General features: G+C 43.6%; 2 protein-coding genes across 3 annotated transcripts in view; both read left to right on the top strand.

Annotated features, from left to right (window-relative positions):
* Positions 1–2,633, top strand: part of CKAP4 (cytoskeleton associated protein 4) — an 8,312-nt gene extending 5,679 nt beyond the window's left edge. The window contains exon 2 of the mRNA XM_065039219.1: positions 1–2,633. This exon is cut by the window's left edge and continues 447 nt beyond it. Coding sequence (XP_064895291.1) covers positions 1–885 — 885 coding nt within the window. The 3' untranslated portion in view covers positions 886–2,633.
* A 27,871-nt stretch (positions 2,634–30,504) lies between these two features.
* Positions 30,505–81,677, top strand: NUAK1 (NUAK family kinase 1). 2 transcript variants are annotated; one of them, XM_005507605.4, is made up of 7 exons: positions 30,505–30,922; positions 55,532–55,652; positions 66,855–67,006; positions 68,289–68,354; positions 75,971–76,090; positions 76,379–76,511; positions 77,581–81,677. In XM_005507605.4, the coding sequence occupies exons 1-7, from the start codon at positions 30,602–30,604 to the stop codon at positions 78,732–78,734; spliced, it is 2,067 nt and encodes a 688-aa protein (XP_005507662.3). In that variant the 5' UTR covers positions 30,505–30,601; the 3' UTR covers positions 78,735–81,677. The 2 variants fall into 2 exon arrangements, with proteins under 2 accessions (XP_005507662.3, XP_064895215.1); XM_065039143.1 differs by lacking the exons at positions 30,505–30,922; positions 55,532–55,652 and adding an exon at positions 65,870–66,320.
* The last annotated feature ends 62,502 nt before the right edge of the window (positions 81,678–144,179 follow it).

Genomic DNA, 144,179 nt, shown 5'->3' with positions numbered 1-144,179 from the left:
AAGAGTACAATAGACTCCATGGAGTCTGATGTGTATACTGAAGTGAAGGAACTAGTCAATCTCAAACAAGAACATGAGAAATTCAAAGAGGCTGCAGACACTGAACACCTTTCATTAAAAGCTTTACGAGAGAAAGTTCTGAGAGCCGAGGATTCTATTATGCAGCTCCCTGGTGACATTAAAAGACTCGATGAAGATTTACAGCAAGTTAAAGCTGACCTCACCAAATGGGAAGACAGCGAACTCTTCAGAAAAGCATTAGAAACTTTTGGCAAGAACAGTGAGGGACTGGAGTCTCGATTGAGGCACATAGAAGACAGCCTGGAGTCTCTGACTTCTGTTGGTGCGCAAAACAGTGAAAAGTTGCAGTCTTTCCTTTTGAAGGAGGCAGAATATGAGAATAAGCTCAGTACCCTAGAACAAAGCATCACTGCTCTTCAGGGGGTCTCAGATGTGGACGTAAATTCAGTAACAGACGTTCTGAAAAATCTTGGTGAATCACAGACCTCCCTGTACAATGATGTGGAAAACTTGAGGAGAAGCATCAGTGACCTGCCATCCTCCGGTGCTCTTCAGGATGTCCAGAAGCAAATTAGTACTTTATTGGACCAAGGAAATCTTCAGACAGGTCAAGCACATTCTCAAGGCTATCTTGAAAAATTTTCTTCTGTGGAAGGCTCTGTGGATGAACTGAGATCTTCTGTAAGCCAGGTCGATTCTGATTTGAAAATGATAAGAACTGCAGTGGATAGTTTAGTTGCCTACTCAGTGAAAATTGAAAATAATGAGAACAACTTGGAGTCTGTGAAAAGCTCAATAGATGACCTGAGGAATGATCTGGAAAGGTTGTTTGTGAAAGTAGAAAAAATACATGAAAAAGTTTAGGCAGTGGTGCTCCTTCTGCAAGTAATGGATAAAGGAGAATAGCTTTTGTATGCCCAGTTTTTTACTCTTTTAAAAAGCAATTTGATACCTCCAAAGAGAATAAGAATACTTTAATAATAGAAACAGTTCTGCTTATTTCCTTTATTTCTCTTTTGTGTAATTTTCTTTTTAAAATTTTGTTCTAAGAAAACATGAGTATAGTTGGGGATTGAGTCTCTAAGGGCTCATCTCTGTAACGTTGTACCGCTGTAACTGTAGTGGTGTAACTAAGGCACTACGGCCTCGTTAGCATGGGCACGCATTTAATGGCATGAAGGTGTTTCACACTACGACGCTAGATATCCCATAGAGAAGAGCTACAGCTATTCTGGTACAAAAAGCATACTGCTGTACACACTGAGAATTTTACTGGGATGTTTTGGTTTAAGAAACAAATGAACAAAACTACACCCCTACCTTGAACTGTTTAGACCGGTAAACTTCAGTGTGGGCCAGGTTTGAAGCAACTCATCTGTTTCTGCAGTTTGGGACTCAGCTGGGTGGTCAGTCTACCAGGTGTCAGTTGAGCTGTAGTATATTTCTCTGAGTCCTTCACCTGTACCAAGGAGCTAACAAGGGTTTAGCTGAACCCCCGAAGGCAAGGTTGAGGTAAGTGGCATTGCTTGGGTGAAGACCTGAGGGATGTTCCACCACATAGCGGGTGAGATTCCTTCATTGTGACCATAGGTGTATTTCCCAGCATCGTCAGCTGCTGGTGCAGCAAATTAGTGCTTAAAAGGGACTTCTGAAAGATAGGACTAGTTTAAAGAGGTACAGTAATATTTTTGTCATATTTTTGGACTGTTTACATGATAAGGGTTTGTCTTTCCTGGAAAGGGAGAATTTTTCTGTGATGCAGGATTTTCTGTAAAAATGATAATGAGTTTCAATGAGGAAAGAGAAGGACTAAAATTGCACCTCTCGTGTTCCATGTATAGCAAGCATGCTAACGATAATAGTACACTCAAAAACACACAAGGGGGAAAGTCACCATGAAATCAGCAGAATTGCTTCTAAGGTGTACACATTTCCAAGTTTTCACACAGCTGACAGTGACCTGAACTGTTGTTACATATTCAGGACTTGGTGCCTGATTCTTGTCACCATTGTTGTGACTGGGTGCCTGCCTGGGGCATTGGTAGCGAAGGATCCTTCTAGGAACAGGTTGACATTGAGGAAGAAGTGTCATAATTCTCTCGAGGTTTATTTAAAAGCCACTTCCTCATGGAGCTTTCTTGTTTTTCTGTCTTTTTGGAAAGGATTTCTAATATCCCTCCTTTTCAAGTTTACTTTTGGACTTTATCCAGGATTTGGTAGAGGGGTTGGCACACGGATACCTTGGAAATAGGTTGTGGGCATCACGTTCACCTCAGCCTGCACCAACCACATCCGTGGCTATGGTAGAAGAAGAATTCCTAGAAGTAGCACCTCCCAGAAGTGGTGTGCTTGTGGAAACAGCGCAGGTGAAAAGGAGTAAATATGATACTGAACCATATCTAGTGGTGTTCCCACTGTAAACAGGAAAGAATTGCTGACAAAGAAAGAGGGACCCATGGCTTTAAGGTAACTGTTGTCACTGTTGGAACTGCACTGTTCTTTGTTGACTTCTCAAGTTCTTGAACAATGTTGTTTAGGTTACTGTGAAATGAACTGTATGGCTTATTTGCGGTATTTTTAATACATAATAAACATTTGGAATATTCTTTGCACCTTTTTTTGTTTGCTTCTTTCTTAATGTGGTGTGTCCCAGGATAATTCCAGTGGGGTATAGGAGAGGGCTTGGGGGAAGAACCAGATGTGATGCCACCCTGTACTCGTCATCAGATTCCCCAGGGGAGCATGGAGGCAGTCTTCACTCCTGTGGTTACAGAGGAACTTGAAAACAGGATTTGAGCCAGTTCAACACAGTGGTACTGACCAGAGGGCACCCAAGTTTGAGATGCAAGGGTGTGAAACAGGTGATTTATGCAATGGATGAACACCATCTCAAACACTGCCAGCAATGCTTTGGTAAGACTTTCTGAATGCCTGAAGCATGTAGAACAGAAATAATGTGCAGACAGGACCTACATAATCTTTCCAAAGTGGCTGCTGCTTTTGGACGGCTTTGAACACTGGATTACAATGCCCATATACTGATACCATCTTCATGAAGGATGTCTGGCTTTCAGAACTTTGGGAAAGGGTGATATCCTTTTGATTGCCCATAAAGATGGACCCAAGCTTGCCATATAAACCCAGCTTTGGAATGGTGAGAGCCAAATTGTGTTTTCCCTCTGCTGGTTTGTAAAGGAGTGTTGGCCTCATCGTGTCCTGGCAGTTCCTGAGGCTGAATTCATAGAGGCAGGTAATATTTGTTATTAGACTTCTTGTATATATGTTCAACAACACAGGTGAGCACACAAACCCTTCCATCTAAGAGAGATTTGACATAACCTGTTGACCAGGTTGACGTGAAGCTGGTGATGAGCACGCAGTAGCTTTAACAAGTAGTAGCAGCATGATGAGGAATCTTAAAGCTGCTGTGTAGCTGGCACTGCAGCTGGGCCAAATTGGATCTCAAAGATTAAATGAAAAATGACTAGTTACACTTCTAGTAACTTAAATTCTGTCCAACTATTGAAATGACCTATTTCAATAAAGAATTCTTTGTAAATAATACAGCTGGAGACAGGCACAGCATAAGGGTCCCTCGGTGGGCTGGAGATTCAGCTTTTATGTTTGGCTTGACAGTCTCGTTCAACACAAACGCTTCCTAATTCCTTCATATATGCTCACTGAGCACATCCAGTCACTGTGCTGCTCTTTACCATTGTTTTTACACTTGGCAATAGAAGCAGCAGAGGTCTTGAGCAACACCGTTTACATTGCCAATGTTCTTCTACATCATTAGTTCATCAATAACATGCTGACACAGTAAAAAATTTCAATGTAAACTGTCCAGCTGATTGATGAGGTATCGATTGAGCCAGTTCATTAACGTTTGTCTTCTTTTTCAGCTCTCGTAAATGGAGAAGCTATTACACTGTGGGCTTGATCACACTTGAAAGGGCTCAGCCAAATATCTACACTGGCAAACACGATGGAGATAAATCTTGTGCTGCTGCAGAACTTCTCCCAGGAGGGCTCTGACTGCTGCTTCAAGTGAAATAACCTGTAACACCAAGCAGAGTGCCTCGTGGTTTAAATGTGTATGTTAGAGGTTTTATTAAAACACAGATTAGTGATTTAGTCTTTTCACCATCTTATTTGACAGGACACAGCTGGTAGTGTAAACAAAGCTGCAGAGAAGTTAGACGACTACAGGAAAAAAGCCTTAATGAGATGCACAAATACCACAATAGACTAAAACCACCCAGTGTGGGCCCTCCATTCTACTGAGCGCTGCTAAGGACAGGCTCTGCAGTTTGGGGCACTGCCAAGAAGGCTGTGGCTGAGCTGTGGAGAGACTCTTGAAGAGGAAAATGACGATGGATGAAGACAAGGGTTAATGGTTTTAAACTAAAGGAGGGGAGATTCAGGCCAGACATGAGGAAGAAATTGTTTACATTGATGGTGGTTAAACACTGTCCCATGTTCCCCAGAGAGGTGGTAGATGCCCCATCCCTGGAGACATTCAAGGCCGGGCTGGATGGGGCTCTGAGCAACCTGATCTGGTTGAAGATGTCCCTGCTCATGGCAGGGGGTTGGACTATGTGACCTTTGAAGGTCCCTTCTAACCCAAACCATTCTATGATTCTATGATCAGAGGCAAAATGTTCTGTGAAAAAACAGATTAAACAATTGGGCCTCTTCAGGCTTAAAAAAAGCGGAGGGAGGGTTGATGGGAAAAGAGGAATGAAAGAGATAATAAACAACCTTCAACTACCTAGAAGGCTGTTCTGCAAATGGGCCGAACCCATTTGCTCATTGTGGAGAGGCTGAGCAGGTGAGAACGACACCAGCAGTGCTGGCACCGGGCGGTCCCACAGGCGGACAGGCAGCCCACCCGAGGGGACAGCCGGGCTGCGGTCACCCCTGCCGGGGCGGGGCCGTGGGCGGGGCCTGTAGCGGGGCAGGGCGGTGGGAGGGCGGCGGGCGCCCCCCGGTGGCGACGGCGCGGAGCTGCAGCTGGCGGCTCGGGGGAGACTGGGAGTCCGTCCGTCTGTCCTCTTGTCCGTCTGTCTGTCCGCCCGCCCGTCCATCCGCCCGACCCACCGGAGCTCCCTCCCTGGGCGGGGGCCGGGAAGGTGCCCAGCCAGGTGCCTCCTGCTGGGAAGGGCCGGGCGCCGAGTCCCCCCAGTTCCCTCCCTCGGGTCGCACAGCAGCAGCCGCTCATGTGGCCTGTTTGAACAGAAAGAATCAACCCAGCACTGGATGAAGGTTTTTTTCAGGGCAACGGTATCCTGCTCCCTAAACATCCATGCATTGAGCAGGTGATAAGACAACAAATGGGCCAGGGACCAGTTAATAGCAAAATGGCTGAACTGGGCAGAATAAGGAGCAGTTGCTTCTAGAACAGGGGTGTCTAACTTATTTTCACCGGGGGCCACATAATGTAGTTTTAGGACTGTATAAGTGTAGGAGTAGTTACATTTATACAGTCCTAAAATTACATTCGGCTCTTTGAAGGCAACCACGAGGCTGATGTGCTCCCCCACACCCACCCGCTGAAAATGAGTTAGATACCCCTGTTCTAGAAGCAACTGCTCCTTATTCTGCCCAGTTCAGCCATTTTGCTATTAACTGGTCCCTGGCCCATTTGTTGTCTTATCACCTGCTCAATGTATGGATGTTTAGGGAGCGGGAAGCTGTCACTGTTTTGTTCTTGGTTTTAAATCAGCTGTGTATGGTATTTAGCACTGTGAGATGCTAATGCCTGCTGGTCCTCTGAGTGCTCAAACATCACTGCTCCCCTGCCCCTGCTGTGTGCATTTTAGTCATCATCAGCCTCCCCCAGCTGTGGGCAGACATTTACGGTTATCAGAGATGCGGAGCCAGAATATTTACACACAGGGCTTTATCGACACTTATTTGTAAAACCTGACATCGGATGGTCAAACGGCATGCAAAGCGATTCCTTTTCCCAAGAACCCATTTGGTCTAACACTGACCAAGGATGCTCAAAGACCAATTCTGCTTTGGATACCAAAGCAAAAAAAGTATATTTTCTGCTTGCTCACACAGCAAAACCTCTGCATAATCTCCAGTATACAATATGTCGCAAGCTCCCAATATAATATATCTTGTCAGGAGTCAATGCTCATGCACTGAGAAAGGAAACTCAGGAATCTGTTTATAAGTGCAGAGTTCGATGATTACTGCATTTATAATGCAAATACTATACCCTGGAGCTATTCAGAGTTAATCTAGCATCACAGTTGTAGCCTGCTAGACAAAGAGATCCCTGAACTCTGCTTTTTTATATTGGAGTTTATATAGCAGGTGTTTCTTTGGCTGCTATGGTTATACAAATAATACATTTCAAAATCCTTTCCAAGATGATGCTATCTAGATGCTCAGCTTAGCATTGGGGGATGAATCTTTTCTCAAGTGATTCCAGTTTCACTGTGAGAGAAATGAAAGCCAAAGACACAATATATCATTTTACTACATATCCTGCCCAGAAAAACATAGATTTGATGTAATAGTTATAACCAGTTAATTCCTGTGCCCCACCCTGGTGTCCATCCACAGTTCTAGAGGAAGAAGCTAGTTCAAATAAGGCTGGCTTTGTTCCACTCTGAAAGATTTTCCTTTGCCACTCTGTAGATGTAAATGTCACATTTCCTGTGGATAATCCTTTCCTGTCAATATTGCCTACGTTGGGGCTGGGATGGAGTCTTAGAGTTATGAGTAAGGATGGAAAACAACAAGTGGAGAAAGAGTCAGGGTTACCTTGAAACTCTTTTATTCTTTTTTTGTGCTCTGAATCTCAAACAAAGTTAATAATGATAACCTTTCCCCTCCTTTCTCCCTTTTAAGCCAACTTATTATCAATATACACGTCAGGGGGATGCAGAATATTATGTTTAAATGTTATTTGCTTTCCAGTAATAATTTGAAGCCATAAGCAAAAACAGGGCTTGAGGTGATAGGCCCTGCAGAGGCACCTGTTTAGAGAGAGCACTGCGAGAGACATGACCTAAACAAGTGAGTTGACACCACTGTTAGTGGCAGGTAAAAGCAAGATGTTGCAGTTCCTACAGTGTGTTTGAACAGTCCACACTTTGGTGTCACTCAGGCCAAAAAATTTTTCCACCAAGTACTTCATTGCAATAGAATCATAGAATGTCCTGAGTTGGAAGGGACCCACAAGGATCATCAAGTCCAACTCCTGTCCCTGCACAGGACAGCCCCACAGTTCACACCATGTGTCTGAGGGCTTGTCCAGTCTCTTCTTGAACATTGCCAGGCTTGGGGCCGTGACACCTCCCTGGGAAGCCCGTTTGAGGGCTCCACCACCCTCTGGGTGAAGAACCTTTTCCTAATGTCCAACCTAAACCTCCCCTGGCACATCTTCCTGACATTCCCTCAGGTCCTTTCAGTGGTGCACAGGGAGAAGAGATGGGATGCTGAAGCTGCCATGAGGTCTCCCCTCAGTCTCCTCTTCTCCAGGCTGAACAAACCAAATGACTTCAGCTGCTCCTCATACGGCTTCCTCTCCAAACCCTTCACCAACTCTGTAGTCCTCTTCTGGACACTCTCCAGTAGCTTTATATCTGTTTTAACCTGTGTTGCCCAGGACTGCACACAGTGCTCCAAGTGAGGCTGCACCAGTGCAGAGCAGAGCGGGACAATCACCTCCCTCGCCTGGCTGGCAATTCTGTACTTGATATACCCCATACTTCCCTGCCCTGGAAACACAAAACGCTCTGCACAAGGGAGTGGGATCCAACCTCCAGGGTGGCCTGCCTGGGAGCCAGGGATGCGGGATGGGCAGCACGTCGCCTCTGCACTGCGCAGTCTGGGAAGCCTCACTTGGACAACCACGGTGGAGTGCTCCAAGTCTGTAAATTGAAACCAGTGAGGTCCTGAAAGAAAATTTCCAACCTGGTGGGAAACTGAGAAATTATGGAGCAACAAGGGTCCTTCCCCAGAGCCCAGTCAAGTCAGGTGCTACACTCCCATTTTCCTGGTACAAAATCAAGGCCAAAGCACTTTGTTCAAAGCCACATAGAAAGTGCACAATGCACCCAGAAGCAATTCCCAGTACCTAAAGCTCCAAAAATCCTCTCCTTTCCTTTGAGTGCATTAGAGCTGTTCACTAGAATACCTAATAGGTAACAGATCTTCCCATACCAAGTGAGCCTTTCCTTTTTGAAATCCTCTTCTCAGGGCCTGGACACAGCAGTGTCAGAACATTATCAAAGGAGGTAGTACACAATTGTACAGTTTATGGTTTACAGAAATAAGGTTTATGAGACATATATACTAGCTATTTCTGTTCAGGATGTATTAACTAGCTATTTCTGTTCAAAAGATTGCAAATGTTAACAGTATAGGCAGCACGATGCTCATCATTAAGCTTCAGAGTAAACACCTGAGGGGCAGCCTTCTTGATGCTATTGCCTCCAGCTGCCTGGAGTTTCAGGCAGAGCAGCTATGCTGGTACACACTCAGCTGATGCCTTCAGAGATCCCATCACAAACCTCAGAGCTAAAAGCAAAAGGGACATGGACTGATGGAGTGCCCTGAACGAACGAAGCTGTTAATATTCCTGTGTCAGGTGTATAATGCCATCATCCAGGGGTTCGAACCCTATCCTAACAAGCACTGGATGAGAAGACGTATTTAGGCACCTCTCTGCTAGAATGCTCCAGACACCAAGCCCCTCTCCCAGTGGCATATTTTGTAGGATTAAATGTGGACTTCAATCACCCCATTCTGATAATTTTTGTCATCCCCATAGCAGATTTCCATCACCATACATTCAGGTCTGAAGGTGGTATTGTTCTTAGGAAATTCATTAAGTATTACACATTCTTAGGATGGTTACTAAGAAAGGGAAAAAAACTCAGTTCTGTCTAATGTGTTTAACATTTAAAAATAGATATGCAAGAAAAAGAGCAGCTTTTCCATTCAAGAAGGAAAGATTTGTATTGCTAAAAATAGCCCTACTATGCTTTTGTGAACATGAGATTGATGGAAGGATAATTAACATTTGCTGGAGTCTGAATCCTTACAGATAATTAATTGAGGTGGTAATAACCTCTGAGACCCACAAAAAATACCTCTGTACTTGAATGCTTTCAGTGATCAAACTGCATTACAGCATCCCAGAAGAATGTCACAGCTTTCCAGTAGCTGCAGGTTGGTGGCAGGACTGGAAAAAGACCTGCACTTCCTTCTGAAGTCATTGGGATTTTAAAGCTGCAGCAGCTGTAGAGACAGCAGAATGACTCCTCGTGGCTTCCTTTGGGTTCAGGGGAACCTCTTTTGATTAAGCCAGGCCAGGACATTTTAAAGGCTCCAGAGGATATTAGCACACATGCATTTTCGTGTTATCCTGTAACAACACTTGTATGAGGTTCAACAAGGCCAAGTGCCGGGTCCTGCACTTGGATCACAACAACACCAGGCAGCACTACAGGCTCAGGGAAGAGTGGCTGGAAAGATGCCCATGGAAAAGGACTGGGGCATCTGGCTGAACATGAGCCAGCAGTGTAAACAGGTGGCCAAAAAGACCAACAGCATCCTTCATTCATTTATAATTTTTTGCAGGACAAAGAATCTTCTATTTCTTCTGTCTGTTCTTTCAGCATGGACAGGGAATACTTATAATGCAGTTGGCAATAGACAGTGGTATTATTACACTGGTTAAATTCAACCCTCAAAAATAGTTTTTGGTTCAGGCCACAGAAGAAGACCAAGGACTTTAAGCACTGCAATTAAATGCTCCAGAAGCACTGGAAGCTCCAGAAAACAAGACAGAAATCTTGTGTTCAAGCTCTCCAGAATAAGTATATTTTCACCAATGTCCACAGGAAAGACTGAGGGTTGGATGAGAGGTTGCACTCATTTGTTCATCTGGTTTAGGGAATCACTACTCACACATAATCTTGCTGTTGTTGTGGAAACTCTGTAAGTACTTTTGACAGAGACGTGTCTCATACTAATGTCTTAGGATCCTGCCCCTTGCAGCATGCATGCTGACTCTCTGCTGAACATGGCTCAGTGATGCAGCTCTTGTGCATGTGAAGGTCTGTCCCCAGACCTCAAATGGCTGGAGTAAAGGCTTAATCTGTCCAAGAGTCCTATTACATAATCCTTTCTTTGTATCTTGATTTGCCTTCCCAAAGTTCTTCAGTTTCCTTCAGTTTTGCATTCATTAGAGCTGGTATAATTTACTGCTTTGCCTATAAGATTAATTCAGTAACAGAGCTGCAGTTCCAAATAGTTGCACAGAACTAAATGCTGGTTTATGAAAGTATCTGAACTACAAAAAGAAGTGCACCTGTTAAAAAACTGGTTTTGGAGTGCTGTTTATTGTTTCTTTCAGTTTCTTTCATGTCACCATAATAAAAAGTTCTTCTCCTGAAGAGCAATGAAATAAGTCTGTGTGATTACAATCTTCACTGCACAATCCAAGTTCGGGACTGGGTGTGCTTTCTTGCGTTGGCAAAAGAGAGGAGAACTGAGAAAAGATGCAGTGTAGCCAGTGAAGTTCAGTGTTTGCACTTTTGCCTGAACTATTTGAAGCAACCAGGTGGTTAATACAGCCCTGATTTCAATGTTTTGTGGATAATAATAATAATAATAATGATTTGAGATAAATTTGTTTCAGGATGATGGCTGAAGCTAGCAATCTGCACTTGATTCCTGCAAAAAGGAATCAGGAACACAACATTATCACATTGCCATGTTCTTCAACAAATCCAGCCAACCTCAATACCGTTGCCTGCAAATGGTAAGGCGGTTTCAGAAGTTGCAGCTATACTGTATCTGGAGTATGAGCCCAAAATTCATTCATACCTCAACTGTTTGGAAAAAAGCCTGTGCTCGGGCGTGGGGTTTAGTATGTACTTGAGCAGAAGAGCCTAGAGGAGCTCCTTTCCTTCCCTCCCTCCCCGTCTGCAACCAGGAAGTAGAAGCAGAGATTTACTATGGGTTTATACAGGCAAAGGGGGCTTGGGGGCTCAGGCTAGCAGCTATCTCTCCCACCAGCACAGCCAAGACTCCCGGCCCCAATTCAAAGTGCTTACATGCCTCTGAAGTTTGTACTGAGTAAAGATAAACACATCCTGAAGTGCTTTGCTAATACCACAGGGATGAGCTTGACACAGGGACCCAGTTAGAGAGAGTAGTTCTCCACTCCAAATGAAAAAATCTAGTCACTAGGTGATTTATTAGTCCCTCTTCAATGATGCTTTTGCTTTAAGAGGGCGTCAGTTACTCACTGCTGACTGGAATTTTTCATTTATGTTGGAGAAGTATCGCTCCTTGACTTGAAAAATGACTTCTAGTGAGCAATGAATGATGCAGGCCTCATCCTGTGGCTTTGGGTGTAACAATTCACCACCGGTCACTTTGCCACAGGATCCTTGCCATTTTTTCCCCGTTTTCTTTTTCTTGCCTTATTCTTTACATATGTTTGTAACTAAGGATATATTTTTTTTAAGTTAACTTGTTACATGTCACTCTGTTCCAGGCTGTCATCTATGGGCTTCCCTGTATTTAAGTCTTAGGCATTCCTCACCAATGCACCCACTGAAATGTTTTTACCACAGTAGAAATCCTTTTTCCACACTGTTTCCAGCACAGTGAGGTGGAGAGAGTCTTTGTAGTTAAGGAAAATTATTCCTGGAGAAAGACCCGAGGTGCCGTTGGAGGACTCAAGACCACTAACCAACCTGCTTTCAAAAATAATGGCAGCATTTAAAGCACGGCTGAAAATCTTGTACATTTTGATCTTAGACATTATATGGACATTTCTGACAATGAAACTTCTGGCTGGCTGTATTTTTGAGTCTTCAGATTTATCAAGGAAAGAAGCACCACAATATTGCTCTACCTTGTATTAACTCTTTGTAGGGAACTGTGGTGTCTGTTCTTACCCTCTCTTCTCCAGCTCCGTTCATTAAGAGTTATTTGTTACAGACAAACACTGTATTTCAAGGTAGTTTGACTCAATTTCCTGTGTAACCTCATCTAAGTGTTCCTGCTCTGGCAGGGGGATTGGACAAGAAGATCTTTTGAGGTCCCTTCCAATCCCTAACATTCTGTGATTCTGTGTAATTTCCTCTTTTCAAAGTAAAAATTAAACTATTTTAAAGTAGGGTTTTTACTTATCAAATAAACTCTTGCATACTTACAAACAAGAAGAAAACATCACGTTGTTATGATGCTCTAATGATGTTAAATGTCTAAATGTGAGGGAGCAGCTGGGTGGGAGACCTTATGTGGTGGATGCACTTGACTCCCCTACTTTGATCTCTGCTAAATAAGTGGGCTGTATGGCAATGGTTTTACTACTCACAGATCAGTGGATGAGACCAATTTAAGTTTAATATTAATCATTTAGCTTAAGTAAATCCACACTAGATATAATGAATCATTTAAAGGTATAAGGTCATGTGATTTTGAATGTACTCTCTGCTTCATGTTACTTAGTAAGTTGGATTTTCTAAAACCTTAAGGTGTAAAATTCTGCTTATATTTACCAAAAAGTAGCTAGAAACAACACTGAACACCTGCAAGACAAGGTCTAGTTCACACTTTGCTGGTAAGAATGAAGTTAACAGAGGAAAATAGCGACTTCAAGGCTAATGTGAAGACATGACAGACATCTGCAAGATGGGGCCTGTTTTGCACTTCACTGTGAAGAAAAGGATTTGTTCAGACAAAACAGCACCTGCAAGGTTATGGACTATAAACAATATCTTCAGCTAAGCAAAACAAAGGCATGTATGAGATCAGTGAAAAAGACGCAATGAGAAGCAAGAAGACCCCAGACTCAGATACTGCTATTGGACTGAATCATGATATGAATGGCCTGTAAAGATATAAAAGTCTATGGTTTTCTATGCTCAGGCTGGACCTCTGCGCAAGTACCCAGCTTCAGCCAGCCCTCTCACTATTCTATGCCTTTTTTTTTTTTTTTTTTAATTCCTGAGAATTTTGTTTCCTGAAAGTTTGCTGTGTGAATGGGTATCAGGCTCCTGGAGACAAGGCCAGCAGCATTCGGTTTGGCATGTTTCCCCCACACAGTAAATAATAGAGTGAACCTGCCACCAAGCTCTTTTAAGCTGTGCTTTTCTTTGAGAAATCTAAACATGGTCCTGCAGTAAGCAGAATCCTAAATCACTCCCCCGCGACATCTTCCCAGAGCACCTGGCTTCAGCAGCTTCATCACTGCCTGGTCGTCCTGCACTGCTCCTGCAGCACGGGGCAAAGGAAGACTGCAGTGCCCTGGTGTGCTGGTTTGGCTGAAAATGAGTCAGTTTTCTTCATGCAGTAAAAAACCTTTCTTTTTCATAGCTAGCATGGTCATTATTTGGACTTAGTGTGAGAACAAGAGATAATGCCCCAGAACACAGTTAATGTTTTTACTTGTTCCATTCTGAGAGCCAAGGACGTTCTGAGCGCTCTGCCCACAGGTGTGAGGCATCGAGGAAGAGGGGCAGAGATGGGGCAGAGCTTGACTGACATCCAAACTGATCAATAAGAGTATTCCATCCCATTAGCATCATGCTTCATATTTAAGGAGAGTTGGGATCTTCCAGTCTCTCTCTCTCTCTTGTTCTTCTTCACTCTTTTTGATGGAGTTGGGGGAGTTTGGTTCAGGACGTTTAGTTTGATCTTTTGCCATTTTGCAGAGGCCTCTGGGCCTTTCTGCTTTTCTTCCTTCTTTCTCTCTTCAGAATTGGCTGTTTGGGACCAGGTGCTGCTTCCTGGGCCTGGCTGCTCGCTGTAGGTGGAGTTCATGAGGAATTACCTTGTATATATTTTATTTTTATATTCTGTTTCTATTATATGCATATATATTTACTAGTAGTGTATTTGTTTTTTGTTATTTTATTAAACTGTGTTTATTTCAATCCAAGTTTCTCCCTTCTCTTTCGATTCTCTCCTCTATTTGGGGGGCGATGAGGGGAATGAGTGAGCAGCCATCGTGGTTGTATTGCCATCTTGGGTTAAACCACAACACCTGGGGATAAGATGTAATGCTGAAGCCCCTAATTCTGCGGCTTGGCTTGTTGAGACATGAGAGCCCTTTCCCATCACTCTGGCAGTGTAAATATACTTTGAAGTTAAAACAATCTCCTAATAAGTCAAGAACTTGCATTACTTAAGATGGTGTGTAGAACAGGTCTGGCTAGTGCCCATCTCTGTGCTAAACGTGTTGATTAACTGCCTCTTGCTGCCACAAATTGAATAGTATTCTCAAACTGGGGCGGAATTTCCCATTTGCTGCCCTAGAGATGCGTAGGGAGGCTGGCTGCTGCTGATCAGGCTTTCCGTGGCGATTGAAGAGATCACTTCAGTAATTCACACACCATTTGCTAAAGTGCGTGTGGCTCTCTGAAGAAGAACACTGCTCAATTTTTACAAATATTGTATAATTATAAACATGTACAAATCTTCCCAAATACAGGGATACATTGCAGTTACATTTCTAGCTGATTTGCATGTACAGACTTAGACAGGTCTTCAACACTCTCATAATATTAATATATTCTGACAGTGCCTGAAATTCCCCTTACATTTCCTTATGTCTTTACAAAGGTTATTGGGAGTTGTGCCTGGGGATCCTTCCACAGCCTCCAGCTCAGCTACTGCAGTCGCAATGAGCAGTACTCAGTCCCGTGGGAGTAACAGCGCTTCTCACTTCATGCAAGATTTAGACTTCAGCTTTGTGCTGAGCCCTCTTCAAAGGCGGCCAGGAAGAGCAAGGTTGCCAAACCTCTCAGCAACCCTAATGGGATTCAGTCATACGGTTCCCCACGGCTGCTGTGAAAATCCCACTCTCAGCTCCTTATCTTGCTATTTGCATAATGTTCATACCTCCATGCTGCAGCTTGGCTAGTGCCAGTCCCTAGCAGGCAACTTGTCTTTGGCTGCCTTAAGGAGTTGCAATTTAGTTGATGAGCCCAAAGAAAACACAGGAGACATGACAGAGGAAATCAAGAGAATATCAGATAACAACACTCATCATCAGCATTGCCTGGACATAAGTGACGGTGGAGAGGAGAGGAGAGGAGAGGAGAGGAGAGGAGAGGAGAGGAGAGGAGAGGAGAGGAGAGGAGAGGAGAGGAGAGGAGAGGAGAGGAGAGGAGAGGAGAGGAGAGGAGAGGAGAGGAGAGGAGAGGAGAGGAGAGGAGAGGAGAGGAGAGGAGAGGAGAGGAGAGGAGAGGAGAGGAGAGGAAGCTGCACCAACTAAATATGTCAGGTTACCAGCATGAGGCAGTTTAGACAGCGATAGCAGGAACAGTGATCAGATATGCAAAGCTTTTGAGATGTAGATTTAAATTCCCCTGGTCAATGGCATTGTTCCAGATGTTTTCTAATGCAATGGGACAGATATTTTTTCACTGTAATCCTGCTTTCTCCTCCAGGTTTCACTGCCCATAAACTCCTTATTAGTGCCCTTAACAGGAGGCACAAAAGTCTTCAAACTAACACCTGTTGCCTCTATTTGTATAAGCCAAGGGACTGACTGGTTCCACAGGGGATACAGGAATAGAACGTATTTAGTAGCCACAAAGGTTTTCTATTAGCTTTATGTTTCTCTTCCTTTCAAAACTTAGGACTATACAGCCTGTATGTGCCACCTGCTGCTGTTACTTTTTGATGTAAACCTCTCTTTGTTGTGCTCCTTTACATTTCATGCCAGATTCTGCTCATGCTTGTGCCCATGTAGATCCAAAATAACTCCTTGGATGCTAATGATCCAGTTACCGGCTCTCTCTGGGGTAACTGAGAATAGGAGCTCGCCCTTGTCAGTTCAAATTTACCCTTGATGTAACTTCACTGAGGGTGAAGGAGCTGCCATGAGGGTATTTTGCTCTCACCGCCTCACGACACCAAGAGGTTCCTGCAGGCTGCAAGCAGTCTGATTGTTGTCCAGCCAAACGTGGTGAGTGCAGTGGGTCACATCCCACTCCCAAATCTCCTTTCAGTGGAGGCACGGCAGTCCTCATCAGGTACAGAGCGGCCTGAGTTATTTATGTGAAGTAAGAAAAATATGTGCAGATGCACCCGTCCAAACCTGTAACTGGAAGTGACAGAGGTGAAGGGAGTTCCCCACACCACTTGCTCATCAGAGAGCTTTGATAATAACCCCCGATGGAGAAAGCCTCTTCCTGGGCAGCTGCAGATTTAATTTTGGTCTTTGTCCAGCCCAAGCAGCTCAGATCTCTAAAGAAGTGGATTTTCTATACAATAGGGGTGGAATGCACCGAAGCGTGAGGAGGAGGCAGGACACCAGGTGTCTGTGAATGAGCTAACGAGGCACTCGAAATGCCGCTGTATCCCTCCCCTGCCCCCTTGTTCTGCCCTTGGACTGTAACAGGGAGCAGCACAATGAATCAGTATTAGACCCGGCGCAGCTGCGAGAGGTCAGGCCCTGCACTTTTGTATGGGCGTCTTTAATTTAGGCTCCCCCGGGGACTCATTTTTCAACTGACGAGAGGGCTAATGCTTGAGCTATCGGGGAAATGACATCAGTCGGTGAGAGGACAGGCAGAGAAAGGCAAGTTGTACTTTAACCTCTCCTACCACACCCTCGGTGTGATGCTTAGGTAGCCTTTTCTGCCTTGGCCTCTTTTTAGTAGCCCGTATAAAGTCAATAGCCCGAATTTGTTCACCTATTTTGCCATGAATTTTCTGGAAGGCAAAACTTAAGGAAATACGGAATTGCTTTTGGTGGCATTCAGCACAAGGTTAAATCCAGTGAGACAAATTCTGACAGTAAAGGAGGCAGCGACAGAAGTGTGCTTTTTGCTAACCACACAACTGGGCGCATTAAGATTATCTTAATTCTGGTCTGCTCTCCTGACCACTAAATATTAAGCCCTTTCGATCAGCTCTGATGCTCTACAATTCTGCCTGCTACTTGCACACTATTATTTTCTGCCTAATTTTATTGACGTGGCTTGTGTTATTAACCACAAGCTATTTCTCCAGGGAAAATCATGTTGTCCAGCCAACCCACAAGGAAAAGAAGGGATGTCTCATGCATGTGGAACAGGACCCCTCCATCTCCTGTCTTCAGACAGGTAACGAGTAGCATTAATGAACTACTGGAAGGTGCAGCCCTTCCTGGCTGGAATGGTGGTGGCTATGATGGAGGCAGGAAGGAAATGCCGGTGAAGGCAACAAGGCGATCACCAGCACCCAGAATGGTATATGCACTGCATCTGTGTTGAAAATAAAAAAATAACATTTCCATGACTCACGCTGGTATAAATTAGTGTTATTCCTACCAGAGTAAGAGGTCTTAGGCTGGCATACACACAAAGGAAAATGGGGTCTCATAAAGAACACTGGTTTCTGGATTAAATCCACCACTGGTGTAAGCAAATACATTTCTCAGACCTCAAAGGAGCCATGCCTGCTTGTACCCATGGTGAATTTAGTTCATATTCCCTGGAGGCCTTTTTCCATTTTAAATATAGCATGCATGCAGATGGCCAGAGCTACAATGGGGTGCCCAGCTCTGTATTATAACAGGCGGCTTGATTTCAGCTTGAATGTAGTGACGTGCTCCACTGTGATCACATTTTTAGAGGTATCAGTGAACGATATTTCAACTGCTTGTCAGATTGGGCTTACAGGTCCTCAAGCATCAGTGTAAACACAAAAGGATGTTTAATATTGGTCACTGATATTGACAGGATTCCTAGTATAGTTATTTAAGCAATATGAGCTTGTGTATATACATATATGTATGCAGATACCTTTATATATATATGCTGTTTGTTATACCACAGACACATAAATGCACAGAGTTGTTATTATTGATTATAATAATTCCTTGGAAATCAGACACTGCCATGTGTTCTGACTCAATTTATCTACTTTCCCTCAGGGTCAATCCAGCCTTCTCTTCAAGAGCGCTGAATAGTCACTGCTCTCATGGAATGCTGTGGCAGCCATGCATGATCACCTCCTCTGAAAATCAAATTCAGCTCTCACAGGCTTGCTTATGATTGGTCCTGGGCTCTGGTGCTTGTCCTATTTTCAAATAAAAATATTCACATTATATGTCTGCAGTATCTTCTTGGAGGATGAGTCCAATAACCATATCACTGACAGCTGCTGTTTGTGAAATGGGACTCTGCAAAACTTCACCTCAGACATCACCTCAAGCCCCTTTGAGCTTTGCCTGTTGTACTAAGAAATGTATATTTGAAGGCATATCTCTGACACTAGGAATGCTGGGTCTTCTGCTGCTTTTCCAAACAATGGCACCTCAGGCATCTCTGGCTGTGTTGCAAGTTTGCAGGCAGGCTAACAGAGTGGCCACTGAGCACCTGCTTTATTAATTACAGGAGTGTTTACTGGTACAGAAGAAGGCAGCCTTTTAATCCTCCTGGGCTCTTTTCACCTGAGCAGCCCCCATGAAGGGCAGAGACACCTTTGGTCCCCCTGTTCCCAGAGGCAGAAGGGAAGGGATGTTGCTGTGCCTCTGCAAAAGGTCAGTGATGAACACAAGCCACAGTGTTCCTCTTTTTGGCCAGGAAGCATGTAGGGGTCATTGGCTGAGACCTAATGATACCTACAATTGACGAACAAAGCAATTAAAGGGGAGTATGATAACTGAGAGGCATATTACACAGTGTGCCCTTCTAAGGGCTTATGATGTCAAATGCAAGGACTTTGGTCCTGCAATGAAACCCCCTTAAATCAGTTTTACGCAGATGTAGCCTGATGGTCTGGTCCCAGGAGCAGTACTTCTAGTCTTTCTGTGAGTCAGATTTGTGTGTTCAAATAAGCCGTGACCAGGACAACACCAGTGGCTTGGGTTCTTCCACTAGATGCTTGTGTGCTCCTGAGGGCTGTGCTGGGAGCTGGGTTTTATGAGGGACATCCCAGGCAACCCCTTTGCCTGCAGGTCTCTGTGGTAGAGGTGAGCCTGAGCAACCAAGCCATTACAGGCCTCTCTCCATCATAAGAAGACTCAAGGCAAAACAATCCTCTTTGAGTAGCAAACCTGAAGGCAGGGCAGCAACAGCTTATAATGTGCAATATAAAAAAGTTTCACTGATCATTTAGCACTGGCACAGGGCAGCTTTACAGAAGGAACCTTCATGGAACCAGGAACCAGGAACCAGGAACCAGACCCTGTCTTCATTTCTGATCTCATGCCCTTTTACAGCTGTCGAAATTTAATTTATAACTTAGCACAGATTTTATTTTTCAGGAGAAGTAAATTCTGCTCAAAAAACATTAAAATATGTCGCCTACCACTGATTCCTGATACCACTTCCCAGTGAAAAATTTATCAAGCAAAGTTGCTATCACTCTGTGTCTGTAGTACTCCCAGTGCAGCCAGGTCCTAGTTCACAGCTCAAGACACCTGGTCAGCAACAACAGCAGATAAACATTAAGGTTTTGTCAGCCTTCTTCTGATAGCTTTGAGTGCAACACATCTAATACTGTCTTCACCCACACCCTGGCCAGCTTCAGTGATGTTAATCCCAATTTACATCCAGATTTGCATGCCAAAAATCACAGTAACTGCTTAAAATACTGTAAAGTAGTTGAAAAACTTTGCTGTGAAGCACGGCTGCATGCTTGTTGTGCAGACAGACTTTTTTTTTCTACAGATGCTCAACCACTTGGTGGTGCTGCAGAAAGGGTCTTCTTTGCTCTCTAGAGCAAAGCAGGTCTCTTGGCTTTCAGGAACAGTACCCAGAGATCACATTAGACAAAGCTGTGGCAAGAAGCACCTTTCTTCCTCTCTCCTTTTTCCTGTCAATATTGCCATTGCAATGACCAGGTTGAAATCTTGGAAATCTAGCTATCATATTACCCCACCAAACGTGTGTGCAGTGTTACAACCTCGGCTAATTCATTTCCCTCTACCAGATACTTGATTTACACATTTCCAATGGAGCTGAAAATTGCAGGAGAGGGGGTGTCACAGGAGAATTCACACATTTAAAAATGCATGTGCCCCATGCCACCTCATGCTTGCTTTCCCCAATGATCCAGCACTAATTTTTGTTTTTCTCTGGCATTACCACTTGCAGAGAGTGAACTCTCAGATTGCACATTCAAGAGTTCACACAGCAGTGACACAGAGCAGGGGATGTGGGTCACTCAGTGCAAAGCCAGCGAGATGGAGGCACGAACACCCATTTGGCTCCTTGGAGAACCCTGGACACACTTTGTGGGTGCTGGCTGGCACACAGGGATGGAAGGCAAAACCCTCCTTTTTATCAAGCCAGGGCAGAAAGGGGATGAAAGCACTGATGGAGCAAATTTCTTGAGCTTCTAAAGCAGCATGGCCAGCAGGTCGAGGGAGGTGATTCTGCCCCTCTGCTCTGCTCTGGTGAGACCCCCCTGGAGTCCTGTGTCCGGCTCTGGAGCCCTCAGCACAGGAGAGACATGGACCTGTTGGAGAGGGGCCAGAGGAGCCACAGAAATGATCAGAGGGCTGGAACAGCTCTGCTGTGAGGACAGGCTGGGAGAGTTGGGGTTGTTCAGCCTGGAGAAGAGAAGATTCCGGGGAGACCTTATTGTGGCCTTTCAGTGCTTAAAAGGAACCTATAAGAAAGATGGGGACAGACTGTTTAGCAGGGCTTGTTGTGATAGATCAAGGGATGACGGTTTTAAACTAAAAGAGGGGAGATTAATGCTAGACATGAAGAAGAAATTTTTTACAATGTAGGTGGTGAAACCCTGGTCCAGGTTGCCCAGCGAAGTGGTAGATGCCCCATCCCTGTGGACATTCAAGGCCAGGCTGGACAGGGCTCTGAGCAACCTGATCTGGTTGAAGATGTCCCTGCTCATTGCAGGGGTTTGGACTATGTGACCTTTGAAGGTCCCTTCCAACCCAAACTATTCTATGATTCTATGTCTAGGTCCTAAGGGGCAGATGTCACAAGCAGCTTGCCGCATTTGCCCCAGCAAGTAGAAGTGGGTTGAGTGAGAACCAAGGGAAGGGAACAGAAGTGGGGTGGGACAAGACAAAAGACTTCAGACAGTATCATGATGTGGGAGAATGACTGGAGAGGGAGAAGAATTGTAATTTCCAGCTGTTTTGAAGAAGTGACTGGTTGATTATGAGCAACCTAACTGGTGTTGTCTTCATAGGCTTCAGTGCCGGCAAAGGCTTCTGTTCATGGAGCACTTACAGAGATTAGCACAAGATGAGGTAAAGTGAGAAGGATTTGGGCTTGCTAAAGCAATGGGAACTATGTAGAGGTCACGTTGCTCCTCTTATTAAATCTAAATACTTTTTTCATCTTGGTAACAGACCTTCAAACATGTTCTTTAGAAATGAGTGTCCTGTTCCATTAAAAATAAATCTGTTTCTTTCTTATAACACAATTAGTGTCAGCAAAGCATTCTGCAGATCCAAGAAGATTTATTTTTGTATAATTCTTGGGAGGCAGGAAAGAGTATTCTAGTTCTGGAGGAGAGATAAGGAGACACAAATTTAAAAGTGTTTCTAGGCCCTGGGCCAGATTTTCCGATTCAACATAGCTTGCAGAGGAGAGGCAGGCATCTCTTCAAGCCTCTGTGGACTTGCTGGGGAAGGTAGCTCTTTCCTACAGTTAGCATTACCCAAGGCGTTGTGTGCTTTGCATTGCAAAGGGAAGCTGGCAGCATCAATGTGTTGCCTTGCTTCTCCCTGTAGGATTGTGGCTGCATCTTCTCCTAAGATCTGCAGTGTCTTTTTGGGGTTGTTGAATCATGACCATCCATGGCCTCAGTGCAGGCCGGAGAAGCCCAGGGGTGGCTCTCATGTGGACCAGCTCACGTCAGCTCCAAAGAAAATGTCTTGTCGTCTTAGCACAGCAAGAACATCTCTTCCCCATCCGTAAAAAACCCCTACCCCAGTCCTGACACCTACCCTGCTGTGGGCCTGGCAATGAGGATGATGTCGGAGTCAGAGGTGCTGCCACTGTGCTCCTGGGCACCAGCAGAGGAGGCGGTGGTGTCCTCTGCTCCCCTACACCTGCTACGGGGATTTCAGAAATTTGCAATTCCCTTTGTGCTGCATGAGGAGCACAAAGGAAACACAGAGAGCCACAAAACCTTCCCCCTCACAAATCCCTAGCCAGCCAAATGAAATTTTCATGCATAATGAGGCTTTGATCAAGTTTGTCGCTTAGCCAATTTGCTATTGATTTAAAGAGTTCTCTCTGCTAGCAAACAGGCATAAAGGATGGGATTTTGAAAAGATCTAATGGAAAATTATATTTGGCTCTCAGGCATCTATACGTGAACAGATTCATTTTCCATTTAACTGCTCTTTGTAGTTTGCTGCCCTAGATTTCTGGGTATGTCCTTTTCCTGTGGAAGTCATGCTGTATCGTTGGTACACATCCTAAAGTCATAATATTCTGTTCACGTCTTTCCAATCACTTGCCATAAAAATTATTATCTTGCCATTAACAGTTTTTATTATTTGACCTAATTTAATTTACAAGTCATAGATAACACTATTTTCTAAAGCCAGGAAGTGGCTGCAGACAAATGAAAAGTAAACAAAATAAAGCTAAAGGAAGCTGGCAGCCTCCGTGCTGAATCTATTTTCTAATTTAGCATTGTTTTGACTTTGACAAACTAATGATCAGTGAAGGAAAAATGCAGCCAGTCTTACAGCTATGAAGCCATGATGCACACCATGCTGAATCCCAGAATTTCAGTGGGAATTTAGAGGGAGGTTGAAGCGGGAGACAATTTCTCAGGGCCAGATTGCATTCCTAGCATGGAATCTGTGGCATAGGATGGAGGTCTCCAGCATTCCCTAAAACACCCCCCAGGAGGGGAAGGCGCCACATTTCAGGAAGGCACGATTCAGCTCTTACTCCCCTCTGTCTATGGAGGTTGCCAACCAGCCTGCTCCACATGCGGGATAGAGGGAACAGATTTTTCTCCCAAAAGGAGTAAGGTGGTACATGGTGTTAAACTGCACTCCCACTCTGCTGAGCCAGGGTTGTACCCAGGCGAGTGATGTGTGTTATCAGCTGAACTCTGTTCTTTCTGATGAAGTACTTTGTAGATCTACCATGAAATGGTAGATGTTAAGTCATAGGTGTCGTGGAGTCCATTTTCAGTAATCGGCAGGATTTGTTGTTTTGGTGAAACACTTGTATAAATGAGTGCATCCCAAGGCATGAATATCCAGTAACTCATTGATGCCACACACAGTATGAATTTTAGCATAACATAAAATCATAGAATAACAGGCTGGAATGGATCTCAAGGATTATCTGGTCCAACCTTTCTTGGCAAAAGCACAGTCTAGACAAGATAGTCCAGCACCCTGTTGGGTCTTAGAAGTGTCCAGTGTTGGGATATCCACCGCTTCCCTGGGAACATTATTCCAATGTCTGATTGTTCTCATTGTGAAAAATTTCCCTCTTGTGTCCAATCAGAGTCTCCCCAGGAGTAACTTGTACCCATTATCCCTCGTCTTTTCCCTTGTAAAAACAGAGTCTCCATCATCTTTGTAGGCACCCTTTAAATGCTGAAATATGGTGATGAGGACTTCCCTAAGCTTTCTTTTCTCAAGGCTGAACGAGCCTGGTTATCTCAGCTTTTCCTCATACAGCACTTTCCCAGTCCTTTGGTATCTTGTGCTTAACTTTCTTCACTCTAAGAAACACATATATAATTAAGAAAAAAACCACCAACCTTATATGTCTTTTTTAGTCCCTATATTATTGGAGTAGCCTTACGCTTGTATTTCCAAGAAAACTGATTGTGTGTCCCATACCTGCATGCAAAGAGCTATGCAACCTAGACACAGATCCACAGACCTCAACATCAAAACAAACATCTTGTGCGAAACCTGCTTTTGGTTTTCCTCATCACAGGCATCAGTGCAACAAACGTCATGCTAAAGCCACAACAGAGGCTAAAATGCTGCTCCCTGTAGAATCTACCCCATAGCTGTGATATCTCCATGCGATCAGACTGGGCAGGAAATCCCAGAATCCTGGAGGGATGTATCTGCCCCATCTCATCTGTGAGTCATCCAGGATGAAGGGGTCAAAATGGCAAAAGTTCAAGCTTCCCCATTATGTTCCCATGCAAACACTCCTGAGGAGAGGCCCCTGCAGGACACAGCTCCCTGGTGCAGGCCGACAGCCCCCGAGCCCCTCGGCACCTCGGCTGCATTTCGCTTCCCCCTTCTCCACTCCGGCTGCCACCCAGCCCCAACCTAACACTCCACCCTTTCCCACCACAACCCACAAGCACCCTTGAGGTCTGCTCTTGTTTACCAGTTAAGAGCTTGGGCTTACAGTGCTGAAGAACAAGGTTAAGGGACCTGGTTTGCATGCACTGCTGGGCCAGGGAAGTTGGGGTTGGAGGTTTTGCAAAATGGTGGCCAGGGGATGACCGCTCTGGGTGATGCATCGGAGAAGCCATGTGCATATAAACTACGCCAAGAGCAGTGGTTCCATGCGTGGGAGCCAGCCACAGGCAAAACGGGCCGGGCAGAGAGATGCTGCCTACATGTGGCCTAATGTGGTGATGGCTGAAAGTGATGCAGCCAGCCACGCTCTCAAAATAAGGGCAAAAAACCAGAAGCAGCGGAAGGGAGGCAACGGAAGGCAAAGAAGGGAAGTGATGAGAGAAGGGGAGCGTGCTGCTGAGTGACTTAATTACTTTTTTCACTTCTGTTTTACAGTTTGCTCTGGTGAGATGCGCAATCCAGCGGCCGCAGCCCGCCGCAACTCCCTGCTCACGATGATGAAAGCTGCGGTGTTGGTTTTCTTTATTACAGCCTGCTGATGTATGTGGACTTCAACTCCAAAAGGATTAATGTGCAGAGGGCTGTGTGGTTCATTTATTTAATAAAAATGATGCACAAATAACACAATAAACACACCATCATGGAGTTTTACTGAAAGAGTATCTAAGCTGAACAAGATATAGGAAAGCAACAGAAGAAGAAGGAATTGTGTGTGCTCAGTCCTTCTGGAAACCCTGCAACAGAAGCAACCCTGAGCCTCCATCCCTGAATTTCAGTTTTCTTTCCTGTGCAGTTTGGGTTGTTTCTCCTCACTTCTCAGTGGTGCTGAGTGCCCCAGTTTAGCAATAGTGGTGAGGGGTTCAGGTATCACACAGGATTGTTGAGTGTAGACAGGATTTTACATGGATTAAATCATGTGACCTAAGCATACAGGCACACACATGCATATGTAAATATGTAAATGAACTTTCAGATCTGGAAATGTAAGTTCTGTGGGTGATTGGTATCCTCTGTGCTATGGATATTCCAATAAAACACACCAAGCAGTAGAAGAAAAAAACAGTGTTCCAGGAAAAAATGTTAACGTGTTCACTGTCTAAATTCTCAGTGAAAGCCACTGAAACAAAGACTTGAAGCTTGGAACTTTAATTTTAAAAGATGTTTTATGGATATATGGCTCCTCTCTTACTGAAAGTTCTTTATAAAGAACCCCAGCCTAAATTCCAGAGTTTGCTCCTAGCAGACATTACAAGTATTCCTCGGTTTCTTCATTGCCCACAAAGCTCTGTAATGTGTCCAGGATCGAGATTCAGAACGCTTAACTCCACCTCAGTCTCTGTATTTCCTATTGCATGGAAATCTCAAGAGGCCTCGAGGCCATAAAAGAACAAGAGGAGACACATGAATTTAGATGGAAGTTATAACCTCTCAATCTCGGCCCTGTGGATGTTCATTGCCTGATTGAAGTATTTTTTTGATAGTGAAATGACATCTGTGGGATGCAAACAAGATAAACCTCGCAACACCACTACTTGTCAAGGTAAAGTTTTTAATACGGCTCACTATAGAGAAAAATCAGCGTTACAGTCTTAATGCTGAACTTGTGTGACTCCTGTAAATTTCATAAAGCATGCAATTTAAAGGATTGCATGTGACCTGCCAGGGCAGACAATGTGCAGATACCTGCTGCAGGACACAGATGGGTGCCAGCCGCCTCTTTCTGAAGGATAATCCCTGTCATTGAGTGGAACACATTAGCATGCTTTCACTTCATCTGACCAAAAAGCTCCCTCTCAGCAGGTACTTATACAGAGGAGAAAGTTCAACTGAGAGAATGTCCTCCAGTTTTGCCTGCCAGCATCTCCCAAATATTTGTAGTTCTATCACCTTTATGTTTGCAGGCTGGACAATGCTGAGCACTTGAGCTTGGTCCAGCAAACACATCCGCTTGTACGTAGCTGGATGATCAAGCATGAGCAGTCAAAGCAACTCAGTGGACTTTAAGGCGATGGTTTTGTGTTTCTCCACATACAGACTAGAGCTCAGCAAAGAGTTCTGAAACCTGAGAGAGCAGCACATCAATATCAGAGAACACAGGTCTGTTGCATCCAGGAATCCCTTCAGTACTCATTTCTCCTCTTTCCTCTATCTTACACTGTAGGGAACTGCCAAAGAAGGTGTTGTATCCTGGAATCCACCAGACCCCTGGATGCTGGTAATAACACTGCTGAACGCTTCACAAACACTCAAGAGTGCTTATGAACAAAAGGCTGTTTGTGTACAAATGATACCATCTCACCAAGTTAAGCTGAAATATGTGTAATTGTTGCACAGGAAGTACCTGGTCTCAGTTCTTAAAATAAGTGTTTCATTATTTTTTTCAGCTGAATACATGGAAGGAATTAACATCAGCTCTATGAATCTTACATTTTATTGCAGGTAGGCTTTTTGTGGAGACTTACTAAGTCAGTGTCTTTTTATCCTGAGTGTCTGTTTGGCAGATAACAAGTAAGTTGTGCCATTTGGAAAGTTAATGATCCTAAAAATGTACTGAATTTTATGATAAATCTATATTGCTAAGATGTTATAATATTTAAAGTTTTTTTTTTTAATAATGTTAAGAATTTTAAGAACTCACACTGATTTCAGGAAGGTAAGCCTACTGAAATCAGTGGTTTTATTGTTGTTATTGTGATTATCTGTATAGTTCAGATTGGGTACAACATATCCTCCAATACCATTTTGCAAATTAAAGCCTAATCCTATTTCCTTTGAAGCTGGCTTGCAGAAGTCTACGGGTTTCAATGGGAGGATAATTCCTTCTTTCGAATAAAGAACAGCATTAACATAAAATAATACTGTCAAATGAAGAATTCCCTAGTGGCGTCTATAAACTCAGAGAGCTGAAATTCTCACCAAATGTTTATTTCAGAAAAAAACCGAAACACTGCATGTTTTACACTGACATGAAAAGCTAGAATGATGCAAATCGCCTGAAAAGTCATTATTTAAGATTTTCTATGTCCATTCTAACATTGTCTTGACTTCCCTCTGTGATTTTCACTTCTTGGTATTCTAATACCTGCTGTGAAGAACATAGGTTTACTACTCGTTTAGTGATTTTTGCAAAGCTGACAATATGCTAAAAATTAGAAAGAAATGTATCTGTGTACCAGTGGTACACTCAAATCTTATGTGTACTTACATATTGATCATTATTTTCAATTGCCATTGCTATTACATATGAGCACAGAAAGTGTCTTTTGTCCAGATTTAATTCATGTACTAAATTTGCTTAATGCCCTCTGGCTTCATATTCAAGAGTATGGAAATTTAAAAGGAAAAGCGGTACTTCTACTGCTACATAGTACCTGTGCTTATTCCACTATAAAATCGGCATTTTTCATTTTTGGAACTTCTGGTTTTTTATTATGCCTTATATCACTCCAATCACAATATACACCAATGATTCATGACGTATTTCCTTATGGAACTGGTGATGTATGCTTCCAAGCAGCTAGAAGAGTATACTCTTGGGAATATTAACAACAGCAGTGAGTATAACATAATGAAAGCTATTTTTATCACTGAGATTCATGATTTTCAGCTATTCAAGAGGTATAAAGGACCTGGATATAGGCTATAACGAGTTCCAGCCTTAAAGAAAGCTTCCAGACAGTCAGACAACCACAGCTGGACCACTCTTCCCTGATACACCTGAGGGATCGGGCCATTTCTGAGCTGCTCGTGCAGACCAGCGTGCAGTCAGCTGGCACAGACCAGGCTGCTCTCATCTTTGGGGGGACTAGGGCTCATACTGCATGTTCAAAACCACCAGGCAGTTGTTACTGTCACCTTGGCAGGCTGCTGCAACCTCGGCACTCAGCAAGATTGAGACTCTGATTTAATCTATTTAAGTGGAGTTTCACTGAGGTGAACACATGCCAGGACAATTTCTCACTTCTCCTGGCAGTCAAGGGCACCTCTCCTGTTCTCTGTGTTGCCGGCCCCTCTTTTGGCTCCCTCCTGTCTCTCAGTGCTGCTGCATCCCCATTCCGCTCCCACAACAATCCCTACTCGCAGCAAGTCTCCGCTCCACACAGATGTTTCTTGGGGTATCCCCAAGTTTGAGAAGAGCTACATAGGCAGGTTTAAAACTGGGGGCACAGATGGCAGCCAGTGCAGCAACAGATCTCCCTCTCCTGTTCGTTCAGGTAGCCCACGCATTGCTCTGTTCTGTGCCAGCTGGTGGGAATGCAGCAGAACTTCAGAGCACTAAAATAAAGCAAAAAACACCACGAAAGCTACTGATGCAGTCTTACTTCTTACAAAGAGAAGGCTACAGCATTTTTGTCCTTTCAACAATTAAAATGAAGTGCTACAGGAAGACATGGAGCTCTTTTTATCTATAGTAACAGAGTGAGGCTTCCCTTACCCTTTCAACTTTAGAACAGCCAGTTTGTGGTGCACCCTGTGAAAGAGATGTTAAACTTCATGCGCCAGTATCTGGCTCCCAAAGGTCCAGAACCTGCTGCGGGATGCAATACCTCTCTCTGGCCACTGCAGGACTCTTTCAGTCTTCTTCAGCATGTGCGGCGTGATGCTGGCTCCCGCCACAAACAAGGGTACTGTACCAGACAGATTTGTCTTGAGGCAGGCAGGCACTTCTGTGGATCCTAAAATGAAGGAGAAATATGGTAATTACAGAGAAACTTGTGTTTTCAAGTCCATCAAGTCAGAGGGGCTAACCTTGGAGTAGCGTGCTCAATATCTCTGGAAGAAACCTCAAGAGAACCCAGCCTCACACACTGGTCCAGCAAGTTAAAGGAACATAATGAGAGCCCTCACTAAAGCCAGTGCCTGGGTACCATCCATCACTTTGATGCTGACAAGCCTGAGCCTATGCAGGAGCCAGCCATTCAAACTGGCTGAGCACATGGAGTGACCTCTGCATTAACACTCTGCCAGCGAGACGGAGAGATGGGGTTACGGACTTCCTACATCCTGTGCCTCGATGTTGCTGTGAACCCAGGATTTCAAGAGGTCTGTGCGTTATCCCTGTGGAGCAGACAATCCCAGCTGTAACCCTCACGTTAATGACAGTCAGTGGAGAGAAGACACCGAGCCGTGACTCCCACATGAAGGCCGTGGCATTGCTCCAGCAAACTGCCCATGCTGGAGCATGCCAAAGTGATTTCACGCCACGCAAATCTCCCATTTCTGCTGCAACAGAGACCACCTGCCTTTCACAGCCATGGGCTTGGGGGTGGCTTCTTTTCTAAAGGAAACATCTGATTCATCTTAGCCCTGGCAACAATTTATATGGCTGCATTGGTTTAAGTTTTCAAGACGTCTTTGTGAAAGAACTACCTACCTTACTTTAAAATGAAAAAAACGTAAAAGTGACGCATTCATTTGTATTTCAAAGATCCTGAAAGCAGAGGTGGGCGCTCCCTCAATTCTAGATCTTGGCGCCGATTTGCATGTAAGTCAACCACAGCAGTACTTGGGCCCAGGGAGGTTTTTTACAGGCAAAAACCTCCTGGAGCGGGCAAACAGCTCCTGCCCATGCCAAGGACAGCCAGCAGCTGGGCGTGCCCGTGTTTTTCTGCCAGCTCCCATTCCATGGAAACCCTACAGGAAACCCTTGCCCGCTTCGCAAATGGGGAAAATTAAACTGTTTTCTGGAAAAACCTTCCAGACCTAAATGTGGTGCAGCCTCGCTCGAGTCCCTGCCCGCCCGCCACATGCCCACGCTGACACCGGGTTCTGCAGGGGTGCAGCTCAGACCCGCGGCACGGGGAATTACCCTCGGCTTCGTCTCAGCCCGGCCCCGCAGAGACCGGAGAGCTCAGCCCCAGGGCGTGAGGCGGGGGCTGGGGACAAGCCGCTCTCCCCGCCGCGCCAGGGCTCAGCCCCGCCGGCGCGGCTTTCAGCGGGCCGGGAGGGCGGCCGTGGAGCGCCGTCTCCTCCGCGCACAAAGCACGGCCCTCCTGGGCCGCCCGCTGGACAGCGGTCCCCGCCGCCAGCGCCGTCCCCGGCGAGGCAGCCCCCGCACGGCCCCCAGCACTGGGGGCGGCACGGGCGCGGCGGGGCGGGACGAAGCGGAGCGGCCGCCCCTCGGCTGGTGCGGCCGCCGGGGCGGGCGGTGGAGAAGGGGAGGAGAGCTTGGGGCGCCACCGCCCCCCGCCCCGCCGCGTCGCGCCCCGCCGCGTCGCGCCCCGCCCCGCCGCGCCCCTTGGTGCCGGCGCGGGCGCGGGGCCGGAGCAGAGGCTGCGAGGCCGGCGGGGCGATCACACCCCGCGCCCGCCGGGCATGGAGAGCGCCGAGGCGGCCGCCTGCGGCTGCAGCAGCCCCGCGCAGCCCCCCTGCTCCTCCTGCGGCTCCGCGGCGGCCGGCGGCGGCGAGGCAGCGGCAGCAGCAGCAGCAGCCACAGCAGCAGCCACAGCCATGGAGGAGCCGCTCGGAGAGGCTCCGTCCCCGGGGGTGACGGCGGCGACAGCGAGGAAGCAGCAGGGGGTGAAGCGGCATCACCACAAGCACAACTTGAAGCATCGCTACGAGCTGCAGGAGACCTTGGGCAAAGGCACTTATGGCAAAGTCAAGCGGGCCATCGAGAGGTTTTCTGGCAGAGTGGTAAGGCAGGCGGAGGGGCTTCTTTCTCCCTTTTTATTATATGTATGTATGATTTTTCTTTCCAACACCTACTTCAGAATGGAGCCGGCTGGGTGCATTCCCTTGGGGACCCGTCAGGAGGGAGACTCGTCTGTGTGCAGGGCTGGCGTGACTCGGGGAGGCAGGAGCCCAGCGGGGCCCGGGTCAGCATCCCACCCACGGTCCCTGAGGGCCGGGGCTTTGTTTGGAGTGCAAATCCTATAGAGAAACTTCTTTTCTTTTTTTCCTTTTTTGAGGGAGGGTGGCATTGTACTAGCACATCATTACAGTTTAAAAGGATGTGTTATTGTTGGAAAAATAGGGTGGCTTATTGTTTTTGTTTTATTTTGACGTGCGGGTCAATTGCAAACAGTTATTCTTTCCCCACTGGAAATTCATGCATTAGTGGAACCTGTCACATCTCCTGGCTAACCAAAGCTGCTCACAAAGTACCGTCAGAAGGGCAGACGTTGGTTCTCCGCTTAAAAATGCTGTGGTTCAGTCATACTTTTGTGACCTGAACTTTGCTGACACCTGAAAAAAATCGCCGGGACTGCAACCCAGCCCCATTGGTTTTTACGATCCGTTTCACTGCTCAGCGGTGCCGGCTGGCTCGGGACTTCAAGCAGCCCGGAGGTTGTCCAGCAATAACTCAGCTTCAGCATTTCCTCATCGGTACAGCGCTCCAGCAGGGCGCAGAAATGAAATTGAAGAAATGAACACATTAGTCAGAGTTATTGTCATTTTTCCTTCCCCAAAATATGTAGCCATTCACAGAGGGCAAGTGAGTGAGAGGCAGGCGTTGCATTGAAGACTGTCCAGACAAATAGATGCTTTTCCAAAGAGGCCTTTAATGCTGCTTTTCATATGAAGTAGACTAATTGAGTTTTCACTAGACTTCATGTAAAAGCAAGGCATTTCCCTAGTGACGTTACTGGTTTTGTCTCATTTATCTTTCCCTTTTGGTTGCCTGGAAGCTCAATGCACACCCAGAGACAGAAGCAACTGTTAAACAGAAAATGAAATTGCAGATGCCATGGCTTTAATAAGGACACTTAATTTGCAACTAAATGTCTTTGTGTCGACAGTGAAAATCAGAGTTTCAGCCAAGTTGTAGAGTCATATCATGTATGCTTGCAGTTTATTAGCTCATTTGGAGGCTGGCTAAAGAGAAACCAGAGATGGACATCTCTGCACATGCTCGCTCCTGGTCCATGATTTTTAAAGTTTGCTGTCTTGGCTGTTCTACAATTTCAGGCTAACAAAAGCTCCAGGGCTATGTTATATATTAACTATTCATTTGTAAGTAGATGATTTTTAAGTTACATTACCAAATGTAGTAAATAAGCAAATTCATCAAAACCACCTTTTTTTTTTTTTTTACAAGACTTGATAAATTAAAGGTGACTGTACTGTAAATGAGATTTGGTTTTGGGAAGGGCCCTCTCAAACAAAAGGATGTAGCGTGGATGTCCATCTCCTGAGTTAACAATACACCTGGTCTTTCTCTGTTTGCTAAATGTCAAGCATTTCAGGGGCACAGCTAAGGATACTTAGATGATGCAGTCAGAACTGAATTTATACAGCTGATGCCATCTTGAAATGGAGAGGGTGAAAATCAGAATACCCATGCAATCTTAAATGCAATAAAAATGTTACACTTGCTCTTTCAGCTGGTATGTAGAAGCTGAAGAAATTCTTACCGGAGTGTGAGTTTTATACTGTAGTAATACAAACCTTGGTGTGTGGCACTTCATAATAATTAACTAGTCTACAGGCGAGTTCTGGTGTAACTTGTCTGTTTGAACTTTAACATCTGTGAGTGTATGTAAAATATCCACGTTTTTTCTGTTTACAGAATAAAAGCTTGTTGTCAGGAATCCAGCCAGACCTAAGAGAATGGAAAAGCCCTTCATGTTTTCTGACAGTTCCCTTGCCTGGCTGTTGCAGTGAACACCGATTGCTTTATGTGGGTGAGATTGGGAGCACCGACAGGATGACTGATTAGATAGGGACAGAGTTTTCCTTCAGCTTTTCCTCACCGTATTTCTCTTCCCTTTTCTCTCCTCAGTTCTTACTAGCAGGCAGTGTTTGTGAGCGGGTTGGTCTGGATGCTGCCCCGTGCCCACCCAGCAGGGGATGCTCAGGGCGAGTAATGCGGTGGGCACCGTCTCTTGCACTTGATGCAAATCACCTCCCAGCCAGCAGTGAGGTAGCGAGAGTCCCAAGGTCGCTCTAGTCCAGTCTGTTTGCTTCCTATTCCGCGACTGGTTTAGTTAATCGTCTTTTTCTTTAACGGTGGTAAGCAGGTGTCTGAGGCTGTCTGGTAACAGACTGCAAAGCGGGACCTTGGCAGCGACATTGTGTTCCCAGTCATCAGCCTTGTCCAAATGATTCTCTATTTGGCCTTTCTGCCTCTCTTGCCCATTTAGCTATTTCTTTAGCTGTGCGGCATTTCATAAAGATACTTGCATGATTAGCCAGGCTTTTAATACAAAGCACGAACTTTGGATTTGTCATCATCTGCAGAAACAGAGAGCTCAGGAGTGAAATCGAAATTGGCAGATTTGAGTTAATGAAGTAAAACCGAGGTGAGAAGACAGTTCAATCCAAGGTGCAGATGTGCTTTAGTCCCGTGCCATTGGAAATCAATAGCAAGATTTCTGTTGACTTGAATGAAAGTAATATTTGGCACTTGTTAACAGGTTGCAGATTTATTCACATTGCTTTATTTTCTTTGTCTTTCCTCGTAACCAAGTGGAATGTGATCGTAAAGCTTTCTGCCATAAGCTCTGGGGTAGGTTGTATGATATATTTAGCTTGTTATTGAAAACAACTTACGTGAGTTTGTGTATTAGTTACTGCAGTGACCACAGACAGCATTGCATGCTGCATGAAGCAGTTAAAATATTGCCCACCACATGACGTATGAAGTGCTTAATTTTGCCAGCAAGATTTCCTTCATTAGTACTGGCTCCGTGTACACTGTGTAACTTATAGTATTTTAAATTAAGGCACCTGTTAGTAAGTGTAAGGATGAAGAGATGATATCACAAGCCTGTGAACTAACACTCATGTTGACATTTCTGTGGGTGTTTTCTCCACTTGTCATCTTGCACTTAGACCAAAGAACTGAGCTTTTGTTCATGTTGTGTATTTGATGTTTGTTAGCCAAGAAATCCACAGTTACACTTATGTCAGCCTTAGGTAAGCTGTGTATTAACCACCTCTGGCCCATCCCATGCATGGGACATGAAGATGGTAGATGGTTCTGGGTTCTTCCTTGAGTATATGATCCCACTGGAGTAAATACTCCTTATAATGCAACTTTAAATTGCAGATGGGCATTTTCAGTCTTGTTATCTGTCTTTTCCTGACATCATACAGGAAGCGATGCCTGGATACAAAAATGCATTACTATGAATTAAATTAATAGTAATAAAAGAGCATAGAGCTCTCTAAAAAGTGGAAGACACCAGGTAAACCCAATTAGGCTGCTTGGGGCACTTCCAGCAGAGTTTAACCCAAGGGTTTGATACCCTGGCTGGCTCACAGCTCCCTGTGGGTGCTCTCCTGCAAGGTGCTTTGATGAGAGCCACTTGCTCTCCCTGCCACTGCTGGACCTGGAGCTTTGCTGACGTTGCTAGTTGTTTTGTTACAACCTCTCCTGAAGCATCCTGTATTATCAGCGCTTTCTTTCGGTTACTATCTGCCCTTGGGACAGATTTTGCCCTTTGCAAAAGCCAGGACTGTTTCTCCCTTTCTCTCCTTAGGCTGCACTTAGGAGGTGATGGGGAGTAGCTGCAGGGGCTCCCCCTCCACCTTCACCTCCCTCTCCCCGCCTGAGAGCTAGGGCATCTTTTCTTCCTCCTCACCAGCAGGTGGAGGAAGCACTATTCTCCTCCAGCCGTTCTTCCAGAAAGTTAATTATTTTGGGAACTGATGACAAGCTGCAGCCCAACATGAAAAATGTGTGCTGCATATTTATGTGTGGTGGTGCATCTTATTTATCTCTTTTGCATAGGCAAGTAGAAAGATGTTGCCAAATGCAATTGATTTCAGAATTAAAATCTTGTTTAAAAAAAAAAAAAAAAGAAAAACAAACCCAAACTTTAGAGGAGCAGAAATATTTTTAGTTGCAAGTCCAGTGAAAACCTTTGCTTTGAAACAGTCCTGCTTCCTGATGCTTTTGGAGAGTCACGCAGGTTTTTTGAAACCCTGAAACAGCAACACATTACTTGGAAGGAAGACCCTTGTTTTGCTGATTGTATTTCTCCGTGTCATCACAAAACCAAAACATGAACACCAACAATGCTGGCTCTGTCCTGTCAGTAATTAAGGCCTTGTTTGTTTGTGGTGTGGTTTTTAAGGGTTACGAATAACAAGATAGAAATGTGCTGGTGGGTCACTGAGGACAGTGGAAGCCAGGTGGAACATTTGTCCCAATTCTCTCATCTGCTTTGCTGATATTGAAAATGTTGGTATTCCTCTCTTCCCTCTTATGCACCTGAATTCTCTTATCATCTTTAATGATATTTCCATATATATTTCCATTTTTTTTCCTGAGAACTTCTACTTCAGTTAGCACCTGCGTCACTATTTTCTATTGATTTTTATCTTGGTTGCTCAGTGTGCAGGATGATGTCCAAATCTAATGCAGAACTGTTTATTTTTTTTGAGGTTCTTTGTCATTCTTATTAGGATATCTTCCTTTATTGCAGACACCAGTGGAAGTATCTACACAACACTGCTGAGATGTGAAGTGCTTTACAGTACTTTGCACAGCAGGATCCTGATTCGTGAATGTGGCCTGGGCAGCTATGATAATACACTCAGATAATAGTAACGATGGCTTGTATCACTACCCTGTTTTATACAGGAGAAAGAAAAACTTGCCGATTAAAGCCAAAATCATCAGAAGTATCAGCTAGTTTTGAGTGTACAACCTAATAAAGGGGTGCCAAACTCATTTTCACCGGGGGCCGCATCAGCCTGTGTTTGCCTTCAAAGGGCCGAATGTAATTTTAGGACTGTAAAAATGTAACTACTAGATTTGTACGGTCCTAAAGTTACAAGCTGGGATCAAGCTGGAACACAAGAGGTTCCACTTAAATTTGAGAAAAAACTTCTCGGTGAGGGTGACAGAGCACTGGAACAGGCTGCCCAGGGAGGCTGTGGAGTCTCCTTCTCTGGAGACATTCAAAACCTGCCTGGACATGTTCCTGTGCGACCTCACCTAGGCGTTCCTGCTCCAGTAGGGGGATTGGACTAGATGATCTTCTGAGGTCCCTTCCACTCCCAAACATACTGTGATACTGTGATACATTTGGCCCTTTGAAGGCAACTGCGAGGCTGATGCGGCCCCCGGTGGAAATGAGTTTGACACCCCTGACCTAATACCTGATTTTTCAGATGCATAGAGTAAGTAACATGAGGGTCCTGAAGACAACAGCCTCCTCCTGCAGAGCTCGGTCCCTCTTGCCCTCTGGGCTCTCTCTTTACCCTGGGCTGTTGTCCCCATGCGACATTCAGCTCTGGTCTCCATTCCCGAATCCTTTTGTGCTCCACTTGCGCTGCTGCCTCCTGCTTTGTTCTGCGTGCCAGCGCCATGACCCGTGCGCAGCGCGCTGCCAGGCCGCCTGCTTCCCAGCTGCTCGCTGCCAGCACAATCTGCGCAGCACTTCGCTGGGGCCCGGGCTTCCTCACCTGAAAAGGGATTCTTGCAAAACGTACTGCCAAAACCTATTCTTTAATTATTTTTTTAATGTGCGAACTGAGTTATTTTAGCGACTCGTAATGTGACCAAATCTGGACAGTGTTTTCGTGGTGCTGAAGACGTGTTGGTGAAACTCTGAGTCATCCTTGGTAAAAATTGTACCCAAGCATGGAAATTCTAGATTTTGAACGAATAGAAGTTGGAAAGAGTGTGTGGGCTTGAAAATGGTTTTGCTGTTTATTTGTTATTTGTTCCACCCTTAATTATTAGATTAGACTCTGGTTTAAAAAAGAAAATGAAAAAAAAGAAAGACAAAACCCCACTGCATTTAATCTGATGTAATTCACAGTGAATATTGTAATATTATTACAATAGAAGTTACCACCTGGCTGTATAAAATTACTATGGTCTTCACATAAACACTTGTATAACTGAAGTGACAAAGAAGACTTCAACATCAAGGGCTGTCATTAGGGGAAAGGCACTAGTACGAAACAGTCGTTTTCTGTACTGAGAATTCTTGTTGGAGAAGCAGATTTGTTCAAGGGCGTATGGTTCAGTGGTATGAAACTCTGAATTAATCACTAGCCAGTAAGGGGTCATCTGAATATGTTAGCTTGTCAAATCTTTTACCAAATTCAAGAACAGCATGTTCTTGCTGAGCTTTGAGTGGGCATCAAGTGATATTCCTTCAAAGATTTTGGACTCTTTTACAAGTGAAGAAATTAGAACTTTCCAAGAGTGTTGCTTCCGTATTTTTTTTCCATTGGATTGAGCGATTTTGGGCAGGTTAGTTAACTTCCCTGTGTCTCAGTGTATTCCTTTCCGAAGGGATGGTACTTAATATGGGGAAGTTAGACTAATTAACAGGGCACAGTTTGGCCTGATACATACCTAGTGTGATCCCTCTAAATGTGAAATTCACAACAGAATTGGAGCCGATGTTTATAATGTAGCCTTGAGCTAAAAACACTATAAAATGCCTGAGTGTTATTACAAATGGTTTCAGAGCACCATATGCTAGAGAACACAACAGAATGGAAATTGCTTGTACAAAGTCTTTCATTAGATATGGCTAAAATATACTGCATTTTTTGGTGGCATGTGTTCTAAAAATTATTATTATTTTTTAAGAACCGCAATGTGGATTTGACATGTGGAGACAATTATTGTATATATTGTAGTTTGGGGTCATACATGTTGAATAAAACTGTGTGGAATGCGGAGTTCTTGTGAGCAATTGTTTATTCTTTACAGAACTCTAATCCTAGTTAGTCTGTGTTTTGTCTGGTAAATAAATAACTAGAGAGTCTTTGCTGGAGTGAGGAATTGGGAGGAGGCACGTGGTGGTTATGACAGTGCCAAGGAAGAATGCTGAATGTGGGCTGAAAACCAGTTCCAGGTATTCCAGCCTTGAACACCGTCAGGTCAACATGCGTACAGAAAATGAAAGTAATGAAAGTGCAGAGCATCTGGGACGTGTTTCCAAAGCCCACATACCAGGGATTCAGAAATTGGCTGATGACCTTTGCTTTGATGTGGGCATCTCCCTGGCTCGGGTCTCTGCCTCCCATACCATGCTTACGCACCTTCTGTCCTCGCAAACCAGGATGCTGACGCTAGAACTTCTCCTCTTACTGTACAACCACGCTCCTCTCAGCAGGACACCGTTGTTCTCCTCATTGTCGCCTTGTACCCTCTTTCTGTGTCAAGTCTGACTAAACCACATGTTTTCTGCTGCAGCCCAGGATGATGCTCTGAAGCCAGAAGCACAGGTTTGCCCCCAGGCTCGGGGTGGGATAGGAACTCGCAGCATAGATGGCGGGAAGCAGCGATGGAGCTGCATACTCCTCCGCTGTGCGGGGTGGCAAGAGCATCAGCAGCTCCTGGCCTGGGGCTGCTGCCGGTGCCCAGCTCTGGGGTGCAGTTTTGATGGTTTGCACGCTACCAGTAATGGGCGTGTTGGTGTATGAATCTCTGACCCACAGAGAGTATTGTCTCTTGCTTGCCTCCTACATAAGTCGGGATTCGTCTCTAAATCACCCTGGTGCGCACCTGACGCTTTCTAGAAAAAAACTCTTGTCATTAGCCCTGTTGGGTTGATGTACTTGGGATAACTGGTATGTCAGAGGAAATGTCACAGATGAAAAGGTCTCTGACTAAATATGCAAATGATATTTGTCAGCATTTCCCTCAAATGTCTTCCAGCAGATGTGGATACAATGTGTGTCCATTTAATAAACTAAACTCAAAATAATCTCCACTTTGCTAGATATATGGGGAATAGCTGGGGGGGGTGGGTGAGGAGCAAACTACAAAGCAAGGTAAAAACTGCATATGTGTGTTGTTATATTTGATGACCAATTCATTAAAGCCATAAGTGTATCCAGGCTTTCAATAGTGTTCTCCTGCTGTTGCTTCCTGTACTCCCTGGCTACAAAATCAGTCTCTATGGCTCTCATTTGTCTTTCCCACATGAAAGACTTTGAGCATCTGCAAGTTATGATTTGAGAAGTATCTGCTTTTAAACAGAATATATTTATCACCGTGTCTTCACAGGCAACATGTACATTGTATAAATTAGGGGATCCTAGACCTTTGAACACTAGGGGGCTGGGTGAGATACTCCGTGAGCGTATGGTGTCTGGCCATACCCATCAAACATCCTGGACCCACACCAAAAAAGCCAGATGTTCAATAGATGTGGAGGCCCTCCTGTAACCTTTGCTGAGTGTTGGAAAGGGGGGAGGATGGAGGGGTGAGGTTGTAGCCATCCTGTGCTCTTGTGCTATTTTAGTACTCTCATTGAGCTCAGTATTTTTTGATATTTTTTGAACTAAAGACCATGGATCAACTCCCAATTCAGTCTGTTAAACTATTGCATGGTATAAATGTTTGTGTTCCCAAACTCTCCAAAGACAGATGAGATTTGATTCTAGCTCTGGTGGTTTACAAGACATCAACCCTTAAAGCTGCCACTGGCTCTCAATGGGTATTGCTCAAGTGTGAACTTTTTCAGGTCCCGTTCCTACTGATGGAGGAAAAGAATAAAATACTTTCACGGGTGGTTCTCTTCCTTTAAAACAAACAACAACAACAAACCAAACCCCACCCCCCCAAACCCAGCTACACAGCAGCTATGGGAAGAGAGGTTGGCATGGCTGGCATGTTCAAAACAACACTGGCCAGTTGCAGGTGAATGCAATATCGCAAAATAAATGCAGGTCTTTTGGTTTATAAGTATTAAAAAGACGGCTGAGGTCGCTTAGATTAATGTGTGACACATGCGACTGTTAATTTCTGGGTGCTTGCTAGGCCTTCCCCTCTCCCTACTGGCATTTCCTATCTCCTCTCAGCCCCATCTCCAACATGTCACCTGAGGCCCTTTGCCACTGGGTCCCCTGGGATGGCGGTGTGGGGAAAAGGAAGGTCTCCTGCACCTCTTTGTTTCCGTGGAAAGATACAGTGCCAAGTTTGGAGTCTGAGTTTAGCCATTCATGGGTAGATCAGAAAGATTCAGGTCGTGTTGTTGATGGAGATCTCAAAGCCTCCATATCATGTTTCCCAAACACAAAAAGGCATTTCACCTCTGCTACAATTGCTAACTTCCCTGAAAATGCTTGGTGGTGAATGAAAACCCCCTTTATCTGAGGTACAAGTGTTATTTTAACAGTGAGTGTGAACATTTTTTTAATCATAAAAGGTAGTGATGATGGTTGCATAGAAATACCTGTTGGAGCCTTATGGTAACAGAGCAAATGTTCCTGTTTGCTAAATGGTGTTTTGTTGTGGTTTTTGTTGTTGATGCAAAAAGATTAAGTATTTCGCACACAAGTTTGACAGTGGAAGACGGCGAAGCATTTGTTAAAAAAACAGCTCCCGGGGCACGTGTTTGCAGCTGTCATTTATTTGTGTATTTTTGCCATCTCACTCTCCAGAAATCAAATCTTGTAGCTTCCCTGGTGGAGTTTGGCTGGGGAAGGAGAAGTGAAGGCCAGCTGGTCTCTTGGGTGGCCAGGGATGCCCAGCACAGCACGGTTCTCGGCAGCAGTTTCGGCAAAGCTGTGCTGTGGGTTGTTGTTTTGGCATGGCGAAAAAAAAAAGTCTTTGAGAGGAGGATTACACAGAATCACAGAATGATGGAAGGGACCTCTGGAGATCATCCAGTCCAACCCACCTGCTAAAGCAGGTTCACCAGAGCAGATTGCACAGGGATGTGTCCAGGTGGGTTTTGAATGTCTCCAGAGAAGGAGACTCCACAGCCTCTCTGGGCAGCCTGTTCCAGGGCTCTGGCACCCTCAAAGTAAAGAAGTTTCTCCTCACGTTTAGATGGAACCTCCTGCGCTTCAGCCTGTGCCTGTTGCCCCTTACTGGGCACCACTGAAAGGAGTCTGGTCACATCCTCTTGACACCCACACTTGAGATATTTATAAACTTGATGAGATCCCATCTCAGACTTCTCTTCTCCAGGCTGAACAGACCCAGCTCTCTCTTGTCTTTCCTCCTAAGAAAGTTACTGCAGACCCTTAATCATCTTTGTAGCTCTCTGCTGGACCTTGTCCAGCAATTCCTTGTCCTTCTTAAACCAAGGAGCCCTGAACTAGATGCCGTACTCCAGCTGCAGCCTCACCAGGGCAGATTAGAGGGAGAGGGGAGAAGACAGGATAGTGCAGCTTTCTCAGCTGGTGCCTGCTGTAGTGGCACACAGCCTGGAGCACGAGAGAGCTGCGCTCCAGTGTGAGGTGAAAATGCCTGTAAAAATACTTGCTGGAGGCAATACAGGCTGAGCTGACCTGCATAGAGACACAACTGAGGGGCATCCACATTGCCTTCTTGGGAAGACGTATTTTGAACCAGGCCTATACACGAGCATCCTTTGCGCTTCTTTCCTTACCACGTTTGTTCTGTTTGGGGTGCCGAAATAAGGCAAAATAATGAAAAGAGTCATTGCCTTAAGCTCCGTCTCTTGTAGGAGTCTGTTGTCACAGCTGCACTTTGGGTGCCCAGGGGGTAAATTGTTTCCCTGAGGTTCATTTGGAAAATCTGTGGTGGAGCTGCAGCAAATGCCGAGGTCGACCACAGCTCCAGTGCTGCGTTGAGCCATTCTGTTCCCTTTATGGCTGTAACCATTTCCAGAAAGTTGCTCATCAAGTGAAGGTCCTCTTTCATGGCTGTAGTCATACTTTGAAGGGATGCTGCCAATTTTTCCAGAGCCCACCAGCTGTTGTGTCTTGGAGCCTGGTCACTGCTGTGTACCAGTGTTGATCACCAGTTGGTACCGCTTGGTCACCGTTGTGTCCTCACAACTTGGGAGGAACAAGAGCCTTCAGCTAGACCATGCAGTGCCTTTAAATCCAGACCAGGGACTTGCCATCTTTTTTTAACAATTACTTCCTCCTCCTCCTCCCCAACATGTAGTTTGAGAGTTTTCTACCCACCTCTCTGTTTTGGTGGAACATATGTATTCTCCCAGTTCATCCTGTCTGGCATTTCATGATGAAAATATGGTGTAATGGGACCTGTGAAGTGCCTCATTGCAGGTTGTGCATTGCTTGCAAGGAATTCACTGGGGAGAAGGATTTCATGCTGTACTTTAACCTCCTTCCAGCCTTTCTCAGATGAAAGGAAAACTCTGCAGCCATGAATGTAACTGGTTATCATTACTGGATGTCATTACTCACTCACTCCAAGTGTAAAACAAAAAATTGCATCCCCTGTGATGTCCGTGGGTAAAATGCTGCTCTCAGTTGCATTAACACTGTTGTAAACTGAAGAGTAGAGTTTGGCCCTTTGTTTCAATTGAAATATTTGTTTAACACAGGCAAGGACTAAACAATACACTTGAAAGCGATTTGTGTTATTGTCTGTAGAGCAGAGCTTGTATTTTATGAACTGGCTGATCATAAAGACAGCATAAATCATGTAAAGCATTCTCATTTACTTTTTCTTTCTTTTTTTCTTTTTGCAGATGGGGCTTGTAGAGTAGAGTTGCAGTCAAATGTCTGCTCCAGGATATTTTAGTTGAACTGTGTGAGTCCATTAAACAAATGTAATGGCTTTTTGGAAAGAAGCGCTGCGTGTTTTAAACCAAATGTTTTACATAGAGAACAGCTGGGTAGTTCTGGGTGTTTGTATGTTGAGCACATCAGACAGCAGCCGTAGTGAGCTCAGCTGGGAGGTTGCCTGGGATGTAGTTGTAGGATATGACAGTTCAGTTGTTATGGGGAATAATTCCTATGAAGTATTGCCATAAACTGAATGTTTGGCACAAACAGCTATATCTTTGTTTTACTGTACACCCAAGTTATTATTCTTATCTGCCCAGCAAAACTCTAAACGATGTTTAAACAACTCAGTAAATGTTGGCACCTCTGAGCTGCAACATGCGCGTTAAGGCAAACTTGAGGAAGCTGTAAGTGTTAAGGGGAAACAAAGCTCAGTATATTTTCAGTGAAGCACTATTGATTATTTTCAACAGAACACAATTGATTCCTGCCATGGGCAACATAGTCCAAGTAAGCAATGGATGCAATGTGTGCAAATGGTTTGTGGGGTCGAGTTGGAAATGATTGATGTTCTAGTGTTGTTGCATGTCGTTGCTTTGAGGAAGGTGAAAATGCAAAACTAGTGCAATGCCTGTAATTAGCCTGACATTAGAGTTTATTTTGGCTACTGGAAGAACTTTAACCTGGTTGAATTAATAAACCTACTTCACAGCATCAGAGGTAATGCTTTTCCAGGAAATGTAGGAAATATTGAAAAGTGTCTTACTTGTGAGTTGGTTCTTAAATGATTTCTGCAGTTTAACTGAGGAATGCGTGGTTCAAATGAGATTAAAGTTGTAATTTCCAGAGTAGCAACGCAGCTTCCCCTTTCAGGATTGTTTAAGTAAAAAGTTAAACAAAGTGGGCTAGGCAGTCTATTGCTCTGGTCCCTCGTGGACAGCAATTCACATTGCACAGCACTGCTTTAATAGTCCTGCTCGGTCTGACATGATTTGTGGTATTTGCCGAGATGAATTTCTGGACCGAGCAGTGAGAGAGGGAATTGCTCCTCACCCTGAGGAAGGTGGTATGTCCAAGTCTGTGTGAAGGTCACTGGCAGGGTGGACTGGGAAGCCTGCACTGCTGCTGTTGCCCTACCTCGCAGCTTAGCTTTTGGCAAGGGGATCCCACAAATCTTGAGTGCTAACTCTCCCTTGTTCGACTGACCCCAGCCAAAACACGTGCCAAAAAAGGTGTTTGTGCGTGTTGAAGAAGGGGGCAACAGTCCTGGAGATCACAGGATCTGGGGGAGTTCTTTGCCAAAAGCTTTCCATCTAGAAAAAAAATATTACTTTGCTGTTTGTCCCCTCCAAAATTAACCCTCCCCATAACTACTTATAACAACTGCCGGCAGTTGTGAACAACTCTTCTAGCAGGAGAAGTTAGAATTACGTATTTAAGGCTGCAGAATTGCTTGATCGCCAGCCACTTAATTGTAGGAAAGCATAATTCATTCCTCACGCTCTCACGTCTGTTCTAAGCCCAACTGGCTGCAGGGAGCAAGAGTGTTGCTGTTCCTGTGTTACTCTCTCCACTGAGCCATTAGGGTGGCCCTGGTAATTTACTCTCGATAAACAGAGGGGAGCAACAGGAGTTTCCTCTATCTTCAGGGGTATAAATATTTCTCTGACATCAGAGACGGATGGGGAAGAAATTTTAGCAAGCTCCTTTCCTCCCTCTGTAGCAATTCCACCACGTTCTGTCATAAATTCTAGAATGGTCCCTTCCAAAAAGGGATTGTTAAATAGGTAACATCCAGGCAGAACAATGTAATACTGGAGCAGTGCTTTTACAAAAACAAATTTAATACTGCAAAGTGATCTGCAAGCCCTGGAGCAAAATAACCTGGGTGAGGCTTTGATACACACTTTGGCCAATCTTTTTGTTTTCCAAGGGTATTTTTCCAGATAGGATGTGGGTTTATGGTTCGCTGGATTCCCACCAGGAAGTGACGTTTTTATTTTGACCCGCCTTATATCAATTTAGAAAAATACACTAGATATAGGTGCTTCTGATAGTTCTGTGTTATTAACCCTTCCAATTGTGCTGTTTACATGCATTTTTGTACCTCCCATGGTAGAATCTCTGTGGCCCACCATTCTTACGCAATGAATCCCTATTCATCAATGTTAATCCAAAAGCCTGAACTCTATAAACTCAACTTTAAACTCTCTCCACACTTCAAAATTCTGCTTAGTTTAATTAGGAATTTGAAGTGGTCAGGCATTTTGATGCTGGGTTTTAGTGAGTGGGGTGGTGCCTGAAGGTATGGACATTTCTTCAAATGAAGACTCTTCCCAAGTTTTCCTTGTACTATTGTAATTTTCATGGTGGAATAGCACTTTCATTTTTCTTTGAAGGACTGCAGAACCAGGAGAGAAAAATTAAAGATCCACACTATACTTTTGTGGCAGAAGAGGCGTTGTAAAGATGTGCAAAGCTCTCGGAGGTTCTGAGGCTTCTCTGAACTCACAGAAATTTAATGAAAGAGAGGGAATAAGCTGATTTACATTTATTTACCCGCAACTTCCCCAAGCAGAACGTCCTAATGAATGAAAATGCGCTGTCGGGTGGCTTCTTGGAAAAAAATAGTTCTAAGAAAGAGTTTAAACAATGTCCAGCACTCTTCCTTGTTTAATGTGAATTACAGCCTTGCACTGATACAGCATCTTTCACCTAAACATGTGCAAAATCACTTTAGGGACTTTGGTAACTGCTAAGGTTACCATTATTTAGCAATTATTTAGCAGCACATCGCAATAGTTTGCAGCAGTTGCTTAGAGGGTGTGAATTACCCCATTTCCAATTTAAATTATTGGGAGGAATTACAGGAGACTGCAATTTTCAACGGGAACTCAATCCAGGCACTGGGGCTTTATAGCTCTCATCTTTATAAAGTTATAAAGGGCGTTTTCTAACGAAGTAGCCAAAATCTTGGTTTTGTGTTTCATCCCCAAATCAGTGCCTTCAGCAGTGTGCACTCCTGCTTTGGAGGATTACTTCAGCGTGGTTCACTGCTTATTCACAATGAAAACCAACATTGAATTAAAGTCCCTCTCTGCTGCCCCAGGTTAGCATTTTGCATTACATCAGCAGCTGTGGTAGCTAGGAGATCAAGCCTCAAAATTAATGTGAAATCGATCTTGCAGTTTTTGGAGGGGGAATCTGTAATACTCATGTAACACTGAGAACAGTAAACTTGGGGCTTGTGAATTCTTTCACTCCTCTTTAACCTGACTTGCCAGTAATTTAATTAGTGCTAAACAGTCTGCAGACAGCCTTGCAGAAGTTAAAAGATTGACTGACACAGGATTTGCTTCCAATTACTTTTCCTCTTTTGCACATGTGCTGGACGGACCTGCGCTGTGTTTGGAAGTTAATCAGTAATGATTGCACAATTCTAACCTTATGTAAACTATGATATAAACAGACATGATAGAAATAGATGCTACCAGTTTTTTTCCTACTTGAAAGGGAAGTCAGCTCTTTTTTTCTGCTTTTTCACCCCTCTTTTGTTTCCGCCTCCTCTCCCCCCGCCCACCTTTCCCTTTTGGTTCTAACAAAATTGTAACCAGGAAGAAAAGCAGTTAGACTTTGTGAAATCCCAGTTCAGTGTAGCATTTGGCTTTAGTAAATGTAGAAGCCAGAAATAAACATCTGCTTGGCAACTTCACCAGAAGTTCACTGTAAATGCAGTTTTCATCTTTTCAGTGAATACGGCATTCTGCGCTGGTTAACATCTATTAAGGGGGAATGATCCATAGTTGAGGTTGTCAAGCATTTTTTTTCTTTTAATTACAGTTATGAACCTCTGTTGCCTCTGGGAAATCCCCTACACCAGTTTCTTTCCAGATATAATTTCTTATGTGCCAAAACATGAACTTCCCTTGAAAGCTTGAAGGTAGTTGGATGGGATATTTGTGGGTTATTAGACTTTGGAAAAGAGATGGTGTTCCATCGATCAGTGCATGACAGCCCCAAAAGTTCAACTTAGCCTTTTTTTTTTTCCTATTTTCTTTAGTCCTTCAGAATTAGATCATAAGACTGCCTTTTTTTTGTTTGTTTGTTTTGCAGGCTCAGTTATGGACATTTAAAAGTATTAAATATTACATCTTTGGATATTCAGAAGGATATGGAGTTATGTTTAGAAGCGAATAAGAAAAAAATCTAAGCAGTCCCACTCTTTTCTCTGAGTCAGCACAGGATGGGGTCTGTCCTGGGGTGCCAGCCTTGGGCTCTAGTCCCGCAGGGCAGCCCATGGCTGCAAACATCTTTAATAACCTCGTCTTGTCACATCTCTGCTTTTTAGCAAATCCTTTACAACCTCTGCTGTAACCAAGGCAAATTTGTTTTGCTGTGGATCAGAGGGGACTGAAGTGGGTGCAGATTTGCAGTGGCTGCTATTGGGACAGTGAGGAGGGGCGTGAAAGGGCAACTCGAGGCAGCACTGTGGGCAACGCTTTGTTGTTGTTAGGGATGGTGATCACCTGTAGGATCTTTCTTCTACAACCAAACAGCCCTATGACTCAGAATTTCAGTAATGCTGTGTGAAACGCTTTTATTTTGGGAAGGGAGACGTTCGTTGGTAGATTCCTGACATACATCAGCGGACTGTCCGTTTCTGAATTCTGCAGCCCTCCCTTCTCCCTGTTTTCAACATTCACTGCCTCACAGTGAAGAATCAATAACCAGGTTGCTAACGTGTGGTTTTAAATGCTATTGGAAATCAGATCTGTGCTAAACTAGATTATTGCTTTTTAAAATTCCTAGTGGTAAATCACTCCTGAAATGATTAATGCAGAGCTGTAAGATCCATCTGGTAGCAAGGATGACTGGAGGCCAGGATTCTCAGTGTTAAATGAAGAAAGGCCTGCCAGGTAAATTTACCAGAGAATGCGTGGTGTAAATATGCCAGGCTTCATATACCCGCTGAGGACAGCGGGTACCAAACAATGAAGGGATGTAAATTCTCCAGTAAGGCAGTAGTTACTCAGGAAATGCGCTCACAAATCCTGTTAACAGGCACCGTATGCGGGGGTGAGGAAAGAAGTGGAGGAAGGGTGTTGTACGTGTTCCTCCTGGCACCCACTTTGTATATGTACAGCATAAATGTGTTCATCTGGTGCCTTCTACTGCTTATTAAATCTTAGTTGCACAGGCGTGTTTTTCTCTGTGAATAAAGGGGGAACTAGAAAGAAGATATAACCCCCTTGCCTAGTGTTTGTGATTAGTTAATTCCTCTTCAATTGATGAACTGTTTATGATATTTTATTATAACAGCAGCTATGTCCAGCAGAACCAAAAAAGGAAAATTAAACCTGAGGTAATTATACCCTCATTCTACAAGAGGCACTGCACATTGTGCCTCAGCTTATGCAAATAAAATTTTGATTTAACATTTATCATACTGACTTGGGACTTCTAGTGCCTTGGTGCAAGAGTGAGTTTTTCTACAGGTAGTAAGTGATATAGTGGCAGTAAATCAGCTTTGATTTTTAGAATCATAGTCTTTTTTATGTGATACATTTGGACAAGAGGAATGGAGCAGAGAGGCACAGATGTTTGCTATATGTTTTTACCATACAGAGTCAGGCAGATGTAAAAAATATCCTTGCCTCTTAAAAGCAGATGAACTTGAAAGGTGCATCATGGCACGTGCATCCTTGCCCTTTATGTGTGCAGCTGCTGGCTTGTCACAACAATAGCAACGTTTTGTCGTGGGTAACATCCGTGACACGAACAACCATGCAATGGAACAGAGTAGTGGGCAGAAGCCCTGAGATTTAAATCAGCGTCTCACTGGGTGCAGATGGCACTGTTTACTGCTTTGAGCAGCTCCTCTGATTGCTGCCTAGTTTGCCAACGTATCAAACAATAGAGTTGGGCCGTTGATAAATAATTAATAAGGATTTTGTTGCGTGCTTATCTGCCAGGCAGCATCACCATGGAGATGATCTGGCTTTTAGGATCTGAAAAGCAACCATCTCCAAAACAATGGCATTGTGTCAACCTTGTTCTTCCTCTGAAAGAGAGTGCTCTCTGAGATGTGTTAGCAAAATGCGCAACGCCAGGCACTAGTTTTGCTTCAATTCACAGTGGCCTTTTGTCCAACTTTGCAGTGAGTGCATTAAGTGTTTTCTATGACCATGCAGAAGCTCATTCTTAGAAATGCACGTCCTGCATGATGCTGTTTGTTACTGCATGTGGCCTGGGATTAGAGTCCCAAGATAGCTTTTGTCCAGCAACTGAACACAGCAAAGATATACTCATGGGGGAACAGGCTTGCAAGAAGTCTGCATGAGGATACCTTTGCAGAACCCTTTGTATGCTTGGTTTCCCTGTAGTGATATCCAACCATGGCTCCTTCTTTCCACCTGGAAGATCCAGAGGCCAGATAGACAGTTATTCAGCCCATCCCATGCCTTTCCTTTCTCTCCTTTATGTAACCTCTGGAAGTGCCATTTCAATGCAACTGCGTTATCAACATCCCCCTCCTTATCATTTGCTTGCAGCAGCCTCAGGGACCACTCAATTTCATAGCTTTGTTTCTCTTCCTCTTGTGTTGGCGATGTCTGGGCGAGGAGCCATAGGCAGAGACTCCCCTGGAAAAAAACATAATACCATGCCAGACTTTGTTCCTTCTTACTCAGCTCTGTGGAGCTGGCGAAAGAACAATGTGCCTTTTCTCTCCCCACCCCAAAACATCCTCTGCTCTGCCTTTCTTTTCTCCCCCTGGATGAGCCACCTATTCTTTACCACCCCACCCCTGTTGGCACTTGATTCATCGCACTTTCCACCTTGGCATCTCCAAGAAAGGAAGCAGAGCTGTGAAACGGGCTGGGCTCACCCACTTCCCATTGCTGGGTGGGGACAGCCTCAGCTCACAACTTTCAGAAAGGAGAAATTTATGTGCGTTTAACCCTCCCCTCCTTTTTCACCCAAAGAACATGGTTTTTAATAATTTAAGCTGCACTTCTGACATATCTCCCAGTGGCAGCAAGCTGGTTTCCTTTCCTTGGGGGCTTGTACTCTCTGTCCTGATGTCATGTTCCTGACTGTCCACAGTAGTATTGCAAGAGCCCATTGGAATTTGCTTGATCACGGATGGTATGCACAAGCGCTGGAACCAGCTTAAAAGTCACAGCCTCCATGGTGGAAAATAAAAAGCAGTTTGTTCATATCTCGCCACAGTCCTAAAAATAGCCTTGATAGATAATAAAGAGTGGAAGATTGTTTTCAATGGGACTGAATGTACTGCATGCAGAAACTGCGGGGGAAGGCTTAGCGGGTTGTGTCATTCAGGTGGTCAGTCTCGGTTACAGCACCAGCCGATTTAAAAATCTGTGACTTTTGGCACTGAGGCTAGTTCTAACTTTGTTAATATTCGCACATCTCAGCTGGAAATGAGGCAAATGTAGGTTCTTTTGTTTAAAATAAACACATGAACTAACTTCCTGAAATCAAGAGAAACAGCTTTACACTTCGGTGAAAATATAGCTTTGTTGCTCATCCCATAAATGGTGATGCCAGCAGTGACTCAGCAGACAGAGAGATTTGATATGGAAGTGGACACCTCCTGTCTGCTGTGACCTTTGCCAGATGTTTAAACTTCCAGATGTTTTTCTGTACACAGTGGTCTTGATTTGCCTCTGTGAAAAGAAAATTCCACCCATTTTGCTCTGCCTAGCAGCCAAAAGGCTTGTAAAGGAGGAGAGGCATTTCTCTTACAGATAGGACTGAATGTACAGAAAACTTTGCAACTGTCATCTTTTTGAAGTATTTATAGTTTAACTCAAGCTATTTGTACAAAACTAAAGCATAGAAGCATGAAGTGTGTTGGAAAATACGTAATAATCTTTCTACAGCAGTTCAGAGAGCGAGTATAAATCCTCTTTCCAGCAAATGGAGACAGGTAATTTATTGCAGCCTTGAAGAGAGCAGCTTATTTCTCCACGCTTCCTGCCCAGCAGACTCTGCAAGCTGACTCATGGAGGGGTGGGAAGCCAAAAGCTGTGCTCCCTCTTTCCTATCTGCTTCTGGAAGGCAAGAGCCACGGTGGAGCGGGGGCTGTGCTCGTGCAGAACTGTTAGAAAACCTGAACGTACGAGAGGTTCTTCTCTCCCCTGTGCTGTATGTTTTGGAGATGCTCTTCTCTCTACTTGCTTCTGAGCAGAGGCTGGTACCAGAGCTGGTGGCGCAGGTGGAGGTGGTCTCAGTCCATCTCTGGTGCCCCTTTCTCCCCCTCTGGCCCCATCCGGGGGACCGTGTTGCCATCAGAGCTGCAGAGGAGATACCGAGGATGTTTCTGGTGCCTATGTCCAGTGTTGATCCCCGGAGGGACCATCACATGGCCAAATTTCAAGCTGCGACCTTGGTGCTTGTGCGTATATTTAACTTCACATGTGCGAGCTGTCTCACGAAAGTCAATGGCCTGCTCGCATGTGTGAAGTTAGGCATGTGCTAAAGTGTTTTGGCAGATTGGATACTGTGTTTGTAGGGGCTTTGGGTGAACTTGAACCTATTTCGTTGGGGTGAGAGGCTTTAGGTTTCATTATTAAGAATCTGATATATTGCTCTCTCTGAGTGCAAGGTCTTGGAGTTATCTGAAATTCTCATTAAGACAAGAAGCTAGGAAAAATACAAATTCCTGCACTAGTAAAGTTACTAAAAATACTGTAATTAAATTATCTAAGTCTTAAAACCAGTAAAATATATTGAGAAGGTGTGGTAGAGCTATAAGTACAGTGTTTTGAGAGTACCAAAGGGACTAGCAGCACTTTCTCTGCAAATCTTGAACTGGAATATTTGGGGTAGTTAGTGTAGCTGATGTAAAAAAGCGTGTTGTGTTTGCCCTACTCTTGATTCATGGGCTGTGACCCTTAATAAATTTTGATGTTGCACATAGTGGAGCTGTTGCTTTTAGAGAAAGCAAGGAAAGTAAGCAGGCAAGCAAGAAAGAAAAGGATCTAAAGAATGAACAAACAAGTTCTTTCAGAAGGTATTTCTCAACTGAGTTTATTTCTTATTAGTTTTAAGTTGTTCAGGTTTATCATGTACCATATCTGGCAGCAGTCCTGTAAGTAGGGTTTTGAAAAACGGAGCCAGCTCTGTCTGGTGTTAAGAGCATAAGCACACTTTGACGATGTATTTTCTGGAGTATATTTCTGAGTAAAACACATTTCATGAAATAAATTCCAATATTGATATTTTAGAATACCTAGAAGAGAGACTTGTTTTACAGCCTGATACCACAACATACAGCTAGGGATATTTTGCTCAGAGATATGAAAACAATTAAATATATAGTAAGTACTTAAAATGTGATCGTGAGGCATAACGTTTCTGTCAAATACTGGAAAAAAAAAAAAGCAAACCTGCACTGCTTTCTTATTTATGTTGTTTTTTTTCATGTCAGTAGACTTAAGCCCATGTACCCTTGCTGACACAATCTGAGCAGACTGATGCAGGTGAAGGAGGCTTGGCTGGCGGAAATCCCTTTCTGAGAGGGGAAGAGCCGTCAGGAACGCTGTCTCGCTGCTCCGTTAATCTCCCTTTGGGATGCCGCCTCTGACGGCGACATTCTGCTGACAGCTGTCGCTCGCCGCTTGGCCCTTCAGGCCCGGTCACCAGCAAGGCCGTGCGCTCCTGGTGGCCTTTGAGCCTGTCCGCTTGGGGACTGTGCAGGCTGCCGGGCAGACGGCACCGGGTTAAAAGCATTTACTGAAGTGCCTTTGAATCTTTCACTTCCCCGAGGCTCTTTTTGAGGGGAAAAATAGCAACTGAATGTGGAGAAAGGTGTTGGGAATTAGCCTTTAGTAGTGAGATGGTTAATAAAGGAGGGTGCTCCTGTGATACATTGCACTGTTTGGGAGCGAGAGGCGGGCAGTGATTTCTGAGATGGTACTGTCCTTGTATCCTTTGGGAGTCCAGTTGGCTTTCTGTTTTGATTTCCTCATCTCCTAAAAGCAGGTGAATAGTGCTGTCTCACCACTTGCCTCCCAAGGTCTAATTAATAAGCAGCAGCACTCTGCTTTGAGCGTGCTCATTTGCTATGCAAATAGTGGTATTATTTTGTTAGTACATGTGAATGTTCGAAGCCGGGAGCTTATACTGGGAACGTGCTGTGCCCTGGCTGAGGGGCTTTGCCTCCCCGCCAGCACTCTGGTTGTGGGTCAGGATTGCAAGGTATGGTCCGAGCATGGGCAGGTGGATGCTTAGTAGGATCCATGGACACCCCATGGACACCCCTGGAGTTAAGATAGTTCACACCTGCTGAGTGTCTTTCCCTGTTTCTAAATGCCAGTTACTGTGATCTGAAGTAGCAGAGGGAGGAAACACGAAGCCTTGAATATTAAGAGCCAAGAGATGTGTTTGGCATGCTTTCTTATGCTGGGCTGAGATCTTGCAGCCTGGATGTCACTAACAGAATCCCAAGTAACTTCAAGTACGCTGCTGAATTCTACCCCTGCAACTGCTAAGTGATGTTTTCAGGAGAGTTTAAGTACCCTCTTCAAAATTCAGTTAAACTTTTAGGAATAGTCTTTATAAATTAAGGCTTCTAGATGCCTTAACCACTTTTCAACATGGGTTGTGAGACTGTAAATTCTCTGGTTGTGTTGAAAAGTATGTTCCCAAGCAGCAGATCTGTCTACATTTGAAGATTAATCCAAACATATATTTACAGCGTGCTGCCACACTTTTCAATCACATTTGCATTTTGGTATCTAAAAATACGTGTTTTCACGTGTGCAATTATTCCACGGAGGCCATTTGCACTCATTATGTGTAGACTTACAAAAATCTTGCCTGCGAAGCACAGAGTCAGGTTAGTAGGAGATTGGTGTGCCCTCTGGGGTGTCATTATTACTTTACCAGCTATGAATGGTGAAGAATTTGCTCCTCGTTGTATATTTGACAATGAAACCATTCTTAAATTCTTCCTCAGAGCCAAGTACAAGGCTGTCTTTTAATAAAAAAATGTGTTTTTACCCATGTCTATATTTATTTCTTGCAGGAATGCACATGCTGCTCCAAGAGCCACCCACATCCTTCTTGTATACAGGGTGTATTTGCGTTTGCAGCCTGTCCCAGTGCAAACATGGGAAGGGAGAAAAATCCAACCTCACCTTTAGTGTTGGTTGCCTTCTCCATCTCTGGAATTACTTGGAGATTATCTTGGTCACTCGTTCAGTTTAAATCTGTTGTATTAGCTTTTCTAGAGCTATGCGCCATGTAGATAAGACCATGGTTATGTTGTTACTTTTAAAATCTCCATACCAAATGTTTGGGTCAAGAGGAAGTAAAGAATTATTTTGGTTCTGTCATGCAAATCAGTTTATGCCTTGAGCACTACTTTTTTTTTTCTGTTGTCCCAAAGTAGGATAGCACCTGAGCATGAGCTTAATTTTAAGCATGTGCTGAAATCTTCGAGAATTCGAGGGTATGGGGGATGTGCTTAATGCTTTTTTGAACAATGCTGCTTTTCAGAGTTGAAGGCCTTGTAGGAAACCTGATCCTTTAAACTAGCTCCTGTTCATGTACATTTCAATTTTCTAATATTGTAAGTTTTTCCCTTCTTTCTTCAATATCCTCGATGCTACGTCATATAATGAAAAGACTACAGGTCATGCCACTTGCAATTACTGAAGTAGGCAGTCAATTTTATTATTTTTTCTGAAAGAACTAGGGAATCACAGATTTACAAATGTTTTCCCAGGAGAGGTCCGCAGTAGTTGGCCGCATAGAATGACAAAAGTGTTGTTTACCCATAAAAGGGTGGTCATCTCAGCAGGTCAGTGGTGTTTTTCAAAGACTTATTGTTGATTTTCAACTAGCTGGTAATTTATTCCTTGAACTCTGGCTTACAAAAATAAAGCAGGGTAAATATTGAGTATAAAAAGGCCGTGCTGCCATTCAGTATGCACAATGCCCTCACCTTCCCTCTCCCACCAGCTTCTTTCTCTCCATTGTTGGCTTCTGCATTTCTCGTAGGCCATGAGCTGACCTCTGCGATTATTTATGGCGTTGCTCAGATAAGCCCATTTTTCACAGGCAGCACACATACACACACTCACAAGGACTGTTATAATTTGAATTTATATTGCAAGTTCAGCTATCACTTCCTCTGTTCCCACCCTGCCTTTTGGAAAGATACCCAGTCACACGATGTGCTTAAAAAAAAAGGTTGCTGATTGAGGAAGGATGCAGGAAGGATATGGTTTTGCAGCGATTGCATAAGTGCCGTGCCGGACCTAAAAGCCTTAGGTTTATATGAGGACGAGTTTAGATGTGAATTTCAAAGATTTATTTCTTCTGATTTTTAAATAAGTCACAAGTCCTGAGCAGTTTGCCTGCCTTAGAGGACCCTGAAGCAACCTGTGTTAATGTGATCCTCAGCGTTTTAACAGCCTCCGTTTCATCACAGGTCTCAAGCTTATTTCAGAGCAATTGTCTCCAAAACTTCTGTTTGAAACTGTCAGATGCAATCATATCTTAGCAAATGTACTTCCCATCAAAATCTTTTGGGAATTTTGCCATTTGCCTCAGATGGAGAATACTTAAGGCTAAAATGGAGATCCTTCCAAAAGATGCCATGTTTCCCCTCAGTGAGGTCCTAAGACCTGAAGACCCTAAAACTTCATGGCACCCATCACTGTAATGAGAGTGTATTTATTCCTATAAAATGAAGGAGCTGGGGCATGGAGGTTTGTATTTTGTTTTGGTCATTTCACATTCTGCCAACATCTAACATCTGTATGTATTTTTTTGAACTCTTGGATTACATGCATCTGTTCAGTTCCAAGAATAATGCTTGATTTCCTGAATTTATAGGTTGCAATAAAATCCATTCGTAAGGACAAAATTAAGGATGAACAAGATATGGTTCACATCAGACGGGAGATTGAGATCATGTCATCCCTCAGCCACCCTCATATCATCACCATATATGAAGGTTAGTGAATGCGATTCTCCTCGCTGACTGCTCTGTTATGTTCTTGTAGACCTGATGTTCATGTTTCTTGAGATCATGCACCAGACAAACTCTTACTCCCAGTGTAACCCATTCCTTATCAAAGAGACCCCTTTGCCTGGAGGAGCTTCTTCATGTGTGGCTTAAGTGCAGTGCCCACTGTAGCAGGCGGGAAATCGTTGCATGTATCACTTCATCTCCTTGCTCCTGTTGGACACTTCAGTTTAATTTCACCGTCACTAATGCATCAACCCAATGTCTGCTTATGTCCCCAGCCTCTAAACCAGTCCTTGAATTCTGTATTTTTTTCGCTGGACTGCACGAGACCAGTCTTGTCTGCTCTAAGCCTTTGGTCCTTGCTTATGTGTTGGTTAGTCTTGCTGGTTCCATCACCGTTGCTTTTTTTCCCCTGAATCCCAGCATCTGCTTCCTATCCACCTCTCCACGCTTTCCTGTCAGTCTGGTTGCTTTATCATTCCTGTTTCCTCATCCTGTCTTCCCCCTCTAACCCTTTTCTTCCTGGGACACAGCCGGGAAGCCTGTGCTAATTCGTGCCTCTGGGAGCGGCTCCCTGGTCCCACAGCAAGGAGCAGGAAGCCAGGGGCATTCCTCCCTCATTTGCCTGTTTGTTTGTTTGTATATATATATATAGAGTGTCACTCTGTAGTAAAACCCCCTCCTCCTCTTTCCTTCCTTCCTCCCTTCCTCCAGTGACAGCCTAGCTCTAGATGGGATGTTTGCACCGGGTACGTGCTAAAAGACACCGGCCGAGGGCTGTGCTGCTGTGAGGAGGGCAGCTGGGGTGTGGATTCCTGAGGTTTGGAGGGAGCCAGGTCGTGCAGTCTTGTCCTCAGGGATCACCTCTTCTCCTAGATGCAGAACAGGCAGCCCAAATTTAGCCCTACGTCTTTACATGCCCGTGAGGTAAATGCGCAAGGTGATGATATGTATATGGCAGCTCCGCTCAGAGAGTTGATACGAATGATTAAAACAAGGGCTGGCTTGGAATACTGTTACAGTATCGCGTATTGAGTTATTCAAAAGCATGTTCTTGTACTTAAAAAGAGATGAATATCTGTCTTTTTATTGAATAAACTCATAACAGGATCTGGGAACAGAAAAGGGGAGGGATGCTGTGTCAGCATGTGGGTTGCAAATGGAACAAAAGTTATTTCAAATGTGCACAGGAACTCAGAAAGAAAAAAGATTAAGCATGCTGCGGTCCTTTGACCAATTTCCCTTCTTATCCTTACTTTAAATAGTTTCTACTGAGTTAAAACATTTGTAAAAGTTAAAAAGATTACAGCATTTTTAAGAAGCAGACAATAAAGTCCCATGGGAGCAGAGCTTTCCCTCTGGCCCCGTGGAAGGAGGAGCAGTGCTTCTGCAGCAGAGCCAGTCAAGCTCTGCGATGCAGGAGGGTGAGTGCCTACGGCAGGTGATATTGCGGTCCTCTTGTGGTCCATCAGTCAGCAGCAGAGCTTTGCAATGACAAACTTGCAGGCAGTTTTTTCATTTGTTTCTGGGAAGTTTTCCATTCTGTTATTAGTTTGTTTTCGTTTTCTAGAAAGCAGAGCAGCACTTCATGGCTTCGTACGTCTAATTTCTGGTCTGAGAGAATGGGTAGTAGAAGTCAGCTTCTTGGCTGGACTGTAGTCCATTGGAAGGAGTTATGTAGAGCAGAGGTATAGCAGCTATACAGCTTGTCCAGCCTTTCCAAGCAGTCAGAGTCGGCCTTTAGCAGCCAATTCTGTAACGTAGATATTGTCACAGTGGGAAGACCTGTGGCTGTGCAGCTGAATCCAGAGGAGCAGTTACGTACTGCCCAGAGGTCAGGATGTGAGCTCAGGGATCCTTAAGCGTGTACTTCATTTCAAGCTGAAGAGTACTTCTAGGGAAGTTAAGGGTCTACATCTAGGACTGAATTATTTGTATCCTCTTGAAGTCAGATTTTAAACACATGGCTGTTCCTCTTGAGTGGTGAATAAAGAGTGATAATATTGGTATCCTCTGACATTATATGTTGAAGTTAGTCCTCAGGGATGGGCTTAATCTCACCAAATTTAAGCCATCCAACATTTAGACAGTTGGTGTACAGTAGAAGTCTAGTTTCCCTGTCCACTCTAGAGAGATCAGCATCTGCACAGGGTGGTTTGTTTCCTCCTGGGAGATATTTTTTTCAGATAGATGGGATAAATTACATACTGGAGGCTCCTGTTGGCTGTAGATGAAGTCTAGCTGACTAACCTAGATCAGATGCTTAACTTTTAAGCTGAAGCCACCCCACAGATATTTTTCTCTTCTCTGACTAGTTTTTACTGTAGGTTTTCAGACTGACACTGCATGTCTGACAGCACTTTCTGTGGGTACCAGGTTGCACAGGTCTACCTAGCATGGACAATGCTGTATCTCCCAGTGATATCTTCGAAAGCTCTTTGTATTGTATTTACAAACGTGTTTTCCTTAAGTAGGATCATTGTTTAGGTATCCTTTTGACCTGCCTGCTTAAAAGCAATTAACCTCTGAATTTGTCAACTTCATGTAAACACAAGGTTATCTTTTTCTTCTTTTTCTTTTCCTCTTTTTTTTTTTTCTTTTTTTTTTTTGATATCAAGCAGAATCAGATGTGTGGAAACAAAGCTTTCCAGTTTAGAGATATTTTTTGTAACCTAATCAAAAGGCGCATACCTTGCCCGTTACTGTGAGGGCAGACATACAGTTGTGACTCCAGAGAAATTCCATCCTCTCAGCAGGGCTGTAATTGGCAGTCTGTGGAGCGTGGCTGCGAGGGAATTGCTCTTTCAAGTGACTTTAAACTCCTTGAAAGGGACTGGATAAATGAAGCTGGCTTTGCTGGCAGTGTTCTGATTTCAGCACATAAATTTTAATTTATAGAATAATGCCTCTGTCCATTCATCTGTCTGTCTCCCCCCCCCACCCCACCTTCCTCTGCCCTCTTTTTTTTTTTGCCTTGAAAACTAAAGGATTTGATAATAAAACCTTTGAGAGCTAAGATGTTTTTCCAGGGGTAGCCTGAGTGCAAAATCTATCCCATCTGGCAATACTTTATAAAAGTTAAACCAGGGAAAGAGCATCAGGCCTGATTCTGCAAACATTTAAACATGTGTTGGACCAATCATGGGACTGAAGTTACACTTGGTACATTCAGGAGTGAGCTCTTGAGTCTTTGTCATGTAAAATACAGTGCCTACGTGAGTGTTTCTGTGCTGGAAGAGTTGTCCTTGGTCAGCATAACTGTACAGAAAAATGTCTGCCCATTTGCAAAATGCACTTAAAAATAAACACATTATTAGCTAATGTGTTTGCAGAAAGAGTTTAACGGAGATATTTCCTGAAGAATGAATAAATATTAGGATCAGACTTTGGTGCCCATGGAATATGATGGCATTACTATGAACAAGTAACCGAAGGAAAGGATGTGCTGAAATGCTTTGCTGGATTTGGGCCAGGATGTTTAGAACAGTGCTGGACCCTTCACAGCAACGAGGCACAAAAGGTGCATTTCCCACGTAAGAGGGACTTCTTTTGTTTTATTTTTTTATCTTTTTTTTAGGTTATGTTTTTGATGCTCTTAAGGAAAAGCACAGGGATTCTCCATCATGTATCTATGAGCCTGCAATGGCTTAAGCTAGGTTGCATGCTTTGGTTAATCAGGAAGCTGGGTCAGCCCTTCTGTACCTTCAAATGCCAAAGCCAAGGGAAGAAGATCTGACAGTGTCTTAAGAGAGGTGGAACAGTATTTCATGGTACTCCTCTTACTTGCCAAACACATCTTCAACCTCACACTTGGTGCCAGGCTTCACGCAACAAAAAGCAAATGCATGCTTGGCGTTTCAGACACACGTAGGCCTGTCCCCAGTGTGAGGTTCTTTGAGTTGTGTCAATCAAGTCACCGTGTTGACAGCGAAAGCAGCCACCTTGCCAAAAATCTGCCTGGGTGGCAGCTGGTGAGGTGTGCAGACACGAGCCATTGCTGACCATCTGTGGCCCCCCAGCAGCGCCAGCTCGGGTAGGTTCCTCCTTCATTATCTGTGGCCTGTACCCCTGGATGGGGCAGGCAGGGACCGAGGGGGCACCTCAGCCCCTTGGCGGGTTTGTGTGTGTGCAGAACAGGCTGCCAGTGCTGGGGAGGCAGCCCTGGCCTCTGTCCCAGCCTCTGTCCCAGCCTCTGCTGTCTCCTGGTTTTCAGATGTAATCAAAACAAACTTTGGTGCCTACTGGCTTCATCCTTTCTGTGTCCAAAACACTTGAAAAAAATCAAGTCCCTTAAAACATCGCAAGAGCCACTGGGCTTTAAACAATAATGATGAAATATGGAAACCTGGAACGATTTTTTTTTCATTTAGCCAAGACAAAGTACTTCAGCAGTGACACTACGTAGCCACATTTCTAATTGGTTTCCTCTAATTATGTAGGCTTTTGACCTTCGAGTGCTTTATTTCCATTGTTTTCAGTTGATAATGTCCAAGAACATAAAGTCATATTTCCAGAGTCTGGCAGTAGTAATGAAAAGGAGTATAAACAAACTTAACTCTTTATTTACCATACCCCACCTTTATGAATTTCCTGTCTTTCAGGATGATCACCTAAACAACACTTTGTCAGATGTGACATGAACTCAAATGCGTGATATCACTGGCAAGTTCAATTCAGATGTCAAAGTGATTGCAAACAACGATGACATTTATTTCTGTCTTTCCATTTACACAGTCCTCCCACTGCAATGTAAATGTTTGCTTGTCTGAAGTTCCTCAGTAGTTTGTAATCATATTAAAAAAAAGGGGGGGAATTAGCTCTTGTATTCTTTGTCAAAACAAAAGACAATTAGTGTAACATGTTATTGTGGCCAAATTAGCGACTCTCATTTTTCCTTCCTTTTTAAAGAGGAGACCATTAAAATCTCCATATCCTTATTCTCTGAGAAACAACTTCAGCAAGGATAATGGTTCTCATTCTGATTTAATCTCCTCACTGGGGAGTGAATTCTAACATGCTGCCTGATTTAAAATTATTATTGCAGGATCTTAAGTACATTCCTTTAATTTAAGAAGCAATGCGATTTGCCTAAATAAAGCCATAATTCAGGAAACCAATTTACCACAAGCTTAGCTTTTTAAACACATACTTTATATCTCACTATCTTAAGCATATGCATAAATGTATGCATATGATTGCAAGTGGTTTTCTACATTGGACCTTGGATATTTTCACGTTTGCTCTATTAATACATTAAACAGTCACAAAATAATAAAAGAAAAAAAAAAAGAAACAAAGAAACCCCAACAAAAAGAAAAACATGCCAAGGAGCTGTAAAGCTTTCAAGGCAGTCAAGAACACAGAAGATGCATTGGGCTGAATTTCTAAGGCAAAAATCACTTTTCAGTACTCACATGTCTTTTTGAAGACTAATTCGTGCCTTATTACACAAGTGAGGCAATTGGGTCATACATGACTTTTCTGAATGAAAAGGTTATTCTAGTCTGCATCTCCAAAATTAAAAACAAACTCGCTTGTTCTTTTGATTTGGCTGACCTTTAATAAAAGAGCATTTTGTAGCAGTGGAAAGGTACTTCTGTCTGCGGCTGTTAGGAGAGTAATAAAAATACCGCTGAATGGAAAGACACCAGATGGAAGGAATGTCAACATACTGGAACTAATTTAGGAGATTGCTCTGATAGAGAGCAAAGGCATGAGGAGAATTCAAATGGTTCCAGTGCGAAGAGATTGGCCGCCCCTCTTAAACTAACAAACTAAAATCCTTACCCCAGGGTTACATGTAAACCAAATGGAATCAGCCCACAAGGAGGTAGTCCATTAAGGGGGGGAAAAAATCCAACCCCCTCGGGACTTGCTCTGACTTTAGCATCCTGTAAGCTTGGAGAAAGGGCAAAAGCATTCTGCTTTGTTTTGCTTTTTAAATTTCATCGCAAATAAGTCCAAAGCGAGCTGTCCTGATAGAGAGGTGCACAATATACTATTAAATCTTTCTGACTGATGTTTGCAAAACCATGCCCACTTTCAACACTTTTAGGGTGAAGTCCGTTTTCAGGAGCATTTAAGATGGGTAGTATGTTCATCCAATGTCAAATTTGTCCCATGGAGTTTCAGTGCGGGTGACTCCAGTGTAGCTAACAGAATGAATTTAGCAGTAGGGTTCAAAAGAAGAGTGCTATCAGCAAGAGGTCCCTGTGCAGTCAGTGCTATTTGGAAAACGGAAAGCCGTAGATAGAAGCTGAGTTCATCATTTCACGGCCTCTAAATATAAGTAAGTGGAGAGATTATATCCAAGAATTATTGCAGCCTGTGAAAGAGACAGATTGTTGATGTTACAAAATGTACTTTGTCTCAGATATGTCTTTGGTAGTGAGAAGTGAAGTTCTTTCCCAGTTTCACATTTATATTCCTCAATGAGCTTCGAAGCCAGCAGATTTGGTTTCAATTATCAGCCTAGAAGTATAGAACTTTCTTTCAGTCCTTTTTTTTTTTTTTTTTTTTAATAGACATGTTAGAGTTAAGGGGTTAAAGGAATACTGTAAGAAATCTTTCCTGGACCACTGCAACTTAAGCACCTTTTGCTGCTTGGGCATGGCGCTGCTTGCAGCCTCTGCTGAGGCTCTTGGGGTGGACAGGACAAGCCCAAGCCAACTTACAGCCCGCTGCAAAACGCTGTTTCTCCACGTTGCTGGGACCCATGTCTTAGTGCATGAACACATTGCTCTCGCTTATCTCCTAGGGATACAATCACGTTGTTCCTTGCACCTCGTGGTACATCCCATTCCTGCTGCCTGCTCCCTGGCTCCTGATGTGGTCTCTCAGTGCTGTCCCTCCCTCCTCCCCCATGGCCAGGTGGAAGCGTAGCCATCTCAGAAGACAGTCCTTCATCCTTCAGCCTTGTCTGCAAAGGAGTGCTGTGATTTTTCAGGCACCGCCCTGTGCCGCTTGACTGCTGTGGCTGAGGCCTTGCTGCAGCTCTCTCAGTGTAACTCAGCTCGCAGAGTGGTGGAAATAAACACGGTGGCTCAGAAATAAATGACACACAGATCGTAGCCACTGTTTCTCTCGCTACTGTCTCCTCTAACACGTGGAGTTCATGCCTCGTATCTAAGCAACACCCATCTCTTGATTTGCGATTGACAGGCCATCTCTCCTGCTACCACCCATCTGAGTGTTGATACTGACAGTTCTCCACTTATTTGGCCAGCTCTGTTTGCAGAGTATCAATAGTTTGAAAGAAGCAAGAACAGCCCCACCTTTCTTACACATAACTTTCCTTCCCTTGAACTTGGTTGGGGTTGAGGAGCAGGCTTGTAGGACATGGCTGTCCCACCAGCAGCAAGCTGTGGGAGGTTCCTGGGGCTCAGCGTCCTGCCGAAGCTGTGCTTCTCCATCAGCAGTAGCTGCTGCCAGGCTTCAGGCACGCTTCTAGGCGGGACTGAGTTTTGGAATGAATATGCAGTAGGATGGCAGGTAATAAATCGTCTACAATGAAAACAAAGAGTGAACCAAGCAGTCCCAGAAGCTATATGGAGGCAATCCGTCCATCATCAGCCTGCAGGTTACAGCCCAGGTGTTAACAGGGCAGTATATTTATTACCTCATTATTATTTGCAGTAAGTCAATCCAGCCTTTAATTAATGCCCTTCTCTCTTCCCCCAGCCACTGGCCACAGTGCTTTCTTGGAGCGTATGTTTATAAAACTACGTACCGTGCTCGGAAGGGAAATTCAGAAGTGTCTGTATGAAGCCTGCCTGGCATCCTGGCTGCTGCTGTGAAAATCTGTTTTGTACAAGGCTGATGGTCTGAGACGTGCCAGAATGTCACCTTGTCATGTGCCTGATTGTTTTGACCACTAAATTCCTCCTTAATATTGTGTGTGTGTGTATAGATATAAATCTTACTGCCTTTCTACTCCCTACTCCTTCAGTGGCAGCTCCCATTAAAGACATTTTTTGTTCGCTGTTCAATTCCCTCTCTGCATGAGAGTAGCTGCATGCCCTCTCACGACATTCAGCTGATAGGATGGAGATGTTCTGAACTGAAATGATGCAGTTGTAAAAAAATACCTCCCTCCTGGAAAAAAAAACGAAAAGATTGTCCATTCACTTCAGTTCCTTGGTGGAGAGATAAATTGCTGTTCAGTTCTGTAATTGTTCAGCTATGATGATGCTTAGGACGCTTCTGTGTCATCTAAGTCTGAGAGTAGCATCCTTCTCATAATTCTCCCTTGTGGAGAAAAAAGAATGTGCCAGTTTGTCCTGAGTGTGCTTATAAACTGCAACTGGAATACAAGTTACTGGGATGCTTCTATTCTCATTGATCCTAGTGCGGTTTTGTGACAAAAACTGAAAATTTGGAACAGTGATTTATGCTTTCCCAAATTCGAGTTTAAGATACTACCTGTTTCCTAGTGGGCATAAGAGAAAATTTGAAATGCAGAGTACATTTAAATGCGCATTCCTCCAAACCAAGTGCTTTCTGCCTCATTTCTGAAGAAATGTAGGAAAATATGTCTGGATTAGGACTGGTATTAACATGGCAAATTTTAGTCCAGAGAAATTGGTTGATGTAATTTAAAACTTAAGAACATCAAGGATGATTTGAGAAAGCTCTCATGACTGAGTGATGAAGGCAAAACTTTAATGAAGACGTGTTTTGGAACAATGTTCCATGGTAGCAGGGCTGTTAGTGCTGTTATTGGCCTCAGCAGCACTGAACAGCTGGTGGGGCATCAGCAGTTGGAAGAGAGGGACACGAAGAGCTGAGGGCCCTTTCGCCTCACCTGTGCCCCTCTGGTGGGGTGAATGTCCCCCTGAGCTCAGGCTGGTCCTTGGCTGCTGCTGCTTGGGGTGTGATCTCCTGTTAGAGTCCCCTGAGATCAGTGGTGCCATGTAGTGACTTCACTTGTATGAGCATATCATAGAATCACAGAATAGTTTGGTTGGAAGGGACCTTCAAAGGTCACATAGTCCAACCCCCTGCAATGAGCAGGGACATCTTCAACTAGATCAGGTTGCTCAGAGCCCCGTCCAGCCCGGCCTTGAACGTCTCCAGCAATGGGGCATCTACCACCTCTCTGGGCAACCTGGGACAGTGTTTAACCACCATCAATGTAAAAAACTTCTTCCTCATGTCTAGCCTGAATCTCCCCTCTTTTAGTTTAAAACCATCACCCGTTGCCCCCTGACTCATTGAATCAGCTTTGGTTTTTTTTGTTTGGTTGAACTTTGTGTGTGTGTGTATTTTTGTTATTGCTGTTTTGTTTTGTTTTCTTTGGGTTTTATTTTTGTTTGTTGGGGGGGATATTATTTTTTTTAATCAAATCTCGCAAATAAGAGCATTTTTAGTGATTTCTCTGAGCTTACTGAAACTCTTTTTTTTTGCCTTCCTAAACAGCCCTTTATCTAACAACCCTTTCCAAGCTTAGCGGAATGCATGTATGCATTACTGCTTTACTGGTAACACATAACATAACAGCACTTCCCTATACAACACAAGGCATGTTCAGTTTTTCCCAGACAATATCAGTCTGTCATTCTTGGAGAGGATACTGTACGTATAATCCATCCAGAGACGGCTCTTCCAGTTTCCGAAGTTTATTGCTAATGAGGATGCACATAGGATGTAATCACTGGCAGGAGCCTCTGCTTCGGGGTACGGTGAGGCCAGCAGACAAGTAAGCGGCCAATTTTATCTGGCTGTTCACTCTCCCTTTTATCAGAGCTGTTTGGCTGGTGTTCAGGGGTGTTAGAGGGAACTGCAGAGGCTTTGGCTTGTGGAGTTGAGTGACAAGGTGTGAGAGGACATGAGGCAAAGCCTAAAAGCAGCAAATATCTGCTTGTTGAGAGAGGCAGCTTCGCATTTCACTGCAAAAACTGAAGCTGTGTTTTGGTTGTTTTTTTTTTTTCAAAACCCAAATCACTAAGGACTACTGGCTGAGCTTTGCTAAAGAGATATAGGAAGGCATCATTCCAGTAGGGCTGGTCAAAGCTAGCATCCGTTTGTAATAACCCCTGTAACCTCATTAATTTGCAGATGCTTTGCTGCCAGCGTGACCTGGCCTCAGCAGGCTGCTGTCACAGATAAAAAGAGAAGGAAAATCATCATGTTTTAATATGAGCAGTGGTTATTTATGGCAGGTGCAGTCAGTTTCCAGTGGGTTGCAGTGGATTTTCGGTGTCAGAAGGGAAAAACTATTTAGCAGCCAGAGCATTGTGGCAATTCGAGACTACTCACAGTCTGCTTTACTAGATTAAGTGTTTAGTTATCTGCAACTCCCAGTGAAGTCCTTGACAGCATGTGGCACAATGTACCTTCAGCCCCAAAGAACAGTCAACTTGTGACGTGTGTTACGTGGATGTTCCTCTCATGGCTGATGTGGGAGTTGCACATCACTGCCGGCTCTGTGCAAGTGGCAAAGGACAGATCTACAGCATGCAATGGGACACACGGTGGAGGCAGGAGATAAATAAACTCAAGGATGGGTTGGGTGCGGAACCATACGGACAAGAGCTGTACAGCTCCGGAGACATTGCAGCCCCTGCTAGCCAAGGTGTCCGTGCCCACCATGCTGCTGTGCAGAGTTGGGCTGGAAGAGGATGCACTCATCAACTGACTGGTTGGATTTTGATGGTAGGTGAAAGCCAACCAAGTCATTCTAAGCAAAATGGCAATTCTGTATTCAACCAGTCTTTGAAGACAGGTTTTATTATGCCTTCTATTAACCTTTTCTGGATGATGTGATAGCTCCTGATTCCTTCTGTCTTCTGGCCTCAAGAGGACCACTGGTAAGAGGCGATGTTTGTTGGAGATGAGGTTAGTATTCAGATGTCATTGGCACAAGTTTCCACCTCGCCTCATTAGGATCAAGTTGACTTTGCCTCTCTATGACCCGATATTGTAGATGCAAAGACCTTTTTTCATGTAGCCATATGAACGTGAAGGTAGTGTCAACTTCATTCTCTTTGTCTGAGATGTAATCTCACTCTGGAAAAACTTATTTTTGGAGCTTGCCTTTTGCAGTGGGGTTGGTACTAATCTCTCTGGGCTGCAGTGATGACATAGGACGTGTTCAGTCATCTTAGGTCTTCTTCACCCTTTAAAGTCTCCATTTTCAAATATATTGAATCAACTTGTGTGTGTTTTTTTTTCTTTTATCCTGTGCAGTGTTTGAAAATAAAGATAAGATTGTGATCATCATGGAGTACGCAAGTAAAGGAGAGTTGTATGATTACATCAGTGAGAGGCGGCGATTGAGTGAAAGAGAGACGAGACACTTCTTTCGACAAATAGTCTCTGCCGTACATTACTGCCACAAGGTGAGCAAAGGATTTGATATTAAAAAATGCTATTAGGAGGCTGAGTAGTGACTATATATTTCAAATTATGTCTGAGGCAACAGCATTCATTATTAAGTATGACAGCATGTGATGATATCAGTACAACAGGAGATCTTCATTAAACGTGCTACAGTAGTTCACTGCCTGTTTTTAAAGACTAAGGATATTTTCATATGTTATGGCAGATACCAGCCACTCCCTTACATTAGCCCTACATTGCATTTTTGCCTTGGAAATAATTCTCTTGGCCTTAAAACCAAAACAATTAACAACATAAATGAGAAAAGGCATTCCATAGTACTTCAACATTAACATTAATACATTCAAATGAATTATAGTTTGAAATTTGAATATGCAAGTGAACAACCTAGAATAGTAGATGAAAAGAAAGGTACAAGTGGTCACATTTGAGCTTTAGCATTCTGGAAAGGCAAAAGTAACTTTTCCAGATGTAGCAGGAGCATCAGAAAGATACCCTTTGCTAATGACTTTATCCATCATGGTACCCGCTAGAGAGACAATTTAAGGAATTAAACCCCAGGTAGCTGACTGACTGTCATAATGGACCTTTTGTCCTTGTTTATGAACCAACTGCATAGAGCCCAAACTTGCATGAGGCTAAAGGCAATGAGCATCTAACACATTTTTTTAATTTGAATTCTTAAACAGTTTAATCTCCACTTGAATTCTGATGAACAAGGGCAGTTTTCAAAGTCTTCACAGCACAGCACTGAAAAGCTGCAGCAGCCTTCCCTGTGCCATTAGTTTTTCCCAGATTTCTTTAAAGAAGACTCTGACCTAAACTCAGCTTGTTCACTTCTATCCCTAGCATTTACAGTCCTTTAGGATTATAACTCCTCTGATCCACGTGGCTGCACGCTGGAGGAACAAGGACTTTTGTACGGACTAACGTCATTGACAGATATTGTTTTCTGATGCCTGGGAAGAATATATTGCTTTCACGCAGTGGGGGCAGGATCTGGGCTGGAATTAAGTTCCGAAAAGACACCCCTCAGCCTTCTGCCCCCCCACCCCCCTGCTGTTATTGAGGCTTTGTGGGAGGACAAATTCCAGTCATTCTTCCTTTAACCACACACCAAATGACTAATACAGCGCCTGTCACCAGTCACTGGGCCGTGAGTGTTATGACAGTGAAATCAGCTCTGAAATGTACATGAAAAGACCACCCTGCCAGCTCACCTTTAATTTTGCCAGTATTTTCTTATGTTCTCCCCGCTGTGTTTTTTCTTCCTTGTTTCAGAACGGGGTTGTCCACAGGGACCTAAAACTGGAAAACATCCTTCTTGATGACAATTTTAATATTAAGGTAGGATTCTTTTTCTCAGCTTTGCAGAATGGATTTGCGTGTTTTGTAACATTCTTGTCCAAGGTATTAGAGGAGACAGTGTTATGGCAACAGCTACTAAGCAACAGCATCTGGCAAGAGGCTCAGGGGTTTGGAGGTTGGGGAAAGAGCACCACTGGTGACGAGTCATACACACGAAATGAAGCTTTACATAATTTGGGGAAGAAGGTCCTGTCCCGTCACCCAAGGGCCATGATTCCCAAAGCAGTATCTGTGTACTGATAGAAAACAGCAGAGCATTTCGTGCAGTGGGGTTTATTGTAGGAATCATATTATTGCTGGCTGCTGCTGGGGCTAGGAAAAAACTCTCCTGGTCTGCAAGGTTCAAGTGCCTCCTAAAGAACACACCGAATATCCTTTTGATCATGGCTTGAAAATAAGCAAATAGAGTTTCAAAATAAACCTAGTAAAGCACATGTGCTTCATTAGGAAATGGCCTTGGAACTCCAGACACAATCGTATACTTTGGATAATGATGTCAGTGATGTCATTTCCATGTCATTTCTCCCCAGTGAAAGCATGGGAATGACCTTTTTTCCCTGCTTCTTCTTCTTTTTTTGTTTTTTTCTTTTTCCTAAGAGCTGTAGCACAAAGATAAATAATGCAGAGATGAGTGTAGTTTCCAGGTGACTGAACATGTTTCGCTTTCAACTTTGTTCGTCCCTGGGTAGCTGGATGTGCAGGTGGCTGGGGGCACTCACCTGTGGGCAAACAAACGGAGGGAGGGACGCCGAAGAGTTTCTGCTGATGCTTGGGCATCCTTGCTTAATTAACAAAGCAATCGGGGAGCTCCCTGCATGGCCAGATATCTAAATAGCCTGGATCTTCATTTTGTCTCCGCTGAAAGCCACGGGGCTACGCGCGCTGCCTTCTGTGCTTCACACTGGAGAGATTGTCTTCATTTTAAGCTGATGTGCAATGGAAATGGAAAGTAACATATGGTAGCTGCCATCTGTGTAACGCTGATGACAGAAGCTAACTTGGATCAACGAGCGGATTAAAGGCACATAAATATGTGGTTTCTAAAAATAGGCTTTTACAGAAGGCCCATCCAATGCAATACTTGGACGTTTTGCTGGTAACATCCAGTGTTGGAGCAAACCTCCCCACTCCTGTTCCTGCAAGGACACTGGCTGCAGCAGCTTGAGCCGTTCTCAGCAGCGCTGAAAACAAAACGTCGCCTTTCTAGGACATTGTATACGAAACCGGCTTCCGCAGGCAGGATGACCTTTCTTTCCGCATTACACGCCAAACTATCTTCCCAGCTAATCAGAGAATTCTTGAGAGAAAAGAGGAATTTGGGGAATTTGCTAGCTGCGGCGGGCTTGGATCTCCACGCTGTGGTCCTCATATGCAAAACCCATCAGTTCCCCAAACCTCGGGGGAGCTGAGCGCTGTCGGAAGGCTCTGCTCCCTCCCCTCTCTTCTTTATGGGAGGCTAGTGGTCTTGCGGGGAGAGTGGGAGGATGGGGCAGGGATGAGTAGCAGTATGTTCACCTCCAGACCACGGAGATGACCCAGGGGCTTCAGAACCACAGATGCATTTCAGCTGCCATAGTGAAGGGCGCTGTTGTGGGAGAAATTCGGGTAGCTGCAACTCCCCACCTCCCTTCTCATTTTGACGGATTTTTCTTGAAGGCTTCCCTTTCCCGCACTGAGCTGTGCTGAAGCTGCCGTGTAGGTATTTTGCTTATTTCCATCCAGGGCACGGCTCTGGGCGGGCAAAGCGGCCTCAGCGTGGGCAGGTACCTGCAAAACTCCCTTCTTGTCCCCTGGTGACTATTTCTGCAAAGGGCGACAATGAAGCTGAAAAATAGACGGAGCTTGGGAAGCAGCTGGGATTTCATACATCTTACTATCAATAGTGTTTGATTACTTCAAGAGGTGACTCGTCGTATTGTTTTCCTTTTTCTCCCTGCTCACTTTTTTCTACAGCTTGTGGCTAAAATCAGCATTGAATGCTTGATGTTAAACACGCTGCCACTGTTTCCCTGATGCCGAGGCTCTGAATATGTTACTGTAGTTTCTGTGTTACTTGCACAGAATTTTCCCACTTTTTCTTTGTTTCACTAAACAGTAACCGTTGGCAAGGAAACACATATGGAGCTGTAAATTGTTTATTAGGAGTAAATTTATCAGGTCCTCATTCTTAGAGTATTTATATATGGTTTATTCAGGCGGAAAAAGAGAAATATGCAGTTTGGGGCTTGGTATTGACCGATGGCTTCAAATACTCAGCGGAAGGCACTTTCTGGAAATGGAGTGACAGTCTTATCTGTACTCTCCCAGTATTTATATTTCATTCAGTGGATTACAAAGCGCTTGCAAAATTGGCAGTTTGATTTTAAGAATGAGAAAATGAAAGGAATCCCTTTCTTCTTGGGTGCAGTGTGCAATTAAATAGATGTTTCTGAAGAAGCGATTGATCTGTACATTATGACATATACAAACATGTCATAGTAATGTGAAGAAAAAATGACATATTTTAAAAGTACATGTACAGCAACTTAAGCAATACTTCTAGAACAGGAAATAAAGAGGACAAGTAATCCATTAGAAATTAATATCTGACCTAAAAGGGCCCCAAGCCATTTTACGTGATACTACACTAACTTGGAAACCGTTATTAAATTTTAGTGAGTTAAACAAAGGTCATGAAGCAGTGTATGGAGACATAATCAGCTTTTTTTTCAAGAGTTATGATAGTGAGTACAAGTCTCTGAAAACAGAGTGATGTGTTGGTGTACAGCAACTGGGAAACACCAGTGTCTGAAAGCTGGCAAAAAAATACGTGTTTTGAAGAGTTCTGCAGGTCCACAGGGCAGAGGTGGAGGGTGATGAGCAGAAGAAGGTATTCTGATCTATGGTATATAATTATGTTGTTCATGGACTTAGTCTATGCAATAATATCTTCTGCAAACTATTACTTAAAACCCCTAAATGCAGCAAACACAAGTGAAGAAAATAAGTTTAAAACGCTTGTGAGACTGAACATGCACATAGATCTATAGGGTGCAAGGAGTTCATCCAGACAGTTAATCACACAGAACTGTTGAGGGTTAAGATTGCGGGGTGACGATAAAACCCTGGCAGATGTATTGTTAACCTCCTCTCCCCCCCCACTTCCCCCTTTTTGCCCCTCCCTCTCCCCCCTTCCCACAGGCGATCAGGAGGGAAAGAAGGACAGAGAGAAGAGAGTTGGAAAAATTAACAATGTTTTACTAATGCTACTAGTAAGAATAGAGAAAATAATACAAAATATACAAAAACAATCTTGAAAGTCTCAGCAACTGCAGAGCCGGCAACCAAAGTCCTGAATTAGACTCTGCAGCCAACCGGAGCTGGATTCAGTCTCTCTCTAGGCCTCAGTTTGCAGGGACGACTAGCAAGGTCCTCTCCTAATGTCGGCCATAAGGAAAAAGGGAAAAGGGACGAGATCCTCGTGATCTCGCACTTTTATATGAAGTATTCACGTGAATGGAATGTTATACGCAGTTGGTCAGTTTCTTGGTCACTTGTTTCTCGTTGCCTCTCTCGGGAGATGTCCATCCATGCTTATGAATAAGTTTGCATTCCATTGCTAGGTTTACCAAAACATGTGTCTGGTTCTCCAGGAAAATGCAGTTAATACGAAGGCTTTAGCTGACAGGCAAAATTCACTGAAAGAGAAACTTGTTTTTAACAAAACCAGGACAAGAACCTTGCCTTGCTCCCCAGATAGGCACCCAACTATGGAGCAGAAACCCCAAGTGTGGGTGTCTCTCCTTGGGGGTGCAAGTGTGTCGATGTCAGCAGTGGGGCACAGTCCTAGAGCTAAACCTCACCAGGGCACTGCAGCCTCCCAGCACAGAAAAATGGTATTTGCTTTCTTCTTCACGGTGCCATGTCCTTTAAGGAAATGATGCAGTGATGAACTTAGGGTTTCTGCAGCATGTACAAGACTCTCCTTAGTCACATTCGTGTGGCAGCTGCTAACAGCAAAGTTCAGATTCAAATTTAGCCCGTTCTCCTTTCAGCTGCCTCGACTTGCTGCCTTCCACCCTGCAGCTCTGGGTAACTCGGCGCTGCCGCCTCTGCTCGCCCCAGGTTCCCGGGGGTGGGTACGGCTGCTCCTCTGCTGCACAGCGGCAGAGCAGCCTCTCGCTGGCATCTTCATCCCATCGACAGGGTATCGTTGTTTGTAATCCTGACACAGCTTGGGGTGGATGGGGTCAGACAGGCCACAGGGCTGAGGCAGCCTCAGAGCACCGAAAGAGCTGCCCTGGGTTGGTGAGTTAGAAAAGGTTGTGGGAAAAGATTCATGATGGCTTTAGGCATCTGCTTTTGGTGGTCTTCAAAAAAGCCTTCTTCATTAGTTTTAAAAAGACTGAGAATGCTAATTGCTGGTTCATTATAGGTATGAATTTACTAGAAGAATTAGCAGTGGGGTGAGGCTGTAGGTGGCTTCATTCTCCTTAGCTCCTGCAGGTAGGTGTGATGAGGACCACATGTCCTCAAGCACTACAGCTCTCCACAGTTCCTTATATCCCCAAAAGTGCATGCAGAGGGGTTGATAGAAACTACTGCCCGGTTTGGCAGCCAGGCAATTAGTGCCTTTTGCTGGTCTATCCAAATGTCATGTCCATGCCCCGTGGCACAACCTGCCCCCAGGGACACTTTTGTCATGCAGCCTGGCACAATGGGAGGGACCTCCTTGTTCACAGTAGGGCTGTGGTGGCTCCTGGGCTGGGAATTGCACCTAAAAGAGATGTCTAGCAGAGGTTGACGTAAGCTGTATGATCAACTCCAAAGTGATAGAAGGAGAGAAAAATGCAAGTATAATAGTAACATAATCCTACTAACTGCACTTTCTCTTGGGCCAGTAAGGGGACACCAGTCAGACTAACCACTAAAAACCCATGAGGGTTTCATATGTACAGACTAAGTGTATGTAATGGGGATTTACCTTGCTGGAAGTCTCACCCACTGCACAGACATTTCATTTGCTTTAAGAGACCTAATTATTTCTCTATCTACAGTACAAAGAGATAGATTTTTAAGTAGGATAAAACTGACTATTTCCATGAGTGCGAACATCATGGAATTTATAGTCCATGCTTAAACAATAAATTACGTCTGGTTTATCATAGCTAACAGTAAATATGAACCATACACCTCCTGAAGTGAGGGGAATAAAAGTCCACTTCCCCACTCCTCCCAATTTAGGAAGTTTTTTTGACTTGATGCCTTAGTTCCATTTAAGTGCCAAGAACATGAAGTAATGTTGGCTTCTATTAATCTTGTTTTGGGGGGCATGACAGTTTTAATGGGAAAAGCTGATAAACATCAGCCTGTGAGTATGGGAGTGGACTGTAACATAAATACTCTTTTCCTGAATGGTCAGAATGAAAACATGAATGCCCAAGTCTGAGAGTTTCTTAGTGTGAACAATGGTATGTGTATCCCTATGTGTATATATATATATATATATATATTCATGCACATCCACATGCGTTTTATACATTCCATCGTGTTAAGGGAATGTATTTTCTTAAGGAATCACACTGTGCAGTGTTTGCCCTTGTCTTAGCTGCATCCTGAACTAAAATAAAACTCAAGGACCAGCATGAAGTTTTAACACTGAAATAATCCCATTCTTCCCCTGATTGACAGGGTACACTTCATAAGGCTTAAAACCAACTTCCTGCAAGCCAGGCAGGGTGACTTGATAAGAAAGTGGAATTTAGGGCAATTAAGTGCAATCTGAGCCATGAGAATATGTTTGCAGACTGCAATTGTACACCAGCTGTTTTCAATGACATTCCAGCCATACAATGAAGATTTTACAAACCGCATTTATTTAAGGACTGAATTTTCTGCTGTGGGTTGAGAATATGCTGTTTGAGGGACTGAGTGAATTCAAACTATGAATGGACATGGTGAGATGAATTAACATTGATGAGCAGGAATCAGCTGCTCTTGGAGCAGGATATTATGTGTCCAAATTGTCAGTGGAACACCTGAACAAGCACAACTTCAAAATAGGAGATGGTGAAGTGTGAAATCTCCTATTTGTTCTGTGGCTTTAAAAAAATTCATGAAAATTAATTTTTTTTAAAGTTTATATTTCTAACATAAAAGTATATTTATATATCAGTATATCTATTTAAGATCAAGTGTGTATATATATATTTATATATTTTTCTATTTTGGGGTCAAGAACGAAAATTGAGAACATCAGTCCATGCATCTCCAACTTGTTAATTTTCGTCTCAACTGTGACATTTTTAGGTGTAGCTGTAGTAGTTTAAATAGTAGAGACAAAGACTATATCTCCCAAGTGTTCGCTAGACATTGTAATCAAATGGGTATTAGACGCACTGATGATACACATACAACAGTCAGGAGTGAATGATGCTTCTGGTAAAACCTTTTCCATTTGCTTTATGTTTTCTTGAATTTTCTCTTGTGAAAATTCCTGGAATTTAATTTCTTTCTGGTAGAAAAGGCATGAAGAAGTTGAAGAAAACCCAGAGAAAACTCCTGTTTCCTATAGCTGTAATATCTTTTTTATGCATGTGCTTTATGGCTGTTATGTATGCCTAATGTTGATAGTGGGTAGTAATAAAAGTACCTCTGGGAAATAGAAGTGTTTGGGGTTTAAATGAGATAAAAAATGAGATGTGTTGCTTTGTCCTAGAGAAACAAAGGAAATTTAAAGGTTGTGGGAGTATTTAGTGTTGCTATCCTCAGCCTTTGTTTTGTAAGAACAAGAACGGAGAAGTGAGTAAACAAAATATTTGGACCTGATCCTGCAATTCCTACGTGGGCAAAATTCCCAACAGTCTCAAGGGAAGTTTTGTTTGTGTTGGGAAAGACGGATTTGGGCCCATTGTTTCCAGTTAGGAACCAGACCTGTGTTTATTATCTCATGATAGACATCTTGCGTGCTTAACAGCTCCGATTCCTCAGCCTCAGTCCCTGAATCTGGAAGAGTAGTGAGTGCTTCACTTTCCCCCTCCTTCAGGTATAACTAAGTTCCAGATGATTTCAAAAATCACTTTATTCCGTAACGCTTAGTTTTCTGTGACGCTCCTGCCTCGCTCCTCCTGTTGGATTTAAAGGTCTTGGCTTCAGCTTGCACGTGTGTGAAAAGAACAGTAGCACTTTCTGCTTGCTTTCCTTTGGTATTAACGATTTTGATATTAACAATACAAGACGAAGAGCAATCAGTGGACAGCAGGCCCAGTGCCTCCCAATATGAGATTGTGTTCGCAAGCATATGAAATTCATCCAGGATAAAATTACTGGCTGATAGTTGTGCAGTCAGTCAGTGACCAGTCTATTAATTGAACCAAAGCATCCTTGTTCCTAATCTGGAGGATTTAACCTAGGAATCCTTCTCTGGAGGATCTTTAGAGAGAAAAGTCAAAAAATCATAGAATAATGGGTTGGTCAGGAAACTTGAGAGATTATCCACGTCAAGATCCCTGCCCTACAGCAGGGTCACATATAGCTAAGTCTTTTCTGATAAAGGATTTTCTGTTGCATTAAGATACTGTCAATACTACAGGTGCCTTGTGTGATTCTGTTTGCAGATTGCTGATTTTGGACTCTCCAACCTTTATCACAAAGACAAATTTCTGCAGACCTTTTGTGGAAGCCCACTGTATGCTTCCCCTGAAATAGTTAATGGACGACCTTACAGAGGCCCAGAGGTAAGAAGGTGGTATGGGGTTGTCTTTGATGATAATGTTCTTGAGAGTTAGTCTTCATGCTAGTGTTATTGCACATGTGGGTTCGCTTGGGTCTCTCCCATATTGAAAGTTCTCAAGCTGCCTTCATTTACTCTCATTTGCTTTGCCTGTGCTTAGGCAGATGTTAGATTCTGGTTTGCCCATCAGTAGACAGAGCTGGATGTGATGCTGCTCTTGTGGTGCTAGTGGCATGGAGAAGGGTGGAGATCAGCATTCCTGGGCTTCACATGCATTGTCTCTGTGTTTCAGGTTGACAGCTGGGCCCTTGGTGTATTGCTTTACACTCTGGTTTACGGGACGATGCCCTTTGATGGCTTCGATCACAAAAATCTCATCAGGCAGATCAGCAGTGGAGAATATCGTGAGCCAACACAGACCTCAGGTATGAAAAAGGAGTAAGGGCAACATATTGAGCTGAGAGGAATTCAGAATGGAGGGTTTACCCAGCCCCTTCCAAAATGTTTTGATGTCAGAATGTTGAAGAATAAAAAATCTCATTCCCCTACTGATTTCATCTGCTATCAATTCCCATCTGGGTATAGCATTTACCAAAAGCTCTTTTGAAATTAAAGTTTTATAGCAGATAGATTTTATTGCCTTGGGGAAGCTGTAACAGGCTCTTTTGACTAGATCTATGACAGTGGAAGATCTGTTAGCTATTGCAAGCGGAATTGTTCTGACAAGCTGTAAACCAGTACGACATTCTGGTACAGATCAGTTCTCTAACTATACCGTGGCATATTACAAGCAGAGAGAAGATGAATGGTCAGAGCAACACAATCTCTTCTCCAAGAGGGAAGGACAAAATCTCAATGCCACTGTGTTTGCATTTACTTCTACTTAGAGGAGAACACATTAAGCAGTCACCTGACAGAAAAGCATCAGCTGAGTCCAAGTCATTGATCTTAACGACTCCTTCCAGCTTTAAACATCCATGTATATATTAAATCTAAATGAATATTTATCTTCTATCATTTTTTGCCATCCTGTTCAGTTTTATGCCTTCTTGCTCTCTTTATGAAAATATGCCTTTAAATTATACAGAAGACTACACTGTTTATGGAAAAAGTAAATACAAAACCAATAATGTGTAGATCATCCTAATTATCCCAGTTCCTCTTTGTTTTCCTTTAAGTTTAGAGATTATTAGAGTTGATAGGTTGGTGACTTCCTTCAGTAATATGGAACTATTCACTGACTAATACAGTACAAGTATTAATTTCTTTGATAACCCAGTGTACATTTCCCAGGGTGAATAATATTCTTTTGATAAGAGGTAGTACTCAAATGCAGTTTCCAACATTGATGGCCAAAGCCTTGCCCCATTCATTTCTCCTGTTGTAAGCAACATTAGTTTTGCTCATTTGATTGGCTTCACACTTCCATTTCAAACTGACAAAAGTAAGAGTGCCCATATTCTAAATATTTTATATTCCGTTCTTCGTCCGTAGATGCTCGTGGTCTTATCAGATGGATGCTAATGGTGAACCCTGAACGCCGAGCAACCATTGAAGACATTGCCAACCACTGGTGGGTTAACTGGGGCTACAAGAGCAGTGTTTGTGACTGTGACGCCATGAGGGACTCAGAGTCCCCATTGCTGGCAAGGTTCATTGATTGGCATCACCGTTCTACTGGCCTCCAACCAGAGACTGATACCAAAATGAAGTGCCTTTCTAAGCCCAAAGGTCCTGAAGTCACACTAGAGAGACAAAGGTCTCTGAAAAAATCGAAAAAGGAAAACGACATTGCACAGTCCATCCAGGAAGGAGGAGCTGAAAATGCATCCAAACCCACCTCCAAGAGACCCAAAGGCATCCTGAAAAAAAGGAGCAACAGTGAACATCGATCTCACAGCGCAGGGTTCATTGAAGGAGTGGTCAGCCCAGTGCTGCCCTCTGCTTTTAAGCTGGAGCAAGAGTTGTGTAGGACTGGTGTAGCCATTAAAAGTGTTGTGGAGGTAGAGGTAGCAGGCAAATACGGCACTAAGCAGTCTTCACTAATGCCAAAAAAAGGAATCTTAAAGAAGACTCAGCAGAGGGAGTCCGGCTATTACTCCTCTCCAGAGCGAAGCGAATCTTCTGAACTTTTGGACAATAATGATGAGACAGTCAACAGTGACACTTCTCCGGGGGTCACAGAGCCATCCAGAAATGGGTCTTACAGCCATTCCTGCAGGCGTAAGGGCATTTTGAAACACAACAGCAAGTATTCTACCAGCAGCACTGAGTGTGCTTTGATTAGCCCTGACACACCGACGCTGGAGGCCATGGAAGAAGTGGTCCTGCCTGGGGATGCGTTACCTCGAAGTTACAGTCGCCCTTCCAGCGTGATTAGTGATGACAGTATTTTGTCCAGTGACTCCTTTGATTTGCTGGATTTGCAAGAGAACAGGCCAAACAGACAGAGGATACGGAGCTGTGTCTCTGCTGAAAATTTCCTGCAGATCCAAGACTTCGAAGGACTTCAGAACCGCCCACGGCCACAGTATCTAAAACGTTACCGCAACCGTCTGGGGGACAGCAGTTTTTCTCTTCTCACAGACATGGATGATGTGACTCAGGTCTACAAGAAAGCCCTAGAGATCTGCAACAAGCTCAACTAGCAGAGGGAAGATGGAAAGGGAGGGAAGGGAGTTTTTCTGTGTACCTTTATGATGGAGTAAGCCAGGTCACTCATTTGCTGACAACGGTAGGTTTTGCTTGAAAGGACCTGACTGTACCTACTTAGCTGAACTCCTAGTGAAGCAGCCCCAAAGCCATCTCACACTTCTCTAAGTTTGTGTCCTCAAAATATTACCTACCTGGCCAGAGGAAAACCTTTGGTCTTTGAATATGGGATGAAAGCCCATCAGGATCTAGCAGACTAAAGCGTCAAGATTTGATGGCTTGAAGTCAAAGCTAGACAGAATTAAAACTGGAAGTGAGGGACACACATTTTGAGACCTTTGTCATTAATATTAGATTACCTTTATCAAGAGATGAGCTGGATTCTGCTAGACAAATTTGGATGTCTTTTAGAAACAGAGCCTTTATTTCCCCCTGAAGTTATTAATCTGGATACAGTGATTGCACGTTGGAAATCTTTGGTTTGCATTATGCAGGAGGCCGGGCTAGGTGGTCACCGTGGTCCATTCTACCAGGGTGACCTGAGAAGTTCTGAGCACGTTCTGGGACAGATAATGTGAGACTCACCCCAGAATAACCTCACAAGGTGTATGTGGACAAGTCATGGAGCAGGCATTCAGATCCGGCCCCTCCCAGAGCCGTTGCTCTTCAGTGAGCGGGAGGCCCTAAAATTGTTTCCAACTACCACGTCTACCAGCAAAAACAGTCACAGAAACTGTAATGGGAACTGGAAGGAATGGTTGTTATCAGCAGCAAAATGACCTTTTAAGGCATTTCAACATGTGTGTTCCATTTGTGACTCTTTCAAAAGGGCCATCCAGATGAATGCCCAGACAAAGATGGACCTAGCAAAGGGTCTCAAGGGTTAACTAAACCTCCAATCTGGAGTTCAGTCACTGTCAGCAAATGGTGCCACCTCGCTGTTAGCTTGTAGTATTTGAGGGTGACAGGTAGTTTATGACCAGAATGTTAGGTAAAGCAAAGGTTGTAGCATGTAGGAAACAGATAGAGGTCAGAAAGTTAGTGGGAAGATGCCTTTCTCCAAATGAAAATGTTTCTAGGTAGGTAGTAATGGAGCAGAAAGAATTGAGCAATGAAATGATAATGGTAGATTTGATAACAGAGTTAGCATAAAAACGCGGGCCTCTCTCTATGTAGTGTAGCTGGTTCCGCGCGTGCAATGACACCAGTTCGAAAAAAATGAGAAGGATACACATTTGTGTTCTCAGTTATATTTAAACATCCAGACTGAAAGCTTCAACTCCCATAAAGGTACCACATGGGTCTACTGGATTACCTGAATGTAAGCCTATGTCAGAAAGGCACTGTGTGTTTGACAGGCCTGGGCAAACTGGAATCTTAAGGCCCGTTTCAGCCTCATTTCCATGAGCACATAGCCCCTGGCTTTCTTGGAGGTGCACTGGTGTAAAGAATTGGCAGGTTTCAGCCTATGATGTCAAAAGATCCACAGCTGCAAAACTTAAGTCCACACACATGCCCAGAGCAGAGGAGCACGGGGCAAGCTCTCTTCTCACTCGTACCCTGTAACTGGAACTGAAAGTAGAATTTGGCCTACTGTGTCCAAAATTGTGGAGGCCATGTGGAAAGAGAATAGAGTTCCTCTGGTGATTCCCGGGGAATCAGAAATAATCCTGTAAATCGTTGGCATCTGGGACAGGGAGTTATTTCACTTGCAGATTCTTTATTTGGTGTATCATGGTACTTAAGTCTGCAGGTTCCTCCTAAAAATCAGCTGGGCTGCGAAGCATAAAGATGAATGAGCTTGAATGTCCTAAATTTATCTGCCTCTATGCAGAACCTTTACTTATTGTGAAACACTGGACCAAATTTGGCCCTGGAGTTAATGGTATTAATACTATGATATCTATGAGAGACGTGTTCTCAGGTGGTCAAGAGAAATTTGGCTCACTATCCATTTGCTCAGGAAGGGCAATTGCAGGTCATTTCTCTAGAGATGTGTACCTCTTTGCAGGATATTCAGACATCCCAGATTCAAAAAGGCCCTGCATGTGCTTTTTTTTAGCCTGTCCAAAATCTACACCCCATTTTGCAGTGTATTTAGTTAAAAAGTTTGCTGTGGTGCATTTTCAAAGAACTCAACATAATCCCCATGGCCTTTCTGAGGCAAAGATATGCTTTGCAGCCATGGCTTTTAACTCGTGCCCCGGTGCATAAGAGCCAGATCCTCAGCTGGTGTACATCAGCGTGGTCCCATTGACGTGACAGAGCATCCCGTCAGTGGGGTTAACGTTGATTGACGCCTTCCCTGCAGATCCGGTGCTACATCTTGAATGGATTTATAGAGGTTTTGGGAAGAGGGGAAGGGAACTCAGCCCCCCACAGCAGAGGAGTGAGGGGCACCCCAGAGGCTCGTATCTCCCGAGGCTTTTGCCCAGGCCTGCTTCCTTGTGTACTAATGTGAATGAGTGAGTGACTGCTTGCTGCCAAACTGGAAATGTTATGTAGGGATTTACTGGCATGTTACTGGCATGTTACATGTTTACTGGCATGTTATCATTCCTAGAAGAGAAGAAAAAAAAAGAAACAACAGCAAACTTGACTGCACATTGTTATTATTAGTGTTGTGATTTTTATTTAATTTTTTTGTAATACAAAGTTGACTTTTTTATTTGAATTTGTCCTTTTTTATTTATTGGTCTGAAAGCCATTTCAAAGGTATAATAATATATTTGGTGTAATTTAATTGGTGCAACATTATTTTACAGCTCTGGCCAAAATTGTCTGGTGTTATTTTTTGGGGTATATTTTTTTTTTCTCCCAATCTTTGGTTGGTTTGAGCTCTACGAGGCACACAGGGGAAAACGCTGGATAATCACCCAAAGTGTTTGTATTTTTAATCTGATACTGTTTTTTTATTAAATAAAACAAAATTAATGTAACTGTGAAGAGTCTCTCTCTCTCTCTCTCCCTTCTTCACTGTACATCAGCATAAGCTGAGGCCAAACCATAATGAACTTGTCATGCAGAAATACAGCAGCATCTCAGCACATTGTACCAAGTTGTTTATGCAAAGCTTCTTGGCTCGTTTGTGCGTTTGAATGTAATGTGGGTGGCCACAGAGACTCCCGTGCTACGAAGCATTTGGCACTGCAAAACACCCAGAGCTTTCAGCTATAGGAATGTTGGGTGGAGAAGAGCAGCTGACTGGGGTTTCTCTGCTGGAGACGGATGAGGTTGGTGGGCCAGGCGTGCTGCAGGTGAGACAGAGCCGGCTGGCTGCCCAGGCACCGCTCAGCTCATTGGTAGCCCAGGGACAGATAGATGCTCATGGTCCTTTCCCCTCTCTGGCCAGGAGATGGACAGTTTATTAACAATGTTAATGTCCCTGTTGGGATAACTGAGGGGTTGTTTTGGCAAAAAGGACTGGTGGCCATCCGCTGCTGTCAAGTGTGGGATGGTTTCAGTCAGATCGCTGTGAGCAGCCAGAATAATCAGCTGGTGAGAGGCAGAAAGGGAGTCAGTTTTCATTTTTTTTTTTGAGTCCCCTTGATAACCAGAAGGCTTTAGATTGTTTTTATTGGAAAACAGGGGCACATCATAAGGGAAACTGGGTGTTAGGTATGCTCTGGGTGCAGGGGGCTTGTTAAAATAGAGGAAATGTTTGGCAATGTCCAAATGTTGTCTCTAATCAAAACACCATTAAACTTCACCCTTGATGCAGCCAGCCAAGAGACCTGCGGTGTATATTCTGCTTTTTAAATTACAGGCAGTTTGGATTAGGATCCAAGGTTTGGATATCATGCAAAAAAAGGCTTCAATTTTTCTAATTAATTTTCTCTTTCTTGAGCTTTTTAAAGCAAGAAGCCGTGGCTGTAGGTGCTAGATTTATTCATTGTCACCACTTAACAACCAGTGGGAATAGAGGGAAAAAGCCAATGATGCAAAAAGGCAAACAGCTGTTAATACATTACAAAGGGAACGATTAGCTGCTCTATGCTAACTGATTCAGAAATGGCAAGGTATATATTCAAAGAAGTCAGCATGAGTGTTCTTGTACCTGAGGTGAATAAGGTCTAACTGTGTGGGTGCTGGGTGGTGGAAAACGTAATGCAAGTCTCTTCTGCAATAGCAATTATGAAGCTTCTTTTTTGTTTCTCCGACGCACCAGGAAAAAAAGTGAAGTTGAGGGCGAACCGTTTGTTTTGTTTTAGAAATTATGACTTTTAGAATGGATGGCTGTGTATGGTGTGTGTATGTGGCAAGCACTGAGAAGTAATTACGTACGTGTCTCTGCAACTCTGAGAGTGCACACTTCTGGGGTGGGGTGGGGAGGTGGGCGTCTAATTTTCCTATTTATTAAAGGATCTAAATGTACAGTGATATGCCTTAGTTGAAGTTATATAGAAAGTTTGTAGCCAGACCTGGTCTTCTTTTGTGCTTGCTCCATGGGGATTCCAACGTTTCTCAGGAATCACTGAATTTTTATGGATTGGGCAAGACAGGAGCAAGGAAGCATGACAAGAACATTGGGAGCTATGCAGTCAAGTGACAAAAGCAGTAGTGGTTTCTTCATACAGCCACAGATAGTCTTGTCCATTATAACTCTTTCTTTGCATCTAAAAGTTTACAATCTCAGTTTCTGGTCCTGCAAAACCTGGGCATGTGCACAGCGTGATGACGTCACGGATCCCTCTCACTTCTGTGGTAGGCTTAGAGAATCATAGAAACATTTTGGTTGGAACAGACCCCCAAGATCATCGAGTCCAACCATTAACCTAACACTGACACTAAACCACGTCCCTAAGAACCTCATCTACAGGGATGGTGACTCCACCACTTCTCTGGGCAGCCTGTTCCAATGTCTGGCAACCCTTTCCATGAAGAATTTTTTCTTAATATTTAATCTAAACCTTCCCCGGTGCAACTTGAGGCCATTTCCTCTTGTCCTATCACTTGCTGAAGTCCAAGGACCAGCTCACAAGGGTGGCACTGCCTGACGTTGCCATAGAGCAGCAGAGCACTTAGAGGACGGCACAAAAACTTGCAGGAGAGCCTGAGGCTGCTTCTTCAAGCTCACCAGCCCCAAGTCACTGGAGCAGAGGGACGTGTGCTGACACAGTGGGAGGCAGCTCTCTTCCAGTGCTGTCACAGCCTTTGCGATGGTGCCCACAGCCACCCCATAGTGCTGGCAAGAGAAGCAACATTCAGAGCAAAGCGGTACAGCACAATTTCCAGGCATAGATGTTTGCATTCGATTTGTAGTTGTGTTTCTTCTCACAGCTCTGCCTGGTCTCTATTTAGAGAGCTCAGGGACTGTGAAAGTAAGGTGCTAAACTGAGGTGAAGAGGCAGCATTTTCAGTTATTGCAGACAAGTGCATTTAAAGATAAGTTTGCTAGTGACTCCATGAGCGTGTGTAATAATAAAACTTTGCAACAGCAGAGCCTCAGTTATAGCTGCAGGGTAAGTCATAACCAGTCCAATGAAGGGAGAAGTCCAACACTCATGTAAATTCGGTGTGTATGCAAAGCTTATCAGTTTAGTTAAGTATTTAACTCAGTGATTCACGTCTCATTTTAATGAAATGCTTCTGGACACAAAACTGCAGGAATGCTTTTGTTGAGCCAATAGAAACTCCCGTGTTTGCTAGCGTGAGCCCAGGCTCTCCGGTACCTGTCCCAGGGCTCCTGCTTTCAGAGTTTCAACGGCAAGTTTTAGCACAGAGGAGAACAAGCCGTGTTTCCCCTGGACTGATGATATACAGTATCCAGCTACAGCTTTTTTTTCATTATTATCTGGTGGAGCTGTCTTCCTTGCCAAATGAAGACCTCTTTCTCATAAAAGACTGAGTAATTTGGCTGGAGAAGCAACGTTTTTGGACAGATGATCTGAGCATTTTGTTTCTGGCTACCTCTCTCTAGTCCTTACTCCCAGCCCCATATTTCCTGGAATTTCATCAGTGCAGAAAAACCTTTGATTTGCGTATCATCTGGCTACATAGAACACTGCACTTCTAAGTTATTTGCACTGATGCTTAATTGTTCCTTGGAAAAGCATTTTACAAGACAATTTTATGCATCACCAGAAGGCTCCTCGTCCCAACTCTCGTGCTGGGCTTAGAGCTCACACAAAGAAGAAGCGCACCAGGCCCAGGACCATGAAGGGATTAGATAGCTGACTGCCATCAAAATAAGATGTTAGCCACAGATGCACTTGTAGGTCAGGACATCACCACACGTTACCTCTTCATTCAGCAAAGCAGCTGTATTGCCAGCACAAACTCAAGGTTTTTTGGCACTGAGCACCTTTGAAAACTCAGACCTGAGCTTTCTCACTACGCGCACCCAGCGCTGAAGCCTTTGCTGTCAGAGACCGTGTGGAAATGTTGGCATCAACCAACCTTGATATTTTCTTTTTGCGCTTCCCCCTTTCATTTTATCCTATTTCTTTGACACAAATAATGTCCCTCGCTCTCTCATGTCATCCAAATCTCCTTTGCTATCTCGTTTAGTTTTGCTTTGTGGACTGCATAATACTGAACCTTGTTCACAAGGTGCTTCTGCAGCGCTAACCCTGGCCGTGGCATCGCCTCTGCTTTGCAGTCCGCTGGGACCGCCGGCCCAAGGCATGATCTTGTTTTGCAGCAGCAGCTCCAGCTCTGGTAACTTTTCCTCCACGGATGCAGAAACTGTGGATGGGACCTTGAGGAAATAGCAGGATGCTCTCTGAAAGAGACACCATGCCAAGAACAATTAAAAAAGCTGGTCTGCCAGGACAAATGGGTTAGACCAACCGAATATAAATCCCTGGAAGCTGGTGGTGAGATTATACCCTACCCAGCAGGAATCCACTTAGAAAACTGCGCTCCTTTCATAGGCTGGGAAGATATTGTTGCACTTAGAAATACAAGCAAGGAACAGCTGTAGAGGAACCAGCCGAAAAAGCCAGGTGGGAGGGAGAGTTTGTCTTGTGGCTCAGTAGTGACAGAGTTTATTAACAGGCCCCTCCAAATTTCAGCCTCAGAGATAATAAGACAAGACATACTTAAAATGGAACCAAAGGGAAAACAAATTCAAAACAGATGTTAGGAAATATGTAAATATATGTTTATATTTACATATAAAGCCCTAGCTGCCTGCCAGGCGAGTTTGCTAGGACCAGAGTGTGTGTCATCAGCCCAGCTGCACTGGGAATTACAAAAAATATTTCTTTAAATGTTCCTTCAAACTCTGTTGTTCTCTTTAGCTGCACGTCCCAGAGATTGACGGCTTAATCAGAAGACTTCTTGAGACAAGGGATCTGCTGCCTGAGAAGAGAGGATTGCTGAATTCCCATACAACCGAGTGTCACAAGGAATGTTCACTCAGCTCTGGCCCTTAGAAACCCCAAGGTAGTTAATCCCTTTGCGCTCCCAGGAAAAATTTGTGTCAGAGTGGAAAGGGGCAATGGGTAATGGTCGAGTACTAGATCTCCACATAATCCAAACTGATGTTGACCCAACCCGGATGAGCATCCAGCCTTAAAAAAATAAATTCATACCATTGTGAAACTCTGGTTGGATTTAGTGGGGATGGCTTCGGGTCCCATGCGTTCACCATTTGATTTCCCCATATGAAGAGTTCTTGCTTTTCAAAAGTGGTTTTAGAAATACCCGTTTCTGAGAAAACAGGTTGAGCTGACTACACCTCAATTTTTGGAACTGATGGCCACCTTCTGCTCCCTGTGACCTCAGCCTGAGCCGTGGTCACTTGGTGCTTACAAGGATAAGGCTTAGTGGACCTCGGGCTGGACACTTCAAAATGGAGATACGCCAAGCAAGTAACTTTGAAATTGTTAGCCTTGCCTTAGCTTTCTGGGGTCTTTCAAATCACTGACACACTGGGGCATTGTCCCTGCTTCCAGGATTTTGGGGAAATTGCACAATTCTTCGCCTGAAATGGGATTTATCATTAGTGGCGTTTTTTTAGGAAATCAAAATGTTGTTAATTTCTCAGGACTGGATGACTTGGAGTACGGCTTAGAGGACAGGGAGTCTCAGCCCCTTGCAAACAGGACACTTGCAAAGCTCCAAACAGCCCAGAGCTTTTGTTACAGTTCAATGAATCTGCCTTTTCCTAAGGTAAGTGAAGTGGTGGTGTTGGTCAAGTTTCTAACGTGGTCTTAACCCGGGATATCCCATAAGATCAGCGGCAATACCATGCAGATCAATCCATATCTGAATGGGCATGGAAATTGCCCTCCTTTGATGTTAACAGAGAAGGCACGAACAGCCCAGATTGATAGGTAGTACACGAACAAATTCACCTGGCTTATGAAGAAATAACTGCGGTGACCATCATAGTTTCTTTTTACTGAAGCCAAATGCTATTTTTTGAAAAATTCCAAATTAAGGCTCTGATCTGGCAATGACTTAGGTAGGTAACTATGGAAGAAACAAAACTATTGATGATTACAGAAAATGAGGCAGAGTAGGGGCTACATTTCATCTTGGTGAAAGAGCAGAGGGATGGTCTTTTCTTGCACTGGAAATAAGTGAATAAATCCATTTCCTCCTGGTGTTCCATTTTAAAGCTGGAGCACATCTACTGTTATCTCCCTCGTTACTTTTCTCAGGGAAAGTACAAGCGGTTACGTTTGCTCACAAGGGTTGCAAGTTTGCACTTTGTCATCCTTTGCAGCAGAACTGCAGTATATAATGGAGGATAGGAACCTGCTTGATCCAGGCTGAGGGAAGGCTCTTAGAGGCTCTCCAGGGAGCCCTGGTACAAAGACAACTGTAGCGTGTGAGAGGAATCAGAGCCCATCATGTGCTTGAATGGGGCTGTCAGGGATGGCTTTTGTTCAAGTTCTGCCACGCAAAGAAAGGAAGATTTGCCTATTTTCCCCTCTGACACAAGCACACCACCCAACACCTGCGAAATCACCCATGCCACAGAGGCCATCTCTAAAAATACTTCCAAAAATGCATGTGTTGTGAGAGAATCTGATTGCTTCAAACAGTAGAAAAGCCATTTTCATCAACACACTCAATAAATCTTATTTAAAACTGTGTGCATTCCAACATAAAGTTATCTAGCTTTTCTTCTGGCAAAGCTGGTACTGGTGAACAGGAATTCCCACATCTAGTTTACATGTTTTCCCCCCTTAAACCACTTGTTCTGAGGAAGTCCTGGTCAAAAGCTGAAGCAAGGTCCTCCAGTTACAGAAATGAAGCTGAAGTCAGCCTGAGAAATGAAACAAAAATTACATGACTTATGCCCAGTCACAGCTTGTCCACCCAGCCTGCATTGAACACTGCATATCTAGTGACAAATTCCCAGAAATATCGTGAGGCTGTACTGACTCACTGCTCACCGGTAGGAAATCGTGTTGGAAGTGTCAGCAGACTCTAGATTAATTTAGTCCTCTGCTCTGGTATATATAGTCCTCGCTCCTGGTAAACAGTCCAAACAAACATTTAGTTGGCTGCTTTCTGAAAGGATAGTGAAAGCCTCAGGGATGCTACAATTAGTCTATCCATTGCAAAGTTCAAAACAGAGATTTGATCTTTCACCGCAGAAATATCCACACTCTCTTTCACATGCATGTGAATAGAAAGCCTTTGTTCAGATCAAGCCAAGAAGAAATAAACTGTTGTTAGAAGGTCATTTCAGCTTGCTTCAAGGAGTGGGGAAGAATTACAAAAAATAACCAAATGTGGCCTTCTTACCAGTGATTACAGATACTGTCTTTCAGCAGAACAGGCAAGTTTTGTTCAGAATATCTATTCTTGTGTTGGACTAATTCATTCTAGGTTCAGGCTAGGGTTTTATAAAATGTCCAGTGGTTTCAGGTACTGTGGATCCTGAGTGTCCCACTTGAGACACTCTAGCAAGGTTTGGTTTTTAGAGAATGAGTGGTTCCTATGAGGAAACAACAAATGTAGGCACTTGATCTCCCTTGCAGATCTTGGTGGCTGCTTCTTTGAGTGGTGCTCGTCAGCATTCAGGAATCCTGCATCCAACTTACTATTAGAATAGGAAAGACTTCTAGTAATCTGTTCTGGATTGATATTTGGAGGTTTTGCTTGGATTTTATATGTCACCTTAAGATAAGTCTACCACCAGGTTGGCAGCAACCACGTTAAGCCCATCTTCCAGCAAAACGCCACCACTTTTATAAAGAAGAGTTTTCCTACAACTAATAAATTCATTTTAAAGGGCAGGTGAGGAGGTGGCACATGACATTTCAAATATAACCCTGCCAGGATTTCCCGTAGTTTAGTCATTTTATGAAATCTTCCCCCTTATCTTTCTCATATGAGGCCTGATTCAGTAAATTACTCCTATAAATAACTTTCACATGTTTAAAGGTAGGCCTGCCTGTTCCTTGCTGACTCAGGGGTATGGCTTTCTCTCTGACAGTGAAACGCTATCCAGGAAAATCCCCAAAGGTCAGTTTTCAGTATTATTTTTTGACATGAACTCAAAGAGGCTGGCAAAAGCTCCTCAGTAGTGGTTTTCTAGAAAAAAAAAAAGAAAAAGAAAAAGAAAAAAGTAAGGAATATTATATATCTGTCTTTCAGCAAATGTGAAGCTTTGGTACAAACCACAGCTTGCCTGGCTGTGTCCTGTTTTCTTCTATTTTGAGTATTTATTTCTGCGGATAAATGGCTTGCAGTAGTCCATCATACAAATGGTCATTAACAAATCAAAGCTGAGATTTTCGAAAACATTCAGCATAAGCGTAGCTCTGTTCTTATTCAAGTTACTGGCAAAATCCCCAGTGATTTTTTTTTTCTGCCCCTCAAAAGCCTGTCCTATGCCTTTGCTCCAGAAGAAAATTTTCCCATTTCTGCTAGGATCATTATAGGAGTTACTGCATAAGAATTAATACTTTTGCAAGATTATAATGGCATCCCTGATCTTCTTTTATATTATTATGAATTCAGAAAGAATTCAATCAGCAAGCTTAGTGATGGAGAGAAAAGATGAAGAGTTTGTTCCAGTACATCCAGGGTCCCTGTCAATTTTTAATTTTGTAGCCCATAAGTCTTCCCTGCTCTAGTGGACAGGTCATCCTCACCTACATCTAAAATGACTAGATTTATATGCAGATTCTTCTTTCGCAAATGGCATAGGTAATCTCCTTAGGCTATGGTTTAAACTTCTTGAAAAACCCAACAAAAATAATAAAGCTGACCTTTAACCTGCTCGATTTAAGTCCCAAAGTAAAGTAAGCAGTCTTTGAAGGAAAGAAAAGAGGCAAAGCCAGAGCTCAAAGCAAATGGATATTTCAGGGCATTTCCCATCCTGACTTTCCTCGATTCCCCACAGGCCACAGTGCGTGTCCCAAAAGGGGCGCTCACCAGACACACCGGCAGTGGCCTCTGCCACCAGCCCAGAACTTCTTGATCCAAAAGTGCCATCAGCCTCCCAGGTCCCTGCTGCATCACCCCTCCTGAATATCCTCTGCTCCACACACACACCTTGAGCTGAGTTACTCTGGGAATCCCCTTGGGGATTTTTTGTACCCCACTTCCACCTTTTCTTCTCTTGGAGCTTGCCCTGCTGCTGCATGTTGCTAATCAAGGGCCAGGGCACCAGGACTATGTTTTTTCCTCTATTTTTTCCAAGCTAGTTTGATTCATGGGTTTGCACAGGCAACAGCAAAGTCTGAATCTCAGCTGTCCATCATATGCCATGGTTCATTCTCACTGGCTCCCCTAAGATGGCTAATTTACACCTTCTGCTGGGGCAGGCAATTTATTTGAAAGGTAGATAGCCAAGCCCAGGAAGGTAGGAGGGGCTGGAGGGGCACAAAGCAGCTGGTTTCTGTGCTGGGTGTCCCTGCTAGGCTAAATGAAGGCTGTCTCATTTGCTGAGTTGAAGAGCAAGAACAGAGACTCAAACCAGGAGAGCTGACCTGCAATAACCCACTGAGGTAGCGGCCTCTGCTCGCTGGTTGAAGCAGATGGGGAGGCCAGCTTGCCTGCATCTGTGTCTGCTGGCTGCTCATCCAGCTTTCTTCCTATTCATAAAAATGAGTAATGTTATAATATTATTTTTATTAAGAAAAGACGAACTAAGAAATAAAACTATAGGCTGCATCTTCTGTGCACCCTCTCATATTTTTGATCATTGCTGTGTGCAGCACATTGCAGGTTGTGAACTCCTTGTGGGGGTACAATAGCACGTATACAGCTATGCATTTTTTATGCACATTTATACCACAGTCCTTAGCTGAGCACAATTCTGACTGATGTCATGGTTACTCATGCCAGATGTCTCACGGTGGCGTTCAGGCTTTTGCTCCGCTCTCATGATGACTATGGGGAGTGGTATTGGGCAGATCTTGCAGAAGTACCATCGTCAGGAAAACAAATGAAAATCAGCTAGGATTTTGCTTCTGTCAGTGAGTGAAATCTGCTGCTCAGAACATTTTGAGCTATTGTAATAGCGAAAGCAGCTCCCTCTCTTTTAATTTTAATTCGCTTGGACTTGGATCTTTCAACTTTTCCACACTTGCATTCCTTATGAACTTATTGTGAGCTGAACCAAAGATACAGGAGACCTGCAGAGCATGATTACTGTCTAAGTGATTTTGAGTGCAGACACATTCTCATAGGAAGAGCCATGAGAACAATATAAGCCGCTGGAAAAAACAAGACATTTTTTTCAGCTTCCTTTCAAATTGTAATTAAAGCATTCTGTCTAAATTCCAAAATTTCAAAAACTTCAAGCAGCCGTGCTGATCACTCATTTTGCAGCTGTATTTAGAGGAGACCAGGGAATTTGTAAATAAGAGGCCTGAAGAACAAAGACTTCTGCTCTCAGGAAGGATATTAATATTGAAGGAGGCCTATACTTGGGCATGCTTCTACCCCTGCTTCAGGGGATTTTCTTGCAGCGGGGATTTTCCTGCTTCATTTGGTATTTTCCCTGAAGGCATTTTGACTAGTCAAATTCCTCTTTACACTTTTTGCCTTAGCTATGGTATTTGAGGGAGACAAAGTGAAAATCTATGAATCCGTATGCATACAACAAAGGAAGGAGCTGCTAGTATATGACGCTTAAGGGCAAACAAAGGATTAGCTTCTTATCTGCCCCTTTTGCAAAACAGAAGTTATAGAGATTTACCAGACATGACTTGTATCTGTTTAAATTATAGCTTATCATTTAGAAAATAACCAACCTTGGTACAAGCACCCCAGTGGATGAAGAATCAATTGCATTCCTTAGGAAATTGTTTCAGTCATTTATTACTAATACATGAAACTGAGATTTTCAGAGTCACCTTGAGAACAGAGCAGCCTGAGTCCTGAAGGCAGTTCATCTTTGAAATCTCCATATGAACAAATTTCTTGAGCATTTCGACAGTGTCCCTCTGGAACGTGTCTGAAATGGAAAGTGTTATTAAGTCCCTGAACTCTTTTGATGTCAAGGAGAAATTTAAAAATGGTTGGAGAATATGAATACTCGGTGCATGTCCACTGTGTGCACTTAACCCCCTGTCCTTTTCTCCCCAAAGATCTGGCTGTATACTAAATAATGACTGAATGAGTAAATAGATATTGCCTGTAGCCAGAATCAATTGGTGTGTAAAACATTCCTCTGGTTAAGTTTCCACCTACTCCTGCGGGATGCATATGCTTCCCTCTTACTTACATGGATCTGAAAAATGGAGTTTGGGCATTGTGTAGCTGATGTTCAGAGAGTGAGTGCTGGGACATAACTTGTGTCAAACAAAAAGCAGTCCTGGATAACATTTTTGCAATTCTCTTTGGAAAAAAAATATCATTTTCCCCCATCAGTTAACAAATTTTCATGACAGATAAATTAATCTTCCAATAGAGTTCTACTGTTGCACAGTCTGTGTATAAAATGCGCACAAAATTCCTAATTAATCTCTTACAGCAATTGGCTTTGAAAATACTCTACAAGGTTTGAACTCTGCAAATATTAATTGATATAAATATTCAAAGGAAATCCTAACTTATTTGACAGTGAAACTAAGTTTATATTACAAAGAGCAAAAAAATTAACCTAGAATAGAAACCATCCCCGATCTACTGTCTGATTTTCTGACTCCTCTTCCTACTGGTATCAGTGATGGCGTGTGAAAAACAACCACAAAATATGTAGCTTCATCATACCAAAATGACACGTAAGTAGGAGAAGGGGACTGGATTTCAAGAAAGCAAGCTGGATTTATGGAGGAAGATTAAAAAAGCTAATTATGTTTAACTTGGCTGACAGACAGCTAAAAAGGGGATATGATAACTGCCTACAAATATTTGAAAGATGCAAAATACACCAAGGAAAGAGGGAAATCATTTAAGACAAAGTCTGGTAAGGCAAAACTTAGGCTGAGTAAAATGTTAACAATGAGACCTGTAAGACTGCAGAAAAGTTTCCTGAGGGAATTAGTTGACAACTCATTAAAAATACCTTGGACAATGTGCACTGGGGGTGGGGGCTGTGGGCAACAATCCTTCAGTGAGAAAGTAAAGGACCAGGGAGCTTCAGAGGCCACATTCTGTTCCAGTATCAGTGCTGTTGTTAATAGGTATGATTTGAAAGGTTTTCCCAACAATCTTTTTAAGGTAGGATGCATTTATATCCACCCTGATAAACAGGGAAGCTCTTTTAGAGGGAAATTACTCTTTTCATGTACAATCTGAAACATCAAGGGAAAGTCACCTTGTCTGGAGCTGGAGCTGTGCAACACACCAAAATTATGTCACGCTGACCTTCCCTTTCCCCAGGAAAGTTTCAGTGTGTGTGACAAGAGTGCTCTGGTTGAAGTACCAGGGAATTGGAGACAACCTGGGGACGGATCATGTGTGTAGCTCCTGTTCAACATGAGCTCCCTGGTAGACTTGCACTTGAGCAGTTACCCTCTGTCAAAAGTCAACCTGCCTTGCATCTGTGGGTTCCTTAACCTAAATCAGCTAATTTGATTTTGTCAACCCAACTCCAGAGCACATCATTTTTTTTTTTGCAGTCTAGACCTACCTTCACTATTAGGGGGTGCAATTTCTATGCCAGAAATACCAGCCTATATTTTTTTTTCCCTGGGACTGGCTCCCCTGCATGATCTATCACGACTGACACTTAACATAGCTGGAGTAGAGCGACTGTGAATGTACTTAGCATCAGTCTTACAAAAGTCAGTGGAAACAGCTGATCCCTTGAAATGAGAAGGGAACCAGTTCTTCACTGCACATTTATGCCGCTGTAACTCCTCTGCCTCATACTAGGATAAACTGAAGCTTGGCAGCAGTGAATCAGACCTAATATGTTTAGTACTTGTATGCTAAATTTATGAGGCACCCGGTGACATTTGCCTTATGCATAATGGTAGCACTCCCAGCAGAATGATCTAATCATTCATGAGGAATTACGGTACAACGTTGGAGTTTATTTAATGCTTAATTTTCACAACATCCTCCAGCGTTGATTTTAATCTGGTTACTGCGCACATTGTGAAACAGATCTCTGTGGAGCAGCAGCAGGAGCAGCAGAAGAGATCAACCACATCCCGTGCGGTGTGGCATATATCAGCAGCACAAGGTCGCGCCGTTTTTCTGACAAGCAGAGGAAGCAGAGTTGATTCACACACCAGAATGCTTTCTCTCACCAAGACACTGAGGAATGCATCAAAGGAAACCGGGCTTTCTCTGCAGGCTTCCTCTGAGCAACAGGCTTACTGTAAGTCTGAGACTAAAAGAATAGCACTTTGTAGAAATGGTGCCCTTGACAAAAAGAGCAGGAAAACCTGTGGAAATTCGGATCCAGCAGAATGGATATGCAAGAAGTGCATGCCAAGGTGTTAACTTTGCAATACATATTGTGAGTGACACATATTTCTGCTTCTAACATTGTGTTCCCTCCAGAAAGGAGACTCAGGCCAAAAAAGTTCTCTACCTCCAGGAGATACACTGCCCTTCAAAAAGAACCAAGAATGGAAAAAAAGGAGGAAAGAGGATGTTCTTCCAAGTTGGTTGCTCGATTTCTAAGGAAAAGGTTTCAAATTAGTGAATGAGCTTTTCATTACCAAAATCCCCTCCTGGGGTCTCTGCAGTTGGAGCTGGAACATGCTTGGTTCATGTTGCCTTCGAGTCATTTTAACACCAAATATTTCCTGAGCAGGAAGGGCAGATTGTCCTGCTAGTGGAATTTAGTCACAAGGTTTTAGGGAAATAACATTAATATTCACCGCTGCTGTGTCAGTGCCACAGAGAAGCAGCAGCTTCAGGATGACTGGTTTGTATCCTGTCCAGCCTTCATCCAAGCCTGGTTAGCTCATTTTGCCGATTTTCCCCGGGAGAGATCCTTGCTTTATCCCCTCAATGATTTCTTGAGCTACTTGCTTAAAAGAAGTATTTACATGGCATCTGTTTGTGTGATTGATTGTTCTTATGACCTGTTGCCTGGAAGCTGCTTAAATATTACATTAAAAAACATAGCATAAAAAAATTCCTTCATGGTAAGTTAAAGTAACTTCAAGGAGGTTCTCACATTTAACAGCCCTCCTGCGACCACATGTGACAACGTGGTGAGCAACAGGACTCATCCAACTTGCTTGCCTTGGGCTGTCAGAGAAACAAATGACCATATACTTTTCCTAAAGAAGCTTATAACATCATTGCAAATGTCACGGGGCAACAGCCAAGGCTCATGTATTCTCCAAACGAAAACACACTGCCTGTGTTGGAGCACTACCAATCCTGGTTTCTGGCTAAGAGGAGAAGGAACCGCACTGCACCTCCCATAGCTGTGGAAACAGCTGGCTGAGTGTGACAGCCTTGTGTGGCTCTTCTTCTTAGCTGCCCCATGTTTGCACCACAGTCTCCCTGCTCCCCCTTGCATGCTGCTTTGCTCAGTGAAACAACCCTCAGCGTGTCACTTACAGGGAAGTCTCTCTGTGTGCCCCAACCGAGGATGCTTTGGGGAAGGGACATGAATCCTCGGTCTGGTGTGGAATGATAAGTGCCTGCCATGAACCCTCCCAAGCAAAAATCCAAATTGCAGCTGCGTCCTGGGCTGCACCACGTGGAAATAGGGTCGTCTGGCAGTGAGACGGTGGAGGCAGTGAGGTTAGTCGTAGCCAGAAGCTTAAGAAATTAGAGAGACTCAAGTTGTGACCTTGTATCGTTGACTTTTGGGGTAATTCTGATGAAGTTCATGGTACAGGACATTATTGATTAGCCCTGGGCTTCTCCCTCAGGAAGGCTTGGAGGGCCTGAGCTCGCCATCAGCAGCAGACACGGGGCTGGCAGGGGGGACGTCCCTGCAAGCCTGGCAGCTAGTGCTAATTATCAGCCACCCTGCAGATGCTTTGCATGGCTCCCGCGCCTGCGAGCTGGCGCTGGTGTGTGCAAACTGCCGAGGAACGGCGCTATTATTGGGTAACGTCTGGTTACTTTATAGACCCAGTTAACAAGAAAGGCGGGGGGTGGGGGAATTCCTACATTGTGCAAAGGACTCTTTTCTGCCCCCCCTGTTGTTTGGACCTTTGCCACTGTTTAAATTTAAGCAGATTTGCTATCCCAACATCTGCAGTTTGATTATTTGACTATTGCCTGGCTCTCAGTCAAACCACAGCAGAACACACTAGTCTGTGATTTACAGCCTGGGCTGTGATTATAATGGTTTTATTTTAGTTGGACCCCTATTTACAAGCTCATTTGTATTAGTGCACAGTGTTATAATAACAATGGTAGAATTATTAGGTCTCGCAGAAACAATCGCACATAGTAAATGGCTGCAGCTCACAGGGTGCTGCTTAAGTGCTCTAGCAGCCCGGAGATGTCTGTAACACAGAGGTTTCCATTTTAATAGCGAGGTGGCAGGGGGGAGCGAGAAGAGGACCGGGGAAGGGAGAAGGAGCCGAGAAGAAACGTGGTTATTATTCATTCTTTTCTAAGTAAATAGAAAGGACGTGTGTTTCCTGGATTAGCAACTGAAAACAAATGCTGAGAGGGGAAAGCGCTGGTGTTTCCCTCACCAAGGTTAAATGAGGTACTCTGCAGCCGTACTGATGGCCGCTAGCTGCTCAGGGCTGCCCCACACGCCGTGCAAAACTCCACGGGCACAATGAGGGGCACCCGCAGCCATGGAAAGGGTCAGGGACAGCCCCGGGCATCCTGGGGAGCCCACGGCCGCCCATGGTGGCAGAGTCGGGGGCGCACAAGTGCAGCCCCACAGGCCTTTCCAGGCGGTGGGCAGGGGGAAGGACAAGGTGAAGGGGGAGTTTGGCGGCACCCTGAGGGGTGTGTGCACAGGGGCCTCCCTCCCCACAGGTGCTGCCTTAGGGTGCCCTGAGCCATCGCCAGGGTGTCCAGCCACCACACAGGGCTGAGACGCTGCTCCACGGGCATTGTTAGGGTTTGCCTCAGGACCCCTGTCTGATAAACCACAGAATCACTTTGGTTGGAAGAGACCTTTAAAATCATCGAGTCCAACCATTAACCTAACTCTAACACTAAACCATGTCCCTAAGAGCCTCATCTACAAATCTTTTAAACACCTCCACCACTTCCCTGGGCAGCCTGTTCCAATGCCTGACAACCCTTTCCATGAAGAAATTTTTCCTAATATCCAATCTAAACCTCCCCAGGTGCAATGTGAGGTCACTTCCTCTTGTCCTATCACTTGCTACTTGGGAGAAGAGACCAACACCCTCCATGCTACAACCTCCTTTCAGGTAGTTGCAGACAGCGAAGATGAAGAACCTCTCTTCATCAACAGCAGCAAGAGCACCCAGGGCTTCCCTTAGCACACCATGGGTGCTGGTCAGCCAGACCCCACCATGAAGCCTTGGCTGCACATGGCTGAAGCAGATCACCGCCATGGGCCTCATGCATTTGATGTGCCGGCATGCACAGCACTGGCAGCTCCCACCAAAGATTTGCAGGTGTCCAGCATATCTGAAAATTAAGTCTTTTTAGTGACTCATGTCTCCAGGGGGTCAGTGACAGAGCTGGGATGGACATGAAAAAGGGGAAGCTGGCCTTCAGTCCCCATGGGTCTGCTGCTGTCCATGAAGGGTGTCAGAAAGGACAGCTCATCGCGTCTGTGGACACGCTGCTTGAGGAATTCTACCTCCTGCCCCACTGTCAGCCAAAACACGAGTATTAAAAAATGCTGATTCTCTAGTATGAGAGAAAAAAACCCAACCATCTAACAGATCTGAGTTTACTGCCCAGAACTCACAGCCCAGGCTGCTCCCATACTTTGGCTTTATAGGCCAAAGCATGTGGGGCTGGAGCTACCACTTACATTACCAAGAGGAATTAAAAACACCTGTGGCAGGTGAGGCTACCGATAGAAGTGGCCTAGGGGAAAATTTAGATTCTGTGAGTCTAAAGGCCAGGCATATGTATTCTGCTTTGAGCCCAAGGAGAGCTTTTTAGCTTGTTTGGATTTAAAAAAAAAAAAAAACAACCTCAAATCTGACTGCTAGAGAAATAACATTTTCTGTTGGGGAAAAAAAAATGGAAATCTAAACCAAATCTATGCAAAATATGGTTTTCTAGAAATTCTTCTCACATCCTCCCACCATGTTAATGAAAACAGCAGCTGATGTTTTCCATACTGTATGTTTGCAGAAAACTCTGTATTTGTTTCCTCTCATCCTTTAAAGTTTTAGGCTCTCTTTTTACCACTATGTAACAAATACACAGAGGATATTCACCCAAGTGAAGTCAGACTCTAGTGTAAATAAAAATATAAAAAAACCCATTCACATACCTAAGAAGGAATATGGACAAGGGTGTAAAGCTAAATATGCTTCTGTTTCATATTGTCATATTGTGAATAAAATGACTCAGTTAAGACCCCTGGAACTGTGGCCACGAGATTGCAGGGACACTTGCTAGCGAACGTAACAACTTGGCTAACTTACACTGTATAGCAGTGTAATTGCCAGAGATCTCTGCCTTGTTCAGAGACTCCATCATTGAGTAGAAAAATCAAAGGAAGAGTGGGACCAAGAGGTATTACCATTCTTTGTGAAGAATGTAAGACAAGGAAACAGCCCTGACCCAACTTGCAGGGCTTAAGTCCCTTTCCTGATAGGACTCTCTCAGCTGTCAGCTGAGACTGCATATGAGGAACAGATGAGCTGAATCATCTTCTCTCCTTCGACTGTGGAAGAAGCATAGGGCAACAAAATGCTTCATAGGGGTATTTCAGATAAATTACTCAAAATGCCGGAGATGAAAGAAGGTTTGAGATATTCTAGCTACAACAAGGGATGTACATTTGGGGTATCCTTGATGCCTGTCCCGTGCCTAGCTACCCTTCCTCTTACAGCTGTTTGGTATTGCTGAGCAGGTCTGTTTAATGGTAAAACCCTTCATAGCTTAAAGAAAAAGTAGTATTTCTTCTTCCTCTGGCTGACCTCTGTCTGTCTACCTCTATCTGTTTTAAAGCTGCCGGTTTCCTGGGTGTTTTGGTCTTTCCTGAAAGAAATTTCTGACAAGAATTGTCTATAGTGAGAGTATTTAGATCTTTCTGCAGTCCCTTTGTATTAATTGAGTCCTCAGTGCATTAGCATCACCAAAGGTAGATTAATCTTCTTTTTATTTTAATGCTGAGATCAATGTCTCTGTCAACATAGTTTAATGAACCCATTAGAGTTTCACCACTTGCCTTTACCTCCTCTAGGATGGCCTTTCTCTTAAGCATGTCCTGAGAAAGGATCTCTCTTTAAAATTCTCTTTGGACAAGCTGCAGGGTGGAAATTTCTTCTGTGGGGCATGATCCAATGCCAAAATCCTGCCCACTTCATCCCAGCCACCAGATTTCCCAGCAGCTGGCATGTCACCATGCAGCTTTAGGAACCAAGCTGTCTTTTGGTCAGGAAGAAATTAGGATGGACTCCACTAAATGGAAGGACCAGCGGGATATATGTTCACACATAGGCTGTGCAGCCTGCGCTCCTCTCACAGATGTAACACTATGGTTTTGTAGTACAAAACTTGTTTTCTGATGGAACCAAACTTCCTTGAATTTTTCAGGTGCTGTTGTTTTAATTCCTTCAAAACTTGGCAATAACAGCCTTTCTCTGTTTCCATTTCTTTTATTATCTGTTTTACCCAGGCCAATTGAAATTTTATGACTTCTTTTTTTCCAGAAGAAAGCACTGGGATAGGGTTGGCACTGAGAACAAAGCCCTGACTCAGTCTGTATAGCCACCGGCCAGCATTGCAAGAACATGATATATGCTGAGATTCAGAGCAAGCCACCACGACTCCACCATCCTCTGCTGTCTCCAAGTAACCTTTTTCCTCACAGAGCCAAACTGTAAGGACATTGCACACGAACAAGACTTCTGAAACTTTTAATAACCGTTCATTCAAAGTCAGCTTTTTGTATTGCATCTGGCCTGTCATCTTTGTCTTATACGAGAAAAATCAGGCTAAGGAGTATTTCTTATATAATTCCACAGCCTTATAAAAGAGATTGCAGAGAAGAGGATTCATAGATGTTCTAGCCTGAGCTCATTTATTTCACATCACAATTGTCTGGGAAAAGCTATCTTTCCTCCTGCTTGTATGGATGGCACAGAGAGTAGGGGGTCCAGCCCCTCCTTCAACACTGAATCTGTGTCTGCTGAAGCTGGTGGTAAATTGCCTCTGTCTTCAGTGGCAGTTTGACACAACCTCTTTCTGATCAGGTTTGCACTGTTTTATTTTTGCTTATATAGGGATCAGCCCCTGGAAACTTTCTGTGCATCGGCTGCTTCCACTGACTTCAAGGATATGTTTGAGTGGATGAAGATTAGTTACTCATATGTGGTCTTCAAGATTGGAGACAAAGATAAATAACTAGATGCACAAATCTTGCCTAAGAGGGCTGAAACAGCTTAGTTTACTTATCTGCTTCTGTCACGTGTGTCGCAGTTGAGACGGACAAACGACATGGGCCAAGTTCTTCCAGGATGAAAGTAGTAGATGCCATTTATTGCAACAAGTGCATTTTTATACAATTCTACCAGTTCATGTGTCTTTTCACTATTGGTTACAAGTTACAGCACTAACATCTCATTGGCTAATTTTGCTATCATCCATGTTATTCTTCTATCCCCTTCTCTCTCACAGGTACATCTCTCTCATCGGTACAACTCCATATCTCCGGATACTCCTTTACTCCCATCTTTCTCAGGGATAAACCTTAATATCTTCAAGACTGATCTCTACTCCCATACTTTCTGTCAAGGATTCCACAGACCCGCTGCAGTTTCCCACACACGTGCAATGAACGTGACTCGTAGTCCTGCTCTGGCTTCAGCGTTGTGCTAAATCCTTTGCAGCCCAGCACTTCCCCAAAATGGCTAGGAACCTCCACATCTGCAGGGAAAATCAAACAAACAGAATGGAGAATTTAATTGTAGGGTTCCCAGACACAGCTTTGCATTTAAAATGAGTATAAACAAATAGATCTGACAAGCTGGGCTACTTAGAAAAGAAGCTAGCAATACAAACCAGAGAAAAAACAGTTTGCATTTATGATATTCTAATCACTTATACTTTCCTTAAACAAAATACTTAAGTAGATCTCATGCTTCAATGAATTAGAAGGGACTTAAGTATGCACTTAAAATTCTGTAAATTCTTAAAATATTGCCAAACAAGGACGCAAGCCTTCAAAGTGCTTGGGCTGAGTATATATATTTAAGTGTTTTGCTGAATTAGATCCATGGTGTCACAGAGCCTTGAACTGAGCTCAGAGGCTTCAGCCTCGATGAGGGATAAAGGCAAACAGCGTAACAGGAAACTCTCAGGATTTTCCAGAGTCTGGTGCATAATTAGATTAAACGTACAATCCCATTTTGGGATTATGAACCGGTTCGGGGTTTTTTAGCTCATTAAAAAGAGAAAGAGCCTTCCTTTGCAGACATATACAATATCTATCAGGTAGCTTTTCCTAGGCTTGCACTTTTATAGTACGTGGTACTTCAAAATTAAAGAAATGTCAGTGACACTGCAGTTTAGTCCTGAGTAATAAAAAATGCCCAGTGCACAAGGGAATGAAAATCCTTCCCAAATGTTCATCCAGATAGCGTTAAATTCCTTCCCAAGTTTCCCTTGGGCAACTAAATGGATTGTAATGGTATTGCAAGTAGAGCATAACACTGACTGTAACAAGTACATCGATACATTTCAGCAAGCAATTCTTGATTATATACCTTATGGCACATAAGCACATTTATTTTAATATACATGTTACATATAATATACATTTTCCCCTACCTCTGATCAGAGTTAGCCACAGCCACTGCTTGAAGAAATGCATGAAGCAGAGCAGATTGAATAGCTTCTTTCCACTGCTTCAGGTCTTCATTTCCCTTAAAATTCTATCCTATTATTCAACCCCAGCCTGATCATGCCCTCCAGCACTACTGAATTCCAAGGTGATAACCACTTTGAAATTGATGCAAAGAGCCATAAAGAAGACTAAAGACATTAAAAGTGTCAGTTACCTTCTCGTGGACTTTATCTGTATCTGATATGTGATACCTTTCAACTGTTTGAATTTAAAGTTTGAATTGATTCAGTCGTACCAGAATAGGTCCTGAACCTGTACAGTCTGTTGAGCAAAATGTCATTTTTTTTAACGGAGGCATTGCACCTCTGAAGACAACCAGACTATCCCTTACTTTTATCTATGCTAATCTTACACTTGATGCATCCTGTTTGCTGGTGTTCTGCAACCTCCCTACTCCTGGTCCAGCACCCTCGGGGCAGGAATAGCTGTCAGCCCCCATTATCTGGGCTCAGATAGCCCCAAATGTGGGTGACCTGCAGGAGCTGAGGTTGGGTGAGCTGCAGTGACTCCTTGCAGAGACATTGGGATGTCCGCACTCCTCAAAGAGCTGCTTTTCCCTTTTCTGAGATATCTCAACAGTCCCCCCTTGTCTTCCTCCCAGCCATAAGAACAGAGATGAGATCTGGCTGCAGAGCAGTGCCCACCCCAGGACCTATAAATATGCCCTCATGCCTGGGGCTGGCTGGACAGTGCTCTAGTAAAAATGAAAACAATTCAAAATTGTGAAAGAAGTTCAATTTCTGAGATGTCATCGGCCTCCTTTGCCTTTCATATGCCCTATATATCTGACTTTAAAGGGGACTGGCAGTGGGGCTTAAGGTCCAGAAGTTGTGAAGGTATTTGAAGGCTTGATTCCCCGTGGGCCTCCATTCCCCTGCTGCTCCACCAATGTGTCAGAGCAGGTCCACGTGACGTAGCCCAAACTCTGGGCAGTGGTCACCCCTTCACCCAGCGCCATGGCGAGGCAGGGCGTGTTGAGGTCCCTGAGTTGTATAGATGCCTCGTGTCCTTTTTCTCAAGGCTTCAGCTCCAGTGCAGCAGCCAAATGCAGGGAAGGCCATAAGTTGCCATTTTCTCCAGCAGCAAATTACTACACAGCTGGGTTCAAGAGGAGGTGTGGAGGCAGACACAGCACAGCACTTGCATGCTGCTCATCGCTGCTCCAACAGGGACAGAACCTTGGCATTGAGTTTTCCCACATACATCTTTAAAGGCACAATCTGATTATAATTACTTAAAAAAACCTACCATCCTATCTCCATGGGTAGTATCCCACCACATCAGCTTTAAAATCTACTGAATGCAGGTGTAGTCAAGATCTAGACCTCCTGTGAGTGGTGAGAGTTCTCAGTAATAAGGAAATTAGCAGCTAGAAGATAAAGAAGCCAAGGAAAAATGGAACAACCAGACCTTTCAGAAGCACTCGGGAAAATATCATTGACAATGCTCAATTAAGGATGGATATTGTTTAAAACATACGAGCGGAGGCAACAACAGGCAAGCAACAGCTGTGCCTGTTGAATACCATCCCTTTGTTTGAGCAACACCACAAATCCCCACAGATGTGGGAATTTTCATTAGCTCTTCCCCCACTTCACATATGCCTATCTTTATTTATAGCATCTCTAACAGCATTTCAGGTTGTAACCTTGATTTATAATATTGGAAATGCTGGCACACCATGTTGTTTGCATAGGAACCGGCTAGGTGAATTGCATCGCTGAGCTGTAATGTTGCCGTGAAGAATAGCAGATGTTTAGCTGTTTTCATTTCCACTCCTCTGTGGACAATCAACAGCATCTGATAACTTCTCTCGCTTGCTATGAGGTGGCCTAGAAATCTAAGTGGGGGGTCTGGCCAGAGCATTGTACACTACTGAATCTGCAGAATACCTACATCAGCCTCTACACAGGCTTAATGACAGTAGATATGCATTGTTTAGAGCTTTTATTTTGTTCTTCTGATTGTCCTAGGTCTGTGGCCAAACTTTTTTGGGCTGTTTTGCATATGCTATGTAGTCCTCTTCTGGGACTTCCCACAGGACATCAGACACCTTTCTCTTATCTTATTCAGGAACTGAAAGCACACGGTACAGATGGCTGTAAATATTTTTCCCCTAGTGAATATTTTCACTAAAATGGAAACATCTTTATTATAACTCAATTTCCCATAACCTCTTAATGAGAAACCTCCTGCTTTTCAGAGGAAAACAAACAAGCAAGCAAAATCTTCAACCCACTCTTGCCCTCAGCTAGTTCCCCCAGCTAAGGATCTAGCCAGGCTGCAGAAATTGTGTTGAGTAATGCCATGGAAATGTAAGAAACACAACAAATCACTCTCACTCATCTCTCAGTCAAGATATCTCCCACTTTTCACCACAAAATTTAAACTGGTATCTGTCCAGTGACTGTGGGGGAGCTTTTCTCTGGGGGTGTCCTAGACTGCAAGGTGGAGAGCCTGTGTCACCTGGACAATGACACTATTTGTCACCAGAACACTGCAGCTCAGCTGCACTCGTTACTCTTAATTGATCTGCATGCACTAAAGCCGCACGGAGTTGTAAACCAGTTAATTCGATCCAATATCAAAGCTGAATCATGCCAAACCAGTGTAGGCTGATCTAAAATTGCTCAAGAAGTGTGGCTACTTGAAAGGGTGTTAACTTCACCAATTTCAAGGGAGTTACTCTTGTTTTGTGCCACTATAAACAAGAGCAGAGCTAAGTCGTGAGTCATCACCCTTCTCTCTTTTTCTGCTTCTATTTTCAGAGGAGATCTGCTGGCTTTGCCGCTGGCTGAGCTTGCAGTCATGCTTTTTGGAGCTCCTTGCTAGTTAGAAAAAAGAGGGATAGACTTTGTTCTCTGTGGGACAGCAATGAGAATCGGGATGTTATGAGCTGGGAAGGGCTGAAACCCAAAGCCTTACAGTATTTTTAGTAATATTATAAAATACAGGTGCCCCAAAGCCCAGGTTTTGTCTCAGCTGGTAACAAGTGTTTGACAGCAGTCATTCTGTGGCTGCACTGGGTTCCCAAAAAAAGTACTCGTCCTGAACAATAAAAAAACGTGTTCCAGGGAAAGCAGTTTATGGCATTACATGGACCTGGACAAAGATGCCTGAGGTGAATAGTTACTTTGAAGCCCTTAAGTATCTTTGCCTTGCCATGTAATCAGGAGGTATTTTTAATAGAGACAGCTATTTTAAAACTCACTCCTCTGACAGAGGCATGCACAGGCAGGATGCATCCATTTCCTAAGACAGGCGATGTGGCAATCCATCAGCTGAGAAACATCTGAAAAAGGGTGGTTTTCCTCAAAAGGAAAATGGCTAAAGAAAGCATGTGGCTTTCAGGGGAGGAATACTTTATTATTATTAAAGAATCCAGTCCACAAAACCTTTTTTAGTCTGACATTTAGCATTTGAACTATCGCATGTGGTCCAGCATCGTAGCTATTAAAATCACTTGTTTGCACCCACCAGTCAGCAAGTAACTCTGTGGCGAAGGTACTGTGTTTATATCTTCCTTTTCTACCCAAGCTGCCATTAGCAGTCTGAGCTTTGCTTTCAGAAACTGCTATTGCTTTCACCGGGTCTGAAAACAAGATGTGGTAGGAGCCATTACTAATTGACAGATTCTTTTTGCAGACTTAGGGATGGACACTGTGCCCCTTTTCTGTGCCCGCATTGCTTTTGGGTACAGTTTGTCCTGAAGTTTGCTATGCTGGCGAAGATCTGCAAAAGAACAGGATGAAATTCTCCCCTGTATGGGCAGCCGGCGTGGGTTGCATGCTTCAGCACAGTCTCCTGTGAGCCTTATTTTGACAACGCCGTAATGTACAGATGTGTACACATACGCAGGCACGTCGCAAGAAGAGCCAGAGGCCACGAATGCATTTGCAAAGAGCAAGTTTTATTTTAGTTACCTCTCTACTGGGGGATCTCCGAAGCTACCCCTGAGCTCCCAGGCAGAGGTGACACCAGTGGGGACACAGGCGCTGGTCAGTTCAGCCCTGCTGGAAGATCACTGGGCCTGCTGAGCTCGCCTGTATTTCAGGGCTTCAGGCAAGCGCAGCCTCCCGCTCTTTCTCACAACAAAGCAGGAATCTCAGACACAGTGATAAGGTGCCTAGAGTTTCTCACAGGCCTGTTATCTAACACTGAGGTTCTACTCTTCAAGCACACAAAGTCAGTAAAACAGTTAGTGTGATGTATGTGCTTTTTCTACAGACAGGTGCAAGTCACTTACATTTAACTAACCTCCTCGCCAAATCTTCCGCTATATCCCCATATAACAGACATCCTGTTGGTTTTCTGAAAATGAGGGAATTCCAGTCTTATAACTTAACTGGTGTCACATTATTATGAATCACCACCAAAATATTTTTCAGTGCTCCTTGGTATAAATAGAAAACTTAAGCAAAAGCAGAAGAGCTAAATAAGAATTTAGTACTTACTAATTAAGAGTCATAAAATTACTCTAGTTAGAGCCCTGTAAGTCTTGATGTAGAATATGTTGAATAAAGTTGCCTCTTTCTTTCTTTCAGGCTACCTTTTCTTTAACTTGCAGCAATGCCAGGTTGGGCTGATTTGTGTTTCTGTGCTGAAGCCCAGCAGCCGAACAGAACAACACAATGTGCAACCAAAGCTAAAGAGAGCTTGTGAACTGCAAGCTCTTCTCTGGTGTGTGTACATGCATGTGTAGATACACCTGGGTCAGAAGAAATTGAAAGACATCCTCCCACCGCTAGGATGGCTTCTGCTGCTGTTGTACCCAGACATCTTCTGTGCAACCTGTTGACTTTGGTGGAGTTAACCATCTGCATGGCAAAGATGCTTAAAAGAGAACGTGGACTATTGAAGCCAATGGGAACTTTGCCGTATCCATTGGATTCATGAGGAGCAGAGATATTGTGGTCTTAAAATTACAATCAGCTTTCAATTATTATTTCTGGCTTGGGAGGGAAGGGCTTAGAGAGGAAAACGGATGGAGAGAAACATTGATTAAAGTCAAGAGAAAGGGTTTGAAAGCAGCATCATTATGCTTTCTCAGAACAACAGGAACACAGCACATCTCCAGAAGAATGTAGATTGAATTCAAATTGCAAACTTGTATATTTTCCCCCAGGAAAAATGCTGTGGTGAAAAATGTTAATGATTTAAAAATAATGCTCCATTTTTCAGGGAACAATTTTCCAAGCAGTCTTTTCTTCCAAAGCAGTTGCTGACCATTTAATGACATAGTAAGTATCAAATACTGGCAGAAAGTGCATGTGGTAAGGACCATATAATCACAAAGTAAATTCACCATTATTTTTGCCTTAAAGCCCAGCACACGTGTTAAACGATATTTTTGGGTCTGCTGTGTATAATTACCAAACATCATACACTTCAGGAGCACATAATTACCATGTATAGTCATTGCACCAGGAGCATATAGTTACTCCCTCAGGTCAAAATTCTCCTCTTGGATGCTACCTCTGCCCTGTCTGAAGGGCCAAGTGTGAGCCCAAATATAAGATCCTTAGTGACCAGGATTCCAAGGTCTTACACATAAAAAACCAACTCAACATATTACCCTATTCTTGTTTGCTTGAGAAAGCTTTGGGTGAGACCAGGTCTTTGCAAATGTCACAAAGGAACTACAGACTGGCTTAGCTGCTTCAGCTTTATCACAAAGATGCTTCATTTGTCTGTGTCTTCTTTTTACCCTCGCATTACTGCACTGTGTGGTAATATGTCCATCTTCAAGAGAAGATTGTTTAAAAACGGTTGCAGGAAAACGTGCCTGATAGGCAGATGTCTAAAGGATTGAACTTCAGTCTGTCAAGAGGAAGCTCAAAGAGATGACTGGAGAAATGCTAGGTACAAAGTCAACTAAAGGTACAACAAAATGGGTGCCTGGAAACTAATGTCGGACAAGATCAACTAAAAATTAAAGGTAAATTTGATGGTCAAAGTAATTAACCACTGAAGCAAACTGCTCAGGAAATGATGAAGTCTTCACATCTGAATGTTCCCTAATTGAACTCTGGACACCTTTCTGGAAAGAAAAGGCCTTCAATAAACAGAAGGTCACACTGGTGCAAATGTGAAGTGCCTTTAGATGGGAGAATTCAGGAATCAGAAAAATCAGAGGTCAAGCACACATAAAACACTCAATGTCAAACCCAGCCCTGAAGGACACTGTGTTTGGAGAGCGACGCCACTGCCATCAGTGGTGTTGTACGGGGCTGAGTCGGATACAGATGGGAGCAGAGTCACCCATGCGACAGACCTTTGGGACAGTGTTTGGGTGTGCTGGGATGGCACTGGGCAGGAGCAGCCTCTACAGCTCTGAGGAGCAGAACAGCTCCTGCCCAGGCAGCACAGCATGGAGGGTTTGGAGAAAGGGCAAGGAAAGAGGAGAAAATAAGGAAAGTTCCAGGAAAGGCTCCACATTGAAATATGGTACATAAGAGCATTTCTCACCCTGCTGCATATTGAGCAGATGAATGTAATGATGTATCTGACTGAGGCTTAACTTCTCAAACCCTCCCCATAGGCAGAAAACTTCCTGTTCCCTGGAAGGAGAGTGGTAAATCCACCACGGTCATCGAGCTGCTGGGTTCCTAGAGGGAAGAGAGAGTGGGGTGATTTCTGGGCTGAACGGCTGAGTGAATCCTTGGGGAATGCTGCCTGGTGCTGTGGATGTGATTGCCAGTGTTGGTGTTTAACACAGCACAGGGCAGAGAGAAAACCAGAGCTATATCCACATGTGATATCTGTATCACACTGAATTTCCAGAGAATGCACAGAATGGTTGACTGGAATAAAATATTTTGCCAGAAAACTGACAGTTCTATGAGGCTATTTTCTATTTATTTCAAGGCCTGTTAAATCCTTTTGCTGAGGAAGAAGAATCCTTTTAGCTGATTTCCGTCTGATGCCTTGAAGTCCTGGCAGTGTACATTGTGGGCGTTTTTTCGGCCAAGTTCCCGAGACCTCTTTTCTCAAAGGACATCCAGCATGGAATGAAAATCTTATTTTCCTTTTGGTTTCCTGCTTTGACATGTTTTCCTCCCTGTGTTTAGCAGATTGCAAGTGGTCACTTGTGTCTGAGAAGTGGAAGAATATCGCTTAAGCAGATGAATGTAACCACAGGACTACAAAACCAGGTCACTAATGCTCTGCTGTCCCTTTCTGTGACTCAGCCACACTGCTATAGCTGAGGCAGGTCCTGGCACCCTCTTTAACATTGTCTCACTAGGTACTCAATGCCTGAGCTTTAGAAACCTTTCTTAGTCAGAGCTGTGGTGTATTGTTGAAGTTAGATAAGGGCTTCGGGTCACTGCAATTCAATGTGTGCCTGGCTTGCTTAATCTGAAGCCCATTATATGAGGGAACAATTACCTTGATTTTCTCTGTCTTCACATTTGTACTCTGCAGTCTAGGGATCTCAAAGCAAATGCTAATTAGTAAATATCTTAATTTAAATTTAAACCCATGCTATTAAGATTTTGGAAGAAATGTTAAATTTTGAGAGTACACTCCCATCAGTGCTAATCAAGTCCTGCCAGTTTATATTTTAAAAGTCTTCCATATAAATATCACAAACATTAACTATTTTACCATCAATCGCCAGTGGAAAGCAACCGAGAGCTATTTCAGTGTGAAACATTTTGCCACACATCTAGGTAGGTAATTTAACAAACCTCAGGCTGATGTCAAAGGTCCCCATGACTCTCACACTTACAGGCTACTGCACTTGCGTTGCCTGACGTCTGCTGTGCCTCAGCCGCAGAGATTTTGTCTAGGATAATGCTAGCAAGTATTTCCTTTGATGTTAAATAGCATGAAGTAAGTGGGGACAAAAAAAAAAAAAAACAAACAAAAAAACACTGAAGGAAAAAGAAATCAAGCAGCACTGAACTTAGAATCCAATCTTTCTGAGATATTCATGATAATGGATGGTCTGTTTTCACAGTCGATTTTCAAGAGTCTGTTAATATCAGAAAGTTCTTGATGCTGTTTAGTACTTCAGCACCAACATACAGTTAATAATAATTGCAAAATGGTGCAAAACTTACAATGCAGTTTCCACTCTGTGCCGAGGCAGATCTGGTGTAATTCTCCTTGTCAGAGGCTTGAGTCAAGCCTGATGTGAGCAGGAGCAAATGAAAGTCTACAGTCTTTATTTGTGAAGAAATAAAAATAGCAGTGACACAGGAAATATCTGGAGGCAGTGTGATTCGGGGGATTAATAACAGTGACAAATGGCTCTTGTCGATTTACAGCTGCTCACATTTGGTTGCGTATCTCAGCCACCTCGTGTTTCCTCTGCCCAGATGGAAATGACAAAATGAGACATCGGGCACTGGCAAGTTAAGCCCTACATGAATATTTCAGATCTTGCAGGTAGTGAGAGACAGAGCTTATTGCCTGAGGTACATGGTGCAATACCCCTCAGTGCACCTGGGCACTGAGGCGTTGGGAGATAAACGATACATGGAAAAGATCTGCGTGCAACAACGCTGTGCAGAACAGAGCACGGGAGTGCCAGTAGCTGAAAGGGAACCAAGGCTCGAGGAGCGTGCAGAGGCAAAGAAGCAGAGTTAAGAAAGATCATGGGTGTTCAGGAGTGCCGTAGAGACCGACAGGGAGGTTGTTTTGGCAGAGTGGAGGGAGCAGGAGCTCAAATAGCACAGCCAGGTCTGCAGCGCCCAGGGAGCAGAAGGGAGCATCTGCATGAAGTGCAGCCCTTGCAGCTCTTCTTGCCAACTTTTGTTCTTTTTTCTTCCTCTTCTCAAAATAGTCACTTGCTAGAACAAGCCTCTTGCCAGGATGTCGCAATTGAGACGTTTGCTCCAGATCCTGGCTGTGATTCCTGTAGCACAACTATGCTGGGTAAATCAACCCCCCTCCTGCCAACAAGTGGCAGAAAACACAATCCTGACTGCACTGAAAATAACAAACTTTGACTCACTTCCTCTTCAGAAACTCTTCAGTATGACCCATTATGCCATTCTCCAGCCTCCTGGTATCAAGAAGGAATTAATATCCATTTAGACCCTCAGCAGCAAGCTTCTAGCAGATAATTTTCATAGCACATCTCCTCCAGTCATGGTCATTTTAAAGTGGTGCAGTTATTCCTGGCCTTGTGCTGACCAGTGTTCTGCTACTATCACCAACCAGTTTGTGTGTGTGTATGTGCATGTGATCCAAATCTCTCCTTGCTACTCAATTTACAGAATATATGATTCGCTTGGCATTTTAGTAAGAACACCTCATATCAGTAGGTTGGACTCCAGCAGATCAACTGTTCAGCTTTTCAGGTGTATTGCAGCCTCCAGGAATTATCCCAACTGTCTGTCATCAGATCAGCGCCTGACATTAAAAAGATGTAGGCTCTGCTTCAGTGGATAGCACACGTTTCCCTGATGACTGCTGGGAGGCAAGTGGGGAAAAAGAGACGGGCAATTGCTTGAATGTGAAATATGCATGAAGAACATTTTTATTAGCCCAGAACTGCATCAGGACCCCAGACTGCAGCCTTGCTGGGCTTTACATCTGTCATTTAGCTCTGCAGAATTCTGAGCAGCAGCAATAAATCTTTTTTTTTCTGCAACATGGCAACTATTTAGGCAAAACTGTCCTGCACGCACATATACAGACACATGCCCTTTGGGTGACTGCTTGCTGGAACAAAAATACTCAATAGATCAAGGACAGATGTGCGAAAGTAAAAACATCTTCTTAGTCATTGGTGTGAGTGAAGGTCTGCTAAAGAACCAAAGAGGGTGAAAGGAATTTCCATGAATTCAGGTGCTGGCTCAGCATCTCAGTCTGTAACAGGACTGTTTCTCTGCTGAAAACTCAGGGTCATGCATCTGAACAGTACTGTATCCATGGAAAACCAGGGGAGCCACAGCACATTTTTCAGCCAAATCACCCCCATTTTAGCTGCAATTCCCCACTGTGTACAGCAGGAAGAACCTATCCCAGGGACGAGGAGATGCAGCAAGATGTCAATAATGTATCATGAAGATGAACACCAAATGTTCACCTCTAAATTCAGAGCATTGTATTGTGACGCTTTCTGGTGATATCTTGGTGGAATTTTAGCAAGCAGAAATATCCTTAACAGGGGCAGAGCACAGAGTCCTTTTGAAAAAAGACCACTATTTTCATTGCCACCCAGAAGGATGCTGCAGATCCTGCTACCCACAAGGATCTACTATTAACTCTTAATAAAACACCTAACTGCTTTTGAAAATCTGAGCTTCTGTGTTTTATTAGTGCCCCATCACAGAAAAAAAATATATTGCCCCCAGTCCCATTCAATACCACTTCTAATCCTCCAGGATTTATAATTTAAATAAACATATCAGGGACCTTAATCTGGACCATCCAAGAGTTTCTTTGGAGTTTTTATTCCAGATTCCAATCAAAGAGATAAAGGGCTGGGATCTGGAGTCTTTTCTTCTGTAGTCAGGTGTTTCTTCTAAAACAGGGAGAGCGGTAGGAAGAACATCTCCAGCTGACCCTGGGCATCTGTATCCCTTCTGAGATTGCATCAGCTCTGCTGCATGACGAATTATTAGTTGGGAGTCATACACAGACACCATGAATGAGGCAACCGGCAGTGAGGTGGGCAGCTGCTCCCTCGTGACTCCTCTGAGGTGCCAGCGGTTTGGAAGCAGCTGAACAAGCCGAGTGCCCATGGGGAGATGTGTACGTGCATGCAGAAAGTTAGCAAAACACCCTCCTTTGCCAAAGGGGGCCAGGTTGCTGGGGGTGCATGCTCGGTGGGTGGCTGCCTGCGCCTCCCAAATCTGGAGATGGCCATGGCTCAGGTGACGCTGTGACAGGCAGCCATCGTGCATGTGCACTTGGCTTCCATGAAAGGGCCAAAAAGGCAAGTAAACACACAACACCACACGCTTGCCTGGGCCTGCCTGGCATTTCGCACCCAACTTGTGTACAACAACACTGCCGTCATTCTCCCAGAAAGGTAAAACAGCCACAGTCAGTTGTTGTCTTTGGAGAAGCTGTTTACTGTGCCTGTTCCCACAGTGAGAAGAATGGGTGTCTTAACCTTTTGGAGGTTTCCCAGAGAACAAAGATGGACCCAACACAAGGTAGAGTTACAATACTGCCCACCCTTCTGCCCCACGCTGTTTCACAGATGCAGATAAGTGCCCACCAAGATGCCCTCCAAGGTCCAGCCAACACCTACCTGTAGCTGGGACCCTCCTTTAGGGCTGATGAGGGCCTGCACCATTTCTGGTGCCACCTCACATTACCTGGGGAAAGGTGACTTTTAAGGGGCAGTTTTTTAGCAAAGACATCTGCAGCTCATTGCCCAGCTGGAGAGATGTCCTGGAGCTGGAGTAACGTCCCCCCCAACTGAGGCTGCTCTGGCTCCAACACAGCTCAGTGTCTTTGGTAGGACACAGCTCACTGCCTTTGGTAGTGATGTCAAGGGTGGGTAGAGACGGTGTTTTGTTGATATGTGGAAGACACAAAACTGGGAGACCTGCAGTGCATCAGGGTGAGGACTAGAATTTAAAATAATCTCATCAGCTTAGAAAAACAGACTGGAGCAAGTAGGATGAAATTCAGTAGAGATAAGTGCAGGATGCTATACTTAGGCTTGAAAAAACAGCTCTTTAAATCTTTCAGCTTGAAGGTGTGAGAAGGAGTCCTACTCTGCTAAGCCCTGGAAAAACCTCAGCTGGATTTCCTTGCTCAGTTTCATGACCAGCTAGAAGACCAGATTTCTACACAGTTTCTTTATGACTCAGTGTAAAACAGAGGCTTTGTGAAACAACAGACAGAGGCTTTTTAAGGATCTGTCATCATTCGCCTCTGGCACAAATAATTCTGCTGGTTTGGTTGACAGTGTAAACTTCTGGAGTTGCAGTCTGAGAGCACACGAATTAAACTTCAGATTTTTCCTGGAAGATGGTGGCCAGAAAGTGTGTTGGAGACACCGTTTGAGCGGGAAAAACCATGGTGATGTGGTTGTGCTGGGGAATATACCTTGCTTCCCTCCTGTGATGCCCCTAGTTGATAGTGGTATTAGTCCAATAACATCAAGGCGGTTAGGCTGATATGAAACTGGAAATAATGCAGTGTTTAATTAGATGATTTTGATAAGAAGAACCTGGGGTAACATGTGTAGCTAGAAAAGATTAATCGCAGCTTCATTTCCCAAGGTATTCCCATGTAGGATTGCCTTTGGTCACAATACAGTTTCACTGTAATGGTGCTGCACATTGTTAAAAGTCAGCAATCATTTATTTTGTGCTGAACAGACTACATTACGAAGGAGATAATCCAGTTTGCTGTCATTTTGGCAGCCTGTTAATGACACAGGGCAGCATAATATCGCATGGGTTCAGAATTTAGCTGCTAAGCTTCAAGCACTACACTTTGCACATACTGTCATTCTTCAGGAATAGTTTTTGCTTTATCCTAAAGCTCTGCATTAAATTCATTGTCATTTCTGGCTAGTGTCTAAAGGGCAACTAAATGACATTTTTCTTCATGCCTGTTAAATGATGTAGGAGAGGCGAGGGGGAGGGAAGCATTGGCAATTAAAGTGGCCAGACCCTTTGTAAGAAGCAGAACAGAAAAGAGAACAGATACGATCTGACTCATTCTGAAGAGCTTTTAACAAATCCTCCATTGCTCTAAATCTACGTCTGTCCTTCATCTAGAAGGAAAGAAACTCCAGTGGTATAGACACTAGCCTAGGATCCATATCAGGCTAATAATAGCTGGCCTGGATCAGGTTTCTCCCTCCCTCTCATACTCCATCTCTATCTCCTAATTTCTAGGTAAAGGAGGGTCAGGCCCATGGCCCAGCCAGGACCCACAGCACACACAGTTGGCAGCACCAGGGCCTTAGGTTTAAGCCCAGAGAGCAGGGGTAGATGAAGCTTTATGAAAACGAGCTTCCATGGCATCCTATGTATATCCTGGCCCTCTGCTCTCTGGTGCTTCAGGGACAATGTCCAGCTCTGCCCGCTGATCACAGCCCTGTGTCCTTCCTGAGGCACAGGGACGCATGGGGACTTTGTGCTGGGGGATCTGCAGCTCTTTCTGGTGTGGTTTCTGCGGCCACAGTAAAGCTTGTTTCCTGGTTTTGGTTTGCATGAGCTCCTATCTTCTGAGATTTAATTTGACTTTCAGGGAGAGAAAGGGAAAATCTGTTAAAAATAGACCACTCACTGGCATTTCCACCACACATTATTAAGGTTGCTCTCTGCTGCATCAAACTCTCCCAGGCCAATTTTGCCCTGGGTTTGTTTTTTGAGGGTATTTCGTGATAGAAATTGTTTCATGTCCACAAACCATAACAAACCCTTCCGGAAATCAAACAGAGTTTATGTGGTGATCTGTTGGGTTTGCAATTTGGTGTGTTTGGTTGGTTTGAGTTGGTCCATTGTTCATTTGGAGGTTCCCAAAGAGCAGAGGGCACTCAGCTCTCCTGCTTGCTCCCATTCACAAAGGGTGGGAACTAAGGCACCCTCTGACAGTGTCAGCTTTGTAAGGGCAGGTAGGCAGAAGGATCAGGCTGTGGAGGGCATTCAAAGTGGATACAAAAACCATGACCTTCATGTCCTGGAGCCGATAGAGTCTGAAGAGTGATTCAAAGTGGATAGGGGGAACTGACACTGAGCGATTGATGGGCAAAGAATATGATCTTAGCAACTGCACATTGAAGGGTGGCATTTGAGGGAAGCAAAATAAAAGAAAAGAAAGAAAGAAAGAAAATGAGAGCAATCATTAAAGTTTTAGCAAAAAAGGTTGACCTTTATTGATATAAACTGCTATGAATTATATCAGTTTATACCAGCAGAGAAATTGAACCTGAATTTATTTTTCTTACAGACTTCCCTACTAGATGAATTCACTGGTGCACGAGATAAAAGTAGGAGGAAGCTGAGTGCTGATATTGCTAACAGCAAAGTCAACTTCTCAGGCCAGCCTTTCATACAAAAGAGCTGTGATCTCATACTTTCATGCCTTATGAAAAAGAGTGAAATAAAGTCAAAACTGCACTATGCTGTACTGAATGGTATTTATGGTGGTGGGAAGCATCCCAGCCCCCTCGTCCTTTCACCCTCCTGCCCTCTCCCCACCCAGTAAAACACGTCCAATTTGCCAAGACATGGGCTAGGTCTTCCTGGACCCAAGTGGATTGTCATGCTGACTGCATTGCAATTTAAGTGACTGGAGTGAGGAGCAGAAGCTGGAGAGAAATGGGTGGAAGTAGGTCTAGATTCTGGGTGTACAGGGACCCTGGTCACAGGAGCAACAAGCCCATGTTTTAGCCCAGCGGTGATGCCAGGCTGACGTTTCTTATTGCCAAGCTTTCTGTTAGCACCGCAGCTTCTGGTGCATTTGGCCAAAACTAAATCTCGCCAGCACCACTACCACTGCCCAGACATCCCAGCCTTGCATTGTGAAAGCCTGTTCAACCAGGGCACAAGGACTGCAGAAGGAAACACTCTTTCTGGAAGTAAAAAGAGGAATAATGTACCCATTACCAGGATAAAACTTGAGTGGCAGCATAAAACAGAGCTCAGCAGAGCCAGGGACCCAGCTCAGCCCAGGCTGTTCCCACATTAATTCCTGTCCTTTCAAATGTTGTAGCCAAAATGAAGACACAAATTGGTGATCTTAGAATGAAGAGAGGGAGGAAAAAAGGAAAAAGGAAGCCTATTTTTAATAGATGGAAGGCTCTTAGATACAAAGGATCACCATGGATAAGATAATACGGAGTAGGCAGAAGCAGCAGCATTTCTGAATGGCTCAGGAACAAGGAAGGAAGAAAAGCTAAGAGCTGAAGATAACTCATTTTAAGGACCTGAATGAGGAGGATGGGGTGTTCAGCAGTTTCCTATGACTCAGTACCTTTAAAAACAAACTCCATCTTTCAAGGAAAAAAACGTAAGAGCTTTTCTGGGTTTTGTTTAAAACCCAGAAACCTTTAAGGAGATTTCGAATAATTTATAAATGTCTTTTGCATTTTTCTCTTCCTTAGAAAACTTCTTAAGAATTTAGTGGATCGCTATTGTAGGCGGGAGCTTTCATCACCATGTTGAATAAGCAACAATGTTCATGTCAATCTCTTGCCTTTAGATCACATTAAAGACTGTATGTGTCATTGCAACAACTGAGTTTGCACAATGCCTTAAGACACTGTTGCTGACGCTTGTGAAAAGCACAAAGCAGTCCCCAGAAGGCACTGCACCCCATTGTCCCATACTTCTGGTTTCTACTCTTTATCAGCTGGTGATAACAAGAAATATTTGTTTTTTCTGCTAATATTTTTGGTTCCAGTTCTCCTATGGTTTATATAGGGTGTGAATGAGAATTATCACCCATAGATTTACAAGGGCTTTGAATTAACAGGCTGAGTGTAAACCTTCTGGATTTAATTTGTATAATCCCTATTTTATAGAACTGATTTTTGAAAAACTGTTCTCCCTGGAGAGAGTAGATTAACAGTATGACACCACAGTTTGACATGCCCATATCTTCTTGGAAAGATGTATGGAGAATAAGGGAAGATAATCTTAATTCTTCACCCATTAAGACAAAAAAAAGCCTGTTGTTTCATGCAATTTGGGATGTGTGTGCATCTCTCTCTTGCTCCTGCCTTCCTAGTCTCCTCTGCCATCTTCAGCTGGAAAGACCTTAAAATCCTACATGCTCTGTAGGAAATAAGATGTGAAGACATTTCCTATGCTCCTTCACATTACCCTTCCCCTTCTCCTGAACACCAGCACGCTTTTAGTTCTCTACTACTGGGCTGCTGCAATTCAACTCAGAGATGAGTGCATTTCAGGTGAACATCTGTGTACAGGGCTAGAATCCCCACTTTATGTGGGAAAAACCCTGCAAGAGAGAACGAAGGGAGTCTCCAAGGTTTCCCATGCGTGGGTTTTCCTGAGTGGTTGTCGAGGGTTAAGATTGCGGGGTGACAATAAAACCCTGGCAGATGTATTGTTAACCCCCTCTCCCCCTCCCACACTTCCCCCTCCCTCTTCCCCCTTTTCACTAAGGAGAGGCGATTGGGAGGAAAAGAAGCACAGAGTGAAGAGAGTTGGAAAAAATTAAAGATGTTTTACTAATGCTACTAATAAGAATAGAGAAAATAATACAAAATATACAAAACCAATCTTGAAAGTCTCAGCAACTGCAGAGCCGGCAACCAAAGTCCTGGATTAGACTCCGCAGCCAATAGGAGCTGGATTCAGTCTGTCACTAGGCCTCAGTTCGCAGGGACAACTAGCAAGGTCCTCTCCTAATGTCAGCCATAAGGAAAAAGGGAAAAGGGAAAAGGGACGAGATCCTCGTGATCTCGCACTTTTATATGAAGTATTCACGTGAATGGAATGTTATACACAGTTGGTCAGTTTCTTGCTCACTTGCTTCTCGTCGCCCCTCTCGCGAGATGTCCATCTGTGCTTATCAATAAGTTTGCATTCCATTGCTAGGTTTACCAAAACATGTGTCTGGTGCTCCAGGAAAATGCAGTTAATATGAAGGCTTTAGCTGACAGGCAAAATTCACTGAAAGAGAAACTTGTTTTTAGCAAAACCAGGACAGTGGTCTTTCTGACGAGAGGTGATAGGTAGATTGGAGAATTCGGAGGCTGCAACCATCGTCCTCTCTTGCAACCCTTGTTCCTCACTAAGGTGTGGAAAAATTCTTCCTAATTGAGCCCAGCACCATCTTCCTGGGGTAGTTCTTGTTTCTGGTGCCTGTTTTTGCTGAACAACACAGCTCTACACACCACCTTGAAGCACTGTGCTGTATTGCATTTACAAGGCTACTTTATCATGCTCATCCTGTTGCTCATAGATAAGCAATTCCACTCTCCACTGGGTGTTAATCTCTTGCAAATATGTATCTATATCTCTCCGCATACTACCACTCAGACAGTGCCTTCAAACTTTTCTCTGAAGCCTCTTACAGCTCTGGTGACGGCTGTTACTCTTTTCCACCATGACCACTCAACAGTCTGCTGATAACAGCCTGGCGACTATGCTCATTTCTCTTTAAACCACAGAGTCCTCCTTCTAGACCTACGCCATCTCTGTCCATTTTCCACAGGCAACACCTGTTGTGACAGTAATGGTGACATTCCTCCTGTGTGACCTGAACCCTTTGGTGCAGGTATTCCCAAACTGCACAGCTGGCGGTTTCAAGCCCTGTGGTACCCAATTGTTATTTGTAAACCCACAGTCTCCCCCAGCACTCCAGCATGTGAAGTTATTTCCTCCACGCCTCTCCATCATTCATTAATATATAATGAGGGAAAGCAAGTTGCTCACTGTTCAGCTTTATGTAATTATGTATTTGGAGCTTTAATTAGAACGCCACTAAAATAACGGAAGACAAATTACTCCAGCTCTAAGACATTATTTAATCACCTAAATGCATTTTCAAATTAAGAAAGAGCTCTTTGATAGCAGTGCCACTTAAAACAATCCACATTGGTACCATTATTTACTAAGGAGCCATGCGTACGCCACCACCTGCATCCATCAAAACTAAGGGTGCTCTAAATCATCCAGTGCCAAAATTAATGCAAACAACCAGCAAAAGAATAAAGAACAAAGAAAATAACATATGAACCCTGGGGCCTCTCTCTCTAATCTTTGAAAGAGCCTTACGGCAGACATGTCAATTATATTCTTTGTTCCTCCTTCTTTACACTGTTTGCATTACAATTTGGCATAATAACTTAAGAAGCCCTGAGTTGTGTTGGATGTGTGTGGTGGATTCACGGCTTGGAGACTGTGGTGGTGGCGTTGTTGTTGTAGCATATTACTGCCTAACTCTTATGAAGCTGAGCTTACTGCATCTCCAGCTGCAATTTATTTATCAATTTGTATGTGTGAGTTTATACAGTGTACATATTATGTATAATGTATGCATACATACCCCTGTAGCTATTAAGCAATTTATTTTTTTTTCCTCTTTTTGCTGTAGACAGTAAGTATCTGACTAGACTTCTTCATTTTTCATCACATAACACATGATAGAGTGAGATTTGTGGCATGTGGTTGAGCAAACAGCAATGTCAGTTTTCTTCTCCTGTTGACTGTTCTCAAGCTACAGCGACATAACTCCAAACAGATAGCAAGACTTTGTATAACAGTTACATAGCAAGATCTGCAGCTCATAGGTGGAGCCTGGATATTCAGGCAGTTCATCCTAATTTTCTTCTGATAAGAATTTGGTTCAGAAAAGTATTGTCTAGAATCTGTGATATTTCTTCTTAATGAAGGTGATAAGAGAGACATTGAACACATTGAGTCAATAAAATTGTGCTGGAATAACTAAAAGGAAGATATGATCCATATTAGCCTCAGGCTGTACCATTGGCACATCATCCAAGAAAGCAGAAATAGTTGCATTCTTCCAAGATTCAATATTCTTTGAGGTGAAAACACCATTTAGCAAACACATATATCAACAATTATTCTTATGGCCTTCTTCCTCAATACCAGGGAGTGTAGCCCAAATACAAGACTGATGTCTGCTCTCTGGCTTCAATGGGCTTTCATTCAAGATTTGGTGTCTTCCACTGAAACCAGAACCAAATGCTTGCAATGAAATAAGTATATAAATGTGAATTAAGTAGTAAGAGTAGTATTTGAATATATGTAGGCAGTGAAATTGCTACTGAGGAAACTTCATGCTCTAAGTGTAACTGGGGTCTAACCAGGAAGAGAAACTAATCATTAAAAGCATTAGTAATTCTCTCCCAAACTGATGTGACAATGGATTTGGTAAACAGATCCTTTGACAGCACAGCACAGGACACAAGCCCTGTCACTTTACAGACCAGGTATTGACTGGATTTAGCCACACCCTGGTAGGAAATACTCAGAGCTGTACAGAAAATAGAGGAAATGTTAGCTTTGCAGTACAATATAGTTAATAAGGAAACATCAGGAAGAACAACTTGCCTGTCCTTACTAAGCTTTTGCACTGCAATGTCTAGCTCACCATTATACCCTACTGAATAGGTGGGCAGAGGCCCACTGAGCACAGAGCTGACTGCCCTCTGCTAAACACTTCCAAACCACAAAGCATGGGGTGTATAGAAGCTGGGCGTCAAGCCCTGATACTCTCTCGGGACCCCCTTTTTCCTTGCAGAGATGGGGACTGATAGCCTTGGTTGGGCTGCAGAAACGGAGCAGGCTGTGAGGGACGAAGGGTGACATATCGTGTAGCTGCATGGAAAGCTGCAGGTTGTTTCTGCTATATTGGGGCAGGTGGGAAATGGGGAGACAGTAGATGCCTGGCAAGTTGTGTCATGGCGAGAGAAAGCGCTGCTGCTTTAGCTTTATCTTCACCCTCACTGCAAAGCAGATGGTTCTGAATCACACTTATACCAACGCTACTTGTTCCTTGGATGATGGCAGAGGTCCTTGTAAAAAGTATAAGTTAATTTATGCACATGTAGGTTTTCAAAGCAGTGTTTGTAAGCCAGGCTTGCAAGATGTTTACTATCTAGTCAGAGAACTGTTTTACAGTCAACCTCCTCTCCCCACACGTAAGCTGGAGATAAAAAAGTACTAACGTGTAAAAGCCCTTCAGGAATGGAGGAATGCCAAGCTGTGCTTTGTGGTCACACAAACTAGATCCCGTGTAGTCTTTTCACCATAAGGCCCTTTGTGTTTAGTGTGGGGACAAACCTAACATTTCAATTGCAATTCCTGCCTACCATAAAGCCCAGTTTGCTGTAAAGTTGAAGTGACAAGTAGGTTCCTCCTTCCATGCAAAGAAATCTCCTGTTTACTTAGGCTGGCCTGACTTTGCTTTTGAAGAGCCTTGCTACACCTTTTGCTTAGAACCTGAGATAAAGCCAGATGGGTTTTGGGTGTTGTTAGCAATTTTGGCAGTGCTCTGAGGTAGGTTCCATGCTGCAGAGCAAGCAGTGGAACAAGCCTGTTGGGTGTGAGGCCACACACCCCATGGGAGGCAGCACCTGGCAGAGCTGAGGAGCTCCCACGGCTTTCAGCTCACTTCTCCAGGGGATGAAACTAGGATCAGCAGAAATTACTGAATATTTCCCCAATGTGAGGAAAATCCCCATGAGTGCAGCCCCACAGCACTGTACATTTATTAGACAAATGACCTCATGCATATGCATTACTGGGCCTTGTCAGGGAGGCAAATTCTAAATGATCTAGTCCCAAAATCTATGCTGCTCATGCTTCTTTGACACTTGATGTAGAGTATTTTCCCTACTTTAACCAGGTAGGAAAAGTTTCCTACGCTTAGTTAACTTGTTCATCGTCTATAGGCAGACAATCTGCTTTCATCACCAGCTTTTGTGACTAAGACATCTGAGGATGCATAAGCCACTTAGGGGAAACCCAAAAGCTAGAAAGAAGGCCCATTGCTACAGAATCATGTCCTTTTTATTTGTGCTTTGATGTAGGAAAGCAAGAAGCCTCTAAGACATGAGCTGTGAACATTTTCCGAGATAGCACTATGGTAGTAACACGGTTTTTAACTCCAGGTTAGAGAAGGTGCGAAGTCAAGCCCTCAATGATGGGATAAAACAGTCATGTGGCAGCACAGTACTTATAAGGAAAACTGTTCAGCTGTTTCTGCTGTGTTAGCAGAGTATACAATTCAGACACAAATAAAACTGTAGCAAAGTGTGAAAAGCAAATCAATCCCCTTGTTTATGAATAACTGGATAAACCCAGCCATCACTGAAAATTTCTGTGTAATTTAATAATTCTGCCCATGGCTATAATTGAAAGGCACAAAACAGAATCACAGAGGATAAATAGAGTTGTTACATGGCAGGGGTCTGATTTTGATTACCTTTGTAAGGCACAGTTCGGTAAGTTTCTGCTTACATTCTAATTTATGAGGATGTAGGTCAAAGCCATTTGCTACAGCTCAGAGTAAAGCCAGGAGATACATTCTTTATCTATTATGACTAATATGACATCTGTAAAGAATTAAATAAAGAGTATCTCTCCTCCATGGGTTTTTTAAGCATCCTTCTACTGAAATGGGAAATAAATTCCAGGTTAAAGTGTCATTATAACACCCAAACCAACAAAGCAAAGACAATCTCAGACATGTGCCTGAAACCTGGTGAGCTTCCAGAAAAGCTCTATGTTCAAGGCAGAGTACGTGGAAGAAGTCAAGAAGAAACAGAAATTTTGTGTCTGATTCTTTATTTGATAGTTGGAAGAGGGAAGATGAATTTTCATCAGTCTGATTCACTGAATAAAGAGTGGTCAATGACAGCATGTGCTTTTATTTAAAAGTGTTTCTGAACAATTGGTCAGCAAGGCCGCAATACAAGTCTAAAACCTCAACAAGAAAGAAGATGCACTAGCTCGGAGAGGTATTGCATCATAAGTTGGCATGCTGACTATGAAATCTGCCATCCTGGGTTCAGCTCTAAGTTCTGCCATTGACGTCTCCTGTCGTGTCAAGCCAATCAAGTATACCAGGGTTTGAATAAGTGATCATTATTTTGCATCTGACTGTGAAAACCCTAAGCCTGACTTTTTGCAAGTTCCTGAAACTCCAGCTGAAAATGAAAACCTTTCCAGCTGGGTAGAACCTTTGAAAATCAGGATCAGAGTAGTTTGATCCTGCAAAATTAGAAGGTGCTTATTACTCACTAATGCACATCACAGACCTACTGCAAGACTTAACCAACGGCATGCTTTAAACCTTGGGATGGAAAATAATTCACACAATGAATGACAGGTTTATTCTTCTACTGGTTCTTATTTTCTTTTCTTGTCACACATAAAGAATTTTACTTTAAATTGTGGAGTATTAGCCATTTTGGTGTATTGAGGAGTAGTCCAAATAATTATAGGATTATACCAACACATGGTGTCCTAAGAATGCTTTAAGAAGTGCAATGATATTTAAAACAAAACTTGGCTCTGATGCAAAACAAATACCAGGATAAAACATCACCTCAAAACTTGAGACACTGACTGTGACTTTTGTTAACTTAGTGTATTTACTGACTTGTGCTTCAGGTGAGATGTAATTTCCTGGAGTTTATGTCCTAAAAATAAGAGTTTTACAAAGAGTCTGCTTCTAGAATTGGTTTATAGATGATTCTCACACACTGCTCATAAAGTATTGAGGAACGTGAGTTTCTTGGGAAGCTTGTAAACAGGATTCCATGCATGTTGATGTTAGGAGCCTCTCTATTCCAAGATGTTCATACTAATCAGGAGGAAAGGGATATTCACAAAGCTAATCATCAGGTACAAGAGCAACCTTGTTAGGCTTTCTTCCACCAGATGGAGAAACATAAGTCACCATGGATATAGCCACTTGTCTTAGGCACAGAACTATTTCCCAAAAGCATGCACATAGCAGGAGGCTATTCACCTGGAAGCATGTCTGTATATAAATGTGTGGTCTCTGCAAGTACCTGATAAAGATGACCAGGATGTAACACTGAGTATGGTTCCTGGGTAGTGCGAGACTGAACTCCAGTCAAAGTCTGCACTGTTTAAATTTACCATTTCAGGTGAAGGATGCATCAGATCTCTTTGACAACAGCCGTAGGTACCTCTTTCAGGACATAAGGTCCATGCCTCTGAGAGCTACCCAAAGAAATTATCCCCTGGATGGGCCTCTGCTTCCTGTTTTGTGGCATTTGTTCTGATACACTACGGCTGTTCAGCTCACATCCCAGGGACTCCCCTTTTTCTTACCTCTGACTGCTGAGATGAGATCTTGAGGGAGGAGTATTGTTGTCAGGGAGGACATGTGGGTGCCCTGGTCTTGAGCACCTCTCCCACTGCTTCACCCACAGTGGTGCTTCCCTTTTGGATCAGACCGTTGACTCTTGCTTACTCTGCCTTTTCTTTTCTGACAAAATCTAGGAGGCAAAAATGCCTAGTCTGTAGATTATAGCAGAAGTTTCTCTTGTGTTCTCCACGGTATTGTAAATGAAGAGTTATAACCGTGTAATTTCTCTTGGGTGATGGATTTATTTTTTAAGAAGCATTGCTTTCAAATTCTGTGCCGCCAAACATGCTCGGCACCTTTGTCATTCATAGCAGCACTGATACTACACTGTGCTTACAGCATGTGTAGTAGTATTTGAGAAACCTGATGTTAAGTTCTAAAGGATATCTGCCTGTTTGTTCCTTCTCCAAAATTTCCCCTGACATTTCCAGATCTCTTATCTATTCCTCTGAGATTTTTCCTCAGGGGACAGTGTCTCTGAGTGATTTCATTAGCTAGGTTGCTGTCAGGTCTCCTTGTGATTCTGTATCTGCTCAGAAGTTCCTGATTTTGAAAGTTTTCAAAATTTTCTTTGTTGCTCGTAACACCCACTACATGATATCATGGGAACAAAAACCTTAATGGGAGACATGGGAAGCACAGTGTCTTCTGTTCCATCTCCAGTAGTTACTGCATCAGTCAGAGATGGACACAGGCTCGTATCTTTGCTTCAGTACAGCTCCCTGGACAGTGTCAGGACCTATATAGTCAATATGGCTCATAGCTTTTTAGATAGTTGTGAAAACTTCAGTATCCCCAAACTGGGTAGAAATGCAGAGCTAGCAGTTGTTGCAACTCTTGCAACCCAGGTGAGGTTCATTTTTGAAAAGCCCTTATTAGTAACCTTTATGATTTTATGACTGCATCCCGGAAGCCCGCAGAAAGATGTTCAGTCCTGCAGAGGATCCTAAATCTCTTCATGCTGACAGTGACAAATATGTACAGATTATGCATAACCCAAATGCTGAGTGATTTCACCTACCCAGTGGGAAGATTCTTCTCTTAATTATACAGGAACAAGTAGGGAATTGCTCTGGTGACGTGAATGGAGTTATTTTGGACAGACACCAATACAGGAGAGAACACAATCTGGCGCCTTGAATACTGCCAACAAAAGCCCGGTTGTGTTATCCCATGACTTGACTGTGGCAGTCAGTCTCACTGAGCTGATGTCTGACCCAGCTCCCATGGAAGTCAATGTGAGCCTTTGCACTCATTAAAACACTTTTCAGTAGACCCTTTTGGCAGTCAGATCAGATTTCGGATCAATGGCCCCATTACCTACTTTGATTGAAGCTCATGTCCTCGATGGTGCTGACTGAACTGCTGTCTTATCTCAAGACTGACCCTGCTTAGATTAGGGGTTCAGATCAGGTGACTTTCTAAAGGCTGCTCAGACCTGAAATATTCTCTGTTTCTCTACAACTTTGTAACAAATAGGGCTGTGGGAGACACCACAACGCTCTAATCCATCAGCCCAACCTGTTCTTTCAATGGAAGAAAGACTCATGGAGCAAGTGTCCTTGGGAATTTTAGGCATTATTTAACTACTGTATTAGCATACCTGTTCTTGTTACCTTGTGATGCTCTCATCATGTTACAACATAGATCAGAACAAGCCCCAAGCCCCGGAGATTTATCTTCTCTAAAGGAATGTTTCTAAGACTTTAGCCCAGTAAACACTGGAGCTTAGCTGGGATTTAGGAGGAATGACTTCTCCTATTTGATTTGCAAGGTCTGTGTTTCCCTGCCTCACTACAAATTTCCAGAATTTTGGGTGATAGGGTTTCATTTAAATAGTTTCAACTCCCTAGAAAAAAATCAAACACATTTCATTTTTCATCTAGAAAATATCCCAGATGACACAATTTTGGAGCTATGTGCCAGTGAGAGCAGACTGCTGAAAAATGCAGTTTCTGCAGCATCCGCCCAATCGTTGAGGTTTGTGCCCAGCAAAGTTTGCTTTAAATATTCACTTTTAGGGCTTCTGGGATTTTCGGTTTGTTTTCCTCTTCCATCTTAATCTGAGTTTTTGCACGTTGGAGAAAGCTGCTTTTTTTTTTCCTGTGGAACTTTGGAACAAGGGTGGGGATGTGGTAGCAAGATTAAATAAGTGTGTGCAAATGAATATCTATTAAAAATCAGAAGGGAGGCAAAGACAGAGACTCTCTAGGTCTGTTTTTTTCTGCCAGATTCCTCTGTACAGTGTGGATTATGGAAAGACTGATGATCTGCCTGACTGACCACTGAACCATTTCGTTCTTCTTCCTTATTGCTTTTGACCTGATGAATAGCTTATGAATTGCTGACGATGTTCCCTTCACTAAGCAGATTGTACACTTATATAAAAGGCAGGCTGGTCTCTATCCCCTCCCTCTCCCTCCTTCCAGGATTCAACGTCCCTGTCCTAGTTTGGATGGACTTTCTGTAAAATCGTGTTACATTTTGGAGACTGCAGTTCTCCAATATCAAAGCGTCACATTAGGGTAATTTATCTTTCCTCTTGAAAATCCAAGTGCAAGTTGCACATTTAGGAAAACAAAATTAGTCTAGAACCCTCTAGAGTACCTGTAGCATTGATAAATCACTAAATTAGAAAAATCAAACACCCACAGCGGTTATATAACTGGAGCGTGAATTATCTATAATTAACAGAGACCTAGTCCAAGTCTTACCATAATTGCCATATTCTTACTGAAGAGGACATGTGGTCAAAAGCACAAGCATTTTGGCAGCCAGTTTGGTACCACAGTAAGACGAGCACATAGCATGCAGGTCCGATGATATTTGGAATGATTATGCTATTAAACTGGCAGTATTCCGCACCCTAGTTATAATCAAAAGATCCGGGGCTTGAGATTACTATAATTTTGTAGAGTAAAATCCTGGACAAAATTGTATTTAAGCTGATAGAGCCCACTACTGAAATCCTTACATGGTGAAATGACTCATTGACGTCACTGGAATTTTGCCTGAATAAGAATTTAAGAATAAGGCCCTGGGGGATTAGCTGTGCTCTTCTCTACTTACTCATTAAGTAAATCCTATGCAGCTTCTAATGAATGTAAAATGGCGTAAATGGAAAGATGGGTCTTACATAAAGTGAAAAAAGGATTTATTGCAGGCACTTTCATTTAGGTTACTTTTTTTGTTTGTTTTTGTACAGAAGAAGATGAACAAGAACATCTGTAATCTGAACGTGATAACCAATATGACAGAAAATCTCTCAAGGACCGTGGTTTTCAACCTTTTTTGATGTGGAGACCTCTAGAAAGCTCCCAAGGGAAGTGCAGACCTCCCTCTAAGGAACTCAGGCAGCCTGCCAGTAGAGTTTTCTTCATTATTGTTCATGGACCTCTTGAATGTAGCCCACTCGCAGATCCTCGATTTAAAATCCGTGCTGTAAGAGGCTGGATTTTGCCAGAGAGGCAATGACTGATGCTGCTTGGGTTGGTCCCTGTAAGCATATAAATAAACATTTGAAGGTGGAACATCTGGATTCAGTGCAACCACTGGCCAACTCTGGAGCCTTAAGTGCCTGTTGTGCACCCTTCTTGCTCCCAGATGATTCAGGAATTGTCCTACCGGATAAGAAACATGATCCATCCCTGACACCTGTCCTTCCCATCAAATTGCTCTTAAATTGGACAACACGGACAACAGGAGAATGGCATGCTGCTGGGAAAGAGGTCTGCCCTGTCTTCTCCCTCAGGACTACAAATATTCTTGCAATTTACTAACAGCCCCAGGAGAGTAAGATTTCTAATTTCCCCAGGCATGATGGCTTTTTTTCAGAGGTAGTTTTCAGCCATTCTTCTGGAGGTGATAAAAGTGTAAACCCAAAAGATTGTCTTTTACTCTGGACCATGGCGTGTGTCCACACTAGATCATGTCTAGCGGGCTTGACTTCATGAGGGACTCTGGCCCCACTGATCCTAGAAAATGGTCTTTTAGTTCTCCAGGTCAGCTTCCTAAAATCGCTTCGGGCTGGTAGATGCTTTAGCGTCCATCCTAACAGGTACCAGCACCACAGACCCCTGCCTGTACCCTGACAGCAGTATGTCATTCTAACCTTGACATGACTTTTCTTTGCCTTACGGAAAACACCAAAAAGCTATTGATACACCAGAAGCACTCAATGGAAACTGCATTTCTTCCATAGAGTATTAAATTCACTGCCCTTGTTCTCCAGTGCCACAGACCTTCCCGTTCCATGACAAGTCAATGTCTAGATGCTGCTGAATGCTCCCTGGTGCCCTCGGATCCTGCTGGTACTGCTACAGCCTTGGTGTGCAAAGGTATGACATGTTAGGATCTGTTCCACTGAGCCAATTTAGAAGGAAAGCATGCTTGTAACTGTGTAATTGAACTGTGCACCCTCCCTGGTTGGTGGCATGAAGGGGGACACCTCAGCTACCAGCCTGGGGCTTGGCCAGACAGAGGCAGGAGGGAGATGGATAAGGCTCAAACTTTCCTCTTCCAGAATTAACACTTAGATTAATCACATTGATATTCAACTAAAGTGTGGTTAATACATCTTAGGCCAGGCCTAGAAAGAGTACTGGGCTTTACTGATGAATACGTTTTATCATCTCTCATCTTGATTGGGACAATCCCTTTCTCAGCCTCTCAAACAAAGCTGTAAATGGGAGACTAACCTGAAACGTTATCCCATTCATTGGTGAAGTATTTTTTTCATATTCTTACATAATATTATGGCTCTTTTTTTTTGAAGGCAGAAAACTTAGCTAACCTTGCCATGTCCCAGCAAGCACAGACACTGTTTGTTGTGTCATGAAAATGAGCAACACATTTTCAATGTTAAATAAACATTTATCCAAGGGTTCAGCATGACTGCTTAAAGCTTAAGTAAATCAATCACTGTAGGTTAACCTTTGCTCGCAACACTATTTTTCCTTTCCGAAAGCACTGTAACCATCAGATCTCACAGTTACATGGTTTTTCAACGTGCTACTGTCAGGAGAAATACTTAGTGGAGAAATCTGGCACAGCAAATGCTTTTCCACCCAATGCTCTGTGGAGCTCAAGAAGTTTATGGGTTGCTGTGCTGTATCTTAAGGACATTAAAGATACAGTTTCAGCTACAATCCATCTGGAAAAATACCATGAATGTGAAACTATTGAGAGCTTAGGAGAAGTTAATGTTCCCTGGCACACGCATATCAGCACAGTTCAATTACACAGTTACAAGCATGCTTTCCTTCTAAATTGGCTCAGTGGAACAGATCCTAACATGTCATACCAAGGTGTTTGTGTTACAAAGGGTTATTGTGCTGTGCCTTAGCCAAAGGACATCAGAATAAGAAGATACAAGAAAACATTTGTGAGGAATTTAGGCCGTGGTAAACAATGGCTGCTCTCTGCCCTGACAGAGCAAATATTTTTGTACCTGTAAAGCTCCAATTAAGTTGGGTAAGCAGAAAAGTTACCCAGCTTAACTGAAGACTAAAATGGAAACCTGAGAAGAGCGAGGTGTCTTGCTCACTGCAAGGCAGCATTTTTTGTTTATTCCCTCTGAGGGTCGGTACAGATGGCCATTTCACTCTCTCTGCACATCTAAAATGGGTGACAGCCCTGCACAAAGTGAAGACGGGAAAAACACATGGACCGAGAACAGAAGTGGAGTGCTTTCAGTGGTCGGAGGCTATTTTTAGAGCAGGGTAGATGATACAGCAGAGGTGGACAAGGTGGGATCCTTTTCTCCGCATGTGGCTGAGCCAGCTAATGCTTGTTCCAGAGGGACTCTTAAAGGATCTTCTCACATCCCTGGAAATTCCTTTTTCTCCTCCGGTAAAATGCTGGAACACTTAGTTTGGATGAATACCAGACTGTGACAGGAGCTGGGACTGTGGGGAATGCACCTTATGCTTCCTGGCTACCTTTTGGACGTCTGGAAATGTTCCCCAGTTTTCTTTGACTAAAAGTCTCAGTTCTTCTTCCTTCTGTGGAGATTTTCAGTGACAGCTAGAGGAAAAATCTCAGCAATGTTTAAGCCATGTACAGTCATGGGATCTGCTTTCTGTGTCTTAAATGAACTGGAGAGTAAGCATTTCCCATCAGAAGTTGAGCACGCCACAGAGATCTGCAGATGGGAACTGTGGCACAGGTCATGGGGCAAGAGGTCCCACTTCTCCTCTGGTGTTCCCTGTGAGAGCTGCTGCAGCGTCAGCACAGTGCATCCCAGTCACCACGGTGTCAAGCAGAGTGGGGGCTTTGCAGAAACCCGTGAATGTGGCCAATCCAGGAAAATGTTCCATCTCTTTCACTCTTTAAAGACAAACAGGAACTTTTTCATGAAGGAAAGCTGCAGTAAGACACCAGTTTGGTGGCTTATTGCAGAGGCACCTGGGAATCTGCAGCCAGGGATTGCAGAAGGCCATTCTAGGTGGGCTTACAGTATCCTTCTACCTCAATCCCTGAGGATCCCCAAAGCCCCAGTGAGCTGCTGCTGTTCTCCCCACGTGGCAGCTGTCACCTTTCCTTACTCAGCTAGACCCAAGAGCCTCTTTCATCATTGCTATTCTCTAACATACGAGGTTGACCTTGCTTCCACATCCAGCCAAAGCTAAAATCTCTGGAGATATCTTCCTTTTTCTTGCCTTTGTCAGGACTGCTGCAATAGTTCGCTTCCTCCTTAGAGGTTGCATTTGCAGGTCTCTATGGAAGACTCAGCTATAGCAGGGTATAACCAGGATTGAATGTATGGCTTGAAGACAGAGAGGTACCTAAGAAGTCCATAGCCTGATTAGTGTTTCTTACTCTATGTTCCCACTTGCATGAGGCCATTCTGTCCACCCTCTGTGTAGAGATCCCAGTTACAGGGCCAGCCATGGGTATGACAATTGTATGGACCCCTACAGGACAGGCTGCTCTGTCACAGGCTCTCTGAAGCACTATAATCAGGCACAGAAAGTGCAGTAATCCACTTCCATATTATTTCCAAACTGTAAACAGCGGGTTTCCATGTCAATGTGGGCCACACTCCATGTCTCCTCACAGCTCTACTCGGAAATTTGTTCCCTTTGTGTCTCCAGGCCCTTTGAATTAGGCCACATGCAACTCCTACAACTAAGTGAAACTACAGGAAGACCCTTCAAATCCCAGAACGTTCCAGCCTGCTCCTGGAGGTCATGCAAGCGGATACATGAAGCATGTAAAGCCTGCAACTCAGGTGATACTGGGGATGTAAATGGAAGTCAGAAAAACCTGTGAAATTCATTTCCTCAAGTTCAATACAGAAATAAAGCGTCCTTTACAGGATGGTTCAGAGTGAGCACCAAATTTAGCTGCTTTGCATCTCTCCATAGAGAAAGCTGTCTCACTGCTGACTGGAGAAGAAGGCAAGGGTGATTAGACTCACTGAGATGAAGATATCTGTTGAGAACCCCATTCCTCCCTGACCTGCAGCCTCTCACACCCTCAAAATCTTCAGTCTGGCAGGAGTGGTAGACATTGGCTTATTGCTCAAGTGGTGTTGCCTCAGTGGGAAACAGTGCAGTGTTTCAATTTCTACCTGCTGGGTCTCGATGAGGCGCAGCTCCTCCACCCTCTGTTGGGGTTTTTAGTGCAATCTCAAGGGTATCAAATCTGACTGATCTCATTCAAAGCACATCTCGGACAGTAAGAAGGAGATGGTTTCCAGTTTTGGTGTCAGACTGCTTCAAGCTATAAATACATCTTCTGAAAAAGCATGTAGATGGGTAAGATACTGGCCTGTCCTGCAGTTACTGCTGAGATGCTCTGGATGTGGATGCTGGGATCCTTACAATCCAGCAACCCTCACTGCCTGCTCGAGGCCGAACTGGAAAATCCCTGAGCTCTGACACAGCTCTTTCCCTTTTCTCCACCTCTTAGCAATATGCACCAATCCATGGTGTGGCAAAGCCACCATGGCTGTGGTAATCTTCTGCTTAAAGAGCTAAGTGATTTCCTCCATTTTTTGAGGTAAACCACTAACCCAAGTTGATTGTTTACAGTGTTACAGACTAGAGCCTCACCCTAAAAAAGCTTCATCCAGCAACCAGAGAGGTGTTAATACACACTGTCCCTTCCATGAATAATGGCAAAATGAGCTGTGATGGGTCTTATGGGAGCTCCTGTCATTGCTCCCTGCTCTCTCTGTGGGCACATCGTGGTCTGCAGGCAGGGGTACAGCTACAGTCCCTTCAATCAGTGCCCTGCATGGACAAATCCAGCAGAGTTTTTTTCTTTGAAAATAGCCACTACCAGAGAGGGATTGGTCTTTGAAGGTATTACTTAGCTTCAATCAAGGAAGCATGATTTAGACTCATCCCTTTGAAAGGAAAACTGCAAACAAATGGTTGTTTTCTCCAGCCACACAACGAAGTCCTATTTGAAGTTATCTGCCCCCGAGGCAGAACATATAAAAGATACACCCCTGTTACAACCAGCTGCAGCTTGCTGGGGAAAAAACACTCCAGCAGAGCTGGATCCCTGCTTCAGAGTGACTCACTAACCATGTTTATCCTTCATTATGATGCAGGTTTGCTTCATTAATTGCTCAACTGTTATGTCACTAATTAGAGAACCCTGAATGACTAGGACAGGAGACGTTCACAACAGCTTGGTGGGGTGGAGGGAGTGACAAACAGGTCAGAGACTACATGTGACCTAGCTTTAGAAAGGCGGGAGGCCTGGAAGGATCAGGAACAAAAACTTCTTGTCTGGGGCTCTCTTCTCCAGCTACCACAAAAAGAAACACATTTTTCTTGCTAGTCTGTGTGCTGCAGAGTCAATGTTTTGGCATAGAGGGTTTATTCTGTGCTCTTTGGTAATATGGGGTGGGAAAAGGAGTAGACAAACCACTGCAGCATTTGTAAGCTAAAGAATGAAGTATCACACAGAAATCAGCAAACAAAACTAATGTCCTCCTTGGGCTGAGTGGCAATTCTGGATGAGTAGGGCATGGCACATGAACAAGTTACCTGGAAAAAAAGGTGTTCTGTGATTTTGTAGCATTTTAATTGATCTACTGTAAATAAGGATGCTCTCAACCCTCGGTAGATATGAGGTCTAATAACATGCTGCCAGGCAAAGACAGCCAAGTGTCTAACGCATTGTAGGTTATTTGTTTCTTACTCACTCAAAAATGAGCACAGGTATTAGTTACTCTAATAAAAAGACAAAAAAAGCACACCATAGATGTCCACAGCATCTACAAGTAGCAAAGCTGTTAGTGGCATAGTCTAAACTACTTGCACCAAAATGTCCATGAAAAGAAGGCCATTCAGCTTGGAAACAAGCTGCTTGAAATTAGGAAGCTGAGGAAGTTGAAAGAGCAAGCACCAAAATGTCTGTCCTTCATGTTCACAATTAGCAACTGAACATACGGCAGAGTGGGAGGACTCGCTGCTTGCTCAGGGTGGAGCATCTGTTACACAAGAGATGCAGCAGTGCCAAGCTCCCCAAGTCCAAGGCACACAAACCTTGCACAGTGGACACACAACCACATGTCTTGACTGCATGCCCCATCCTCACTGCTGCACAGAGCCAGGGCACTCACAAGTGGCTGATAACACACTGCCAGCTGGAAGTGGGACTTGTCATGATTAACATTTGATGATAGAGTTGTCTGAGATGCCAACACATCTCCCTCCTGCCTCAGTTGAGGTGTTTGATATTGATATTCATCACCAAAACATTGGAGCACCCCGTATAAGCAGGAACGGGTTAATGTTTAGCCTCCTGGTTTTGCTTTTCCTTTTTCAGTGCATCACTCTGCTTCACATGTTTTGCAGTAGAATTAGCTGTGCCCTCCTATTACTAAGCCCTTGGCTCTTGGTGCTCACTGTAAACATTTTCCAGATGTGAAATGATAGGTAAAAGATTTAAATTGTATAGTGGACAGTAGACCTCTGAAACAGTTTATTCACAGTGAATCGAACATACTCTCTGCTAAATACCACAGGCTGTAATAAAAACTTTCTGAGTGTAGTGACCTGGCAACTTTTTTTTTTTTGAAAATGTGAAAATGGGCCCCCTGGGGATCTGAAATCTTCTGGCTCTATTCCCTGGCAATGGACAAAGTCCACTTTTGACTCCCAGAACTTTTCGACTCATCAAGCCCAATTATAGGCAGCTCTAGGACCTAGCAAAGGAAGCACTGGGCAGCATTCACTGCCCAGTCCTCTAGGTAATCTTCCTGGTAACTAGCAGTGTGGCACGATTATTTACGAAGCCATGAGGCAGCTGTATAGGGTCATCCTGCTTAGAAGTCCATGCCCTTTCATCCATGTATTGTCTTTTCACAAGTGCTTCACTCTCAGAATTGTAAATTCCTTACACCTCCATCAAGAAAGCACTCCTTCTTCCCCCTCATCTGCTTCCTCCTCCACCCATTTGGTGGTTTCCCCTCTCTATGGTTTCTATTGCTTCAGCTGCTCAGATCAAGAACAGTAATATTTTCACCACAGCTAAATAAAATACACCCCACCCACTCATTGCCACAACTTGCCTTTAAACTTGCTGTAGCAAAAAACCATTCCAACAGGTAAAATATTAATTTACTGTTGGCTCAAATGAGCCTTGGAGCAGTGCAATGCTCTATGAAACTGCATAGGACAGAGCAGGTATTGTCTGCACCTGAATTCATTAGACTTTACTCTGAAAGGCTGGAGGTGGACCCGTCAGAAACCCCAGGTCCAGGTTCCGCATCCTGTTGTGACTTCACGCTTCTCTCCTGGGCTTACCGCAACGCCTCCCAGTAGTCCAGGGTGCTTCAGATCCTGAGGTATTTAAAATCTAACCCTAAATTTCCCTGGAGTTTGAGGTATCTAAATTCAATGGCCAAATGGAGAAAAAGCTCAGTGCTGCTATATCTGTTACTCGGTCTGGAGCCCACCATCTGGTTCAGAGACATATCTATGTAACTTTGCTTTTGTTGTGAAAACCTCAGGTCCACTCAGCGGCAATCCGTCACTCCAGGAGGCATGCCAGTCCTTCTCTGTTCTGCTCAGTTTGGTTCAAGGCATCTTCCCTCTTAGTAGGATGAAAAAAAAATCAACCAGAAGATCTATGGAAAGAGCAAGAGGAGGCGTGACACCTGACCCGTTCAACACAGTCTCACAGAAGCAAGCATTTGACAGCATAATCTGGCCGTTCGGCTCTATAATCTAAGTTGACAACACGGATTGCTGTTACAAAAGAGAAAACTGAAACCATGTTTTCCCAGATTGCAGAGATTAATCCAGTCGGGGGAGATCTCATTTCCACAGTGACAGCAGACGGCTCCCCAACCTCCCCCCTGCGGCACCTCTCACTTGCAGGTCACCAGCTGGGATTTGCGCAAAAGGGGGTTGCTCAGTGCAGCGAGGCCTCCCGAAACTTGAAAGAGCAGTGACCTACAGGTCAGCCCCCTGCCTGTGGGCACAGAAGTGGATGTGGGGATGGGAGTCCCTCAGCCCCAACCTGGTTTTGGGGGGAAAGCCACAGGGCAGAAGCCTGTGTGAAGCTCGGGAGGTCCAATGTAACTCCATCCCAAACCTCATGTCCTCATGAGAAAGACCTGCCATGACAGGTGGCAAATGGTGGGTTCCAAGGACTGTTTTGTGTGCAATTAGCTGCTTATGTTGTGATAAAAAACTGAGACAAATTGAGACAAAGCGAAGAGCCAATGCTCAGCTCTGGGAAGGAAAGAAGTATGGGGAGGTAACCCAAAACCCCACATTTATCAGTGAGTGGTGGTGCTGTCCCCAGGTACTGGTGGAGAGGAGCACCCTTATTCTGGAAGATGCTGGACCTTCATCACTGGGGTTCAAGCTCTTCTGAGCTTGCCTGCACCTTCTGGCTGTTTCTCAGGCTCATTGCTCGTGCTATTGCTTTTCTGAGATTCACAGAGACAAGCGAGACCAGATATAATTTATTCTGAGGAAGTTTGTGACTGCTTGTCTGATTTAAAATTTGAGAGGCTTCTGAATTACTGATGTGGAACATGTCTTTCCAGGAATGCTTGCACTGGTCTTGTTAATCACATACTTACACTGGTATGTACAGCATAACAGGTTCTCCAGTGTTTCCCCAATAGAGCAAAGTGACTGGTTTGACACTGAACTATTACATTTTGCTTACTTGCATTACAAAGCCACAAATAAGACTTTGATTCCCTGAAACTTAGCAGTGTAAAGGAAATAAAAGGAATTACAACCGTGCTGTAGTTTTCCTTCAGAATGGCATAAGAAACAAGCACAACGAGATAAGGTGGCTTGCTCAAAGCTACCTGAGTAGTCAATAGAAGATGACAAACCAAACCTAGATTTCTAAACTCTCGTCCAACTGCCTTTTCATGGGACCTTATTCTCTTCACTGACAATATTGCCTTTTGTCTGTATAACATTCAGTTTTATAAAGTACATGAATGGGGTCTTAGTTATATATAAAAAAAAAATAAAGAGGCTGTGAAATAGCAATGAAAATCTCTTACAAAAGTAAGTGAGAAGTTCAAGCCATCATAGTAGGATGCAAAATATAAGTGATTTGCTCCAGAAAGAGAAAGTAAATTCAGAATTATAAAAGGCTGAAAACAAGATGCATGAATTCCCTCACATGAATTTTCCCCATAAGACTGGCAAGGACAACAGTTGATATGGTTAGATCAGTGCAAATGAGCCCCATCAAAAATGGCTTGCTTCTTCATGCACTTTATTCCTAAGCGATTCTGAGAAATAGAGTGGTAAATTGAATCAATCATTGAATCAAATGTTGCATCTGAATTTAAAGAACATATGCATAATTTTATTTAAAATATTATAACTTTTGCTGCTGAGATGATAACTAGGGTCAGCCAAATTTAATGGTGCAGGATATAGGAGGATATAAGTTGATAACTCTCAGCACTCCTGAGGTGTGGCAACACTTCATACCCTCTCTGTCAGTTTGGGCAGAGGGAATGTTTTCCATGATGAGCTGCACTAAACTTATCTGTAGTGGTAGGGGAAGTGTGGGTGATTTGATGACCCTTGAGTAACTGAGAGTCACCACCTTGTGTTGCCATGCCCTCGTCAGTGGGAAACACTTGTCCAAGGCACTGTTGGTGGTGGACCAGACTGTTGATGTACAAGCACAGGCAGGACATGCTCAGACAGCTCCTCATTTTCACACCGACTCACAGGTGACGTTTGTCTTTGATGTCACATGCCTCTGACCCAGGTGTAATTTGGGTAATAAAGCAGTACCACTATTACCACTCAAGGCCTCATCCAGGTCTGAGTCTAAGACGATAAATAAAAGTAAAGATAAATTTCTCTCTTCCCTCATGGTTTAAGGCACCAGGGAGGACCAATGCACAAGCAAACAACTGGAACAAATCTGATCTGCTGTAAAAGGATTTTATTCATGTAATAAAATTAATGTACATTTGAAGAATTTTACAAACAGTCTTTCATATCACTTAATATATGGTAAACCCCACACAGATCTTTCCTATCTGGATTATAGCATGGTGTTAGCTCCTCCAGAGCGAAAACAAGATCTCAACTGCAAACGAGTGACAGCCTACAGCTTTAAATTTCAGCTGTGGAGGGCAGCTATTTCAGTACAACAGATGCCTTTCTCCTGTGAAATTCCCACACAGAGGAGATGCCTGGGTTCATGTGTGTTTAGCTGCTCCATCCTTCAGCACTTCCTTCCTTGGAGTGAGGGAAAGTTAAGGAGGGCTCAACTTCCAGCAAGGATGCAAACGCTGTTTTGAATTACAAAGAGGAAAATTAAGGACTCTCCCTGGGCAGCCTGACATGTGTTATAAATTCCTTTGTTGGGTCTTCCTCCATTGAATAAGAAAACCAAAGGGTTCAAAATGCTTTAGCAACACAAAGAGACCAGTTTAACTCCCAAACCTTGAGCAATCCTTCCTCTCACCCAAACCCAAACAACAGTAGGCAACAGGACCCCAGCACTTCTGCCATAGTTACGCTTCTCAGTGTAGCAGAGCTCTGGCTGTCAGTGAGTTCCTTTTTTTAAACAGGCAAGAAGAAAGCATGGAGAAGTTAGGACAAACCATAATACACATGACCTGAAAGCTGCTGGGGAAGTGGGACAAATTAAACAAGGAAGGAATTCTCTGTACTAGCATTTCCAAGCCATTTCTTCCTGATGTGGTCCCATTGCTGCACGTGGAGATTAGGTTGGTTGTGTGGCTTGTCTGATCCCAAACAGATCCCTTCTTTGCTCGTTAAGCAAGCCAGACTTGAGAAGGTTAGAGGAACATCTTGGCTTTGACATAGTCTACTGCAGGAAGAAAGATGTTATCAGGATATTATCTTTGCATTGTTGAAGTACAGGGAGGGGGGAACACATAGAAGATGATTGTGACTCATAGTTTAATATAAGATGGTTAAGAAATAATAGTGGAAGTAAAAAAGACAGATAAAAAATGACAGAACTCAATAATCTTTCAAAACTGGTAGTTAAAGATCAGGAAATACAGAGTCAAAGGGAATTTGAACTGCCCTGCCCAAGACCAGGAATATAAGCCTGACCAGTAATACAAAAATAGCATCTTCTTATAAAAATGAAAAATCTTTGCAAAGCCACAAAGCTTCAAAGTATCATTTGGTTCTTCTATTAAGGTATCATCTGCCCTGCCAGACACATTCCTGCTGCTGTCCTTCCAAACAGAAAAAGAAAGGGAGAAAACTACTCAAACATGATGAAATAAACTCATTACAAAAACTATAGCAATATATATAGCAAATACAAAAATCTATAGCAATCACAGATAAAGATGCAGAAAGGAGTTCTTAGAGGGGGGATTTGTAGTGCTTCTTCCAAATGACTCACATCTGTCAGTGTCCTGAACAATATCACCCCTGAAAGATGTCACCTTCTAGCACTCAAGGTGGAATCATTTTACAGTGTAAATTAAAAAAAGAGAAAAACATGTGAGTATGTGTGAGCGAGGGACTAGTGTTCACCAGCTGTGACCCAGTGAAGAGAAGAGGGCCCCTTGATTAGAGGGTCCATCAGCCTGCTTCTTACAATCCACAGAAAGCACTGCCCACTGCCCTGCTCAACTCTTCTTCACTGCATTTTAGCTCCACAGTAGATGACAGCTGCATGGAGGCCCCAGGAAGACTCCTTCCCACGTGGGGACATTTTCCACACAACCTCCACTCCTTTGCTCAGTGGCCAGACCTTCAGGGCCTCAAGGTTGCAAACTGCACCGCTGTCTTAGGGATACTTGGGTTTGTGGGATATCTTTGGGTTTACTAAGACTTTTCACGTGCCTCCTGTATATTTTCCAGTTCCTTCAACGTTACAACGTGCCTACTTGTGCAGGTTTCTCTCTGAAATGTAAACACCCCATGTATTGTACAAGATGCAATGAAAACAAAATATTGTTGGGTGTTCCTGCTGGCTCTGTCCACATCTCCTCACTACCCTTTTGGCTTCTGGTCCTGGGTCATTCTTCAGGGGTATCTACTCTTCTTCCTCTTTAAACCTCAGCCACCAGCTTTATACCTCAGACTAAGAGAATCTGCGTGTTCTTAAAGAATATAAACACAGCTGGGTTGTCTGAAGAGACTTTGGTTTACTGAAATTTTGCATTAAACCCACATTTTTACAGTTGTTTTTTGTATGTTACTTATTTTTATAAAATATATAACAGGCACTTAAGAATAAAGAAGCAGTCAACAAAAACGCTTTGCTTATATGACACAGCATTTGGAAAATCAACAGAAAAACTGGGCCCAGTGCTGAGCCTCTGGCAACTCACCGGCTGCCTTTTTCCCACCCATTTTCAGGCCCCTACACTATCTCCCCACACACTTCATTACCACATCACTCCTAAATCCGTTGGAAAGGGATTGCTGATGCTGCATTTGCTCACAGACCTCAAACTCTCTAAGCATCTCTAGTGTTCTGTGAAGGTCTGTGTTAAAAGCTCTTTGGAAGCATGGCTAGATTAGATCTACCGCTTTATTCCTGTTGGCTCTCTGGCTGTGCAATATAAGCATTGGAGCTTTGAGTTAGATGGAATTATGGCATTAAGAAAAACACAAGTAAAATTAATGACCAGACAATGGTCTACCTAAAGGAATATATTTATCCCTTACAACCTTCATGCTTAACTGTAGTATAAGCATTTAGTTTTTCATTATAAGATCCGTTGATAGTTCAAATATACCAAAACCAGACCTCACAGAGAGGGGTACTCAAGCTCCTTACTTGGTGTGACCTGTGAATACATTCTTTTCTTAGTCCTAAAGCTACTGTAGTCCTTCTAATACACTTTTTGTTGAGGTTTTTTTCCAAGCCCATTTGTGTGTGGAACAGGAAAGGAGGGAGTAAAAGGAAAAGTTAATGATACACCGAGAGAGGGGGAGACAGGAGATAATCAGCCATATTACTATGGCTTATGCAATTTCCAGATGTTTGTTAATGAAAAAAACATAGAAAGGATGAAATTAAGAGGAAAACTTAAATAGAAATAATCCAAAACCAAATTCACGTTTGGGTAAAGTTTTCTGCAGCTCAGAAACCCTTTGTGTGAACCTGGACTGATTTATGATTTCACATCAAAACCATGCCAGCCAGGGGATTTTGCATGGTTAGGTTGTGAGACCAGATGATTCTCACTACTTCCAGGGTTTATTCAATTCCCAGAACACAAAAGAAAAGCCGGGGGGGTGCAATCCTGCATGAACTGACATAAAAGAGAAAACAGCGAATCTCTGAAAAGCACAAGGGCCAAGTTTTACATAGCTCCAGTTGTGAACTAGGAATTTCCACTTATTCTTTCCACACTAGTGATTCCTTTGAAATTGCACCCTCTTCCCCTTCCAGTCCAGACAGCCTAAAGTTACATGTGTCTTAGCTCTTCTGCAACTACATAGCTTGGCCCTCAGTCCTCATCTGCAATACTACATTAAAGTTCCCAGGAAGCCTTAGCCAGGCACTGATTTGGGACAGAGGAAGAAATCAAGGGAGTCAAGGCATGGTTCAGGTCATGTAAGGCAGCAGCAATCCTATGGCCGCCCGGCTCCCTCCATGCTCAGCATGGCTGCCTTGGCTTGAGCTAGACTATTTTTAAATCACAGTATGCCATTTCCTCATGCTTTTCATTCTTCTATCTCACTATTGCTTAGAAATGTTGTTCTCATTTATTTAAATGGCTGGAATGCCAAGCAGTCACAATTCCCTTTCTAATGTGTGTGGACTGCAGACTGTTATTTCTGCTTACCCATTTCAATATGCAGAATTTATACTTCCTGTATGATACATATAGTGCCCCCTGACACTGGTTCATCTCCTTCTTGGTTCATTGAAACAGTGTCCAGGCAATGCCAAACTGTCCTGAGAATCCCACAAATGCCGTTTCACAACACTATTTGGTTTCCTGTATTGCAATTATTCTTTGCAGCTAAAAACCTACACAAGGAGGACAGCAGTTACCCAGTTGGAAGTCCTGTAGCCATACATTTCTCTGACATGGTTCATTAGTTTCCTTCTCTCCTCTGTGGGAGAGATCTAGAGATTGTACTCAAAAAAGTGGTCCATTTTGATATCAAAGTGACTGATGGTGAAAATAAGAAACCCACAACTGTGACTAAAAGTCCCTAAATATTTCTGTAAATATAGCCTCTCTGCAGCTTTATTTTTTTCTCATTGGGATCTATATTTGAAAAGCTCATCTTGCAGTGATCTCTGGGAAATAACACAAGTAGCACTGTACCTAAAGGTTTGCAGACTGACAGACACAAACTGCTTCTGAGTGGGATGTAAATGGCAAAAAAAAAGAAAGAAAAGGGATGTGTCCTGTAGTGCTTGTGAACAGCAAGGACCAGAACCCTAAAATTCCTGCTACTGCTGCCATTGCCACTGCTGGTTTCCAAACCAGTGAGGGTTTGGGAAGCTCTCTTCTAGGCAATTCCTCCTACTCAGAAATCATCATTATTAGCAACTCTCTCTCAGAGAATGAAACGGTTCTTGCCTCAAATAGGTCACATGGGTTTCCCTGTTTTCAACAGGACATTTTTCACATCAGCTTCTGGAAATGTGGCCAATTCTCTTTTTCCTTCTAGTGGTTGTTGGGCAGCCCACATTGCCCAGTCCTTAGCTGGTGCAAGGCAGCGGTGACTCCTTCACGGTACCTGGGGTTGAGCCACATTGTGCCCTGGAGGATGCCACACCATGGGACAGTGCTTGCTCTGTAAAGTACCCTGGAGCCACACGGACTCTCAGCTGCTCTATTTTCAACTTTTCTCACCATGGTACTCATCTGTCTAAGGCTTGTTCACATTCTTGTGCGTTTACTTGCTGGCTGTGATAGAATGGTATGTACCTTGCCCAAGTTTTTCTTGTGGTGCTGATTGACTGAAAATGCATCCTGTTGTGATTGTGACTTTTGCCATCTACTAGATTTATTTTTTATTTAGATTAATAAATGTGCTCTCATGGTGCATGCATGGTGCATGGTCCATGCACTGAAAGCACGATATTACCACAACAACTCTGACCACTGTCGGGAGCTACCAAGCCAAGTCTGAAGTCAGATTTTTTTCTAAAAAAAGAAAACATTTGAAGAAAAACACCCAAAACCAATTACAGTCCATGGCTATGGGTGGTCGATTCATCCATTCCTACTCCTTAAAAGATATTGACATTACACGAGGACTGTGCCACTGGAAGAGGACATGCTGCAGGGAATCCTTGCACGGTTATTATAAAACACTTCCCATTCCTGGGTGACTCAGGGATGGTTCTTATTAAGTGTTAGTCCAAAGTTCCAAAAGTTTTATCATATTTTAATAAATTAGAAATCTGTTAAAAAGACTGAGAAAGGAAAAAATGCTCATTTTTGCAATCAAACTGGTGAGCAGTTCCTGGGTTGACCCTGTTAATAAGAATTTCCAAGCCAATTAGATGGCATCTTAATCTCTCATTGCTATGGGGTATCTCCTAGACTGCCAAAGGAGGCAAAAAAAGTAGCACATGATGGAACAAAACTGCCAAATTCTCAGCTCCTTAACAACGACTATACGTGAAACAAGTTGGTACTTATCTTAAGTCAAACCAGTCAATGGGACTGTTGGAAGAATTTAACAATTTCAATACCTCAGATACTTTCTGACACACTCTCTGCTGGCCTTTGTGCAGCTGCCAAATCTGCAGGGTTCCTGGCTTGGATCTGAGTAAGGACATCTTTTTCCAACCGGGAAATAACTTCAGATTGTGCAATGTTGAAGTAAGCTTATTTTACTGCATGCTTTCCCAGCTTGTGCTGTATCTTCGAAACGAATTTAATTCAGGCTTATTTAACTTTTTGTGGCATCTGGGC

The sequence above is a fragment of the Columba livia genome, chromosome 1 (assembly GCF_036013475.1).
Source record: "Columba livia isolate bColLiv1 breed racing homer chromosome 1, bColLiv1.pat.W.v2, whole genome shotgun sequence".
In the NCBI taxonomy this organism is placed as follows: Eukaryota; Metazoa; Chordata; class Aves; order Columbiformes; family Columbidae; genus Columba; species Columba livia.
Note: the sequence above shows the minus strand (reverse complement) of the source record. Positions and strands in the feature narration are given on the sequence as shown.

What these genes read in the sequence shown, in the direction of transcription:
- NUAK1 (XM_005507605.4), top strand. Translation starts at nt 30,602, where the DNA reads ATGGAGAGCGCCGAGGCGGCCGCCTGCGGCTGCAGCAGCCCCGCGCAG. An exon ending in TATCATCACCATATATGAAG is followed by an intron (nt 55,653 to 66,854) that starts GTTAGTGAATGC and finishes TATCCTGTGCAG; the next exon opens with TGTTTGAAAATAAAGATAAG. An exon ending in TGAGCCAACACAGACCTCAG is followed by an intron (nt 76,512 to 77,580) that starts GTATGAAAAAGG and finishes CTTCGTCCGTAG; the next exon opens with ATGCTCGTGGTCTTATCAGA.